This window comes from Microchirus variegatus, assembly GCF_963457635.1.
Source record: "Microchirus variegatus genome assembly, chromosome: 8".
NCBI classification, from domain to species: Eukaryota; Metazoa; Chordata; class Actinopteri; order Pleuronectiformes; family Soleidae; genus Microchirus; species Microchirus variegatus.
This window is the reverse complement of record NC_139809.1, coordinates 6,695,188-6,839,366: the sequence shown is the minus strand read 5'-3', so window position 1 is coordinate 6,839,366 and position 144,179 is coordinate 6,695,188. Positions and strand designations below refer to the sequence as shown.

At 40.5% G+C, this 144,179-nt stretch overlaps 2 protein-coding genes across 3 annotated transcripts; both read left to right on the top strand.

Annotated features, from left to right (window-relative positions):
- Positions 1 to 6,898: 6,898 nt before the first annotated feature.
- LOC310930355 (neuronal cell adhesion molecule-like) lies at positions 6,899 to 28,719 on the top strand (the record flags this gene model as incomplete). Its single annotated transcript, XM_083893314.1, has 30 exons — positions 6,899 to 6,983; positions 8,710 to 8,815; positions 9,460 to 9,653; positions 10,044 to 10,166; positions 11,109 to 11,279; positions 11,711 to 11,767; positions 12,859 to 12,970; positions 13,085 to 13,269; positions 13,440 to 13,574; positions 14,426 to 14,569; positions 14,687 to 14,798; positions 14,935 to 15,101; positions 15,842 to 15,989; positions 16,751 to 16,875; positions 17,141 to 17,170; positions 17,942 to 18,043; positions 18,775 to 18,972; positions 19,173 to 19,243; positions 19,449 to 19,674; positions 19,811 to 19,926; positions 20,019 to 20,223; positions 20,853 to 20,975; positions 21,384 to 21,560; positions 22,085 to 22,120; positions 22,572 to 22,634; positions 22,850 to 22,969; positions 24,081 to 24,242; positions 25,239 to 25,370; positions 26,138 to 26,216; positions 28,427 to 28,719. The coding sequence occupies 30 exons, from the start codon at positions 6,899 to 6,901 to the stop codon at positions 28,668 to 28,670; spliced, it is 3,948 nt and encodes a 1,315-aa protein (XP_083749440.1). The 3' UTR covers positions 28,671 to 28,719.
- A 7,053-nt stretch (positions 28,720 to 35,772) lies between these two features.
- On the top strand, positions 35,773 to 99,318 carry LOC310930562 (contactin-1a-like). 2 transcript variants are annotated; one of them, XM_083893590.1, is made up of 24 exons: positions 35,773 to 35,847; positions 67,156 to 67,294; positions 68,686 to 68,724; positions 78,278 to 78,404; positions 79,023 to 79,201; positions 79,393 to 79,488; positions 80,422 to 80,628; positions 81,617 to 81,716; positions 81,823 to 82,004; positions 82,183 to 82,307; positions 82,731 to 82,848; positions 83,104 to 83,251; positions 84,230 to 84,357; positions 85,032 to 85,204; positions 86,791 to 86,914; positions 89,278 to 89,439; positions 89,689 to 89,838; positions 90,459 to 90,529; positions 91,408 to 91,642; positions 92,619 to 92,722; positions 93,698 to 93,887; positions 93,983 to 94,095; positions 94,202 to 94,355; positions 97,096 to 99,318. In XM_083893590.1, the coding sequence occupies exons 2-24, from the start codon at positions 67,237 to 67,239 to the stop codon at positions 97,170 to 97,172; spliced, it is 3,060 nt and encodes a 1,019-aa protein (XP_083749716.1). In that variant the 5' UTR covers positions 35,773 to 35,847; positions 67,156 to 67,236; the 3' UTR covers positions 97,173 to 99,318. The 2 variants fall into 2 exon arrangements, with proteins under 2 accessions (XP_083749716.1, XP_083749717.1); XM_083893591.1 differs by lacking the exon at positions 35,773 to 35,847 and adding an exon at positions 54,860 to 54,909.
- Positions 99,319 to 144,179: the final 44,861 nt, after the last annotated feature.

Here is a 144,179-nt window from a genome sequence, read left to right as displayed (position 1 = left end):
CTTAACGTTTGGACCATCTGTCAGTTGTAGAAACTTGATTGGAACCCAGAGATAGAGAACAGACTGCAGCTAAAGATAGACAAACTACTGCCCATGAGGTGACTGTTTTTCCCCTCTGTTTAACTGTATACTTTTCTCTTGTTCATTAGCCTGTGAATATCTAATTGTGATTATTTTGACTGAAATTGTGATTGCGATATGAGAGGGAATGGTACTTTATACATAGTTATTCTCATTTTCATTTGTGTAACATATTTAAAATGATTACAGTGTGATTTTGTGAGATCTTCTTCAGTATATAGTATATGATCTGTATAGGCCAGGACAATATTTCATATAAAATATGAGAATTTTTCTAACAATAAAAGTATCTTATCACATTAGCAAGGTGTAACTAAAATTCAAAAATGCAATACAAATATATATATATCTCTTGGATGTCAAAAACTGTATATCAGATTCTGCTGGTGTTGCAGCGTTGCGTCACTCTTGTTTGGCACAGACAGTATCTTTAACAGTGGAGAGCATTAGGCATATGGTTTATTATCTGTTGCTGTTAGGGAAGATCATTTAGGGGGCTTTCCCCCCTGCTGACTGATATTCATTTACACTGTGGTGTGTTCAAAGTCTCTGTGCTCATGGCCCTGTCAGCTCCATCTGTGCACTCGCACATGTCCTGACCTTCACTTCTGTGGTCAGCGTGTGCATGAATGTGGCTTTGTGTGCGTGTGCACGTGGATGTCTGTGTGTGTGTGTGCATGTGCGTATATATCACAGTATGTGCTGCATCTGTGACGTGTGCACAAAACCAATTAGTTTTGGGATGTGAAGTGGCTGGCCATGGGAAAATGACAATGGAGTAATTGAAGAGGCTGGCTGAATGAAGGCCAGACAGCTCAATACAGCTTTTTTACACAAGAGCTGAGTGTTTTTGTCCACGGGCGAAATGAAGAGAGAGGAGGAAGGCTTATGTTGTAGGCAGTAATTAATATTACAGCCTTTCTTTTTGATGACATTTGCTGGAGAAACACAACTAGTTAGGTTGTTTGTTGGTATTTAAAGGTCTTTAACAGCAGTTCTGAACATTCCAGCTCATTCATATAATACATGCAGTTCTTAACATCAGGGTTAACCACACCTTTATGCGATGCTTCAGGTTTGTGTTTTTCCAACTATTTCAAGCAGCCTTGCGTTCATTCTTAAATTGCACAAGAAACTTCTAGTCTGAATACTTTTTTGTTTTGTTTTTACTAATGTAGTTGGAGTGTATAAAATCTAAAATGCAGGGAGGATTTTGTGATAAATTCATAGACAATTGTCACTTGACCTTTCATTCCCCTTCTGCTCTTAGAACATTTTAGCATCTTCCAGTTCTTTGTTTCACTTTTATGATCTGCTGTTTTAGTGCACTCCAGCTAATCTCAACTGTTTTCTGTGGAAAAAAAAGCTCTTCAAACTCACTGTGCGCCACCGACTCGGCACTAAATGGCACATGCAATTAGCATTTAGCTGTTGAACAACTGTGGCGCACTTTAACAGCTGAAGAGCCCGATATTACCCTCAGGATGAGGCCGAGACCAAAGAGCTACACCAGAATGAATATTGCATAAAATCAATGCTAATGTTGCCCCACATGTAACCAGAAAAATAATTTATGGCAGGTTTAAGATGCTAAAACTTGCCAAATGTTTTAGCCTCATCCAAATGTAAATGTAAATTTATCCAAATGTGCCCTACTGTGAGTCAAATGACGCGTTTTGCATCACAGTAGGGCAAATTTTGAAAATGGAAAACAGATTTTTTTTACAACTCATCGAAAAACTGAGGGAGGGAAGCACATTTTCTAAAACATACTACTGCTATTCTAGCAATACAAAGCCACATTCAAATCGGTGAAGTATCCCTTTAATCAGTGTCTCCTCTCAATGTCACAGAAATACAGGAATATGGTTCCTTTTTGCTATTTAATGTGAGGCCTCAGTTCATTCTCTACTTTTTTTTTTTTTTCCAGTTCACTGGTTAAAGTAAGTTGCCATTTAACTCAAACAGTAGATGGCTGATTGGAGTTCATTTTGTATTGCATGTACTTCACACCTGCCTAGAGAGGTAAATGAGCAATAGTCTTATAGTGGCAAACTTTAACTTAATTCCAAAGCCATCCAAAGTCATCAGCTGTAGGCAGGTTCCTATGGGCTTGACCCGTAGGTACTGTTTCAATTCCTCAATCACCAAGGCGGGGAAGAGTCATGTATAGGGTTTGCACATTTATTTCCACTTGCCATACATCCAGGTCACATTTCCGTCCACATATATCCAAGCCTCTCTCGGGTCAACAACACATGGAAATATTCCCTTGATGTTCCAGGTTGTGAATGACTATTTGTTATAGATTTAACAGTAACATAACGGTCAAAATAACTTTTTATACCACTCCACCGAGGCAAATTGCTCAATATTTTCACCTATCCCTCTATCTATCATAGCTGTCAAAGGTGTCAAGGGTCCATGGTACCTTTTATCTAATAAAATAGAAGTTTTAATAACACCAAAGGTCCACAAAGCCACAATCCTTTCCTTTAGAAGAATATTTACTCAAAGGCTTATACCATTCAAAAAGTAATCCTGCATTAATCAGTTAAACTAACTCTAAAATAAATTAACTAAATACTGGCTCCTACAAGTCTAAACTGGACAGAAACAGTAGATTTGAAGTTAGTAGCTTAGTTTATGTTCATTTTACTCTCTTTTGTTTTGGGAAATTGCTCGAAAATCCTCACAGAAAGTGTCCTTAGCAACCATTTGTCTTCCGATTTGTTTCTGCCACCTGACAGCTTTTGGCACAGCACTTCAAACTGTATTGCACTTTCTATGTCAGCCTCAGTCATTTGGCTTGAGTTTCCAGTTCTGTTAACACAAGACGCATAGAAAGATTCACCACTGGTAATATTTTTTGAGTAAATGTATCCTCAAAGAATTACATCAAACGAAAAAGGCCCCAAGTTGTAGTTTCCTCTTTAAAAGGCATTCACATTATGCACGCTCTTGCCTCATAATTCAACAGTGCAGTGAAGGTTTTTAAACTAGAAAAATGAAAACCCCACTACTTATTTATTCAAGGAAAATCTATTTTTAATAATTCAATGCTTGCTGTTCCGTCAGCCTATGAGTCGTTTCAGACCCTTGTGGCTGGTTCGTCGTCTTTAAACTCCCACTGGCATTTCCACTGTCATAGATCCCTGTGTGAGGGATGGCGAGAGGTCGACTCCATATCACTGCAGCTCACAGGGATAATTATAGTGCACGCAAACAAACGCACATATACAGTATACACACACAGACACACACATGCTGACCAGCCACAGCTTTGCTGCAACACCTCATTAAATTGGGAAATGAATCATGAATGAAGTCCTGGCTCCTTTCCAGATAAGAATCACCAGGCTTTCAGGGATGGATTCACGTTAATGTATAATTAACACATTTATGCGCTCGCTGTCATTGGCTGTCTTTTATACTCACTTCACCTGAGAATGTGCATTAATAAGCACAGGCGATATCTTAATTCTCATCCTGAATATGCTCCTTAGGTTCAGACTGCTTACACTTTGTATAATCCTTTCTCTTTGCAAAGAATAAACTACAAGAAAGACTGGTTATCAAAGATCTCACCAAGCAAAATTTCGAATAAAAGAATGAATGACGAGGTTTTTTCCGAAATAAAAACGCTAAAAATGTGAAAGAATCATTGTGTTGCAGAAGATACATCGGTCCAACTCGATCATAAATACAAAGTCTTGGCGAAAAATGAATGCAACAGCAGCTAAAAATAAATGTTTTGACATTGTGTAAGCTCACAGAAGTGATGCCTCAGTGAATGCATGTCAAAATTTAAGGTGGTCCAACAAAAGATTTGTGGTGCAACCTTTTTTATTGCAGATGTATATAATGTCGCTATTGAACTATAGTCAGTTCAAAATCAACATAAAATTGAAGAGTCTGAAGTCGACCATTTCAAAACATTATGTCACGATTATCCTGGCGAAAATAATTGCGTTTACTGATTTTTTTTTTACTTTTACTTTGCACTTATGGTGGTCAGAGACATCGCAGATAGGCTAAATATTTTTAATGAAAAATGATTTAATAAGATCATAGATGAATGAATGAATGAATGAATGAATGAATGAATGAATGAATGAATGAATAAGAAGACCTGAGGAAAGATGTAGCTCCTATAGGCACAGTAAGAAATACATAGGACAGGATTTTCAAGTCACTCACAGGAAATAATAATCAGAAATATATATATATATATATATATTGTTAGCCTAATAGCTTAGTTGCCTAAGTCATATTTGAACGTTTTCAGAAAACAAGAAAAAACACATTTTTTAGAAAGCACATTTGTAAAGTTAGGCAATTACCTTGACTTCATGGCAATTATGCTATTAGGCTAACTATTTGTTTTTCTTCATTCACAATTAACACAATAAAATAAATTCACCAAGATTAACTTATTATAAGTGCTTTTAATCCTGATAAAGCGATAAGATCGTATATTGTCCCATCACTAGTCCGAGACCCGTTTACAGATCAGAAAAGATTTGGCAACCTTGACCGCAACCTGCAACTGAACTTGATTGAAAAAAAAAAAGAAAGAAAAAAAAAGGGCCCCCTGAATCATTTTTTGTCAGATTTGGATCCTAAGGTTGAAGGTCCTCATGTTGTACACAGCTCTGTGATTGGATGCCCCAGGCGAGTGATGCAGTCCCTGGAGAGGTGTAGTGGAAGCTGGGGGCAGCAGCAGGATGTTAGCCCTGGTCTCCTCCCATGCTACCAGAAGCCGACTCTGGGGCCACAAATAAATCTTGTCTCGGGGGCAGCATTTACAAATACATTTTTCCCCAAGGAGGACTTAGTTAGTGTCTGACTGCCATGCTGTTTAGCCTGTGGTCCCAGACAGAGTTTGCACCTCCTCGTTGTCTGCAGCTCTGACCCCATCCAAGCCAAAAGGCCTGGAGAGCAGAACATTTCACACCCCAATTTAATGCACTTTATGTGATTCTGTCATGCAGGAACATATTAAAATACAGAATTAGTGTTGTTTAGTAATAATGCATTAAATAAGCTAAATTAAAGCTAAATTAAGCTGTGACATTTCAATAGTGTGATGCCACGGGTTAGAGAGGCATCAGCCAGCCAGATAAAAACAGGTTAGGCTGCGGTTTCCAAAAGGCAGACAATGACATGAAAGTCTCGTTATCTTGCTCTTTTTTATTCCTCGATCACAAGCTGTGCTGACAATTACATGAAAAATAATGAAATCCACTGATCATTGTGATTGTGCTGAAATATGCAGATGAATAATTGAGCAGAGTCTTTTTGAGTCAGTAGTTATTATTCTCTGAAGCTTGGATACAATTTTGATTTTGTGACAGTGATTATTTTTAACACGTGTGTGTTGCTATTTTCTCTTTTTCGCTTTGTCTCATTTTGTGGTGGATGAAGGTGTGATTTGTAAACATCCAGCTGCCTGGCAACAAGAGAAAATATCAGGAAAATAGTGTATGCTAATGTTTTGGTTTCCTGCCTTTTCACAAAGGACATTTTGTGGCACAAATTCCCCACTTAATTAACAGTTAATAATCTTTTATAGTAGTTTATAATTAGCTTTTTCTTTTGGTTCAAACCTGCAAAAACGTTAAAGGGGTCATATTATGCAAAATCATTTTTTAAATCATTTAAATCCTTATATTTGGGACTCTGGATGTAGTATCACTCACTGAGGCAAGGGCAACGGCATCCGAAAAAACCGGAAGTCTGCGAAAAGTTCTATTCTTGGCTCCACAGTGCAGCACAGAGTTCTACACAAACTTCCAGCCTCAGAGGATTGACCTGTCCAGTGGATACATGTTATATGACAGCAATGTGCCTGCTAGAGCCTGCAAATGATCACTTTTCCAGTAGCCTCTGTGGCTGATTGTTTTACTTTTTTTTTTTTTTTTTTTTTTAAGGTGGACCTAAAGAGATTCTACTAAACCGAGCGTTCTGAACAGGGCTGTTTTGGCAGGGTGATTGAACTGATGAGGTGCTTCATCCTTATGGCATTTTGACCAAAGCATGTCACAGACATGTTCATTAGGACACCAGGGAACGAGGTTAATTACTATTAAAGAAATAGGGTATAATATGACGCCTTTAACTGACTTGAACCTGTTGATCTTTTTACCGTCAATCCTTGCTGAGATGTTACAAGATCTGTCCAGGGACTCATGATATTTCCGATACAACAGTCTCATGAAAGGACGATGCTTCATTGTGTGAAATCTGACCTCAGTGCAGATCAGTTTGCCGCTGACTCCGTCACTCGCTGGGTCACTCAATCAAACAGATAAATCTGATAGCAAAATGGAAAGTGAAGCGAGTGTCATCTCATCTCTGTCTCTTGGCCTGTCATCTGCCCGCTGACGTGATCGATAATACCAGAGGAGGCTAATGGCACCATGGCCACGCCAGTGATTATCCCGAGCAACAATAAGCCCATGTGGCCTGCATCAGTCCTCATTGGAGAGCACTAGATCAAAAAGATAGCTTCCAGCAAACTGCGCTGCATGGCAACGAACATCGATCTGTAGACAGAGCTTATATGTGTCTGTCCCGCTCATTCTCTCTCTGTCTCTGTGAGCAGCTGTTGAACACAAAATAGAACAAACTCAGCGTATGATTGATAGCCTTAGAAAGTGAATGTGCTATTCAACTCCGCTCCTACACTTTTTCTCTCTGCAGCTGTGAGCGAGTGAGGGAGGGAGCGAGCACTCGTTCTCAAACGGTGTGACTGAGCCGAGGGACGGGAGCGTCGTCATATTCCGGGGGCAGAACTTTGGATCGCACGCTGACGATGGAGAAGAGGAGGATGGACACGGCGCTGCTCGTGGTGCTGCTAATTGGACACCTTGCCACCGCGCTGGAGGTTCCACTGGACCGTAAGGCAACACAATGCACAACAACATGTTGTTGAACACATGTTTCTTGGACAGTTGGACCATGACACAGCTTTTAGATGTGAACGTGGTGTAAGACAATGAGGGTGGTGTGAATCTTTTCATCCAGGCGAGCAAGAGTTTTGTCAAAATTAAGAATTATTCCTTTAGGCTATATAGATTATCAGGTTTAAAGTGTCTCAAATCAGATTTTTTCAGTTGAAATGACTGAGATTTTTGGATCATTGGATTTTGGCCAGTTGGATGTCTCGCAGTTCAGATTTTCAAATCAGATCTGTATCCTAGATCAGATATATACTCAATATGTGGCCATGTGACGTGAATGAGAATGGTTATCTCAGGACACATGTAGTTGAGCAATGCCATTGTTAACCTGCACCATGGAAACACAGAAAAATCAAGCAACAGTGGAGGGGAATGTTGTCCTCTAGAGCTAACTCTCGCTCACTAATTTGCTGTGATAGCTTGGTATTTCCCCCTACGGGGATCAATTAAGGTAGATCTAATTTTATTTCATTTTCTGCTTATTATCCTGCTTCAATTCCCATATCTTTCATAAATATTACATTTTCTGTTGTGTTGATGACTCAAAGGGGTATTTGTGCTCATGTGTGTTGTTTGAGAAGACAGTCATGTTCAGATGTGACACACATATCTACTAAATATCTACTATTCTATATCTATTATTTATTACTAAAATAATCATAATAATAATAATAGTCAGGCCCATTAACTGTTTCTTCTGAATCAAAAACAATAATTGATTTCCATGTTGTTAAATTAGTTTTATAAAGCTGAGGATCACATTAATCCTCACTGTGACTGATGGGGGAATGAAATGACCTCCAGCCCTGCGCTCAGATGTTTCTGTGGTACTGCTGTAGGCCGACATATTGCTTGGTAAGCTGGCATTCCTTGTCTGGGAACTGGCCTTGTCCAAACCTTGATCTGAATGATAAATAATGCAGGGAGATATTTCTCCACACTAGGCAAGGCAAGGCAGCTTTAATTGTATCGCACATTTCATACACAGGGGCAACTCACAACGCACAATTTTAACAAAAAACTATTAGAATAAAACATAATATGTATAAGAATATGAGAATAGAAGTGTTCCTAACCTGGTTTCAACAATATTCACATGTGGTGCTGATTTCAGCTCTAACATTTTTCTTCCTTCTTTGCTGATTCTTGGTGGAAAAAAACACTAAAGTTCTGGAAGGATGTAAGTTTCAAACTGGTGTGACGTCGCCGCAGAGGTTTTGCCGAGTTGTTTTTTGTGCATTAGTTATTTTTTGTGCTTTGTGTGTTTTTGATTATTCTGTCTTACATTAAAGTGTGTTTTGAAGTGGACTTTTATATATTTTGCATGCATTGATCCGTTTGTTTTTGTTTGCTGTTTTTAGCCTGTGTTTTTTTTTTATTCTTTTCATTGAGCAATATTATAAACAGCATGTGTTCTCATATCATCTGTTTTGACATAGTCCATTATTCTCCCTGCACATTAAGAATCGGATCATTACAATAAAGTGAAATGTGCCTGAGAGCTCTGCACGCCTGTTTGCTGCTGTACTTGCTATAAAAGCTTTATGTCTCTGTCAGCATGTGATGGGTAGTGACTGCTTGGGCGGTCAATACAGTGAGACAGAAAGGGCTTAGTCATGCAGTGAAGGTCATGATTAAATATCATATTTCTGATCTCCTTTAGTGCCACAGCCACCGACCATAACTCACCAATCCCCCAAGGATTACATCATCGACCCACGGGAGAACATTGTAATCCACTGTGAGGCAAAGGGGAAGCCTCCTCCCAGGTAGGAATCTGTGAAGTGAGATTAAACATTTACCATCCTGTTTCGAAGAAGACTCCACATTTCCAAATGTTAATTAAACTACCGACAATAAAGTTTTCAGTCCTGGGCCTCGGCTGACAGCAGGTCTCCAGTAGGTTGATCTAAATTATGCACTCTTTTTAAAACTTAATTTGACCATAAATATAAATGACATTTTTATTACGTTGCAAGTTGCCCTTTGCAAAGTTTGGTTTTAAACATGTGAGAAAAAATTGACTTATGGAACTTCTGTGATTAATCACAATTAAGGAAGGAGGAAAGAATTGCTTGACAGCCATAGTTTTAGCTAATGTTATCCTCTTTTCTTCTTAGTGCCACTTGATGGCACTAACATTGCCTGTACATATGTGTGTTGGCAGCTCATTATCAAAATAATCTTGACTAAAACATTGATCGTCTTTGTCAGGAGGTTACAGCTAATCTGCGTCCCTCTGTGGTTTGATCACATATGATTGATGAAGGGTTTTTGATAGGATTATAAGATTATTGGGCACATTTTATGGGGTGAGAGAGTGTATTTATTCCGTTGCATTTTATCATGCACAGTACGTTTAATGCACAGTACGAATAAACCTGCAACTGGAACTTGAATCATCTCTTTTCAGCTTCTCTTGGACAAGAAACGGAACCCATTTTGACATCGACCAGGACCCCAATGTGATTATGAAGCACCACTCTGGGACTCTGGTAGTGGACATCAGCAGGGAGAAGGCTGACATTTACGAGGCGGTGTACCAGTGCATAGCGAGAAACAAACACGGAACTTCTGTTTCCCACAACATAGTCATACGGCAGTCCAGTAAGTACAGTGCTAGTCAATATGCATTCTGTTATCAATTCCATTTTTTTGTCTTATTACATATCATACATATCATACAAACTCAATAATCTTCTTGTTTCTAACAATTAAGTTGCATTTTCCATCTTAAGAGCACTTCTGACAGGTAAAGGTGCATGTAGAAGAAAAAGCATGTTTTACTTTACAGGATGTAATAGTGGGTAGAGCTGAACATCCCCTTGTATTTCTCCTCTAGCATTATTGTCGAGTTAGGCATTATCCCTCTTACCTTGCCTCGTCAACTCCGCCATCATGTCAGCAACGGTCCATTAGCAACACATACTGCAACCCATATTTCACATTAAATAATGAGACTCTGCTGACATGTGCTCCCTTTTCCAACCAATCCAGGATCCCCCTTGTGGTCAAAGGAGAAAATCAAGCCAGTTGTAATTCAGGTGGGCGGCTCCTTGGTGCTGCCATGTCAACCACCTGCTGGCCTGCCCCCTCCCATAATATTCTGGATGGACAATAGTGAGTACTTCTACACTTAGTTGCGCATTATTCTATAAATCACTGCTGCTAATAAAATGTGTTAATCTCAGATATGTGTCCTTGAAGGCAGAATGATGTGCCTGCTTTGTACTGTTGAAGGTCCTTGTCAGTCATTGTGTGTTTTCTAACCTCTTTACTACAAATCATAGACTCTAAACATTGCAAATTTAAGTTATGCAAAGTGTTCTGCTATAAATAGTAACTGAAATAACCTTAAAGAAATAATAACATACTGTTAATTGCACTGTGAAACTATTGCTTTCTCATTCATTAAGAAATGTAAAAATGCACTTAGGTTTTATGTTAGGTAACAATCCATATTTTAACTGAATTACCATGCAATCATCAGGTGGCTTGGATGTAAAGCAGCATAATTTGCATCAAGTGTTGATGACTGAACTTTAGTTGTGAAAACAAAATCACAATGAGGCTCAATTTTTATCAAGCTTTTTATCTCTTATAAAATGCTCTATCCTTTATCACATAGTCTTCCTCAGGAGAGGGTTGTTTTCAAATATCCATTTTTACAAGCAATTTAAAGGCAACTCCTTTCACTAAAACTAAGACTTTCTTGACCAAGAATACTGCTCTTATAAAAACAATCTCACCACAAAATTCACTGTGTCACTGTTGTAATGCTTTCAAATTGATGAGACCAGGCCTTTTGTTTATTCAGCAGCTCAGTTTAATTTCTTTTGTTGTTGACCTTGATTCTTAGTCTTATTCTTCCACCCTGTTACAAAACGTATTTGGGGTTTTTCATACACTTGTTCTTGAACTACATTTATTTTCATTCTCAACAGTGTCTCTGTTATATTGGATGAACTTTGGATTGTACCGTCACTGGGACTATTTCTTCTAGAGATGAATGAAAACGACCCAGACATTGTAACTTATTTTAATTTTGCCCTACATTTTCAGACTTCCAGAGGCTGCCTCAGAGCAGCAGGGTGTCCCAGTCCCTGAATGGAGACCTTTACTTCTCTAATGTTCTCCCCGGGGATTCCAGAAATGACTACATCTGCTACGCCCGCTTCCCGCACACACGAACCATCCAACAGAAACAGCCCATCAGCGTCAAGGTCCTCAACCGTAAGTCCAAGGAGAAGAAGAAAGTGTTGAAATATATAGCCGGCATGTTTCCGCGCGTGAGTGTGTGCGTGTACGCGAAGGATGGAAACATAATTTCCTATCTCTAATCTCATCCAGAGAGACGTGATCGTCGTCCCACTGAAAAGACATATTGTCGCCGCTCTCGTCGGTACGTGGAAATATCTGCTGAGCAGGCGTTCATTTTGTCCCTGCAGTGAGACGTCCTGTTCACACTCTGCACCAACAACAAAGGCCTCTCACATTTTGCCGTTGACTTGAATGTTCCCTCCAGATTCTCGTGACGATCCGTTCTACGTTGTGACTTGTAAATGTTTTTTTTTGTGTGTGTTCATGTTAATTTGTCAAAGCATGTGTTTTATGCATGTGTGATTTCAACTTGTGGCATGTGTGATTTCTCTGTTGTTTTACAGTGGATGCAATCAATGACACAATGGCAGCTTTTTACAATGACACTGATTTATTTAGTGGTGAGTTTTCGACACCCCCTAGTGTTTGCTCCCCAAACGACTTCTCCAAACCTTGACTCCTACCCACTAACCGGGGCTGCAACTCACGATTACTTTCATTATTGAGTAATCTGTCGATTATTTTCTCTATTAATTGATTAGTTGTTTGGTTTAGAAAGTGTTGAAAAATGTCGATAGCTGTTTCCTATGATAATGATATCTTATTTTCTCCACAAACCAAAATTATTCAGACATTTTTTTTGTTATATAGAGCAAAGAACCTAGAAGACTTTCACATTTAAGAAGCTGAAAGATCAGAGAACTTTCTAATTTAAAACAAAAAGAAAAACTAATGGATTATCAAAATAGTTGACGATTCTTTTAGTCGTCGATTAATAATCGATCATCGTTGCAGTCCTACCACTAACACTAACCCTGATGCTTTCAACAACCACTCTGATTTCACCAGGGGTGAGACTTGGCACCCTCTAGTGCTGTAAACCATAGCTGTTACCCACTAACAACCAGAATTAACAAGTTAATTCTTTGTCCTTCAATCAATACACCTTTGATTACTTCACTTACCCCTATTACCTGCTTTAATCATTCTGAATGACTATTCCACTTTCAAATAGGATGATTGCATAACCTGGATAAGTTATAAAAAGAAACTGTATATGGATATGTATAGTGTAATAACAATACATTTGATATATATATATACATTATACTACAGTATATCTCCTTTTGTCCCTCAAATGACCAACTGCTGTTTTCCATCCTAAACTCTTCTCTTTTCCTGCTGCCCTGTCTAATTTTCTAAATCCTGTCTAATTCTTCCAGTCACTGGTTATTTGCATTTCTGCTCATTTTGTCTTTGCTTAAAATATATTGTGTTTGTCTAAACGATGCCGTGCATTAGCACAAAACATTCAGATCAGTGAGTTCAAATTATGGTTAAATGTAAAATAGGTATTTTGAATGAGTCTGTAGGAAGACATCATAGAGGACATTGATGGAATAATTGTAAATATGAAGGTTCTGGTTTTGGCCTGATCTTTACTGTGGTATGGACTGAAGCAACTGGTAATTTCCTCTGCCTGTGTTTATAGAAGACCCAGTGGATGAGAGGAGGCCAACTTTCCTCATACCATCTGGCTCCTCCAGCTCCAAGATGGTGTTGAGAGGACAGGTGCTGGAGATGGAGTGTATTGCAGAGGGGCTGTAAGTAAAATAATCGGCAATTACATCAGCCCTGAGAGCCTTAAGTGTCCACCTGCTCAAGTGTCATTATCATTCTTTGCCTACAAACCACTCTCTTCGTTTTTTTGAATCCAGGCCCACCCCGGAAATCTCCTGGACCAAATTGAGCGGCGAACTCCCGTCCAAGGGCACATCCTTCCTGGACTACCAGAAGACGCTGAGAATCATGAATGTGTCGGAGTCAGATGCAGGAGATTACCGCTGCACTGCCAGGAATCAGCATGGCTCAGTTCACCACACCATTCATGTTACGGTCAAAGGTTTGTCAGTGATGAAACGCATGGTCAGACCTCCGTGTGGCGACACAGTCGCTCCTTCTCTCTGTCACTTCTTTCTCCCTTTCCCTCTGTCTCATAATTGATTTATGCAGAGATGCCAGTAGGCCACTGTGTTCACTCATTAATTCTCCAGCCTTCTGTTCTATTTTCAGCTGCTCCTTACTGGATCAGCGGCCCTCCAAGGAATCTTGTTCTGGCTCCGGGAGAGAACGGCGTGCTGACCTGCAGGGCCAGTGGCACGCCCAAACCCTCGGTCACCTGGGCTATGAACGGCATTCCCATAGAGAGTGAGTGCAGTTCTTTTCCACAGCTATGAAAAAAACACCTCCAGTCCACAGTATGTGGCATGTTTTTAATTATGCTGAGCTTCGAATAGTTTGATTATAGAAGACTGGATTATTTCAGTCTCACATGCGTGAGTGTAGCATTATTCATTTTTTTAGCTTAGATAACAAATGCTAGATAACACACTTACAAAGATACAAACTGTTTTGTCCTATTATACTAAGCTAAACCTCTTATTTAAATAAGTATTTTATAACCTTTATTTATCCAAGAAGTATCCATTGAGATTATTAATCTCTTTTCCAAGGATATCCTGGCTAAAATGAGCTATTCACTTTCTTGCCATCACTGAATATTTGCCTGACAACCTGTGGTAAGACGACAGGAACTCACAGTCGCCGACTAGAAAAAAATAAACCACAAATTGTCACTTTTACATTTTCTTTTTCTTACATATTTAACAAACATGAATTCATGCTTTACTTGGTGATTTTTTAGACCTGTGAGTAGGTGGTTTGTTATCAGGTTAGCTGTTTCCTTCTCTTTCCAGTCCTAATGCAGATCTAAGACAGATTGATTCAAGATAATATGTTTTTCTTGTTCTTTTTATAATTTCTCAAATAATGTTTAACTCTTAGTTTATCACCAGAACTTAAACAAAAGGAAACACAGCACAATTCTGACCAGTATAGTGTAATTAGTACTTATATCAGAATCTGTCCGCTCTTGATCATTTCGTATTTTTTGTGAGTGACACAGTTGGTTTGCCATTGAAAATAATCAACGATGAAGTAAAGAAAAATCCTTAATTTTGCACATGTATTAACATCTAATTACGCTCTTATGTGAACAGATTCCCCAAAGGATATTAGCAGAAATGTGGAAGACGACACAATTATCTTCACTGACATACAGACGGGATCCAGCGCCGTCTATCAGTGTAACGTCTCCAATGAACATGGTTACCTGCTGTCCAATGCCTTCGTCAATGTCCTCTGTAAGTTCCTTTCTCTGGATCTGTGTATTTCTCAGTAATGTTTTTTTTCCTCCCTTTGATTGTTTGGAGTGTAATAACATGCCATTAATGGTTGCTGCTGCTGTTGCCTCACTGCAGCCGAGACGCCCAGAGTGCTGACACCAAGCAACAAAGTCTACCAGGTCATCAAAAATCACCCAGCCTTGATAGACTGCGCCTTCTTTGGGTCACCCATCCCTAAAATTACATGGTGAGTGGATTGAGGTTTGTGTAATGTATCTCTCTCTCTACATATATTATATGTAGAGAGAGAGATACATTCCCATTTCGACAGTAGATTTTCTTCAGAGGCTCAAAATGGTTTCCTCTCTCTCTTCTTCTCTCAGGTTCAAAGACAGTAGGTCTAGCACGCTGGTGGGAGACCCGTACATCCTACATGACAATGGGACTCTGGAGATTCACAAGGCTCAGGCCCGAAACGGTGGCAAGTACACCTGCGTGGCCAGAAACAACCTTGGTATCAATGAGAATCACGTCTACCTGGAGGTCAAAGGTGAGAATGTTTCCGCTTTGAATATTAAGCCTGGAACCAGCACACACATACTTATTACAGTTATGCTGTCATCACAGTGAAATTGTCATTGTAAAAACACTAAACCAGCACCTAGATTTAAAAAAACAAAAACAATACTTAGCTTTAAAAGACAAACATTACATCGGATATGATCCAAAATCCCTAAATATGACATAAATGGATCTATAAGCACAGGCCGTAAAGAGATATGCAGCAAAACCAATGTAATATTTCTACCACACTACAGTAATCATATTATTGAATAGAATTGAAGACTGAAAAACATAAAATACCTCCAACACTGGTGACCAGAAAACAGGAACCACTGGGAAACCAGAAAATGCACTGAAACAAACAAATTAACCCACACAGACACAAAAAGACACTAAATACACTAAACACTTGGGAGACATGCACACAAATAATAGGGAAGACAGGACAGGAACTAAAAACCCAAGAAAAGAAAAATACATACAGAATTAATGGCCAACCAAAAGAACGTAGATAATCCCGGGGTTGTGACAGATACCGTTATTGGTAGATCAATTTGTGAAATAAATAAACCCTGAAGATTTGTGATGTAAGGAAAACAAGCTTTAGTTAAAGATCTGATATACAGTAAAACCCATCCATCCAGTGTGTGCAGCAATGATCAGATATATTTAAAAATATTAATTCTTAAATATTCCTAACCTCCTCCTTTCCCCCCCTGTCATCAGAGCCCACCCGCATCCTGAAGCAGCCGGAGTACAAAGTGGTGCAGAGGTACAGGTCTGCAGTGCTGGAGTGTAAGGTGAAACACGACCCCTCCCTGGTCCCCACCATGAGCTGGCTCAAAGACGATGACGAGCTCCCTGATGATGAGAGGTCAGACTGTTAGATGTATCACTTTTCTACACCATTGTTGTATTTCCTCAGCCCCCTGCCTTCTTCTTCATCTTATATGAAGATTGTTGTGGAAATGCTCTGCTGCTGCTGGTGAAGAATGAAATAGAGACTTCTGCCGCCTGACAAGGTTTTATTTTCTCTGCAAAGAAAAGCTCAATCTACACACAAGTGGATGTGGCTGGAGAAAGACCCAGAGCATAGTGAGCCCGAAACATTTAGACCTGGGGAACGTCCGTTTCAGATCGCTTTGTCTGGGAAGGGGTCTGCCCCTCCAGGCGGTGCTTTCACACCCCTTTGTCTACGGCAGGAATGGGGCCGACTCCCCACCGAGATATCATGCAGATGTTGTAGTTAGGTGCAGGTTGAGTCAAGACATCCTTATTTGAATACACAAAAGGACCTGATATCTTGTGTTACAAAAAGGGTGTTGTAGCTCTGAGACAAAGACATGAAATTTACCATTGCAAGATCTACTGTAAAGAGGCTGGATGTGAAATTTTTCATCTATTAATATATTTTTTAATTCCTTTGAATGATCAGATCATAATTTAGTTTTAAAACAAGATCTTCCGCCACCTTCATCATTGCTTAAAATTGCTTGTAGACTGACTTACACAAACAATTTCTGGAACTTGCGTCTAAACTTATATCAGTATACTTGGTTGTCTGGCCATAAAGCAAATTAAATAACTTTAGAATTATATGAAATCTGACGGTGTGCCTATCTTTTGTTATAACAGATTCATTGTAGACTCGGACAGCCTCACCATCATGGATGTGACAGAGGGTGACGCGGGCGTCTACACCTGCATCGTGAACACCACTCTGGACCACGACTCAGCGAGTGTTGAGCTGACTGTAGTTGGTATGTACACTGCTGTGCTGAAGCCTCATGTAACCTCAAAAACAGTCTAATAACTTACACAACATATCACTTTACAGCCCTTTAAAGGTTTATTGCCTGGGAGTTTACTTAAGACGATTGGTGCGGATTTAATCAGCGATTGTGTCAGCAGCAGTAGCGTGAATATTTGATTATTGCCTTCTTAGTGTGCCAGATAATCTTCTTTGTACTCTTATGGCTGACTGACCACCAAACTCCATTTCACTCCTGCCCTCCCTGCTGGCAGAGGCCACTCCAACACCAGCTGTTGTCCACGGTAAACCTGCAGCTCACCTGACGTGGTCTGCTCACCTGGGCTTGTCTTGTTTCTGTTGAAGGAGCATGTTGTGGTCTGAAGATGCTGTTTGTTGTTGACAGAGCATTTTTCTTTTCATTTTAATTTAACAGCATTGATTTCAAGTCTGTTTTTTTTCTGACTTCTTGTGATGAATTGTGTTTTGTATTGCATTTTTGTTTTAATATTGAATACATTAAACCGCAGATGAAAAAAAATTAAACATTTGGGCAAATGGGGAACTAATTTCTTCTCACGCTTCCGTGCAAAGACAATTTGCAAAGCAAACGTCTCTCCGTTAAACCACTTGGGATCTTTTCCAGTGTGCCATTTACTTGTCACTCATTTATTCAAAGCATGTTTTTCATTTTATCAATTCAATTGCAAAACATGAGCCTTGAACCTCTCTGGCGAGTCGGAGACTCGATTTCACGGAGACTGATTATAGAAGATGCTCACATTGAGTAACAGTCATTTCATATGCATGATGCAGTGTCGGCATGTGTATCGCAGGGGCAAACGAGGTTTGCCAGTTTGAACGTGTGCAAATATAAATATAGTCACTTCACAACCTCAGCATTTATCAGAACTGTACTATGACTAATTAATCTAAGTGGATGTTGTTGTTGTTTTGTTTTTGCTTCATGTTGTCGTGGCATGGACACACTGTATTGTGTAACTGCAATAGGAAGTCAGTGTGAATGTCATTATAATGCATTTCAAATGTTAATGACTGTGATGCGTCTACCCCAGAGAGACCTGACCCGCCCACTGACCTGGAGCTGACCGACCAGAAAAAGAGGAGTGTTCAGCTTACATGGACCCCTGGGGATGAACACAACAGTCCTATTCAGTGTATGTATTAACTCTGTGTGTGTGTGTGTGTGTGTGTGTGTGTGTTGTGTGTGTGTGTGTGTGTGTGTGTGTGTGTGTGTGTGTGTGTGTGTGTCACTGATTTTCAGATGTTGTTCATGTTTTATTATTTCTTCTATTGGAACTTTTGTGTAACTTTCAGAATATCTCTGCCTCCATTGCTTAATTTTCAATAATCACACTATATTGTGGCACTTCACTGTTACATTGCTTGAGCACCCCTTTAATTTTTGGCATTTGGACATAGGAATAGTGTAAAATGATAAGTTGATCTCTGAAAGTTAACCTTCAAATATTGTCTGCAAGATTATTTTGATGGTGCTCATAACAGGGTGAATGGCACTACTAACCCGAGCAGGTCTTGGCACGATGTAACTTCTGGTTTTGGGTGTATGACTCTAAAAGAACAAAAACTTTATGGCACCGATTCTGTATGCTGTACCTATTCTAAGGCTACTAAAACTTTTGTTATTTTATTTTTAAGCAACTGTAAACATATGCAAACATACTTATAGGAAGTATATTCAATATTTACCAATAATCCCTACTAAAATGTACACACTGGACCCTAAAGGTATTTCTTTTTTGTAATGCGTTTTGAGAGGAGGTATCAAAATGACCTTGAGGGCACTAATTCCAGTTTTTAGATCTAGTGTCAGATTGTGTGTGAAGTGTTTAGTTAACCATCGTGCTCTCTTTTTGGTTTTACACAGACTTTCTGATCCAGTATGAAGACTCGCTGCACCACAGAGGTAACTGGCATAATCTCACCGAGGTCCCTGGAACCAAGACGACAGCGCACCTCAAACTGTCCGCCTACGTCCACTACACCTTCAGAGTTTTGGCCCTCAACGCCGTGGGCTTCAGCCGCCCCAGCTCACCCTCCAAGATTTACAAGACAGAATCTGCAGGTAGAGACTCATTTATTGGACAGTTTCACAAGTTAATGAATGCGTCTTGTGTGCATCAGTGAATCTGCTGAAATGTTCTTAATAGGTCCACCTCCCTCCATCTGTCTGTAATTTCAGAAGCAAATTGGTACAGTATGTAGTCTCAGGGGAAGGTTTTCTTTTGGATGATTTTTCTTTTTGTCATTAATATACTTTTTCAGCTCCAGACGAGAACCCCACAGGTGTACAGGGATCTGGAACAGAACATGACAATCTTGTAATCTCCTGGACGGTAATATAGTTTTATTTAACTAATCAGTTTTAATCCTGAGGCATTTAATCTTATCAAGGGACTTGCATGAAATGTGAAAGCTTTCCTTTTTGCTCTTTTTTTCTTCAAATTTTCAAATGTACTATGCAGTATATCACATTTGACAAAATCTGCAAAATGAATATGGTAGAAAAATTAAGTTCATTATAAACTCTCTCCTCTGCAGCCACTGTCAGGGCTCCAGTCTAATGGCCCAGGGCTTCATTATAGAGTAATGTGGAGGCAGAAGGGAGTTGACAGTGATTGGACCTCAGTGACTGTGGCCAACAATTCCCGGTTTGTTGTGTCTGGAACGCCCACATTTGTTCCGTACGAACTCAAAGTTCAGGCGGTGAACGACCATGGAGCTGGACCTGAACCTGCTATTGGCCACGGCTTTTCAGGAGAGGACTGTGAGTTTGACTGACTCTAAGTGTACTTTGTGTCCCAGTCTGGGGTGATGCACTTGGTTATGTAACCTATGGCAGTAGCTCTGTATGACTGCGTGTGTATTTAGCTGCTGTTGTTTTTTTCTTGTCCACTGTGCAGTACCAGTAGCGGCTCCAGAAAACGTCCAGGCCGTGGTGCTGAACAGCACTCTGTCAGAAGTGCACTGGGACCCAGTGCCTCATAAATTAATACGAGGACAAATCAAAGGATACAAGGTGCATAAGTGTAAACACGGTGTGACGTTGACACCGACCATACCATACAGACACACAACAGTGCTTACTGTCTGTAAATGCTGTCTTTGCAGGTGTACTACTGGAAAGAGCATGCTCTCCACAAACACAACCCCCATCAAATGGAGAAGCAGATCCTGACCTTCAGTGGGAACCACAGCCGCGGCATGTTGCCTGCTCTGCACCCATTCAGCCTGTACTCCTTCAATGTCAGGGTCTATAATGGCAAGGGAGACGGTCCACCAAGTCCCACCCAGCAGTTTTCAACACCTGAAGGAGGTAAGAGAGGGAGTACATAACCTTTATATAAAGTCTGTTTGTATTTTTAACATCTTAATTTGAATTTATTCTTTTTTTTTTACTATCTCAATTAAATGCAAGACTATTCTAATACTTTATTAGATAATAATAATAATAATAATAATAATAGATATAATTTAAATTGTCATGAATTTCATATTGTGAATGAATGAATGATTATCTTCAACAAAGAGTAAAAAAAAGTGGCGAAAGATATATGGACCTAAGAGTTTGACAATGAAATGCTGAGGATTTGATCACAGATACAAAGTTAACATGGATTCAGTAATACGGCCCTTTTCAGTAGCTGATGTTAGGGATTAACAGCTGGTTAGTCGGCCATCATATTATATTTTATCAATCCACTAATCCACTAATAATAATATCGTTCTTCTTCTTCTTACCTTCTTGATATTAACTTATTTACTTATTCTTCTTTATTAAAAACCCAGAATTCATGAATACACAGATTGTTGATTTCTACAGTTTTATTGCTGACTTCATGTAAAAGCCCTCTCCTGTGCCATTGGTTTCTATACATATATTATAATGGGATTTTTTTGTCTTTGATAAACTGTAAAGTTTAATTATCTATGTTTTCTCCACAGTGCCTGGGGCCCCGACCAACTTGGTAGTCACCAACTTAAACCTTGACTCTTTGACCCTTGAATGGAGTCCACCTCACGACCGTAATGGACACATCACCGGCTACACCCTCAAATATCAGCCAGGTGAGGCTTTTATAAATAACTCATATGAATCACAGCACTGGGCTTTAGTGAACTTTCATAAACTTTCCCAGTGTTTAGTCTCGACCCTTCTGTCATGTAGTCTGTAGTATTGTCATTCTTTCCTGCTCAAAGTCAGATTATGAGATTGAAAGATTAAAAGAGACTTAGGTTATTACATTTTCCAAGTTAAATCACAACGGCACAAATTAACAAATCCACTTTTGTCACTCTTTTTCTGAACCCTGCACCTCTGTGCTGCAAATGCTTTCTTTTCCACCTTTCTGTCATTGATATTCCAACTCCATCTACAAACCTCCTCCATTCAACTTTTTTTCTTTTTTAACTACTTCCCAACTTCCACCCTTTTTCCACCCCATTATTCTTGTCATCCATCCTCCGGCCCTGTAGTCAATAACTCCAATGAGCTGGGCACAGTGGAGGAGCTGGCCCTGCCCGCCAATGAGACCTCAGTCACTTTACCCAACCTCAAGTACAGCACACGCTACAAGTTTTATTTGAGTGCGAAAACAGTCAGGGGAGCCGGCCCCACTGTTACTGAAGAGGCCGTCACCGTCATGGACGAAGGTAAGTCAACAAATGTAGATGACAGAAAAAACTGAAATAATTTCATTTTCATGCTTCTTCAGCTGAAGAGCTTGGCAAATAAATATCCTTTTTAAATAATTGAGGTAATATTATCCAAGCTTTGTATTAATGTACAGGTTTATATGGACGTTAATGCAGGTGAAAGCCATGCTTTTATTCAGCGTTAGCTGTAGCAGTGTTGTTGACTCAGATTGTTGCTACGTGACTTTGTTATGCCTGTTATTCACAGTCTTTTTAATTATTTTACGTTTGGTTTCAAAAATAGCATGCGATTCATTGGTTTTTCGTTCATGTCAATTTTGAGTGGAACATTAGCATGCTGTTGTGCAACATTAGACACAGCATTTTACATTCCAATTCACTCACAGGCTCAGCATGAGCACCTAAATGTCTCACTGTTACACGCAGCGACAAAGATGCTAGTGATTGTGTGTGAGGGGGGAGGGTCATCCCATAATGATTCCTGTCCTCTTGATGTTCTGTGTCCTGTTTCTCTTTATAAGCTCTAATGTCACAGCTTGACGTAGATGGGGCTGAAGGTACCAATCGTATCTAGACTCATACCGGTTTGACAGATGCAGCCAAATAGCTTTAAGACCCCACAGCAAGAGCAAGCATGCACTCTTTATGACATGAGCAATTCCCCCCTCGCCTTTTTTAAATTCTGCTGCCCACAGTGATGCGCAACCTGAGTTCAAAGCTGGGGGGAACTTCAAAGCTACATACATAACAACGCTTTTGCGATGTGCACCCTTTCTAATGTGATAAAACTGCACACGTGTCTTTTCAAAGTGCTGAGCTGCATTTGACCAGTTCTTACCTCTGTGTGTCGGTGATGCTTCCTGCTGCATGGCAAGGCTTTACTTGAACTGTGTGCAGCATGTAAAGTGATTTCCATCATCTGTGTTGTTTGTACCTGTGGAAAATGTTTGTGTCTGTGATTGTGTGTGTGTGTGTGTGTGTGTGTGTCTTGTGCGACGTTGTTTACAGGAAGCACCCAAACCTCTCATCCCATTGCACGGCTTCCTCCGCGCCGTCATCCACCCCACAAGGGTACAGATACCGCTGTGATCGTAGTGCATTACTTATCTCATTTGTTACATGACCAGCTTTGTCTATGTCAGTTTAGAGTCCTGAGTTGATTTTTATGTTGTGTAAGGTATAGATTCAGTGACTATAATGAAATCAGAGCATGTGCTTGCCAGTAACTGGGTTGTCCTTTGACCAGCAGAAAATCTTGATGGTTGTCTCTTCTCTTGTGTGCTCAGTGTGGCCTGTGAGTCCTTTCAGGAACATTAGTTCCTTGTTTGGAGAGGACGGTGCCGTCATCAGTTGGGAGTACTGGGGCCCAGAGAAAACCATATATGTAGAATACATAGTAGAAAACAGTAAGCAAAGCAAAACATCTTTGTTTGTGTCAGTTCCACACATGGGTGGCAAGCGACCCTTACTTCATTATTGGCGTGTGCAGGTGAATAGAAATATTGGCAGTCACACTGGCGTTGGCTTCTAACAACACGGACCCAGATGTGATAAATAATTAAGGCCACCTGTGATTGGCTTGCTAATTATTTACTGCTATGGAGTCGCTTACGTTTCCCGTGGCAACTTTTGTTGACACACATCATCCTAAACAGCAGCAACATTCTCGCTGTGCCAAATTAATTTGAAGTGCTTTCCACTGTTTTTATCCACCTGCAGTGAGGATGAAAAGCAGCAGTACGTTGTTGTCGTATGGCTCTCTCACACCTACTGTTTCATGAGTATCTTGATCATAGATCTCATCTCATTAATTTAGACAATGCTGTTCTCAGAAAAAGATAATCTTATGATTATCACTCAGATGCATTCCATATTTAATTCCTCACCCCATCTTTTTATACAATGGCACTGAGAGCTCAACGCGCTGCCACTCGAGGAAACAAATGCAAACGGACAAAACAAAGCAAACGAAAAACAAAAACAGCTCACGTGCAGCATTCAGACCACAATGATAATGTTAGGTATAATGACTATCATGCTAAGAATCACAGTGTTGGACATATTTAGAGTTTTGACACAATCGGAGGATTACTCAAGGTACTGCTAAGTGACAAAGGTTTAGCACAAGAATCCATTCACTATTAAGATATTTCATTATGGACTAAGATTCCAAGAATAAAAACACACTACAGACTGAGAAAACAACCATGTACTTGTTTACTTGGTGTTTATGTGTGTGCGTATGAGTGTAATAAAAGTATGTGCTGTTACATGAAAATAGTTTCCCCTCCGATTTGCATTTGTTTTCCTCAGTTGCAGTCCACTGAGCCTCTGTAATAGTCCATTAACAGCAGTAAACAAACTATTTAACACGTAAATACAATATATTTAGCATTTTTTGTAGTGTAACCCCATGCCAGTAGATGTGTTTTTTTCCCCAACCTACGTTGACCTCCGTTTGAAGTTGTATTCGCTCGCTCAAACATACTTCTCTCCATGGACGCCCTCCCCCTGCAGGTGAAGGTGAAGAGGAATGGCAGAAAAAGCTTGTGAACGGCTCTCAGAACGTTGTGCTGAAGGGCTTACAGGGGGGCCGCAACTATAGGGTGCGTTTGGTGGCCAAAGGTCACCCCGACCAGCCGCTCCACCACTCCAAGGAGCTATTGGTCACGGTACCAGGTGAGGCAGTTCTAGATGGTTGCCTCCACCTCCACCCCGGCCCGGCCTGGCCTGGCCTGGCCCTGCACTGTGTCGTGTGTAGACTTGTGTTGTAGTTTGTGCTGTTGAGTTATTATGACCCAGTCAAGCATGGGTTTAACAGACAGTGTTGTGGTGACTCTGTTTGCTAGGCATGTTGTGTAGTGATGGAGTCGTCAAATAGCAGCGTGCATGATCTTATGGTTCAGTGTCAGCGTAACTCCCATCAGTCCCGTAGACTTGAAAAGTGGATTTTACTCTAATATAGAAGTTTCGTATTATCTTAATTAATGTGTGTTATAATATCCAACCTAATATCACACAGTAAACCTATGTCTGTCTGTATGTATGTCTGTGTGTGTGTCTTTGTGTAATTGTGATTGTTTTATGTTAAAGAATGACTCTCTCTTTGCACTTGTGCCACAAACATGCAGTACTAACGTGGGTCTAATCTGTGCAAGCCACCATTAGCATAATCTAGAAGATTCCATACTCGTTTAACATCGAAGTTGTCTGCTCATGAACTGAAATATCTGTCTACACTCTTAGAAATAAGGGTTCCAAAAGTGTCCTTCTACAAGGGCTGAGGGTCTACCTGGAACCATTTGCTTCAACGGTTCTTGGTAACACTAATGGTTCCAGTAAGAACCATTTTGATCCAGAGAACCCTTTAAAACCCCTTTCCTGAATAAAGGGTTTTAAAAGGGTTCTTGGTGGAACCCTCCAAAAGGTACCTACCTGGAGTTACCTAGAGCCAAAAAGAGCCAAAGAAAATTATATGGTTCTACTTAGCACTTTTATTTCTAAGAGTGTACTAGGTAATGAGAGAATGCTAAAAAAACGTATTCATGCTCATTTATTACTATTATTGTTTTTCCTTATTTGTCGTTGTGGGTAATTGTTGCTATCCTCATCAAAAAAACAACAACAACATAGTGGAGCCATAATTCTCAAGTGTCCCTTTTCTTCCCTGACCAGCTGTGGCAAGCAGACAGGTGGACATCGCCACTCAGGGATGGTTTATTGGTCTCATGTGTGCCATTGCGTTGCTCATCCTGATCCTCCTCATTATCTGCTTCATTCAGAGGAATAAAGGAGGCAAATACCCTGGTGAGCAGTCACTCACACACTAGACAGAGTCTGTGCATACAAAGCCACACTTAAAGTCTTTATTTGTCAGCATTCAAGACATATGTATGATTAAGATTGTTAAGATTATGAGACCAGTTTTGTTTTCTTATAGTCATCAGACGAAGAAACTGCTTTCTGATGCTGTGTCATGTTATTATTCCCATGTTGTACTTGACAATCTGTATTGTTCTTGTACTTATTGTACTATGTATGCTTTTGTTTGTCAGTTGAGCGTACTTAGTTGTTGTTGATGTTGTTTAATGTAAAGACTCAGTAATGCTCATATCATTTAGTGGCACTATAATGAAATCAGAGCAGTAACATCAGACAAAGATTTAAAACTGCTTTCTGATGCTCATGTTATAATTCCCATGTTGTACTTGATAATCTGTGTTCTTCTGGTACGTATTACAAACATATGGAACTTCAGATCAGTGTTTCTTTTACATTACAAAAGTTTGTTATCACAGAAAAATATGTATTATTCTGTATCATATCAAATCATGTCAATAACATGTTTAAGTTTCATATCAATGAAACACCCAAATGCATGTATTTATTTAGCAAAATATAGCTATGTTTATTAAAGCTAACAATATATGGCATCATGGTTGCAGCAATGCATCCACAAATAATCAAATACATCAATAAGCAGCTTATTAAGCAACTTATAATCATATATACTATAGACATAATTATATACATATACATTCTCTCGGTCACTTTTGCCGCTTTTCTGTCACCAGTCAAAGAGAAGGAGGACGCACACACAGACCCAGAGTTCCAGCCCATGAAAGAGGACGACTGCACTTTTGGGGAATACAGGTGAGAGAAAGTGATCCGACCTCTGGAGGCACCAGAGCCAGTTTTACCCATCACCCCGTCCCTACTTCTGTGCCCAGCTCTGCTCTCTCTGTCCGGGCTGGAGCTTTGCACTCCAGCCCTCCTCTCAACCCCTTACAGCTGACCAATAAATGACCCAGGATCACCAGAAACACAGAAGTGACCCTCATTTTGAACTTCTGCTACCAAGAAGCACAAGATGTTTTTCCTTTTTCTTCTTCTCTCTTCTTCCCACTTGGTTTTGGGACAAACTGAATGCTACGTTGTGGACTGTTGTGTTGAATGTGCTTGACATGGCCTTGTGGTGAAGCAGAAATCTTCAGGTTCAAGGGATTTTTGTTGGTGTTTTTTTTAAAAACTCAAGTAAGACAGTCAGGGGAAAGAAAAATAAGAGACACCCATTTGCAACTGAAATGACCTTACCCTTCAAATCCCATGCAAACTAATAAGCTACTCATAATACATTGTGTTTGCGTTGTATGTGTACTATTAACACTTTGTTTAGTATAATGCTGCTTAAATACATACATACAAACCACTGCTAAGTTAACAGCAGTGAACCAGCTATGCTTGTTAGCATCCTCTACCAAGGCTGCTTCTCCAATCGCACGCAGAATAAAGAAAAACAGCACTTTACTTCTATATAGCTAGCATTTTTTTTTTTTTGTTGTTGAATATTGTGTTTTTTTTACAAGTCAATTTATAAGATGTCTTGCTTTTATATTTTATATTCCTTTTTTGTATTATGAGTACATAGTTTTATTCTATGGATTTTCTCTGTGACGAATATAAATCAAAATACAGTATATATATAAATATATATATATATATATATTATGTGATGTGCATGGTGTGACACCTTGCTCAAGGCAATAACGATTTAAATTATAGTTCATATAATATAGATACACAGTATACACATGGATGAGTATGAAATCATCGGCGGGTTGGAAGGGAGCAGTCATAATATTACGTTTATAACATTAAGAGTCATTAAGAGTCATAATTCTTAAAGGATATTCTATATTTTATCATTCTCAACTCCATGTGACTCTGTCTCTCAGTACCTCACATTGCAACAGCTTCATGCCCATGATCTCAATCATACATTTCTGGTGATAAAAATATAATAATAATCAATAATAATAATAATAGTGTTTATGCTGGAGAACACTTTTCAGGAACAGACTTTTGTTACAGCAGCAAGAATAAACTACAATATCCAAAACAAAGGAACGTGTCACCCAGAGCATTGATGTTGCTCATATATTATGTATTTATTAAAGTTTATAAGCATTTACGGAGCCCTGTAGGAGAAGGGAACTATCACATGCAGTCAACACGTGTTACCGTCATAACTTAATACTTTGTTTTTGTGTTTTTATTCATTTTTAACAATTGTGGATTGTGCTGTTGTGCTGTTGTGTGTTTGTCTTCAACTGGATCTCGTCATGAGGTGATGTTGAGGGAGGGAGTGGATATATAGTACAGTCACTGTGGAGAAAAACATCCCATGTTTTCACAGCTGTCATCAAGTCCAGGATTTGATCACAGAGCCTTCATCATGTTCGGCATAAAAAAGTTATTATTCGTTATATTCAGAATGAACATTTGCAGGCATGATGACGGCTTCATGATCTCATCTTATTGATGTTGTCGACTGTGTGATATTCAAAGAAAACTTTGTTTTTGTGCCAGTTAGTGATTTTATTCACCATGCTTGCTTTTTGGGGAGGATGTTTGGCTGAAACTGTGCTTTTCAAGTTTTACTCATATCATTGCCTTTTTCATCATAACCACACAACTGTGTTGAGTCGTGGTGGGCGGGGGTGCAGGGTGGGGGGAGCTTTTGTCAAGCAACACATTTACCACTTCATTTTTGGTTTCAGGGGGAATTGAACAAGGTATGATTGCTTGAGCTGTATTCCCCTGTTGCCTGATGGAAACCAACTAATCATTCATAGCCACAGTTTTTTAGCCATGGAGCAAAGCCAAATTCAAATTTGCAACCTGCGCACTTCAAATGCAAGAATCTTTACCGTTACCTTATGAAACGTACAGTAGGTGGCGGTAAACGTTCCCACTGGCACGCCACAGTGCTCCATCTAAAAAAAAAAGGTGATCATTAATCTCCTTGTTGCATCTGTCACACCATCTCACCTGTAACACCTGCATGTTATTTTCTCCTTCAGTGACAATGAGGACCATAAGCCGTTAAAAGGGAGCCGCACGCCGTCTAATGGGACGGTTAAGAGAGACGACAGTGACGACAGTTTAGTTGACTACGGGGAAGGAGAAGGACAGTTCAACGAAGACGGCTCCTTTATTGGCCAGTATAGCGGAAAGAGTGGCAGCAGGGACACTGCTGAGGGTCACGAGAGCTCGGAGGCCCCGTCTCCTATTAACGCCATGAACTCCTTGAACTCGTTTGTGTAGCCAATCAGTCCTCACTGACCTGCATGAGGTGCTGCTCTGACTGCTCGCCCCCAAAACCCTCCACCACCAACACACACACACACACACACACACACACACACACACACAAAGCTGCTCCAACAGCGCATGGCTTTATGATCACATCCAGTGACACACAAATCATCAAAAGACATTTCTGTTTTTAGAGGGAAATCTTCATAAAAAGACTCGGCTCATTAAGTAGGAAGTCGCTCCGTCGGTCGTACGATTCTAACTGTGCATGAAATACCTGATATTACTTAAAAGCATATATTAATTAACATAATAGGTATTAACAAGCCCTGCAGCGTTGGCGCACCAGGAATATCTCACAGACTATGCAGTGCTTGTCTGAACTATATTTGTTTATTATTATTATTTTATCTGCTATATTTAAATAGTATTCTCACTCCATGCATTTTTTCCAACACAGGCGTTTGTAAAGGAATCTGTATTTAAAAATGTAATTAGTTCTTTTTAATTTTATCATGCATTTACAGCGAACAAGGTAGATCATGTACAGTGTATATATATATACTGTATATTTATATATAATGACATAAATGACGTGAACTATCTGTAAACTCAACACAGTGCACACACACACACACACACAGCATGCTTGAGATTGATGCATTTTTATCAGTCACCACTCTGTTGAAAAACATCCATCTGCACCTATGAAGGAGCTGAAATGCTGCATGGCATGTTGTCCAATGACCTTTGCCCTCACCCCACCACCACCGCATGTGACCTTCGCTTTTTGAGCATTGACGTGAGGGCGAGTGGGAAGTGCCACAGCTTGCAGTGCTTCCTTCTGCAGGTAGTGCCTTTTCTTCAAAACAGTAATTCACTTCTGAAGTCTCTCTTTTCCCCTTCCCCTAAGTTCAGTGATTGGAACAGATTGAGTTAAGATGAGTCCAAGTCCAAGAAGAGGAACCTCCTCGTCCTCCTCAAAAGACACTGGACTGGATTGGATTCATCTTAGAGGCTAAAATGTACATTATTTCCATTTTAGTGCATCATGTGTGCAGTCAGTGTGTACAGGACCTGATTGTATTTCTGCAGTGAATGAATGAATGTGTGGGTTTATGTGAGTGCATAAAAGTGTGTGTATGTTTAATTCCCATTAGGGCAAAAACAACAAAAAAAACCAACAACGTTCACTTGTACTAACGATACTTGCGAGCCTTTGAATGGGATCAACATTTGTTTTCTCTTAACTTGCATCAAGTTTTATTTTTTCGTTTTGTTTTTTAAAGACTGTAGAATATTTGTTAAATTTGTAAATAGCTTAACCGATTGTACAGGGACAAGCAGCTTGAATGGAAGCCTTGGAAGGCAACAACGTTGTGCATGATGTGGTTTAACCTGTTGATAGGACTGTATTAAATATAGACGACTTCTAGAGTATATCTATATTCATTTTTGTTTTCTTGCTGTGCACAGTGTACATTGTACTGTAACTAAATGGACAAAAAAAATAAGTGCATACGTTTGAATCCTGATTGTTTTCAGACTTGCTTGCAGGGAGTTTATATCTTTAATTGATGCACAGAGTGATCATCTGATCTGTGGTGGTTACAGGCAGTCACAATACTGCCGGAACATTGCTCTTTTTTCTGATGGTGTTACAAATGGTTTTTGTATTTAAGAAACTGATTTTTACTAACAGATGCTTTCTTTGCCTCTATTTAAGTTTATCCTTATTAGTGCAAGTATGAATTTCAAGCTTCTGGGGATTCAAGGAATGAATAAATAATTATCTGCTTTGACTTCTGTCGTCACGCTCTTCTGTCATTGGCTATTCTTGGAACGAGGAACGCTGTTGTCACTCAGATTCAGGCGTGCTTGGTGCATCATAACACAGATTATTGATTATTTAACTAAACACACAATAAAGATACTAAATGTGAATGTCCTGCAGTACAGTAATTAAAAGTATCAAAACTAGTCTTTGACCCCATTATTATTCAGTGGATTAGGCCTATATTAATTGGTAGTTTATGTGCTTGTGCTTACCAAAAGTGTATATGAATAAAATGTTTGTTTTAATGTTTGTGTCAAACTCAAGGCCCGGGGGCCAGATGTGGCCCGCCACGTCATTGTATGTGGCCCGCCAGTGATTAATTGGTCTTAAAAAGCTGTGTCAAAATAGGTCTATGTTGCTTTAAGGCGTGCGTTGACCATAAACCACATTTCCCACAATGCATGGCGATCGCGTTACCCGCAAAATGACGGCATCCTGCCACTAAATCGCGGGGTATCATTGTATATGCATCATGCGACGAGTAAAATTGAGATTGAGATCGCAGCAGAATCTGTTCACAAAAAACAACAACAAATCACTCGTGCTTCAAAGTCTTTTTCTGAGGGTCCGTTTTTGAAGCAGTGCATGCTGAAGGTGTGTGAGCAGGTCTGCACTGACCAGATGCAGACTCTTAAAACTGTTAGTTTGTCAAGAAACACCATCGCGGACCGGGTTACTTCTATAATGCACCGCATTTGTAACTTGAATAAGTAATAAATACAGAAAGCTATTTAGCAATATGTTACGGAGTAGTTACCTTTATTTACATTTAGTTATATTTATTCTGTATGACAGTTACATCTGGCCCTTTGAGGGTAACCATTATGCTGATGTGGCCCCCTTTGACACCCCTGATTTAAGGCTATTTAAAATCAATTAAATACTTCTGAAAACATGATTATGGGTCACATATATTCCATTTTTGCCAGTGGACACCTCCTAAATGTTCCACACTGGACCTCTTTAAAACTAAAACGACACGAGTCATAAATGTAGTCGTATAAAATGTTGTAGAGGAAAAACAACAAGTGCAGAAACAGCAGATACCTTTGCTCTCCTTCATCGTGAGAAACAGCGACTGAAAACAGCCTCATGAAACACTCCATCTTTTTTTCGGGACTTGGCTGTGGCACTTTCACTTCCAACACCATCATATTGCCAGAGTAACTGTGAGAGAATCATCCGCCGTCTGGTGCATTATCAAATAAAATCTGGTATTATAGGAAGTATATTTTTCATCTTCTGGTAAAGACTCCACCCTCTCCATCCTCTTTCAGGTAATTCCTTCTAATCCACTTCCCAGTGTTTAAACCATGTGTTTCAGCAGTTCTTCTCCACACAATGTTAAATTGAGAAACATTTCATGTGCACACTGAAGCCAGAGGGGTTTCATCACCACTGTGAGCTGCTGCAGCTGCTGGAATTATTTCAACCCCGAACCAATGACTCTTACTTTGAGCAGCGCCGTGATCTCAAAGACCCAGTGACCTTCAGCTACACTGTTATGAATCATTCATTTGTTTTTGACACATTTTCACCCTCTTGCCTTTACTGCCACCTAGTGATAAGAGGCAATTGCACCGCGATTGCTGAAAAAACACAGAATCAGTGACTCGAGTGACATGACTCAGTCAATAATATTGGCTATATGATGAAATATTCAAATATATGCAAAATGCAATGCCTACAGCGCTTTACACTGCAGCCGACTGCCCTCAGGCCTGTGAATTAGTTTGGCCTTTTCGTTGACATCCCATATCCTCAATTACAAAGGCTGCCTATAAGAAGCTTATAGCTATTTGTTTTCATGGCAACGGAATCACATTATTTGTCTGTCAGTTGTTGATCATTGCCACCAAACAGGCAGCCGCCCCCATTACCCTTGTGACCCCTAACCCACCCGCGCTCTCATTCCTCAGCCGCTCCTCAGTAGATTGTGTCAGCTGTACGTCGACCGTGGCATCCATTATCCTTTTCCCAGCTCCGCTGTGTCCCGGCTCTTTGATTTATCACCGGTGGCGCAAAGCCTTGTTTAAATTGATCTACAGCTGCTTTCGTGTGTCTACCTGCAGTTTGTTTTCATGGTCTCAATCCAACCTTTTTGAAGTCCACTATTTCTTTTCCTCAGACATACATTATTACCAATAAATCACGATGCAAACTGAAGGAATATCACCCTGGTATCTGTTGGTGGTGTGAGTGTGTGCCGGGCTTCTTCAGGGCCGTCTGTTCCTTAGATGTAAGTGGCAGAGCCTTTTGTGCCTTTATGTAAATGTGCCCTTTTTCCCTGCTGCTGCTGCTCTCAGCTCTGGGGAGGATAATTGTTTATGATTACTCTGTGACATTTCCATATGGCTGTCAAAACAGTCACGCGAGCACATGCATATATACATACACACACACATACTGTAACCCCCCACCTCCTCTACCACGTCCCTATTTGAACAGGATGGGGAGCATGAGCCACCGTGGAGATCACTGAGGCTAAATCCCATTTACCCTCCCCTCTTCCCCTCTTCCTCCTCCCTCATCTTCCTGCTCCTCTGCTCGGCAGATGACAGACACCTATTCTTTCCTCCAGACAGCAGCAGCAGCAGCAGGGTGTTTGCTGTTCCTCTTATCCACCCCAGAGACCGTCCTCATAACAGTGTTGTTCAGGCGGCAGGATCCATCTCTCTTTGCATTGCCTTGTTATAAGAGGAACAACAGTGTTTGTCTGGGGGGGGGGGGTGAATAAACGTAGATGTGAGGTAACCTGTGTACAAAATAACAACCTTTTAGTGCCGACAGCGTGAATTTTTCTGTGTTGCTAAATTCCTTTGGCTTGTGAAGCGATGTGTAGTTTTTATGGGGATCCTATATTAACAGAATCACAAGGGAACAATACTTTTATAATAGTCATAAGAAAAGCTTTAGGGAACAAGACAGCAACACTCACCATAATATGAAGTAATGGCCTTTATGTGAAAAGTCAGTTTCTCTTCCCACTTAAAAAGAACTTCTTTGAAATATTCCCCCCCCCTCCCAAATTCAAATTCATTCAAAGGACTTATAAGTCCTTCAATTAATTCTGCCCCGCTCTTCCTCAAAGGTTCCTGCATTATTTAGAGCCCGCCGCAGATTATTATTTGCTGTGCAGTGTGTTTACGTCCAAGATTTAAATCTAATCCCAAGGGGATAAAGATGGTCTCATGTTTGAACTGACACACGGTGGAAGGTGTTGTAATGAGTCGATAACGCACACTTTTGATAATCGGCCTGATGAGAAGCGGAAAGTTAAAGAGCTTTCTTAGTTTGTCCTTGTGCTGCAGATCAGTTTGTTTTCAGATTTATGTCTGAAATTTGATCTGGTGAAAATAAAACAGGTGAAAGTACATTGTTTCTCTTGAAAAGTAAAACAAAAATAAGTCTCTTTGGATCATTTACAAACCTTATTTTCAACACGTTTTGAAGTGAATAATATCTAATTTCATTTGTTGTATATGTTACCATAAAGTGAGCATGTTTGCTCAACATATTGTTTGTTGAGGCTGAATGTATTTGTTTGGATATTGTTTCACATTATTTGGTGTTTCATGAAAAGACAGAAAAAGAGTTTATTGATATGATGATATGATTAAATGACAGCAGGGATCCAGAGCTTAAACTTCCCAATCGATCATAAATATATCATTTTATTCACATTTTAATCCTTTAAGGTACGCACCAAGAAAAGTGCAAAGGAAAAAGGATTTATTTGCATTTTTCATTATTTTATTGTTTTATTGTATTTACTTATGATAACAATAACGACAATCAATATTTTTTTATTATTAGACCCTACAGTATTTCCGATACAAGCCTCTACCAAACGGTTGAGATGTCTGCTCATAATAAACCTTGTTTGCATAATTCATAAAGTACAACATTCACCACAAGTCACATTAAGTGTTAGTGAGTTCAGCTTGATGCATTTTTCAATGAGATACAGTGACTTTTATTTTTATTTTTATCAGGAATTACACTTTGAGAAGAGAGAAGTTTTATATAAATATTTCCACTTTAGAAAAATCAATTTCATGTTAATATGCATGTTTGCTAACATAATGTATTAAAGGTGCATTATGTAATAAATCTAAAGCAACTGGCCGTAAAATCCTCCTAATATGTCGCAGAGACTCAGGAATAATGTTCATATAACAAACTGAACTCACCAACAACAACAGTACACAAATCATGTTTTGGCATGTGGCGCCACCTACCGCCGTCTACCAATCATTGCAGTCAGTAGAGTCTCAGCTGCCGAGCAACCACGGGTTGCCAGTTAGGTCAGAAAAACGAAAACTAAAAGACCTCTGTGTTTTGAATTCAAATGTAGTAACCGTTTTTGGCCACATTCTTACACATGGCACCTTTAAGATTGACGCTCTTTTCATCCTGTTCAGAGTTTCACGAGGAGACTAAAATGAGGAGTTACAACAGGGATACAGTTCATATCCACATTATTGGTCAGCGCACGAAGCATCTTTCATAAATGAGTTTCTTATAACAACTTAAATGTCTGTGTGAGATCAGGGTTTGTCAGTCCTAGTCACGTGGACACACGCTGCCCTGAGTGTTTTTACAAGTTTCCCTGCTCCAACAAACCTGATTCAAATATCCAGCTCATTAACAACCTCTGTAGAAGCCTGATAACGACTCATTAACGTGAATCAGGTGTGTTGGAGCGTGGGAAACACACCACATGACCAGAAAAGGACCCGTTATCAGGTCAACTGAGTCTGGAGCAAACAAGAAAAGCACCTGTGGATTTATTGAAGACGTTTGCCCTCTCATCTCAGAGGCTTGAGTTTTAAATGTGGCTCAAATTATAGGAAAAGAAAAAAGAAAACTTTAAAAAATGAGTGGAAATGACTAAAGGCAACCAAGGGTTAAGCTCCCATAGTGTGTAAAAATGGATCAGAAAACGATGAAGAGTGATGTTAGATATGATACTATGTAAGTATGATATGTATAATGAAATATCCATATGAGTTTTGACTTCTTACATTTATATTTGTTGTTTGTTTGTTTCCTATTCAAATAAATCATCATTTATCATAGTCAATAACTTTTTCCCTCTCATTGTGGTTAATTAGGTTATATAGAAAGCAGGGAGAGGACGTCTGTGAGGGGGGAGACACAGCCTCTGTGGAGCAGAGGAACACGCAGGTCTAGCGCCCCCTAAGTTGACAGTCCTCCTCACCCCTTCTTCATCCAATCCACGGTCACCGGAGCGCGGCTCTGTCACTTCCCCTTCCCCGCTCCTCATGTAAACTGGGCGATGCGGAGCTGAGAGCAGGTGTGAAGGAGACGCGGACTCTGCGCAAGGTAAGGACGCGGACAGCTGTGGCACCAATGCATGTGTTTCTGTAGTATTATTATTATTATTTATAATAGTAATAATGCAACATTTATGGTGGAGGTTAATTTCCCAGAGAAGACGCCGGCTGTGTTTTGACAGCTGGTGAATCAGTGTTGTTTACAACAGGGCTGAGTGGGATGTGCGGATGATGGAGAGGAGCAAGCTCGTTGCAGCTTCTCTCCGCAATGCAGAATTATTAACGATTTGTCTGCAAACAAGCTGCAGGAAGAAAAAAAAAAGCATCGTTATAACAGAATACAGCGAGGTGTGCAGCGCTGTTTTTTTTTTTGGGGTGGTGCGGATGATGTTCCATGTTCCAGGATCTGCAGCAGCGGTACCGTTCTGTGCATGTACTTCCCTCCCGAATACCGTCGATTACGCTGCTTATCGTGTTGGTGTCACGGTGTTTTGGTGGATATCGCCCTTAAAGTCAGCGAGTCCGTGTTAAATTCGGCGTTAATGAGAGAGGCCATAGTTGAAGCCGAAAGATTAGGGAGGGACTGTAAACACTTGGTGTTCGTGTCCCGTTTGATTGACTGATTTAGGCGTCTGTCACCTTCAGTGTCATGAGTGGATGAGTCGTAAATGCTTTAATCCCAACATCACTGGGTTGTTCTGTCAGCAGGTGTTTATAGGAAGGTGTGCTGGGCGCGTCCAGACACAGCAGACTGCAGAGAAACTGTCTAATGCTGCTGGATGTTGTCAAAGTAAAGGTGTTTCTGCTCTCACACACACAGAGTAGATTTCACTCACTCGGTCGCATGGTGACACAGAGGTTTTCTCACTTTAAAGGTCACATAGAGTGGTCCTGTTGCACATAAATGTTAGTTATGGAGGTCTACTTACTAACTTGTTTTTATGGTCAAAAACCTCCTAGTTGCTGTAAACTAGCCGATAGAAATCCTCTTTTCTGACAGTGTTTTTCAGCCGCGATGTTTCAGAGTGAACTTTCACCCCCAGAAGACAGTCTTGTGATTGGCCACTACTATCCAGCACATCCGTTCTCAGAAGCGCAGCGCCCCCCTCTGGAACGGCGGATGCACTGCTCCTCATTATCAAAACATTGTTTTAACAGTGTTTAAAAATAGCTTCGTCACGACTCCCCGCCGAAGTCCCTTTTATGACTTTAAACCGGAGTCAGACCCAGAGTCAGAAGACACTGTTGCTCGTGAAACACCTCCACAACGGACGTTATTCTTCTTCTGCGGTTCAATGTACGCAACCGGATGTGCCCGGACTACCGCCCGGAGTAGGACGATCGGTTGTTCAGGAGAACCGCTGCTTACGTAACTATTACGGGATTTTCAGTGATCTCGTTTAGCCCTGAGATTACAATAAAACAACGTTCTCAGCAATGGCTGAACTGTTTGTTTCGAACCGTCAGGCTTCATAAACAAGGTAATGACGCAGATACACACCAAAAAAACCAGCGATAATAGGAACTTCCGGTCTAGTTCCGCTTTAAATGGTAAAACATGATTAGCATGATGTAGTATTTGTGGCCAATATCTCTAACATTTCTGCTGATGCTGCCAGTGTGATGACCATCCCGATTGAAGCTTAAAATAACTAGTTTTATAATTTCTTAAAATATTGTTTATTAGTATTTAAATCACAGTATTTTTCACAAAAGTTTTTTTTTTTTTACCACAATTGCTGTTTCCATGTCTGAAGTGATCTGGTCTCCCCACGTCATGTCCGGGGGAAAAAAGTGTTTCCATGACACTTTTGCGATAAACTTTTATATCGACAGGTATGAAAAAAAAAACACCTCATGAGAGTGTAAAAATGTTCTTTGAGATATTTGAGAGGTCTTTCCAAATGTAGGTGTTTCCATTACCAGTTTTTTTTTATTGCAATATTTAGGTTTTGTGCATTTCTACAGCAAATAGAAACCCAACTGTTGTTAGAAGCACTAGCTTTAGCTTAGTCTGCTGGTAGAAGCACTAGCTTTAGCTTTAGCTTAGTCTGCTGGTAGAAGCACTAGCTTTAGCTTTGTCTGCTGTTAGCGGCACAAGCTTTAGTTTAGTCTGCTGGTAGAAGCACTAGCTTTAGCTTAGTCTGCTGGTAGAAGCACTAGCTTTAGCTTAGTCTGCTGTTAGCGGCACAAGCTTTAGTTTAGTCTGCTGGTAGAAGCACTAGCTTTAGCTTTAGCTTAGTCTGCTGGTAGAAGCACTAGCTTTAGCTTTAGCTTAGTCTGCTGGTAGAAGCACTAGCTTTAGCTTTAGCTTAGTCTGCTGGTAGAAGCATTGGCTTTAGCTTAGTCTGCTGGTAGAAGCACAAGCTTTAGTTTAGTCTGCTGGTAGAGCATGGATGTATAATATGAACTGGATAGAGCTCCGGCCCCTCTGCCTTGAAGACAATTTTTACATGGTGGCCACTGTGGGTACTGCAACAGAAAACCCCATAAAAACCAAAAAGCCCAAAAAGCAATTTTCCCATTGACCGCAATAGTAAAAGAGACGCCTGTAAAAGTGTCCACAGGACACCTCGAGACATGGACACAGGCTTTTATAGATCTTTATGTGGTAGTGACACATGACCCATAACCCGGAAATAAACACGGAAGTCCAAAAACTTTTTTGGCATATGCGCTGGGTGAGCAGCTTCATAGGACTGAACGGAAGCGAAGGGGCGGTGCTCTATCCAGTTCATATAATACATTCATGTGGTAGAGGCACTAGCTTGAGCTTGTTGTAATTTTGTATTTTTAATGTTTTAATGAATTGCTTTCCAAATGGCGCTGTGGAAAAAGCCCACATCTGACAGGGAAAATAGCCAATACTAAAGCGTGGCACCTGGGGTGGTGACCCCAGTATTGCGTAACAAATGGGAGATGGGACCCCCCCCTATTATTAGTGGGTAGTCTGTTGACGTCACATTTTAGTATTTGTTTGCCTCACTTGGAACCTCGCCAGAGCAGGTACAAAAAAAGAACGAGGTACCATGTACTATCACTTATGAAAAAGCCAAAAAAAATGAGTAGAGTCAAGTTGCGCTGCGATGAGTCATGATCGAACTGTATAGTGGGAATGACGAGGGGTTATTAGAGCCGTGTCTGTCAGGTGACTTGGCAGTTGGAGTTGCTAATGTTGCTGAAGTGATGGCGGTGTGTTGTTCGCCTATTTTTAGGTGCAGTTAAATATCAGAGTACTATTTTCCACTGCACTTTGGAATGTTGAACATTTCTCAACTTTGCAACAGACACGATCTCTTAACATCATTCATTTATTTGAGAAAGATCCGGTATTCAGTTTGATGATTTATTTGCAAACTAAAAGGTGGGCAGCCGAGAGGAAAGGCTTTGAGCTCGTAACCAGGTGGACAAATTCACTATCACTAATTGGTGTGTGTGCAAAAATTACAAATTCTAAAATCGTATTAGATTCTCTCCAGTAATTCATAACCATGCAAGAACACTAGATAAAATGTGTTTTATAAAGGTTTTGATAAAACTACAGCTTTAACATTCACTGCAGGTTGAGTAAATATGTATCATTCCTTAACATCTGTTCATCTCAGACAGTTATTTCTCATCCATTTGGATAAACACTTTATCTAAATGGACATGTTTGGACACTGTGAGTGTGCACTGAAATATTTTTAGCCGTATCTTTCGTTTTCGATTATTTGGTCTGTTTTTTTTTCCAGTTACAGGTGAAAGCGTTCAGCGTTTGTTTGTCCAGAGTGAATCAGAGCCGTGAAGGTGGCGCAACATGTCAGCGTGATTTCATGGCTGCCTGTCAGGAAGAGCACTTTATGAATCCTATAAGCTTATAGCTGCTGCTGCTGCTGCTAATGCATCCTGTGCTGTCCTGTGTGCACCCTGAGGACATACCGCCTCCTTCATGCTAGGTGAATGAATTTACTCTGATGAGAGGTAGGCTAACGAAGCAGCATTCCCTCACTATGTGACACAGAAAATGGCTGAATATAGACTTCTATGTGGTGAAATGTGTGTTATAATACCACACCCTGTGCGATGTGGCTGCTCTGTGATGCATTTCGAGGCTTCAGCCTCCACCAGTGTCACATTCACATGACTCGACACCAGTACAAGGCTTTTTCTATTTCACAATCTCCTGAAATCTCTCTCATCTTAACCCTTTAAGGTACACACCAAGAAAAAAAGCAAAGGAAAAATGATTTTCATCCATTTTTTTTATTATTTTTTATTTTATTTACTTATGATAATTAGACCCTACGATATTTCAGATACAGGCCTCTACCAAACGGTTGAGACGTCTGTGCATAATACACCTTGTTTCATAATACACAACATTCAGAACAAGTCACATTTAGTGTTAGTGAGTTCAGCTTGATGCATTTTTTCAATGACATATAGTGACTTTAAAGTGTGGTTGACCAAATGGTTGAGTAGTACCTTAAAGGGTTAATTCAGCCAGCATAATTACGATGCACAGTATTGTGACTGTCTGCCATCTAAGATTAAAGCAATTTTAAGAGTGTTTTTTGGGGGGAGATTAGATCTGTTTCCAGATGTCCTACAGAGCCCTTCGTGACAAATTCCCGGGCAAAGAGTCAAAGTGGAAGATAGATTAAAAAAAGAAGCTAATCTGATTAGAACCCTTGCCATTTGGCAGCTTTGGGGCTAGTTTGTAAGTCACATAAATGTTAGACTGAACACTCCCCCCAGCAGAAGATAATGGCAACGACGAGCAGACTATATAGACGCACTCACACACATAAACGCCAGCTTTTATTGCTGCAGTTGTCTTTATTGTGTGCACGAGTCTGTGTCTCCGTCTCCTGTTGACAAAACATGCGATGCCCCTTGTCTCGATGCTTCCTTTTAAATTGCTCAGCAATTTGCGCACTGGTCGTCAATGGGGAGATCCACTAATGGTACGGTGGTAAGGCAGAGACATGACGTCCTCTGTGTTTGCTTGGAGACAGACCTCTCTGTTCATGCCTGAGGAAGAGAAAAGGCCTCAGTCCCCATCTGCCACCCCTAACTATTTGAATGCAGCGCCTGCAGTTCATTCTCCCTCTGCCGACTGCTCCCCACTTGCATGTGACCCATAGATCTTATGTGGACGGACAGCAGCGCTATGTAAGAAAAACTCCACACAATACGCACTTGTGCTGTGTCCACAGTTTCCCCCCCCCAGGATGTTGTGCTGTTGCACATGATTACAACAAATTCAAACGGTCATTGTGAAATTCTATACGTGTGTCCAGTCGCCATAGTTTCCTCAGTCTTAAAACAAAAGTCCACTGTGCTAAATATTGAGGCAATATACAAATAACATGTACAATATGTCACCACAATGACCGTGTTGCCCCTGGTTAGGGCGATGCAGTCGTGTGAAAATGATGTCTTTGAGTTTACTGTAGCAGCAAAAACTACAGCCAAAGGTTTTTAGCTTGTTTGTTACCACATGTAATGTGATTGATGATTGAACTTGGATTGCTCTTTGGACAGGGCATTTGTGCGGTTATGCATTAATAATAATGTGTACGTTTTATAAAAAAATGCTCAAAAAGTTGACCCCAAACTCTGAAGCATTCAGGTGATATCTATGGAAATGATGCTTTACTGCAGCCTGAATGCAGGCACTAACATCAGTTTGCTGTATCTCTTAATCCCTTACATTGTTTTATAGGGATGTGACTCTTTGGGTGGCTCACGATTCGATTCCGATTCTTAGGCTCACGATTCGCGATTCAACCGATTCGATTCATACGATTCCTGATTCAAAAATTGATACAATAGTATAAGCATAGTGTGTTGAGGCAAATTATGGCATCAAAACTATACAGTTTGTATAAGATATAAGGCAAACTTAAGACAAATGTTAACATTTATTCATTGAAAACAAATAAAAACTTACTTGCTGTACTTACTTGCATTTCTCCCAGAAATTACAAAATAAACTGCACACAATTTTTTTTTTTTTTCAAAAATAGATTTTTGAAGTTTATGAATCGATTCAGAATCGTGGCTGATTAGAATTGTGATTCCTATGTGAATGGATTTACCACCCACCTCTATTGTTTTGCATGTCAAGGAGTTTAATCCTAAATCATACATTTCATTTATTGTATGTATGAATAAAGTGTGACCGTCTGGGCTGGTGTTCTATTTCCGACACCACTGTTGGTCCTTTGATTTTAATGATCTCAAACACAGGCTAGTTAATCGATAGCCCATATTAATAATCCTACAGATTAAATCCTATAATGGATTTAAGTTGTATTTGTGGTTGAGTCTGTGAGTGTTACACATCTAGCACTTCTGTCGTCCATTTGCAACTTGTCATAATTATGTGTGATCAGGAAAAACATACAGAATGTTCTACATAAAGAGATAAAAAGTTTTAAATAATAAGTATAAAAAAACAGTGAGTCATTATACTCTCCTTTTAGAACGTATTTGTTTTCACGACAGAACATTTAATCTGTTCCACCGTTTTTATCAGCTGCCTTGAGGATGGATGCTCAGTCGGCCAAAGTGATGCCTCGTTCCAAATCTGATTCCTTCCTTTCCATGAAGATAATCTGCTCTAGACGAGCTGTTAGTGTTCAGAAACTGTCTGCTATCTCCCTCTGGCATCTAAGGGGGAAATATAGTGTCATTGATCAATGTCATCGACATGTTATCACACAGTACTAAGACATTTTGTGTTTAGACACGGGGATTTGTCATTTGGAACAAATGAGGATCAATTCCACAAAACCTCGCTAAACTTCATTGTTCTGGTTTAAGGGGCCGGCTCTCAGTTTTTAAAATATTGCTATTTTTAGGAACAGTGAAGATCTGTAACTAGGTTACATCTGACAAGACTTCATGTCTTTTCTCTGATTCATTGCTCTTTTTCTTTTTTCCCTGAGATATTTTTAGACTTTACAATCAAAGAACATATCTTGGGATTCATGGTCTCAATTAAAAGCAGATTACAGCTGTATGCCCTTCACCTGCCAGAATCTGTCAATACAGACCAGCCATTTCAATTTTTCATAACATTATTTGACTCCCTTGAAGTCGGCAGCACAAGTAACACTTTGATAATTAGCAGAACAAACCTTAGCTTCAGTGGAATCAGTCACCATAATATTATTTAAGAGTTACTCAACACGTTGCTAAGTGCATGATTGGATTTGTTGAGACAGTTCTAGAGTTTGTGTTGAGAAGTAAAAGAGACGCTAAGGTCAATTAAATAGTCAATTTCAAGCATCTTATTGCGTTCAAGTCCTAATTAAAGTACTCCTCAAAGTGTCAAGTTACCTCGCGTGAATTACTTTAACGTTGGGCTGAGCACAAATATAACGTTACACACAGTGGACTCAGTTGGCCCCACATGGGAGTCTTGAGCCATCTGTTTCAGAGACGGTGTTCACGGGGCTGCAGAGCAGATGTTAAAGATCATTTTGTTGTTGTGCGTGGTTTGACATTTCTGACGCAGCTTAGAACCATATTATAGAAAACGTACAAAATCCCAGATCATAATCAAACACAGATTATTTCTGTAAATCTTTGGGAAAGCTGTAAAATGAAGTCGTTGCACTTTTGAGGCAAAATAATCACCTTTGTTGCTCACAAAGTCTGACAGCTACAACCATATCCCCTCTGACATATTGTAGCTAATCCATAATCTGCATAAGGTAGTGTTAAGCAGCATTTTGAAGATTAGATTACCTCTGTGTCCTTCATCGTTTTGTATTCTCAGTAATGGGCTGCATTGTTTTGGATTTAATCCTATTTAATCTGCGTTCATCATGGGGAATTTGGAAGCTTACTGTACTTTCAAGCACTGGAGCTGTAATCTTCCAGTGCTGGGGAGAAGAAGAGAACAAGGCTGGTGCGCAGGGAACTGTCCAATTAGGTATGAAATCGTCTTCCTCCTTGGGGCCAAGCCACTCTTGGAGCCTTTGAGCAAGGCCTGTTGCTATGGTGCTGGGAGCATATGTGGAAAGCAAGAGCATATATTGTACACGTGTATATGGTAGTCGAGCATGCACGGCTCTTCTGCTTCTTTTCATGTATACTAGATGATGTTTCTAATGTTAACCCAGCATGTGTTTTGGGTTGTGATGATGCATGCTGTATGTGGTTGTTGGCTCAGAACCGTCACATTAAAAGCACACTGTACTAAAGTGCAGTCGTGAACCCGTCACCAGTCGTGTGCTGAAAATCATGAAAGACTGGCAGAGGTCAAAGGGCATTTTTACACTGATCAAAAACGTCCTTGTGAGAGAGGCTCACTGGGATTTGAGCTGACGGCCCCCGAGTCTTCCGTGTGTGTCAGAAGTGCATGGATAGAACGCTGATTGCGGTGAGAGCCCAAAGGCGAAGGACTCCTGGCACGTGGAGTGAATACTGAGCAAGCCAAGCTCCTGGGAAGCCTCATTAGACGTTTAGGGGCGTCCTGTTTTCCCCCCTCTCTGGACAGCTGGACAGCTAAATTGTTTGTGGATCAATAGTTTAGCTTCCTACTGGCTCCACAGAGTGAGTGAAGTGCATTTAAACTCAAGAAATCCCATTATGCTTGGCAGAGATGGGAAGCATAGCACTAGGCACCTCAGAAAGTACTATTGCTGTGCGTCCATGATTCAATCAGCATGTTTGTTTATCTGCAGCTTCTACTGAGGCCACTCAGTCATTTCCATGATGTGTCGGCTAAATAGATCCTTCAATAAGCGAAATATGCCATATTTTTAGTTGGTCAAACCTTAATCGACCTACTGTTAATAGATCATTAAAGTGTATTCCCTTTATCTACACTCTTAGAAATAAGGGTTCCAAAAGGGTCCTTCTACAAGGGCTGAGGTTCTACCTGGAACCATTTGCTTCTGGAAAACCTTTTTCCGGAAGAAATGGTTTTTCAAGGGTTCTTGGAAACACTAATGGTTTCAGTAAGAACCATTTTGATCCAGAGAACTCTTTAAAACCCCTTCCCTGAATAAAGGGTTTTAAACGGGTTCTTGGAGGAACCCTCCAAAAGGGTCAGTAGGTTCTACCTGGAGCCAAAAAGAGTTCTCCTATGAGGACAAGCCGAAGAGCCTTATATGGTTCTACTTAGCACTTTTATGTCTAAGAGTGTACAGAGTGCTCTCTCTAACTTTGACATACATCTTCATAAATATTTTCCTTCTTTTTCTACCTTGTTTGTTCTGTTGAAGTTAATATAAATCCGAAGAACTTACTCTCTAAACACATCAATGACTGAAACTCTGAACTCTCACAATTTACCGTTCACACATCTGATGTTTTTCTCTGCAGCTCTTTGGCTACATATGTAAAAGGCATAGAGAGAAAAGGGTAGAAAGAGGAAAAGGGGGGTGTGTTAGGGGTGTAAAGAGAAACACAGAAGAACAAAACATTCCTTAGATCAGTGTAACCAGAAATAAAAGCAGTGACTGGTGCAGGCATTGGTCCGTGGCTCTGCTGCTGCTCTCTCCTTGCCAGTATGTCTGTGTTTAGCTGCTCTGCCTCTGCCTATCTCTACATGAAGAGCTCATTGATGTAGGCGACATTAACATTCAGTGTAGGTGAGCCCTGACAAACAGGTCGGTTTTCTGTTTCACACCAACAAACCTGCTCCCTCTGGGTTCTCTGAAAGGGGTCGCAAACACGCTCGCTCGTTCCGCGGCTAATGAATGTGGATAAAAGCGGTGAAAAGAATCCTTCTGCGACCGTTCCGTCCTCCTGAACTGTGCACTCTCTCAGTGTCAGGCCTCACGCTGCCAACTCACATGTCAGTTCAGCACTTTTCAGCTGGCGCAACACTGTCACATCTGGCCCACACACTCTTCAGATGATGTAACCACCTGCATCATGTTTTTTTAGACGCGCAAACACAGCTGCACTAATAGCTTCCCTCAAAGGACACGGTTTTATTTGTCTATCATGCTTTAGATCTGAGACTTTAGACTTATGCTAATAACGGCTCCAAGTTTATTTCCTTGGCTCAGTTTTTAGCTGCAAGGAGCTTTTGTTGTAATCTGCCAGTTCCTGCTGCTGACATTATTCTCACAGTTTTACTTAGCAACAGAGAATGACTGTGTCTAATATTAAAAAGAAAATAGTGATCCTGAGGTTCTTTATTTCCGTGCTTAAATTATTATCAGTCAACAGAGTACGGCTTGAATGAGTCAGGCAGGGGTAGAGATGGTTGGTGAGGGGGGGGGGCAGAGGAAACCAGTTTTTGTTTGTCTTTTACCATGCAAGCATTTCTCTGTACACTCTTAGAAATAAGGGTTCCAAAAGGGTCCTTCTACAAGGGCTGAGGTTCTACCTGGAACCATTCGCTTCAAGGGTTCTTGGTAACACTAATGGAACCATTTTGATCCAGAGAACCCTTTAAAACCCCTTTCCTAAATAAAGGGTTTTAAAAGGGTTCTTTGTGGAACCTTTATAAAAAGGTTCTACCTGGAGCCAAAAAGGGTTCTCCTATGAGGACATGCCGAAGAACCTTATGTGGTTCTACTTAGCACTTTTATTTCTAAGAGTGTACCTCTTCTCCCTTTCTGTTCCCCATTTTTCCTTTCACCCCAACCAGTCTAGGCAGATGGCCGCACATCTTTGAGTCGGCTTCTGTCAGAGATTTTCTTCCTCGATCTCCTTTTGGACATGCCGAAGAACCTTATATGGTTCTACTTAGCACTTTTATTTCTAAGAGCGTAGGGGTGGATCAAATCGATGCTATAACGTCGTCCTGCTTTGTGCAACACAATAATTGATACGCCAGGGCAAATATCGATATTTTAAATAATAAATGAAGGCGTAAACAGTCCCTGCCAGTTTTGCACACCGGGAACGGTTAACTGTAAGAGTTTACAGTGAATAAAGCTACGTTAAGAGATGCCCCATCTACGCTCAATACACAGACTTTATACACTAAATGTAAATATCGAAATGTTTTAACATTTCATGGACGTTTTGTTTTCTTCAGCTAGACAGATATCATGAGCTATCCAAGTAACAATATCTAATATATTGATTATCAAAGAATCTCTGTATCGTGATACTATTGGTATTGTGAGGTACTGTGTGTTTCCATGCACAATTAAGTTGAGCTACAACCACAGCTTCACGATGCTGTTCTTGTCCCAGTTGTTCCCCCATGTTTTGGTCGCTGCTGTCTTATTCTTCTGTGTAGCAGCTTCTTCAATCATATCTAGGTTTAAGTTGTGGGGATGGGAACTGTGGCACATGATCAGAGCACCCCACGTTCCTAATGCCATGTAGTGTGTTTCTGTATATAATACTGTGGCTGTAGAGGAAGTGATACGAGTAATGAAAGGAAATAGGCCGATAATGAAGATGTGAACCAAGATGCCACACTTAAAATTCTCTTTACTGTCTGAGGGAGATACCAACATTAATTCCCCGCACATCTCTCTCACATTATTCCACAGAGAGAGAGAGAAATAAGCCTCGCATGCATATTAATGGAGTATTTCTCCACAGTAGGACGAAGCCCTGGAAAGCTTCCATTCTGTATGTGTTGGCCTTGTGATAAAATGTGTCAGTAGTGTGGCGACCACCGTCGCCGGTTGTATTATTCATGAGGACGGTGTGATGGTGGAGGAAAGGGCATCCAGAGGTGAATCTGACTGAGAGTCAAGGATATGCTGATATAAACAGGAAACAGGAAAAACAAAAACACCTGGTTGGTTATGGAGATTAATAAATAAATGTTGATGAACAAGGAGAAATGATCTGCTGTCTCAGCTGGAATCAACGATTCATCTGTAATTCACCTTTTACAAGAGGACGAGCACTGACACACGGGACAGACGGAGTGAAGGGCACAGCGTCACAGTCGGCCAGCGCACACACACACACACGCACACACACACACTCACTTATATTCAGAGTGGGTGGAAGAGGAGGGGCTCAACTTGTCTTCATTTCTCTGCAACACAGACAAAACAAAACAATGCTCTTCTGTATAACTGAAGGGGAAAGGACTCTGCTGTTTGTATGATGTTAATCCCTCTGACTCATGACTAACAGCAGTTTTTAAGCAAAACATGCTGCTAACTAGATTATGAAAAAAAAATATTATCACAATATCATTTTTCAACGTCGATTTCAATCACATCAGTATTTCTGTCAAGCTTAAAAGGTTCCTCTTTAAAAGGTTTTGGTTAAATAACAACTATTAAAAAAAACGCATATATTGCCTAAACTCTAAATACTGGTTCGAAGGAACGACCTTCATGCTTTGTCGTTTTTTTCTTTGCAGAGCACAAAATAGGTTAAACTGTTGGCAAACACACCACAACACTTTGCAGCTGTTCTTCTATCCTCCCTTTGCAGTCCGTATATAACAGGGGGAAACGGTATCGAGGGTAAATTACTTTTATCCGCCACTTAAATCCTTTATTTTTCGACCGTGCTTAATTACTCCATGTCCTTGGCGATGAAGTAGGCGATGTGTTTGTGATATCAGCGTTTTTTTATGGTCTGCTGTTGTGGTGCAGACATCACGTTAGCTTTTATGGGAGAGCCACCGACACGTACTTGGGATCTTAAGACTGTAAAGTCTTGCATTGCGTGTTCTCCAGGAGATTTGTTCTTCTGTAAAACTGTCGCTTGAGGTTTTGTCCGGATTTTCTGTGATCGTTTTCCCTTTTGACTCACTCTCACTTCTGGCGTGGCTGCAGCATGATTGGTTCAAAACACCGCTTCTCTCTTTGTCGTTGGCTGTTGGGGTCGTCTGTCAAAACATCAAGAGTTGCATCAAGAGTATCTTGTTTTTTTCTCGTTTTATCGCCCAGCTCTACTTCTAACTGTAATTAATAATACTATGATTTGAAACCACTGAAAAGACTGCTACATGGTCTGGTTCTGCATCTTCTCCCATATTTTGCTGCTGTATGTTATTGCAAATCTGAGATACTGTACTGTACTGTATGTAAGCTCACTTTTCTGATCCAAATATTTGTTTCTTGTGTCTACAAACGTGCATATCAACGTGTTGCTTTTGGCTGAAATCAGGAAATTAGAGCGATGACAGATGTCTATGCACCCTCTCGTTCAACTATCATAGTTCTCTAAGGATCTCTGAATCAGAAGCAGCTGGATGGCGAAATCAAGAAGCTTCTTTTAGGTGAAAGTTCCCTGTGAATACTGTTTGAGCAGTCGAGCAAAGGCATCTGTTTGAAGCATAATAAATAAATAGTCTCAATAACCTAGTTTAGCTTTCTTGCTGTTACTGGAATAAGGCTGAGCTTGATTAGAAATGCTGTAGCTACACGGATTGCTGCCTGTGCTGAATGGCAAACAGATTCAATAATTAGTGTATAAAGTGTGTACACATGCTTATACTTACGCAGCGGAGTTTGTCAGTTAATGGTCTGGATAAGATATTAACTTCTCCTTTTCAATGCATTTTCCTCACCTCTTCCATGTTTAAATGGGCACACGTTCTCACGCCATGTGCCGCGGTCACATAGTGCGACTTGGCCGAGTTTCACCTGTTGACTCAGGTCTTTGCCCAAGCTGTGCTCATTGTTAGTCCACTCACACACTGCTTTCCAACAGGCTGTCTTCCTGTGGCCATGTGCTCTGCAGTAAACACAGGTTGACTGGGCCTGTTGACATGAACACTGTGTTCCGGACATGAACGTAGGTGGATTGGAATGCTCTTTTTTTGGAACCGAATCTTGAATGATCTTACAAAGGAAACGACTAACAGATGAATGAGGTGCTTTGAGTGTCTCATGAAAGGGTGAAATCATTTTACACATGATGGTTTTGGCCGGTGAACGAGACTGAGGAACCTGCAGTGGCACAAGAGTAGAGGACGATTCCTGATTGTTATGTTTATGAATATGCCTGCTACTTAAGCACTGACATACAGTCGACTAATACAGTAAGGCAGTGACTCACTGGAACCACAGAGCATGCTTTGTTTGGTCCACTTTCTCTGGAGTATGTGCTCACCGGGCTTTCCAGAACAATAGATCATTTAGTTGTGTTTAAAAGACCAATGAAGGACTTTGGTCACTCTTTGAGTCTCCTATTCAAGTTGTTTGGACTTTAAATTTAAAGGTCCCATATAATGCAAAATCAACTTTTTGCGACCCTACCTGTCGCAAAAGTGTGAAAAAAGATGACTCGCATATGTTTTTGTGGTCCTCCTCAGTCTAATTACAGGAGATAAAACATGCGATGTTGACTTTTGCGCTCATTGGGACGTCCCAATACGCTAAATTCCGCGACCAAAATTGGCGACCATCCGAAAAATGGAAGTCCTTGAAAAGTTCTATTCTTGGCTCCACAGTGCAGCACAGAGTTCTACACAAACTTCCAGCCTCAGAGGATTTATCTGTCCATCTGGATACATGTTATATATGACAGCAATGTGCCTGCTAGAGCCTGCAAATGATCACTTTTCCAAATGCTAACTGCTGTTAGCTCCCAGTAGCCTCTGTGGCTGATGTCATTTCCTGTCCCTTAAATTTCGTTTTACTTTTTTATTTTTTAAAGAGATACTACTCAACAGAGCGTTCTGAACAGGGCTGTTTTGGCAGGGTGATTGAACTGCTGTGGTGCTTCATCCTTATGCTATTTTGACCAAAGCATGTCACAGACATGTTCATTAGGACACCAGGGAACTAGTTTAACTTGGAGAAATAGGATATGAGTCCTTTAATATTTATTATTTTACATTATATTTCTTGCCTTGTCTGTCATGTATGTGCACGTCCTGCCTATTTCGGTTGTCTGCTTCATTTGAATGTGTATCACATCATGTGTGTCATTAAACCAGCCTCAGCACACACAGTGTTTTTAATCTCTGTGCTCAACAGTGTCTGTCAGTCAGTTCATCTCTTTTGCTCCTGCTCTGTTATCTGAAGATCCCTTTAGTTCTATATTAATTTGATCCTGTCATAGTTTTCAACACGTGTGCTGAACAGGTTGTTTGATAAAGCGCTGTATTCATGTCTTCGCTGACGTGACACCTCTTTGTTGTAATCAAGCAACACAGCAATAGACTCGGTTGAGTAAAAAATGTAGTTCACGACATCCAGCTGAAGGTGACACTTCAGTTTTACTGCCTCCTGGACTCATAAATAACTTGATGCACACATATTTGCATCGACATTGTGTTTGGCTGATTCTTTTATTTGATATATTTAAATCTCTGAGTTGCCCCTGGCTATAATATAGCTGTTACATCACAGCTACTGCACCAAATCCAATTTTCACTCCCTAAGCTCCCTCTGTTTACCTTTCACATGCAGTCTGTAAGTAGCTCTGACAGAAGGTGAGTAAAGTCCACTGGACAGATTCAGTAGAAAGACAAACAAAAGAGAATAGATAGTATAATTGTTTCAGTTTTGGATGGCAAGAGAAACTAGGACATCGGGGAAGTCTACTGTATATTGTAGCATTTGTTTAACTGTAATTACTGTGAACAAACAGACAGAAACTCTGCAAACTGTTAGAAAAAGACAGATGGTAAAATTATGTCCTTTTTTCCCTGCCAAGTTGAGTGTAACAGGAAAAGAAGTAAAATGCCACAACAATAGGGAAGAAGTACATATTGTTGGAGAGACTGAAGAGGTTGAAAGATGATTCTAATGAAGTACAATATTTTTGTAAATGAATATCAAACAATAAATTGATTCTACAGTCAAGTCTAGTGGTTGCCATGTTTCCACGGACATGGAATAATGCCTGTTTTGAGTCTTGAACCCCCCCCCCCCCCCCCCAAGACACACGCATAACACAACCACTGCTGTGGCTGTGACTGATTTACATTCTGTCTCAGTTGTCGTCGCATCCTCATGTGCTTGGAATGAACACTTTTTCTGACAATTAGTGCAGCAGTGAGTGTAATCGTTTCCCTAAATGCTGAGGCAATGGAACGCTAGACTCTGAAGCTGAATTTGCACGTAGTGCCGTGCACGTGTAACACACACACACACACACACACACACACACACACACACACACACACACACACACACACACACACACACACACACACACACTCACAGTCAATCGCTCACTGGAGCTGCTGTGTTTCTCTTACAGAGCTCTGCAGAAATAAAGCAGTGTGTGGAGGAGAATACGCACAGTCGTCAGGAGCAGTGTGGGGTTAAGTGTCTTACCCAAGGACACATTGGCCGCCAGCTCCTTATAGACTCTCTTTCTTTGTTTGGCTGTGTATTAAAATATGTCACTATCGTCAAGTATAAATCCAGTTGAAGTCAGTATATCACATTCATTCTAAAACTGAAGGAAAAGAAAAGCAGCTTCTGCCTCTCCAGGGTTTGCATCTTGGACGTATATAGCATAAACAGTTCATGTGGGTTTGCCGCTGGCCGTCGACAAAGCTGCAGTTTTGATTGTGAAACCTCATGAATTAAAGACCTACGAGGTCAGAGCCATTGAAATTCCTGTGAACGGGCGGAAAAATCGTGGCATTCCAGTCCAAGGACAAACAACAACCTTTGTGATTGAAGACGTAGATGATTAATGACCAGCTGGTATAATGGAACAGTAAACATGTCATGATAGTCCTGACATCAGAGCACCAAGCTGCTTCTGCTGTCACCTCAGAGAGAGAAAATGTGTGAATGGTCCCACATGGAATATAGGAGTATGAAATGTGGGAATATTAAACTGTATGTTGTTGTTATAGATTGGACACATGCAAGCCTGTCTTACTAAGAAAAACAAAGTAAATGTTGGCCCAAACTTGTTGAGATGACCTACTTTCTTTATTCAAGAGGTTCTCAGACTTTTCATGACACAGATGTCGCAACAATGTTATATAAAACTCTTCATTATCTCTCCACTGAGAAAACAAACATCAAATTAAAATCAGATGGGATGTTTTGAAGAGGAAACAGCAGTCAGTTAGCCCGAATCTGTTGCTGGACAACTGTGTGTGTGTGCTAGGAAAACCTCTAATGGTAATGTGGGAATCTGACTGCACACCCAAAGGCCAGACCAGGACTGTTCTTTTCTAACAAACAAAACAAAAACTGCTGTACAATCCTAACTCGGGTTTTGTTTCCAGTGTTTTGATTCATCTCAACTTCATTTGGACTTTCAGTTTCCTGATTTGGTTTGAGTTTTATTTTTGTCTAAGTGTTTTTGTGCCTTTTACTGTTTTATTTTGTCATGACACTTTGTCGCTCCCTGGTTTCTGTCTGCTTTCAGATGACCTGCCCCACCCTAATTAGTTTCACCTGAGTCTCGCCGTCTCTCTGCGTCGCCCTTTTCCCTGCGGTTCGCTCCTCGTGTTCTGTTCCCCTGTGCTTTTCATCTCTGTGCCTTTTTGCTTTGCTCTTGTTTTATTTTAGTTTCAGCCTTGCGTTGGTTGAATACATAAAAAGGATTTTTTCCTGCACTAATCCCCGAGTTGTCCTGCACTTCATCTCAACCGTTATTGGAAAATGCCAAGAAACGCAGACTGGGCAGAAACACAGGTCTATAAAATAATCCGTTACCATGACTTAAATAGTTCAGATAACACTGCAATTTTCTTTTACTGCTCTAAAGCAGTAGTTGCACTTTGCTGCCACTGGCAGGTGCTGTTCTTAGTGACAGAAGTGCTGTTTGTGTTCGCTACAGCAAAAAATGATCTGTCATCTGTTAATATTTGGTTCCTTCAGAACCAGAAGCTGTGCCTGTGTTATGTCGTTCTGTTTTCTATTTGTGTCTGCTTTTATGATCCATAAAATAAAGGACAAACATTTCTGGGGGTGTAGGATATGCCTCTTGGAAGAAATGATTGGATTTTGGTGGCAATCTGGATGTGGATTCTGATTCAGGAACAATCTAATCTAATGTAATGTAATCTTGTGACATAGAAGAGTGTATTGACACTGAAGCTCTCTGAGTCATTTCTTTAGTTACATATTGATACTGAGATATTAGCTTCATATAATATATGCTATGCCTTTCAATTTGCATTTTAATATTCCTACAGGCCTCTATAAATGTTTCCTTGACACATTTTCTCTTATCTTTTTTGCATCGAGCTGCTTACTTTACATTGTTCTGCTCAGCAAGCATGAAAATTGCCCCATTTAAGGAAGTCCTCCCATGCATCTCAAGATGCAACGCTTCTACAAGCACGGAGGGAAACTCATTGACCCCCTTCATCTGAAGGTTCTGACTGAAATCTCCATGGACAGTGCTTCTTTAAGTGAACACCAAATTGAAACCTCACATTTCTCCCCATTTTCCCTGTATTGCACTCACTATTGCTGCAGGGTATAAGTGATTAAGGGTTCAGTCTTCAAAAGAGCAGCTTTGTGCATGAGACGCATATTAATCACTTGAACGCCAATGTTGACCTATATGTTAGGGTCTGGGTCAAGGGAGGGGCAGGCTAGCCAATACATAGGGCACATATATTGAGTCTAATGAGCCTAAATAAAGCACAAGTGACAAGACATGCGTCAGACAGGCACACACGGAAAAAAACATGAGGAAAACAGGATTCATGTACTTTAGTGAGTTCCTCAGGCTGAAACAATTGTGCCTTTTTTCTCTGCTCATTGTTGTTGGATATGGGCTATTGTTTCTGTATGAAAGTACTGTGTAACGTATTGAAAAAAAAAATGCATTGATTGTCCTCTCTGACATTCCAGAGAAACAGACAGATGAAAAGTACTCGTAAATACACTTCCAGATTGGACAATATCTGATTGTAAATCAATAGATGCTTTAATTACATTTGAATACTCACTATTTTGGACAGGACAGAGTGTAAAAGACTCCCCAAGTATAAAGGAAATTTTGTGTGACTCTAAGCCTTATTATCTGTGCCTTGATGACTCCTCTGATGCGGGAATCAATACAGTCTGAGTGGCTCTAGGGGCACAGGGCCCACTACAGGAAGCAGATATCTTCAAACTATCCATTATGGATGAGAGGAGTAAAAGGCCTGATAAAAGAGGAGAAGGAACGCCAGCAAGACCGGGCCAGAGGAAAGATAGAAAGCAGGGATAAGGGGGAAGAAGAGGATGAAGCAAAGGATGGTTGGAAGAGCTTAATCAGAAGAAGAGCGGGGGAGGAAAAAGTGAAGGTGAGGATTTGCAGCGGGACAGTAAGTCTGGTTTGTTTTGTTGTCGTCGCTCAGCTGCCTCAGTGTGGCTGTGCCTCCTGCAGTGTTGATGTAATGCTTTTTTTATTTCCACCTGAGAGAATGGAATTGCCTCCCTCCCTCCCTCCTACAGTGTGTTCTCACCTCTGCAACTTGCAAGAAACATATTGTATATTTTCTTCTTCTAGCAGCAGCAGCAGCAACAATGAACAAACATCCTTATCTTGCTACATTGTCGTCTTCTTACTTATCCTTCCATCCTGTAATAATTTGTTTCATCCCCACTGAGGCTGCCCCTGTTATTACTCTGCCTTTCTCTGTAAGTCTCCCACCCCCCCCCCCCCCCCCTCCGTCGCCACTGTGCCGTCTTTCCTCCTCCTCCTCCTCCTCGTCCACTGTGACGTGAGGTCACAGCTGGGGAGCCCTATGATTTGCCAGCTAAGTGTTTATGTGATGGAGGCAGACGTCTGTCCCGCACAGTCCCTGTGATGGAGGAAGGCGGGACAACGTGACGGCCGTTGCTAACCAGCAGTCGCAGACTTAATCCTGAGCCATAGTGTTGGAAAAGAGATATGTTACTGCTGGCTCCCTGCTGCTGCTGCTGCTGCTGCCAACTCAACGCTTACGGGTGCATGTGTGTGCACCTCGGGGCGGTGTGTGTGCACGGGAACAGAGGTTGGTGGCAGACTGATGAGCTCACTGTTTGGTTTGTTTGTGCTGCTGCTGCTGCTGGGTGGAGGTGCCAGAGCACCATTTCTGAGCAAGTTTGCTCACTTCTCTTGGGTTACCAAGCACGCGTGTATCCATGTGTGTGTGTGTGTGTGTCAACTCTGCTGGCTCTGGGACTCTGTCCTCTGCAGAGAATGGCTAATTATTTGCTTGTGAATGAAACCTCCTCCATCAACACTGCAGTGCTGCACAAGGAGAAGGGTGAAGCTCTGGAAGCATGATGTGAATGTTCTGCACTCTGTCTGCGTGCGGTGACTGCACAAGTTTCCTTTTTAGTTTGTGCGATGTTGCAAAGATGGTTGGTGGCTATTAGAATGTTTGTTGTTGCTCCTTGTCTGCATTGTGTGTTTCTAAAAGTGCAATATGTAATCCATGTTTTTTCTCGAGTCGTTGCTTAGGGCTGGGTCATAACTTCTGCTTTCCGTGTCATGTATGATCATCAGGGCCGAATCGTCTAAATGTGCATTGTTAATTGGTGTGTGTTGTTTTCCTGGGCCTTGTTTGAAAAAAAAAAATGCTGCACATGCAGTTGGTGTATCACAAAAACATCATCACTAATTTATCACTACATGTAAGCAAAATTTTATGTATGGGCTTTTACGGTCAATCAACAGCATCAGTGTGACATCATATATCCCTGCATCTTCTATTTGATCTTAGGAGATAAAACGTTTTCTCGAAGCACGACCAACAGCAACATCTAGAGAAACTGTTGGTACAGTTTCTTCTGTTTTCACATGTTCGGTATTGTGTCCTTCTTTTGTTCTGCTCATTCTCTGAGAAGCAAAAAAAAAGGGTTTGAAGAGATGATCACATCTGTGTAATCACGGCCAATTTATTTGAGTTTAAATTTGAGCCTTCGAGAATGTGTAACACTGCCTTTCATTGTATTGATCAACCATGAACAAGCAGCAGGGAAGAGGACGGGTTGTTTACCTGCGTTATGTGATGTGACAGTTGTCTTCTTGTTGAGCATCAACACACCAATTCGCTGCCATAGAAGAGAGTGTTTGCAGAAAAGAAACCCATTAAGACAAGTCAACAACAACAAAGCAATGAAAAGCTTAAATATGTATTTAAAAAAATGCCTCTTTCAGGAGCTAAGAACGTGTCACTGAATATGCACTTTTGTTTTCCCTTCCGTGCGTTCAGTCTTCTCATTATATTTAACGCCACATCAAGTGTGATTACAGGGAGCAGAAATCAGGACACTGCAGAATTCAAACTGCTAAAAGACACACACACAAACAAAAATGACTCACACACACACTGTCGCACACTCTCCACTCCATTTCAGCACAGTATCTATTTTAAACTGTATTTGCCATTCATTTTTTTTTTTTAATGTTTATTCAGTTTTTGATGATCTGTTTCCATCTAACTTCACTGGTCCACAAATTAGATGCAGGATAATAACTAAGCATAGTGAAAACGCCTCATCTGCATCTTCTGTTAGCTGTAGCAGACTTTTCAATGATAAAGGAAACACTGTCCATCATCTACCAACACAAACGTGCAGATATCTTAAAAACTCTGGTTAAAACAAAAAACAAAAGTGCTGTTATTGTCGGAGCGATGTGGTGGAACAGTCTTATTTACGTCTGCAAACTTGTGTGCACCCTATACTCCACACTCATCGTACTCCTACTATTTACTTTTGCCTGTGGATTATGTAAGCGCTGGGGAATATTTTCCTCATTAATTATGCATTTTCTCACAGGTGTGTGTGTGTGTGTGCTGTCGCTCGAAAGGAAACGATCGCGTTGTATTCCTGTAAAAGGGTTAGATTGTGCTGAGTCAGAATTATCGGGTGAACAACATCCAGAGGAGGAGAGGGGGGGGGGGGAGCATATGAATGAATCCAGCCAGACACGAGCCTTCTGCGTCGTCTCTTCTCTCCGTGTCTCGCCCCACAACGCTGCACATGCTTCGAGAGATTTGCGCTTGTGCTTCATGAACTCGCTAAAAGGAAAACACGGTGCTTGTCGCTTCTTTTAACTACTCTGTTGACTTTGTGAGTCGCTCCTTCTGTTTGATGTGAATAGAAGCCATTTGATTGGATTTTTGTCTCGAGTACCATCTACGGCTCTCTTGACCTTATTGCTGAGCTTTAACGACTCGAAGGTCGGGTAAAGAAATCGGTGAATTCAGGATTATAATGGGTATGTTTCAGTGCACTCCGCTGAATGAATGCACTCTGTATTCCTTAAATCTTTTAAACCTTTTAAAAAGTTCAATGACTCTCAAAGAGAAGATTATATACAGCCTCAGGGAAGGAGCTTTTTTCAAGCTGTAAGAGCAAGGAGTACGGCACTACTACAGTAAATGTGGTTTGTCCATCTGTGGACAGATGTTTTATCAATGGGTTAGAACATCACCATTGTGCACAATGCAGTCACAGAGTACTTGAAATGAAAACGAAGACATGGAAATAATTGCTGAATACTATTCGGCTGGAACTTTGACATGTAACAATCTGCTGTGATCAACCATCCATCTTCTACCGCTTTATCCTCCACATGAGGGTCCCAGTGGGCGCTGTACCAACCTCAGCTGACATAGGGCGATAGGCGGGTCACACCCTGGACAGGTCGCCGGTCCATCACAAGGCCATGTAGAAACAAACAACCATTCACTGTTTAGAGTGTCCTATTTGCTTAATCCCCATATTGGATGTATTAGGTTTGTGGGAGGAAACCGGAGAACCAGGAGAAAACCCACGCACACATGGGGAAAACATGCAAACTCCAAACCTTGTCCAAACCCCTGCTGTGATAAATTGAGGTTATTTTCTCAGGAACAGTTGAACATAAATTTCTCTTTTAGACATTTAGATAGCTTGTAAGTAAAGACACATGATGAGAAGTGATTAAGTATAATTATAGAGAGATGACTGAAAAATATATTAGCCAATAGTTAAGGATATCTTTCATGTCTTGTCATTTTTTTTGCAAAGTTTATTTGCAAAGCATGCCTTTTCTTGTACATACTGTATTTCAGCAATACATTGTTTTTCCTCGTAGAAAGAGCAGCTTCCTCTGCAGCAGTAGTGAGCATGTTTATGACAGTGCTGATGATGCATGTGGCTCACTGCCAGGCTCATGATGAGAGGGAAGTCAGTGGGTTGTTTGAGTGCAGGGGGGAGAAAATGGCTATGTTTTCAATTTGAATTGTTGTGCTGGAGCCTTTTGGTTTATATGTGTATGTGTGTATGGTGGGGTGGGGTGGGGGGGGCTTAAAAGATTAAACCCCATCTTGGCCACAGTGGTGAGAGAAGACCCCTCTGTGCAGTGTTTTCACCACAGGGAAGCTTCTTCACTGGGGTCCTATTTGCATGGCTCCCTGTCCTGCTCAGGGAATTGGCCTTTTCTTTTCTGGTTGTCCTTCTATCCTGCTTTTTCCGCCTCGTAGAGATCCAGCAGCACTGCTCATTTTCTGAAGCAGACAATAGAGTGGAGTATTTAGGACACTTGGCAGTGTCGGCCTGTTGGAGGGGATGAGGACACGGGCTGTTAAGTAGCTCATCTCATCACACAGCCACTGTCATTATAGCTCTCCACAGCAAGGTAAGCACTGAGAGGCACAACCACACACACACACCACACACTCTCCTGATTGTTTGACTGCGTCTCATAGGTTTGTGTGGTGGTGGTGGTGGTGGTGGTGGTGGTCGTCTCCTAATTCTTGACCTGGGGGCAATTAAGTTTAAAGTGTGTGGCTTTTGGTGCAAATGCTTTTAATCACTCCCTCTGTTAATCTGTTACTCAAAGTTGAGTTCACACCCCAATGATGGACTGAGTGCTAGCGCAATCATTCTATTGTTTGGTATTTATTGAAGCTGCCCATTGTAGAATAAAATGACACTCTCCCTCTGTCCTTCCATTGCATAATCTGACTATATAGACTGTTTTGCTTGGTATACTTAAGGATACACTAATGGCTATATATGAACTCTTATCTTTTATCTGTATATAGCTTTCATAGACATCAGCTGCAAGCGCCACTCAGTCACTCTGTAATTATCATTATTTACAGCGTGTGTAACCCTTCAGTGAATGGGACCAAGATGAGTAACCTTTTTTAAAACATGTCACTGGTGTCTCCTCCTATAGAAACATCTTGACCAATCTCTTTATTGGGCAGATGCAGCGTGAAGTAATTAAGCGGAACGCTTTTGTTCTTCATGGAGCGCACGTCTCCTCTGACCTTTGCCTCTATGGCACAATTTATCAAGCGCAATGTGACATACATTCCATACTTGGAAGCACATTCATATCTGAGATTGTCTTCAGTATTATTCTTTCTCGGCTTTTGCGTGGAAAGGTCAATGCGTCAATGTTTGATTAATTACTGTTTCAGAGCCGTTCAGATATTTTAAAGCAGTCGTCAATAGTCCAGTATTTATCCCAGTTTTATTGCTGTCTCTTCCAATTCTTACTTATTGGGCTTCATTTAATGTTCTTATCAGTCTTGTTCATAAAAGAATAGTCAAGAAGCCCATCTCAGGGTTTACAGCCAATAAGCAATTACAGAAATAGAAAAACACAGGCGTAGATAAACCATCCATGTAGTAATCTTAGCACCTACTTTGTTTGTACTGTCTTCATGATTCTCTCGGTTGAACACTTGCAATCCAGATGACTTCCTTGTTGCCTTACATGGAGCAATCTGTGGTTCAGATTATGTACTGCATTTTTGCATTTGTTTACTGACCGCTTCAGTCCAGGTCCATTTCACGTTGGTGATATTAAGATCAGCTGAGGTCGTTGAGCCTGGTCGGCATTTGGGGGCATTGTGTTGACTGCAGAGGTTTGGTTTAAGTGGCTTACATTAGCATGGCGGCTTCTTCTGGGTAAGATGCAGAGAATGAGAGAGTCAGATGGAAGGAAGACAGACTGACACAGGGAATAAGCCATGACTGGATTGTCTGCAGCTGGATTACATCATGAATGATACCTCATACAGTTCCTGTCTCTGAGTTTGGAAGGACATATTATTGCATGTGTTATATTATTATATTAAGTGTTATTTGAGCTTTGATTAAAGTAAAAAGTGAGACATTAATTGTGAACACACAAGAAACTAAGCTCATGACAGTTATTCTTTGTCTGGACTGCAATAATCCATATAATGATTCCATGATTGCACTCATTATAGATCTTGATTGCATGATGTTGAGTGACTGATTGTCACATCAACGGTTGGTAAGCTAGTGTTGGACATATAACCAGTATTACAGCGCTGCCACTGCATTATGTTTCATTTTTATTTATTCATTTGTTTAACCTTTATTTCACTGGGAAGTCCCATTGAGTATAAACTATTCTACAGGTGAGACCCAGCTACGCCAACAACCTCAATAACACCCTGCTTCTTGGTGACATCAACTTGTCGGCATTAGCAAGACTTAAACTAGAAATGAAGTACTTTTTATGTTGCTGTATTGATAATCAGTATTGGTGTAATTCAATAAAATTTTATTTGTGTAACGCTGAATCACATCATACATTATCTCAAGGCACAACGTCATCGAGAGCACAATAAGCAAACACTAGGCATCATAGGAGAGAAAAAAACTCCCTTTTAACAGGAAGAAAATCTCTGACAGAAGCCGACTCAAAGATGTGCGACCGTCTGCCTAGACTGGTTGGGGTGAAAGGAAAAATGGGAGACAGCGGAGAGGTGGGGAACAGAAAGGGAGAAGAGGTACACTCTTAGAAATAAAAATGCTTTGTAGAACCATATAAGGTTCTTCGGCTTGTCCTCATAGAGAACCCTTTAGGAGGGTTCCAACAATAACCCTTTTAAAACCCTTTATTCAGGAAAGGGGTTTAAAGGGTTTTCTGGATCAAAATGGTTCTTACTGGAACCATTAGTGTTACCAAGAACCCTTGAAAAACCATTTCTTCGGGAAAGGGTTTTTCAGGTAGGACCTCAGCCCTTGTAGAAGGACCCTTTTGGAACCCTTATTTCTAAGAGTGTCGACTGAAGAAAGAGACCAGGAGCAGATATACAACAATTGTATCAAGTTCTAAGTTTAGACAAGACAGTTCTGAGTCAGTGATGACATGTTCATAGTAGCACAATGTCGTTTATACAAGCAACAGAAGAGATTGTTGATAAAGAAGTAGAGTGATATCAACTTTATTTAGAGCATAATAATAATAATGGTGAAGATATGTAGCGAATGATAATAAATATATAGCCTCGCAACTGGATCTGGATCCTGCAACCTGCAAGATGAGGACACATAGAGGGAGAGAGGACCGGAAGGAACGTGTAGTGTTCCTAATAAAGTGGCCAGTATCAGTGTTAGTGTTCCTAATGAAACGATCAGTGTTGTGTGTAAAGAAAACAACAACTTTCCATTTATCATAGTTTTGCACATTGACCACACACACACACGCACGCACGCACGCACGCACGCACATCGCTCGGCCACAGCTCAGCCATAATTAGGTTTAAACCTTGTTCGTCTTGCTTATAAACAGAAACAAGCAGGTGCAGTTGTGTGTGTGCATCTTGGGGTTACTGCTTCATCTGCTGTGTAATAGACTTGGAAGCCTTTGTCTGCATCCTTTCATTTAATTGAATAACACTGTTGGCCGTCTGGGAGATATAAACCTGTTTAACAGTTGCAGAGTATAGTCTTATCTTCCACTCTGACACAGAACAGAGGGAGGTCAACTTTCAGCACTGGGGCTGAAGAGACACAGGTTTCCTGTGGCTCATTTGGAATGAGTTTGTATTTTTTAAACCATAAATAATTCATAGGTTTGACGAACAATATTACCTGCTATGTGGTCAAATCTAACTCTTTCAACTTAAAATGAAATGCACCACAGCATGTGTTGCATATGTATTAATGTAAAATACAATATGTCGCCATAGCAGTTGTCATGTGAAGAGATTTATGCTTTATCCAATTTCCATTTAAAGGAAAAAATGGTAAAAGTTAGCATTTGACAGCAAACTCCACACACTCCAAACTACAAACAAGTCCAGTTGCTTGTGGTGCAGTAGAAGACAGAAAACAGTGTTTTTGTCCATCAATACTTGATTAGTTTTACTGTTTATAATTTCATTAATGTGCACCAGGAGGCTCAAACTCCCATCAGGCTTTGGGTAAATAAATCCAAAGAGATGATAAAACTAACGCCCCCTTAAACCAGACTTAGTCACCACTGCTGCTTCGAGGAGATGTCAGACACACAACGTCTCACTTAACATTTCATCTTCATTTAATCTGGATCAATATTCCTCCACCAGCAGGATTTTTGGTGATGCCACTAAATCTCTGTGTGTTTTTAATAGCTGTTGTTTTCCTCATCATTAGTATTTGAGTCTACATCTTATGTCTGGGTCTAAGTAATGTTCCAGAGGGGATGATGTACCGAGGTACCAGCTCACTCTTAAGGCATAGTTTGACATTCTGGAAACTGCACTTTCTCAATGAAAGTTGGATGAGTCCTGACATTATCTGTCAAATAGGACGTTTCTGTGTAGCTCAAGTTTAGTATGAGGAAATAGGTTAAACCTGACTCATAAAGTCTGCCCTTTATTTGCTGCATATATGAGATAATTATCAATCTTTTCAAACGTTTGTAGATTAAAGATCTGTATGGTGTGGCCAAAAGTAGGTGTTTTTTGCATTTGAGTGGAAGTTGAAGTAAAACATCAAACGCTGATTATTTTCAGTCAACCACCTGATCAATTAGCAGACTGATTGTTTCAGCTCTAAAGACCCTGCGGTCTCTAGACGAGAGTTCTAATTGAGGAGAAACACACACTGTGACAGTGCGTGATGAGGTGCTCGTCTTGTAGACCTGCGATCTTCCTGATGGAAATCACACATGATTGGATGCTGCAGTTGCTGGCACTGTGTCTAAAGCAGTGCTAATTTTTTTTCCTCCTCTGACTGATTAAGACCAATCCAGCGTTAACCCCATCTTGGATTCCCCCTCGCAGGATTACTGTAAATCTGACTGATTGTGGTGTTGATTGTGGATATGTGTGTGTGTGTGTGTGTGTGAAAGGACTGAAGATGGTGGTGGTGATGGTCTTTAGGGGGGTGGGGGCTGTCGGAGGAGCAACATCTTGCTTTTGAAGTCCTCCACTCTGACCTCTTCATCGTACCCTCCTCCACCCCATCATCGTTTCCCCTTCGTTCCTCCCCCACATCGCCGCATCTGTCCCGGTTGATAAGGGCAGACGTTTCTGTTCAGTTCCTCACTTGATTATGCAGCTCGCATGAGGCCAAGCCACGGAAACCGAGATGTTTCACTCACTTTCACTGAGCTCACCGTGTCCTAAAGGGGGCGACGGGGTCATGATAAATATCACAGATGACGGTATTAATCATCGCAGTACGGCGACAAAATCCCTCCCCCCGCCACCAGCACCAGCACCAGCGGCCTCGACTTGATGTAATATAATTTCTGATTTCAGACTAATGAGGTTGAGAATTCTAAGGGGAGCGACGGTGAGAGAGATTGAAATTGAAAAGAAAATCCACCAAAATCAAAACCACAGGCACGAGCTGTAATAGCACCGACTTCATCCAGAGTGTGATTTATGAGGGAGAAAGAAATGGCCTTGTTTGAGGGCTGTCACGTCTGGGCCTGGTGATTTACTCTGATAACTTGAGCGCTCTCATCACGTGCATTCAGGCTTCCAAGATAGGACAGGAGAGGCCCCCATTAATACTGATTATATGAGCATTCTGCCTCTCTGTGTGGTACTGGTATGACTTTATTTTTTACACTATATCAACTCAGTGACAGTTCTTAATGGGATAGATGGGATTGGTTCTTTCACCATGTACTGTGATTCTCCAAAGAGGCTCCTTGTTGTCTACTCTAATCTCATAAGTGCATCTATTAAGATCATTTATGATTTATGAGTTGGAGAAATGATATTGCAGGAATGTAGCTGGAGTGAGATAAGTGGGAAAGAGCTTTAATAAACACATTTTTCAGTTCTTTGACTGCTGATTTCTTATTTCCTACAGAATAGCACATGGGTATAAAAAGGATTTTCAAGCAAACACTGACTGAACACATGCCGGCAAATCATTACGTAATCAGTACTGTAATCTGCATCACATCTTTCCTGGAGCAACACATTATGATGCATCAGGAAATTTAAAAAAAATGAAACAACACAATAATTACAAATAACCACTTGTATCCTGATCATTTGTAATGGAAAGTTGAACAACTTCAGGAGTTGCAGCGATTCCTCCGAGCACACTGTGTGTTTGTTTTAACGACACCAGCAGTCCTGTTCCAGAGGAAAAAATGAGTGTTTGCCTTGTTTCTTTGCCATTTCTAAAAGGCCCCCCCAAAGCACAAAAACTGCTCCTTTTGAAAAAGTGTTGCTAGGATACAGGCCAGCGTGAAAATGAAATCGCCTCTGTATTGTTTGGCTGCAGCTGTACAGCTTGGACATTATGTCCAAAGTATTGTGTGTGTCATAACTGTCCAGGGCTTTCTTTTTTCTTTCTTCTTTGTGTCAAGTGTAGCTTGCAAATTAAACACATTCTCCTCAGTAATCCATTTTCTGCAGTAAAGCACCGTTTGTCTGCGGAGGTGAGAACTCAATCGTGCTGTCACACTTTCTGAGTCTGAGACAGCCGACACCTCAGGCTGATTTCAAAGCTCTAATAGTCTGCCTCATGTTCAATTTCACTCTAATCAATGCACATCAGTCCGGCATGACCCGATAAACCACGTACAGGTGTTTTAATATTGAGCTCAACATTGTAGCAGGAAGAAAATAACGCAAGATTATAAATTTGATTGCGAATGTAAGTCGTCATGCAACGATAAAAAACACTTATTATTAAGATTCTGACGGAAATCATGCTGCAAAAGGTACATTATTTGTTTTCAAAATGTCAGAGGACAACTGATACTAACTGATGCTGAGCTTTACACACTTTGCCATCACACAGTGACACAGTTTTCCATTTAATTTCCCTTGAGGTTGTGCTTTTTTCAACAGGATATTTAACTGAATGATTAACTGGGTTGACTTAAAGGCGCCATATGTAAGAATGTGGCCAAAAACGGTTACTACACTCAATTTCAAAAGTTTTGTTTATCGCCGCCATTGTAGCTCAGATGTAACTGGCAACCCGTGGTTGCTCGTCAGCTGAGACTCTACTGACTGCAATGATTGGTAGACGGCGGTAGGTGGCGCCACATGCCAAAACATGATTTCAAAGCATAAACATGATTTGCAGTCTGCAAAATATTTTTTTTTAATGCAAATATTTTGGCTGTACCGTTGTTGTTGGTGAGTTCAGTTTGTTATATGAACATTATTCCTGAGTCTCTGTGACATATCAGGAGGATTTTATGGCCAGTTGCTTTAGATTTATTACATAATACACCTTTAAAAGTAAGGATGAGCCGGTGCGATACTGGGCAAAATCACTGGATCGGATATCAGACAGATAACAATGTAAAATACTATGCAATCCAAACATCCTACATATATCTATATATAGTTATAGAAATATGTATACACAGTTGGAGAATTATGTCTCTTATGACACAATGTGTTTACAGTTTCATAGTTTAAAGGGTCTAAAATGACTGATGTATTGGACTGATATCGGTATCGGCAGATACTCAAGTTTGTGACATCAGTGTTTACTCCACATCTCTATTTCTACTCCCCTGTTCCTGCGTAACCATTATTTGAGAATCTCCTATGATCACATGGAACATTTTCAGCCTGAAATATGTTCAGCCATGATGGAAAACTCTATCTTTTTCTCTCTGTAAGCACTCTGTCCTTCCAAGCTTTTGACAGCTGTTGCATTTAATCTTATGTTGGTGGGCACGATGCTGAGAGCCAGTGTTATGGTGTGATGTCAACATCTTGTGGGCAGAGAGTGAGCACTCTGATGCCCACTCATGTAAACCAGTGTCCAGGATTTCCTCTGGCAACTGTCGAAAATGTCAGTCATCTCGTGTCAACCAATCAAGGTTGCTTGTGTGTTGGAGACTTGACAGGAAGCCGAAACACATCCAAGTTGTTATGAATACTGTGTGTTCATGGTTCACACTGTGCAGCAGAAGCTCGTGGCACGTACAGTCTCCACACAGTGAGGTTTTATCAGGAGACAAATGGCTCCTGTTATGGACAATTTCATGCAACGAATGCTTAGATAATTGGATTAATCCAATCGTTTGTGATTAAATAACATGGTTTTGTTGGATTTCACATTGAAGTAACTTTATAAGACAAACCAGACCTTTAAAGATGTTATGAAAAGCACTAACTGTGACTCTCATATTGGCTTGTTTGTTGTCTACAAATAGGGGTAAATCATGTCAACAGCCAGTTTATATGTATTGGTCCTGTGTTTCATCTCTGTGGAGATTCTATCACATTTCTGTAAACTGACAGTTTCAGCAAACAGCAACACTGGCTTTCTGTAAATGTAACGGCCTGTCTCTTTTCTTGTTCTCCTCCCGTCTCTTTAAGGAAATCCCGACAGTCCACGCTAATGTTCCCTCATCTGAGCTTCTAGCTTTAACCCCACCAGGTGGTTCTCACTTCAGCACCATGCTGCACCTCACCCTGCTCCTCCATCTCCTCCTCCTCCTTTCACACTCCTCTGCAGGTCAGTCACACGTCGGCATAAATGATCTCATTATGTGTGAGATTTTGATCTTGAGATGAATACCACCACTGTTTGTGCATGATTTTTTTTTTTTTTTAAGGAAATGTGATGCTTTCATCAACAATTTATTGCCTACTGTGACAATCGTGCTCCTTCGACTTAACTACCATGTTTATGCAATGGTATTAAACTTCTCATATTAGTGCTGCAGTTGATGCTGCAGGTGTGTACATGTAAAGAAATAAGAAACTAAAAAAACAGCAGCCCTAAAACTCTTAAATTCATACAACTTTCTTCTCAGATTTGTTCAAAAAAATGGGAGCTTTGATCAGGAACTTTGATTTCCCACCATGTTCTTCTCACACATACACTGACATTTAAGCAACAATTTTGAATATTTATTTTATTAATTTATTTATTTGTTTAATTTATCCCTTATTTAGCCAGGAAGGTCCCACTGAGATACCAAATCTCTTCTTGGGAGTACAAAAGATAGATATAATAATACAACGATGGATATAGTAGTATAAAATATGGATATAATATTATAAAATATGGATGTAATGGTACAAAAGATGGATATAATAGTTCCAAAGATAGATATAATAGTACAAAAGATGGATATAATAGTATAAATATGGATATAATGGTACAAAAATATAGATATAATAGTACAAAAGATAGATATAATAGTACAAAAGATAGATATAATAGTACAAACGATAGATATAATAGTACAAAAGATAGATATAATAGTATAAATATGGATATAATGGTACAAATATATAGATATAATAGTTCCAAAGATAGATATAATAGTACAAAAGATAGATATAATAGTAAAAACGATAGATATAATAGTACAAAAGATAGATATAATAGTATAAAAGACAGATATAATAGTATAAATAGTATAATAGAATAAATGTCTAATTGCGATTGTTTTGACTTAAATTGTGATTGTGATATGAGAGGGAACGGTGCTATTTACATAATAATTCTCAGTTTCATTTGAATAACAATAATTTAAAATAATTACTGTCAGAAAACATTTTGTGCAGCTCCGTGAGAAACAAAGCTGTTTTCTTCAGCATGTAGAATATGATGTGTACAGGCCAGGACCATTTTCAGGGGAAACACCTGGCAAGACGAGAAAGATTCCTACCTATATAAAAATCATTGCTATTATTGTGAGCTGGAAACAGCCTCACAGAGCTAATAAACCATTATACTGTATTTCTCCTGGTGTGTTTCAACAGACAGCAGCCAACCAACAGTCTCATATTGTTATTATTATTATTATTATATGTGACATCAGTGCCATGACGGTAGAACAAAAGTCATTTATCGTGTCATGGTTCAAATTGCTGACTTGAAAACTTTTCTTACAGACGCATTATTCAATGGGGAGGTGCCTGACTTTTATAGAGGTGAGTACATTTCAACTCAAAGCTTCCACTCAACATTCATGCAAGTTGTAATCATCAAAATATCTGGTTATACTGTAACATCAGATCAGTGGTGATGAGGGTTTTAAGGTGATGACAGAACAGGACTTTAGAGAATGTTTAATAACCACATGGGTCACAGGGTTGACAGGTGAGTTATTTCTGTGCAGCAATGAATTAGTGGAATTTGTGACTTCTTATTCAGACCATAATAAAAATAAATATATGAAATGTGAAAAATAGAAAAGCACGACACCAGCAGAACTAAAAAAGAGTCTTCCTTTTGATTAAGGTTCTTCAAAGCAGAGACGAGCTGAGATCATTCAGTGGCAGCTTAATGAGGCTGTGGCCTTGGAGCTTACTGTCAAGACTGCGCTCAGATCTGTTTGGGAAGAATAAAGCCAGTTACCTGTAGCTTCTTACTTTATTAATTTATGAAACAATATTAAAGTTCTAAAAAGCCTGAAAGCTTTGAATTTAATTGGATTAATTGTGAAGAAACGTGCTGAGACTGTACAGACTGTAACAGAGTTGTTTACCACTTCCTCTGACAGACACAACTGTTCCTGGAATTTTAGTGAACGGGGATTCGTTCAACATTTCACTCACCTTCTGGCAGACGACACAGAGAGACAATCGAATAAAATACAGCCCTGTTCTCCTTTCCCATTAATGAATGAATGCACTGATGCTAGAACATGTCAGAGACATAATACTTCAATGAAATGTTCATGTCCTTAATTTATACTCCCTATTCAAGACTTTGTTCTCGTTTACTGGAATACAAAACAAAGGAAAGATCTATGTCTAATCCAAATTGGCTTCAGCTGCGGTTCTGGCCTCCGAGCCGCCGAGGTACTAAAACTACAACGGCGCTTGGCTGTCAGGGTTAGTTGAATGACATGCAGTGACATACTGCTCCTAATCGTGTGGTCGACAATAGGGAATGACTAATGGTTATGGCCCACTGTTGCTATTCCTGGATTTCTCCTACTTGCAAATGTACATTAATGGAGATGGTCCAACACAGAGCTCAGTACTCGCCAGATGGATCTGGGATGAGCATCAGAGCCAGAAATTGTATTACAGTCACCATGATTCTGTGGGGTTTTATGGATGATGGAAGAGACAGAAAATGATATGTATACTTTCCGCCCTGTGTCTACCCAGTAAGTTGATTCTGTTTTTTTCGGATGCAGTTTACTGTATATCAATCTTTTGAAGAATACACATAATCACATATCAGATATTAATACACTGTCACACCCTTGTTTGCTAAATATAAGGCTGCATCCATAGGTGACTGAGCATAAAGTCTGGATATTATACCAATTTATTTATTAGGATAAACTCCTTGAGATGTATCATCATGATTACTGAATTATTTATTATTGAAACAAAAATAAGTGCCAAAGTAATACATAAATTAAAAAAATAGCTATCAGAAAAGACATCAGACATCCATGCATTATCTACCGCTTTATCAGATAAACAAAAAAGACGGAAATATTGATAATATCCAAAGAAACCTTAGAACCACAGGTCAGAGGTCAGAGTGGCCACCAACAGACAAATAAGTGTAGGTGGAAATTATTCTCATCTGTTAGAGCTTTAAACATAAAAGATCATTTGCCATTCTTGCACATGTGGGACGTACTTTAGAGCGGGAGGTCACAACCTGCTGTAACAGATATGCAAATACATGAATAGCAAAATGGGTTTACATAACAATTCAAAACGGGAACATTACAGAAGCATCGTTACCCCTCAACAGGTTAGCCTTTACCTGGGAGAAGTCTTTTCTTGTGGCTGGTAAAACGGTGCCGTTTGTGATCAACAGTAACACGGAGAAAGTACTTGATGATGTTACGTATAAAAAAGCCTGTGTTTAACAGGATCACATTTCTGCCGTCTCCTTCGTGAGGTGAGCACTGAAGTCAGGATAGATGAAGATGCGAGACTCATTATACTCCGCTTCCATTCTCTCCTTTTAACCTTGTCCTGGAAGTTAATGAGCTTCATCATAATTAATCTTGGCTAATCTTGGCTCTGTCACTTTGTCGGACTGTGCAAGCTCTCTCAATGGTCGACGAGGTAGGGACATTTTTCACCGTCCTAGAAACTAGAAATCATCTCACTGCCTTTTACAGATTCTTGTAGAATGTAGACTTTGGTTCTTCAAGTCATCAACTTTGTCCAGCAGGTCAGAGTTGATTTTTTCTAGCAGTCAAACATGAGCGACATAACCGGCACATTGTCCTCGTTTAGTGAACTTGTTCTCCCAAAGTAGGGACAGGGGATTATGAAAGCTGCTCAGACTACGATGAACAGGATCCACTTTTGTATCAGCATATCAGTTTTGATCTGCTGTCATACAAAGATTGGAGTGAGTTGTGCTGTTCCGTTGTGGAACGGATACAAACAATGAAATTCATAAATCTTGTGATTGTTTACTGTCAGTCCAGGTCAAAAAACATGTGGATGAGGATAAAGAGGAACCAAAAAAGCTAATATACTTGTGAGAAGCAAACTTGCTGCAGCCATCATTCCCATATGGAAACATGACTGACCATTATTGGCTTTGTCTAAGTGCTACCGAAATCCACATAGCAGCACCTTTAAAGCTCTGGAATTAACATCATTTTCGTGCATGAAAACCAAACTGTGTAAACAAGAAGCTGTGATTCTATGAAGGGTTTGATGCCAAATTATATATTTTTTTGCTGGCTGTCACTATGAGGTTGCCAGGCAACCAGTTGAATCTCCAGGATATTGCTGGCCAACAAGTAGTCCAGAAATAGTCTGCATTGATCTTTTCATCTAACTCCCCCGACAAAGTGAATATGTATTTTCCAAAATGTCCCACTGTTCCTCTGTGACAAGAGTGTTGGCAGAAGGAAACGGAAAAAGCTCCAAGGACAAGCTCATAATTATCCCAAAAATTATCTCTATTTTACACACATGGATATGAACACACAGTATATACTACTGTACTGTCAGTGTTTACTATCTGCACAAGTGTTATTCTAATCTGTGGGGGAAGTAAATTAAATGTAGACTTTTAGCAGAGTCTAAATGGAGAAATGAGGCTTTGGTGATGTGTTGCTTGGAAACAATTAACGAGACTTCATGCTTGTTGAATTCATAGTGGAACCGCAGATTCAACAAGAAATCTTTTTTCTGTTGTGGTAACCACATCTTTCTGCTGCTGCTGTTGTTTTTTTTTTCTCCATGAAGCATTGAGTGCAAACGATTTTCACAGTCTGAGTGTCACCTCCCGGGCATGTTGACATTATCTCCACTCGTGTATAGAAATAACACAGCCTGATCCAGTCTGGACTCTGCTGGATGATGCACACATTTTATTCACTCAGCAGACTAGACTTGGTTTAAGGTCACTCATTCCTGAAATATGCGAGTATGAGTTTAAACTGTGCCAAACGTAGACAAAGATGAATGCTTAGTCATTTTGAGGCGGTAGAGTCAATAACATGCTCCTCAAAGGTCATAACATCTGCGTAGGCTGCTGTCCAGCTGGGACATTCTGTAAAATCACTCTTTATTCTTAGACTTATTTACAGTTGAACTGCAGATCATTCTAGAAAAGTGTCGTCATTCTGCTGCTAAAATGATGCTCCAACAGACGAATGTCATGCCGAGGACTTTTCAAACTGCAGTAAAGGCTGAAGGATGGATGAGAATTTCTTAATGCACTTGTAAAATCATATTTATATCCACATAACAAACTGTTAAGTAATCACAAATCAGCACACGATTGAACCAAAGACAGTTACGTTGGTTTTCATCGGACCACAGAATGTGCTGCCTCATTTCATCATTCAATCTTAAAATCTAGTCTTTGTGCTGAATTATGAGTTTCTTCTTAAAGGGATAGTTTGGAATTTTGGACATAAGACCTATTTTCCAACTCAGCTGGTGTGATGGAGACGTCTGGAGACGTTTTCAAGAAATTTAATTCAGTTCTTCTAGTTGCCGAGTTCGCTTGTGCTATGGCTAGCGCAAGTCAATGATACAAGTTAGCATGGCATTAAAAACACTCATACCGACTCCACAGTGCACCCGAGGCAAATCGATTGTAACGGCAGACTATCGATGTACATATCTGTGTTGATAGAATGTTTGAAATAAAACCAACCTTGCAATTTGAAGGATTTATGTCCCAGCAGCAGCAGCAGCAGCGCGTCATACTTCCGGCAGCGGCGGACTGATTCCTCAACCGGAAGTATAGCGCTGAGATAGTAGTCCCTCAAAAAGTCATGCGATGCGACGTTAGTTTTGTTTCAAATATTATTCTATCAACACAGATATGTACATCGATAGTCTGTCGTTACAATCGATTTGCCTCGGGTGCACTGTGGAGTCGGTATGAGTGTTTTTAATGCCATGCTAACTTGTATCATTGACTTGTGCTAGCCATAGCATCAGCGAACTCGGCAACTAGAAGAACTGAATGAAATTTCTTGAAAACGTCTCCAGGCGTCTCCATCACACCGGCTGAGTTGGAAAATAGGTCTTATGTCCAAAATTCCGAACTATCACTTTAAATGCCATCAGTAAAGGTTGACTTTGTGAGGTGAACAGTGACGGTTGGTAGGGCCACACGATTGGTGAAGTGGTTAGCACTAAATAATTATGAAGTAAAATGTAAAGACCAAAAAGAACATGGAGCAGAAACACAAGGAGCTTACCAGGAACACATGAAACTAGAGCATAAGGAAACAGGACTGAAATGTGACATAAACTACTAAATAAACGCAACAAATCAAAGTGAACCAACACAGACACACAGGGACAATCAAACACAGGTGTGACAAACAGGACACGTGAAACGTGGTATGGCGGGGCAGACAATCAGGGAAGACCAGACTGAGAACTAAAAACTTAAAGCACAAATGGAGTGGTCCTATCGCACATAAATATGTGAGTTATGGAGGTCTTCTTGTATACATCAATTTGTTTATATGGTCAAAAACCTCCTAGTTGCTGTAAATGAGCCAATAGAAATCTCTCCTCACTGAAGCTCTCGTCAGTTGTGCTGTTTCAGACTGAAATCTCACACCCAGAAGATAGACAGTGTTGTGATTGGTCAGCCAACCAGAGCTTTCCCAACTGTCTTGTGATTGGCCAATACCTGGAAGTGACGTAATCAGCACACCAGCTCTCAGAAGCGCAGCTCCCCCCTCTGGAACGGTGGATGCACTGCTACTCATTATCAAAACATTGTTTTAACAATGTTCAAATGTACCCGGAGCAGGAGGATCTGCTGTTCAGGAGAACCGGTGTTTATGTAACCAGAACAGGTTTTTTGTCAGACATCTTGCTGAGCCCGAGATTACAATACAACACAGCGTTCTCAGCAATGGCTGAAATGTTTGTTTCTTAACTTCAAGGCTTCATAAATGAGGTAATGGCACAGATACATGCACCAAAAAAACAGCATTAATTGGAACTTCCGTTCTATGGGAGCTTTAAAGAAAGTAAAGAAAACAGTACAACAAAAAGTCCAGAACAGAATAATAGTTCAACAAAAAAGTGCCTGAAAGATCCAGGGGTCATGACAGCTGCACTCATGTATGTGTTGGAGGTATTAAACACTTCTCATTCTTTTTGAATGTTGCAGCGTTCCAGCAAACTGCATTGTGGCTCTGTTGCTTTGCTTTATGCGTTGTTGTTGGAGTGCACCCAGCAGTGGTGGACACAGAGGATATCATATCACCATCACAACTCTTCCAAATGTTGCTAATGCCGGTAAAAATGATGATAATGTGACGTCTGTGGGCATCCATCATCTGTTGGGTGCACTTTGTCTCACAAAAACATCGGTAATGGGGGAGGACAACCTCGCTGTGTGTCGCGTAATGTGATTTGTTTGGCCGATGCTGACCATTTCTCATCTTCTGCCAAACACAATTCAAAACAATGGAGTCACAATGATGTTCAGTGATGCTCGATGTTGCTGAATTAAAAGCAAATACGAAGCAGTTTCAATTGAAGCCCTCTTCTGCGTGTGAATCCAGTTTGACTGACATTGACCACATACCTGACAGAATGAAATACCTGGACTGCAGTGAATCAGAATAAATCCATTTAATGCAGAAAATTAAAAAAACAATAGATCTTTCACTCCAGGGGCAATTTTGTCTGCCAGCGTACCTCATTGTGTGGCTCTGGGGTTTATGTATAATTACAGCTACACTGTGCTTTCGGTGCGTCCAGGAAACAATCTGCTGTCTGTCCCATTTGGACACTCTTGTTCAGACGTAGGTAAAAGCCATAGCTATGTGTCAATGCAGGATAAAGTGGGGATTTTCAGTAATTATGAAACTAGTGATATTTAACAATAGAAAAAAATATTATTATAGATGAGATGGCACAGCTGATTTATGTGGTTTCAACTAATGCCGTGGATTTGGAATTATAATGTTTGATACTTCAATAAATTATTGATGTCTGTTTAGAAACAGATGGATGTTCCTAAAATAACAGGGTGTTTGGTGTTGACAGTGTCAACCTGTCTGGTCATTAGCTGAATGAATCAGTGAGAAAACCGTCCAACAGGCCCTCGAGACGACTGGCTTTTTTGGCTAGCGTCTATGTGCCTGTCCTGAGAGAACTGTCCCTTTTATCCTTTGTATTCTTGTATGGGAGAGGACAGGCAATAATCACTCGCCTGTTTAACAAGGGCAAATAAGTGTATCCGCAGCCACTGTGGTAGTAGTGCCAACAGAGGAAACAGATAAGGGGCATGATTCAGCGAAAAAGAGGACCGAACCTGAGACGGACACAGATAAGAGTCTTTCTTTCTTTCTTTCTTAAACAGTCCTCTGAAAGAGGGAGGACAGAGGACAGATGACAGAGGACAGAGGACAGGACTCAAATTCATAGGGAAAGTTCCAGGGTTTTTAAAAGTACAGCAAAAGAGGAAGGAACAGGATGTTTGGGAACTAGAACAAAATATTATTTATTTATTTATTATATATTTAGATAAAAGAGATGTACCAATATCATCAAGCAAAGCGGGTGTGAAAGGTAATGAGGGAGTATTATAGTGTGACAGCAGGCTATACTCTAGGTGAGACTGATATAAAGAACAAGTCAGAGCACAGCCAGTTAGAGACAGATCGACAGAGAAGATGACCCGATGCAGAGGGAAAAGTAAGAGTCTCGTGTCGGTCTCCAGGCAGTGGGCCTTATGTGGCCCTGCTTCGACACTTCCCTCCACCATCTGTCACATCCCACATTACAGAGAGGAAGGACAGAAACTGCACCAGCTCTCCATCGTCTCTCCAGTTTCCACCCAAAGTCCAACAGTAGAGCGGCTTTCACTTTATTCCCTTTACTCTTCTCATTCTGCTCCCTTTTTTTCTTTCTCTCTCTCTCTCTTGTTCCCAGAACATTAGCTTCTCACTTCATTTGCCTTCCCTCAGTCCCCCACAATGCTGCACATACAGTATGTGTAATTCTCTCTCAGCCAGCAGTAATTCACAGTTCATGGGATTTGTCTTTGTGTCAAACACATGCACATGGTTTGGCTGCTGTTGAGTAGAGTGGGAGGGGATTTTTTTTTTGTCTCCTAACGTCTTAATCGCTGCCTCCTGGTGGGCTGTAAGGACCCCAGCTAACATGTCAGTGGAGCTACAGTATATAATGTATTTTAATGTGTTTAGGAAGTCTTTACCTTTAACACTTTTGTGTCCTGAAAGCAGAGGCAGATAGACGTGTGCAACAGACGCAATTGTGATTAAATACGGCCTCAGTTTTGGGGATAAGTCTGCATCCGTGTCGGCACTCGCACATGTTCCGCTGCCTCGGTGAATGTGCTTCCTCGTTTTCTGTCAGTTTTCCAAAAATAAACTTTAAAAAAACACAGCTTTTGTGGCAGTAAATAATGGTGAGAATACAGTCTCAGGTGACAGGATATTGTGGAAATAAAAGGCTTTTGTGTAGACGTTTGAAAGGTGGTGCTTTTTTAGTCAATTTGACATTTCCAGAGAAAGAATTTATTTGAATGGCCAATGCAGGCCCCGGCTGAAGTAACAAATGGAAGCGGGATTTTTACTTAAAGAGAAAGAGCGAGAGAGAGCTTCTCCCTATTGAGGTGTCAGCTGTGCCGTCTTTAGAATCCATAGACACAAGGGAGTCACACACACACAACACACACATAGACACACACACACAGACACACTCTTGATCTGAGAGAATAATCAGTGATTGGGAACACACTTCATTGCTTATTCATAGCTCCGTATTGTGTTTCTGTCTTATTCATGTCACAGCTCATAATTTGCTTTGATGAGTAATTGGGGCTAATTGTACATATGTGTCGATGGTATAATGGCAGACTGATCCAGTGAAGGCATTTTAATCACGAGGACTCTTCGCTTGTGCGTCAGCCTCATGGCGCTGCTGATGATTGTATGCAAGCGTGTGGGATTATTTTAAATCAAGCTAACATTTGTGCTTTCAGGATCTGTATTGGCTTGTAATGATATCTTTTTCACCGACAACAGATGAATGTGCAACGTGATTTGGCACGTCACGATCTGTGTGACGCTGGGATTTGGAATAAAGTGGTTTCCCTATTACTCAGTGCTTCAAAATGAGTTTAGGATTAAATTAATGAAAACTACAACGCAGATTTATCATAAACCAGCCACTAAGCATCAGCGAGGTGCTGGGTTTGTCAGACTCCTCCTCAGTAGCCATAGTCAGAGTCTATTCAGTATTTGTTGTACTAGTGCAGTGCCCGTAGGAAGTATGTATTCCTATAGTGGGAGCTGAAGAAGATTTTTCCCTGCTCCAGACAGCACAGCTGCTGCTGATGAGCCGCTGCCTGCCTGGTCACAACAGCTAGCTACGCTAATGCTAATCGAACATTTAAACAAAATGCGTTGTGCCTAATGATGTTGCACAGTGTTTGTATTATGTTAGCCCTACGCTAATGCTAATCGTAGCCCCGCTAGCTTGAATTTGGAAACTATGGAAAAATAGTAGCATGCTAAATAAATATGTGCTTGTATATTGGTGAATGGACACCAACTTCGTCGTTTCAGTATAACACCGTGTTTTATAACTCCATGTTGTGAACCATGTGAAAATGTCTCACCCACCGCGCGGACAGCCTCTTCACTCCCACCTCCCCGCTCCAGACAGCGCAGCTGCTGCTGATGAGCCACTGTCTGCCTAGTGTAGCGCGATAAATCTGCGAAAATTAAAATTACTCCCAAAAAATTTAAAATCAAGGATGCACACCATCGGGCCAAGCTCAACCCATATCCAAAGTCTTAGGGCGATCTGACCAACGGTCAGTGAGATATGCCTGTCACAGACACACACACAGACGCAACTTGCTTTATAGATAGATGTGCCACGTCTGAACCCAGCTGTCTTGTGTTTGATGAATCTGCCCCAGAACTGCCAGACAGGTGGCTTACTCTCCAACACTTTGATATATCCTGTTTGTAAATCCCAGACTCGGCTTGTTGTTATTTACCCTGCTCTTGTTTGTTGACAGATGAAGCCGCGGGTTTCGGGCCAGTGTTTGAGGAGCAGCCGATGGACACCATCTACCCCGAGGAGTCGCCCGAGGCCAAAATCACCCTAAACTGCCGCGCTCGCGCCCATCCACCTGCCGCATACAAGTAACATATGTTCCCTAACACGCCAGACTCATTACTGCCCGCCGTTCCTGGCAAGACGTTTCAGTTCTGTGATTTTCTGTATTCTGCAGAAACTCACCACACAATTTTGTGCAATAACATTTTTTTTTCATGCAAAAGTTTGTTTTTCCCCATACTAAGAATGATTGTAATTTAAATGCCAAAATATGGCACACCAGACGAAAAACGATGCTGCTGTAGCACACACTCCAAAATGATCATATCTCCACTTCATTTATCCACTTCAGAATACCAAGCATTTTGCATGATCCATTTCAATTTACATGTAAATGTATGTAAATGACATTGCTCTGCATCCTCCAAATCAGTTTTTACTATCAGACAGCCGAGAATCTAGATCTCACAGGGGAAGAAATTAGCTACAACTACTGCTGATATCAGCTACAGTAGATCATTTCTTGAATTTACTCTTACACAACTCTATAGATTAGGGAGAATATTATATATATAATACACTGAGGTATATTGCAAGACAAATTAACTGTACTAATCTGTGTAGTAGAACAATTTTCAGTCCATCCAAATTAGTCCATTTCATACACTGACTCTGAAAATGACACCCACTTGTTATTCGTGCAGATGGAGGCTGGACAACATGCAAATTGATCTGGATGAAGAAGGCAATCACTACAGTTTAGTGGGAGGCAACTTGATCATCAGCAACCCCATCAAAACCACACATGAAGGAAACTACTCCTGCGTGGCGTCCAACATGTTCGGCGCAGTCGTCAGCCAAAAGGGCTCGGTTCAGTTTGGATGTAAGTGGCTTAGATCCGCAATAATGTGCTAATAAGATTAATTTTTCATGCAATTTGTTAATTATTATATGAAACTTTATTGCATATTTTACATAGATAAGGAGATACTCAAATGACATAATATGACTGTGACATAATAGCTTGTGCCCTGCTTTTGTTTTACTACTGATTTTGGTCCCTGTCTCCCTTAGATCTGGATCTTTTCTCATCCGAGGAGCGGGAGACAGTGAAAATCAAAGAGGGACAGGGGGCAGTGTTGCTCTGCGCTCCTCCGCCACATTATCCAGGTACAGTAAAGTGACAGCAGAGTGTGCAACTGCTGAAGAATGTGATGAATACACAGGTGAATAAAACAGTGGTGCAGTTAGTTAGTAGTGGGTTCATGCACTTCAGTCCACAGCCCTGTGAGTAATGTAGACTGAAAACGCTACACTTCTCATTTACACTATATTAAATCATGAACGATCATCAGACACACTCATTAGCTGCAAACTCTGTTTTAACAGCATATCATTGTTGGTTTTCTAATTAGAGTAACGAACCCAATTAGTGAAATAATGAAATGACATTTTGTCCCTTGCCATTGGGTTGAATTACCCTTCTTAACGTCCTCCAAGGTATAAAAATAATGACCTCTCTGACTCTGTCAAGGTCTCATTATCAGACATTAATCTTTTTTTTCTCTGAAACCATATGCTGGATTTATTTCCAACCACTCATGGATGTAAAATAATTTAAAACGATTAAATCAATCTCATGTTTAGTTCAAGCTATTTAGTCAATTTATGTTACTGGTTTTTATTTTGCTTCATTTTAATTTCATTTATATCATTATTTTGTCATTTGTTTATTTTTTAACATTAGCATTCATAAAACTGTACACATAATAATTATATATGCTAATGCAACAGTCTGTGAGCAGCAATTATTAAAACTCCTTCCACAGTGTGAGAATTATCTGGACAAGCTCATGTGCTAAGTGTAGCTATTACACTCCTACTCCTATACTAGAAAAATATTGGTCTCATCTGAAAGGTCAATGGATGCTTGAATACTACTTTTCCCTCTGTGTTATTTTAATTCTGCACGTGTTAAGAATATGCAAAGTGAGCCAGGTCTTATCTCCAATCTCTTTGGCTCTTTTCAAAGCTGTAGCTGTGGCTTGGATTCAAGAGTCCTGATTGACAGGTGGCTTTTTGTTTCCGTCTCTTTCTGCACAGCTGAGCTGTCATTCCGATGGATCCTCAATGAATTCCCAACCTTCATCCCGCTGGACAAGAGGCGCTTTGTCTCCCAGACAAACGGTAACCTCTACATCTCCAAGGTGGACTCCTCAGACACGGGCAACTACTCCTGCATCGCGTCCAGTCCGTCCATTTCCAAGAGCGTTTTCTCCAACTACATCCCCCTTATGCCTCAGGCTGAACGTGAGTACTTTACTTCTTACCAACCACCGTAATTCCGGTTACTTTACTTCCAGTTACAAAGAGCGGTTTGAGGTTTTTTACAACTATTGATCTAATAAAATGCATATTAAAGACCACATCAACATATTGGTGGGTTTAATTGTCCTGTATGAGACGGATGAGAGTCTAAATAACAGAGATGGACTAATCAATAGAATACCCTTGTGCAACACTGACATGCAACACACAGACATTGAATGTAATCGTTCTACCAGAAGATGAAGATGTGCAAGAAGAAAGTAAGTGACTTTCTCTCCCACCCATTTTGCAGCAACACTGTTTAATTACAGTGGTGTTTGTTTCTCATATAATGAGGTTATATCACACACTCAGGAACAAATCTGACACACAACAAAGTTGCTTTAGAGCAGAGCCAACATGTTAAAAGAGTAAAATGGAACACAAATCCCCTCCGAGATGAAGACACCAGAGACTAAACATGTTTCTCTTTAACACTCTGTGTGTTTGCAGAAACGAACCTTTACAGTTACTAACAGAAACTCAGCAGCTATGTCAACAACTTCCTTAGGGACATCTCTTCAGATGCTTATTTTCTTCAAACCAGCTTCATCTGCACCAAATGTGTCTTGAACACTGAACAGTTATTTGGGTTTTCTCATGAGTATTACTGGATCCCTTCACAGGAGGTTTGCATTTTGCCCAGTTAGTCTTTGTTAGTGTGATTGTTTTATATATATATATTTACACAGCCATAATATCACAGTTGCGAATAATGCATTTTTTTTTTTACATTTCTGATCATAACAAGCTATTGTCGGTACAGAAAACACCTGAGCTAATGCAAACCCAACAAACGGCAGACCCACACTGTAACAATCCAACACTACAACGGTTAATATCAGCATCAAATCATTTTAAACCTCTGTTTGTTTCAGGATTACTTTCCAAAAGTGGGAAACTGAGTGAGTCGTCTTTTTATTCCTCTCAGGTCAGATTAGGAAATACCCGGCTGACCTCATTGTCAAGTTCTCAGATACTGTTGCTCTGGTGGGGCAGAATATCACCTTGGAGTGCTTCGCTTTGGGAAAGTAAGAGAAAAAAGATGTCTTCTTCTGCGCCGCTAATGAAATTTTGAGGGATTACATATGGAAGCATGCCTTGTGTATTATTTGAATCTTTGTTTTTCTCTGTCAGTCCAGTACCTGAGATCGACTGGAAGAAATTAGATGGACCGTTGCCACCCAATCACGAGGTGCGAATGGAAGGGGCTCATCTGCACCTGTACAACGTGCAGTTTGAAGATGGCGGCACATATCGGTGCGAGGCATCGAACTCCAGAGGGAAGGACTACCACACCGCACGTGTGTCTGTAGAAGGTAAGTGTGTGTGTGGTCTTCATCAACGCCAGCCACGTTTCACAAAATGTTCTTTGTATCAGCACCTACTACTTACTTTTTTCAGACCTGACACCTTCTTAACTGATGCAAATACAAACCTCATATCACATATTATTAAATCGCTTCGCACTCTAACGCAGAATCTTCTCATTTGCAGCTTTTCCTGAGTGGGCGGAACCCATCAGCAGCATAGAGAAAGACATCAGCAGCGAGTACACCATGTCCTGCAAAGCCAGCGGCAAACCCAAACCACGCATACACTGGCTGAAAAATGGAGAACTGGTAATATTCAATCTTTTAATCCTCCTATAACTGAACAATTAGAACTCCCCTTAGCAGCTCTGTTAGGTCACCTATACCTGCTGTGCATCTCAAGGTTATTAGAGTAGCACAGCAGTGACAGGAAGCTGGCACTGTGGGCTCACATCATGTCAGGAGAAAGTGTCTGTTATTTTTGAGCTGGTGCCAGCATGGACTGTGTGAACCGACATAGGAACAACTGTCATCCGGCATGAGAAATGCCCAAGAAAGTGACAGCATAGTGGGTGTTGAATACTGAACACGGCATCGTGCTATTAATGAAGTCCCCTCCCAGTCAGTCTAACTAATTGTCATCTGTACTACGCTGACATAATGTCAACAAAACCACTGGCGATTTGTAGCTCGATGATAATTTCAATGTTATAACTTTGTTACTTTCCACAGGTCGACGGGAAAGAGCTTAGATTCGGCAGCTTGACATTTGATGATTCAGGGATGTATCAGTGCATAGCAGAGAACCACCACGGAGTCATCCACGCCAATGCAGAGCTGCGTGTTTTTGGTGAGTCACATTTTAAAGGTCACATTCTTATGTGACTAACTGAAGCTCAGTAAAACATGTAGTGCTACATTTAAAAAAAAAAAAGGCAACATACAAAAACCTGGATGACTGAAAAATAGTATACAAAATATGATGTGAATACGCTACTTCATTTAATGACCGTAATACATGTCATAAAAACATAATGTATGGCTTCAGGTAATATTATATATATATATCAGGTAATAATAATATTTTTTAACTGTCTCTCCTCAGCCTCTGAGCCAACATTTGAACACAACCCAGTGAAGAGAGTCCTGGTAGCAAACAACGGCCGGGTGGTGATCGAATGTCGACCCAAAGCTGCGCCAAAACCCACCTTCTCCTGGAGCAAAGACACAGAGTTGCTCTCCAACTCTACCAGGTGAGCAGCCACGTCATATAATAGAATATCTACTTCAAAATATTACTGCACATGGAGTATAATCATTAAAAGAGGCTGGTCTTTCATGAGCGGTTACGTCTTTATGACTTTTTCTGTGAATGTGTGAAACATCTGAGTCATATTAGCATAAAGCTGAATGGTAAATGGTGAATTCTAGTCATTCATACAGTATATACTGCATATGGATCCCTTATTCTAGCACAAACCTGTCTTAACCATTCACTACCTGTTCATGTAGACTACTAGAGATGGGCATTGAACCCCAACCTTCCAATTGGAAGATGACCCGCTCTACCACTGAGATTGTAACGTTCTACTTCCAGCAAAACAAATACACTACAGTAACTCTAGAGAGCTAAAAAAAATTTTGGGGGGAAATTGGGGTTTGTCAGTGATTGGTTTGCACTGCTTTGCTCATCCGTCTGGTCAGACATGATATCTAAACCCTGTATGTTGCTCCACTCTGACAAAAAAAACAGCCTAACCTCTCCCCCCACCCAACACCATAGGCGAGACTTTCATAGAGGAAGAGGAGCAGCCATTACTATGCAGCATATGCCTCCTAATACTCTCAGTGGCTGCTGTGTGTGTGAGGGAGGGTGTGGAGTAGTAGTGGTCCAGCTGCTATGATGCTGTTTGTCATGCATGGATATTAAATATATGCAGACAGAGATGAATCAAACATTGCCTTTGCATTCAGCCCAATTTAAAGTTGCCTCTCACTAACTAGTTTCAAGCTCTCATACTGTTTGGAAAACTATACACAGTATGTGCTGGGGATCTGGGAGACATTGAGAGCTCTTTCATCATTTTTCATCATCCCCATACTAACCAACAGAAACAAACACACGCTGGACTTTTGACCCTCACGTTGTGCTGAATATTTCATACCACACAGTTCTTTCTCTGCAGTGTGAGATGATGATGATGATGATGTGCTTCTGGTCTCTCCTTTAGGGTGTTCATCTTGGAGGATGGAAGCCTGGAGATCCTTAACGTGACCCGAGCAGACGACGGCAGGTACACCTGCTTTGCAGAGAACGACCGCGGCAAAGCAAACAGCACAGGCTCACTGTTGGTAACAGGCAAGTTTTTTAACTCGTGAACAATTCTCAACTCTTCACGTTCTTGATGGCTCCTTTTTTTGAAGTTTGTGTGTGAGGAGGGCTGGTGAACACAGTCTTTCACTTCACTCACTCACAAAACTGTCTCTGCCCCCAAACGCTGTACCCAGGGTTGGTGGAAAAAAATCACCGTTTGATCAGAGTGACATTTTACAGGCTAATGGTGGATATTCAGTTATCCCTAAAGGACCGAGGCGGGATACTGTGTCAGATCAGATGTGCTGAGACAAGGCCCTATTTTTCACTGGTGAAGGAAAAACAAGAAGAGATGTTGAGATTATAATCGTGTTGAGACGGTGGGGTTGAAAAACAAGATTATTACATTGGTTGGGGGGGTTTTGTGCATGTCAGATTTTTTAGATGTACAATTTCAGCTGTCAAACATGTTTAGGTTTTTACAGTTCATCTCCGCTCATACAAGAAGTACAGCTCTTTTCTGCCCTCTTCTGGACGATTGTGCACATTGAAAATTTCCAGGAATTTCCTATAAAATAAATGTGCTTTATTATTAGATTAGTGCATTTAATTGGACAGCTCAATACTCGCTATTTTGCTGTAATGTTGCTGTTTTGCTGTAAGCTGACCTCTTTCTAATCATTACTGATCTCCTCATCCTCATGTGTTTTCCCCAACAGAGGCCACAAAGATCACCTTGGCACCATCCAATGCAGATATTAAAGTGGGTGAGAATGCCTGGATGCAGTGTGCCGCGTCACACGACTCCTCTTTGGACATCACGTTCATCTGGTCCCTGGACGGCCAGGTCATCGACCTGCACAAGGGTCGCCAACATTACGAACGCACACCGGTAAGACACCGTAACGGTTAATGATTTTAGAGAGAAAAGAACCTTAAAAACTCTCCAACTCTTTCCTCAAACTCTCTTGGATTGTATCCTTGAAGTGTATCTTGGAGGTTTTGTTGATGTCTGCAGTATTTTTTTTGGAATACCTGAAATGGAAAACTACATTCTGCTCCAAATGAGTTTGTCTCTAAAAACCCATTTCACATTCCTTCCCTGAGTGCAACGGTGCATTGTACTGTATATCAGTTTAATAGCAATTTCTGCTAGCATCCATTATTGTTGACATGACCCACTCTCGCTGTTGCTGCAGCTCTAACCATAAGCTAGTGGTTAGTATTTCTTATTTGTCACTCTGCCCAACAGGAAAACTCCAGATTATGATTATGATTGACGATGCCCCCATTTGTACACATGGATTTTCCTCTCTTAAAGAAGGGGTCCAGTTACGCAATATTGTTTATGCGGTATGAGCAAAAGTTCAGTACGGCCATGTATTTTCAGAGTCGTGGTTTCACCTTCCTTCAGTGTGAATGTCATCTGGAGCAAACAAAAAATCTGTACAGGAAATAAGATGGCAGCCCTTTAGCTGAAACCTATATCCAGTTCACCTCCTTAATGGACGTTTAAAACATACAGTGCATATACAGTGGGTGTAAGAATGTGCTATAGAGTGTCTGATGATAAAACAAAACTTAACTTTACGAAATGACATCAGACACAGAGGCTACTGGGAGCTAACAGTAGTTAGCATTTGGAAAAGTGATCATTTGCAGGCTCTAGCAGGCACATTGCCGTCATATATAACATGTATCCACTGGACAGATAAATCCTCTGAGGCTGGAAGTTTGTGTAGAACTCTGTGCTGCACTGTGGAGCCAAGAATAGGACTTTTTGCAGACGTACGGTTTTCGGATATCGTTGCCCTCGCCATCACTCTCGCATGTTTTATGGACAAAGCGGAGCTCCGCGAGACAGCAATTGCAGGAATTTAGCGTATTGTGACGTCCCAGTGGGTGCGGAAGTCAGCATGGCTTGTTTTATCTCCTGTACTTAGACTGAGGAGGAGCACAAAAACATGAGTGAGTCATCTTTTTTCACACTTTGGCGACTGATAGGACCTCCAGAGTCCTACGTGGATTTAAATGATTAAAAAGTAGATTTTGCATAATATGGGACATTTAAAATCAGATTGAATTTGTGAAATTTGGAAATGCGTCACAATTCAAAGTTCACTCGTTCAAAGCTCGTTTTTATGAACAAAAAGAAAAGACTTCTGCACAATTGTTGCTACTTTATACCACTACTAAAAATGCGATATAAAATGAATCATAACTCATGTGACTCAACGACACATAAGAAGACATGGACAGAAAATATGTGACCTATAAACACACACCCCCAGGATGTCTATGTAAGGAGCTGTGTATTATTCCCACGTTAATGTCTCAGTTCCTCGGATCTCACATGTGACTAATAGTGACCTTTCAGCTTCCATATTCCATTCCATGATTTTCCTCCTGCTGGCACACTGTGGGAATGCTGTAATGTTTGTTTGCTACAAAAATAGATGTTGTTTTCTTTTTTTTCAGAATGGGAGCTCAAATGGTGAGCTGCTGATTAAAAATGCCCAGCTGAGGCACGCTGGACGCTACACCTGCACTGCACAGACTCCTGTTGACAACATCACCGCCTCTGCTCAACTGGTTGTTAGGGGTGAGTTGTGTTTGCTGCTGCTCTACATATTCATTTACAGTCATGTACAGCACAGTGTGTGCATTTGTCAAAGCTTTGAAAACAGTCGAACCATTGAGAGGTTGGTTTGTACTGGAATACACTATTATCTGTTGTATTCTGCCTTTTATCTGTGGTGATGTCCCTAAAGACAGTCGTGTCTATACTATCTGGTCAAATCCCAAGACACACAGAGGTCTGATGAATCATCATCTGCTTTAAAAACAAGTTCTATTCCATGCATGCTGGTGTATTTGCTCCTCTTTGACAGTAAACTGAACATTTATGGTGTGCATACAAAACAAAACGGGTAACCAGCTAATTGAGAAAATATTAATGGGTTGCAGCCTTATAATGAAGGAAGATTCAGTATTTAAGAGAGAAGCCGTGGAGCATCAGTTCTGTTGAGTTAGCAAGAATTACACAACCCATCAGGAAAATATTGCCAAATATCAAGACAAATATATGCAGCTGCCTGTGGCGCCTGTGAGTGAAAAAAGGGAGAAAGTGACAGAAAGAGATAGCACAAATACTGCACATTCGACAGAGCTTGTTTGAAGAGAAGTAAATCTCTTCAGAGTAACTAGACCGTAGCCTGTTTTGCTGGATAATCTGTCAACCCCAAGACTCCATGTGAAGCCGACTGAGAGAAAGAGGAAGAGAGAGTGTGCTGGAAATGCATAGTGTTGGTATGCAGGAGATCGAGACACACAGAGACTTTCTTCTGTTGCATTTGCAGTAGAAATACAGTCTATTGACTATATGAGGTCATGTTGTTTAGATCAGCTTATGCAAAATATCTATTCTGTTCAACCATAAAAATTTAACACGCCTGTTATTTCGGTGTGAGCTTCTGTAACAAGTTGTTATTTCTGTGACACTGTAGATTTATCTCACTCACCGCAGTATTTTCATACAGACTGCTGTTGATTTCAGCACTTGTTCTAAGATATCATCGAAAGAAACGTTGCTACACTTCCTCAGTGTGCCATTGACTGTATTTCACCTCCTGGGTGATTCATCAGGCTTTTGTTTTCACCTCCACTACCTGATGACTGAGCGTTTGCCTCACATCCCTCCTCTCATGTCTTGAAACAGCCCCAGTGTTGGCGGACAACAAATCTTCTTTCCGATAGGAACCAAAGAACTCCCGCTGCGATCCCGCTGGTTGCCAGTGACCCCTGTTGTGCTGCCACCGCCGCTGCTTTCAATGCAGGTGTGAACAGATGGCCAGGTGGAAAGCACAGCGGCTGACTGTGGCGTTTTTACTTGAGTGGGACCAAAACAGCGGCCCCGGGCTGCTCCTCATGGAGTGCCAAATGCCAACAGATCATGGCGCAGAAAAAAAGGGAGAGATGAAAGACATCCATTTATCACAGCAGATGAGGAAGCAGATCAGCTTTAGGAGATTGTCCAGGCTAAAAACACAGCTCTGCACCTGTAGCTTGTGATTAGTAGGCTTTCTGAGAAAGGGGGATTTGTTTTCATATGACGGGTGTGTGTGTGTTCTTGTGGCTTAATATTACAGTCCCACCTGGAACAGTGTTGAACATACAGTATATTACCATGTGTCTGTGAATTAGAACAATTCAACATCAACTTTTCAATCATTTAAATCCTTATATTTGGGACTCTGGAGGTCCTATCAGTCGGCAAAGAGTGAAAAAAGGTGACTCACTCTTGTTTTTGTGGTCCTCCTCAGTCTAAGTACAGGAGATGAAACACGCGATGCGTTCACTGGGACGTCACGAGGGCAACGGCATCCGAAAACGGGAAGTCTGCGAAAAGTTCTATTCTTGGCTCCACAGTGCAGCACAGAGTTCTACACAAACTTCCAGCCTCAGAGGATTTATCTGTCCAGTGGATACATGTAATATATGACGGCAATTTGCCTGCTAGAGCCTGCAAATGATCACTTTTCCAAATGCTAACTGTTGTTAGCTCCCAGTAGCCTCTGTGACATGTTCATTAGGACATCAGGGAACTAGGTTAACTTGGAGAAATAGGATATAATATGGGACCTTTAAACTAAACGTGATTGTTTGTTATTCTGTGATAAACCTAACTTGCACTCTTATCAGCATCTGCTCACCTAAATGCTGAGAATAAATCCATATGATACTTCCATTCCTTACATTGAATGATATAATTTCACAACTGGGGATTTCCCTCGCCACTTGTAGAGGAGAGGGGAAACTTAATCACTGTTTTTGTCTCATATTTGTGATTTATTTTGTGATTTATTTATTTACTCCTTTGGCTCCAGGTTGAAAGGCAAACCCTGACTTAGTCTGCGATTTCTATTAGCTCATCTTATGCAACACGTCTCTTATTCTTTACCTCAGGTCCACCGGGTGCCCCAGGTGGGTTGCGAGTGATAAGCAAAACTGACGTGGACGTAACATTGCAGTGGAGCCGCGGCGCGGACAATCACAGCCCCATCTCCAAATACAGCATCCAGTACAGGGATTCCTTCACAAAGGATGTGTGGAAGAACGCCACGACATGTGAGAACAGCACATTATATTTGATCAAATAAACACTGTTACCTTTGGTTCTTACCACATAATGATGCCGTAGACCTACGTAGTTGTTAATGTCTCTTAGGAATATAATTTAGTTGTGCCTGAAAGACAAAAATGGACATTCATTATTGTTTTAAAGATATTTTTGTTGAATTGCAGGCAAATGCAACGTTTGCCGTGTATGTTTTAATATGCGGTCCTGTTGTAAAATCTGTGCATTTCTCTTCTCAGCTCCTGCAGATGTTGAGGGAAATACGGAGACGGCTACGGTGGTGGATCTGTTCCCCTGGACTGAATATGAGTTCAGAGTGATCGCCAGCAACACTCTGGGGACAGGAGAGCCAAGCAACCCGTCACCTAAAGTCAAAACCCTGGAAGCAAGTAAGGTTGAGCTTTGTCCTAACATGAGGCAAACACATGGTGCATGAGGTTTGTTTGACGCAGAGTCAGAGAAGTTGGAAAGGTCATGGAAATGTGTGAGTGCAGTCCAGCTTTCCATTGTAATATTTACTCACCATCATTCTATTATAGCACTGTTTACTTATGTTAAGTACTGCTGTAAAAAAAAAGAAAAAAAAAAAAAATGAGTCAGCAGAAATACCATCATGCTGCACTTCACAGCAGAAGCATCCTGCCAAACTCACCACACAAACCTCTACAAATGAGCACTTTGCTGAAACTATATACTGAAATTCAATTATGAAATGAAAATCACAGGCCTACACTGACCTCTCTTAAAAGATAATCATCATTTTAAAGTGAGCCTCAAGACTTAAGGCAAAAACAAGGGAGGTTTTGCCTCTCTGTCCCACATGGACATTAAGGTGTTGCGTTTGGCACCAGGGAAGACACAGATATTGTGTTTGTAGAGGAGGGATGTGTCAGTAGTTCTGCCAGGGAAAGGTTACAGCCTGTGTGGGTTGGCGTTGCTTATGTGGGTTCTTTGCATGTGGGCTCAGATTTTTTTTTTTCCCTCTCTCTCTCTTGCTGTCTCACTGTAGTTCCTGTGGTGGCTCCCTCGGACATCAGCGGGGGCGGAGGGACGAGCAGAGAGCTGACCATCACGTGGACGGTAGGTCCTGAAGGGTTCGTGTAAAAGAAGACGCGCATGGTCGCATCTGCTGAAAGCTGAGGCTAAATGAAATTTATTAGAGGAAGGAATTTTCAGTAACCATATTATAAAATTGAAATTCACCCCTCTTTTTATGTCCCACACCCATTTTCCTTTGTTATTGCCAAGCTTTTTCATAGTGATTACTATGGAAATAAGTAAAGTGTTAGACATAAACATCATAAAAACGTTTCACAGAAGAATCAGTATGAATTACAAGAAAAATAAGATAATGACACTACAAAACAGAAGTGCCGGCTCTCAGGCAGACTGTAGATTGTTGATCGATGCACATGATTATTATTTTTACTTGTTGTCATTTTAAAGGACAGCAGACCACTGAACACAGAGGAAAATGAAGGATAAGCATCAGATAATGTAAAAGCAATCACAATCAATATAAACATCAGTAACTGAGCTGAAACATCATCCTCCATTTCCCCGCTGCAGCCGTCGATAAATAATCTTTCAAGGCTAATTTGCTTTTTTTGTTTGCTTGGCTGAGGCACGGCCTTTCAATTCCAGAGCAGCTGGATGATGTGGCGATGTGTTCAGGGGTTAGTGATGACAAATGCACACGTGACTTACTGGACATAATGGTGTGATGATAAAACATAGAGTGCCAGCAGAGGATATGAGGTGTAAGCACACATTAGAAAGGATGAGCCAGTGTTGCTGTGTTGCTGCGTTTAGATCACAGAATGCAGTCATTTTACTGAATGCGAAAATGTAAATATCATCGGATTTTGTGAAATCTGACAGGGTGTGAAGTTTGATTCCTGGCTTAAAAACACTTTCAGTCATTTTAAAATCATTTGTAATGTTGTTTTTCTTGTCAGCCTGTACAGCCACAGTACTACTATGGTCCAAAGTTCGGCTACATCGTTGCCTTCAGACCACTAGACGATAACGAGTGGAGGAAGGTGATCGTGGTCGACCCGCAGGCCAGCCACTATGTCCACAAAGAGTCCTCCATGTCACCTATGACGGAGTTCCAAGTCAAAGTCAAAGCATTCAACAGTAAAGGAGAAGGACCCTTCAGCATAACAGCAGCCGTTTATTCTGCACAGGACAGTAAGATCTCCAGTGATTCACCACTCTTACTTCACACTGACTCACAGAAAGGGGAAATTTGCCAACTATAATCTCACAGCGGTGTCAAAGATTGACCCGATCCTGTTTTCTCAGCATCCCAGAGAACGAGGAATTTGTCAATATGCCAACACTCTGCTATTTCAATCTGTCAGTGTCGGCTACTTATCACCGCCGAGGTTTTAAATGGAGCAGGAGCGATTTTAATAGGCGTTCTCATGTATAGTTGGGAGGAATTTTAATACCCCCTGAAAAGTGAACCCATCTTATCCTCTTTCTCTTTCCTTGCTGAGGGATTATCATGATCTACGTAGCATGAACCAGAAAGCTGATAATTCGTCCAAGGATGCAAAGCATTTAGCCTATTTATTAACTTCCATTGACAGACAGTTAAGATAACCACTCACAAAACCAGACGTGATGGGTTACAGAGATGCCCCGTTGCCATGGTAGAGTCTGAGCAGAACTCTGTCTCCATGCATGTGTGAGCATTTGTTTTTTTTTTGTGTGCATGTTGCTTATCGCCATTCTTTATTGTTTTTCCTGTTTTAAACACACTGGCAGTATGTGATGGTTCAAGGCTCAGTGTGGCATTTCATTACTCAAGGAGAGTTATAGTGCAAGACTGGCCTGTTATTCACAGAAAAGTGTTCAATGGTCTCTTGTAGCGAGTGTGCTTGAAGCTAGAGTTCCCTCACTTCACTTGTTTCTTATGGCGATTAATTCAGATTTGCTGAAATGATGCACCACTGATGGAAAAATGACACAAGGCAGGAAGCACTAGATATGCTACAGTCAAGGTCCATTAGTTTGCATGGTTCAGGTCGATATCATGCCAAAACGGTACATACGTAAATTATAAAACATGCCGCGTACACAAAACGTATCGCTAAAGGACAAATCCTTGAGAAGCTCTCGCTTCACAATAACCTATTTATCACACGACCTCTCTCCTCAGTTCCATCTGAAGCTCCCGTAATTGTTGATGCCAGAGCGCTCTCTGCCACAGAGGCCGTTGTTTTGTGGCTGCCCCTCCTACAGAGCGACATCGATGGATACCAGGTCAGCATATGCTTTTACTGATGATTGAAATGATCTTTAAGGTGTCGTCCTTGCGTGAGATTCATATTTTGATGACGCCAATGACAATGTGACAATGCTCCATATTATACAGACGTGGAAAGTAAAGAATTGCATTTACTCGTGTTACTGTAATTGAGTCGTTTTTTTGTGTACTTAAAGGTGCCATATGTAAGAATGTGGCCAAAAACGGTTACTATGCTCAAATTCAAAATACCGAGGTCTTTTAGGTTTCGTTTTCTGACGTAACTGGCAACCCGTGGTTGCTCGGCAGCCGAGACTCTACTGACTGCAATGATTGGTAGACGGCAGTAGGTGGCGCCACATGCCAAAACATGATTTCCAAACATAAACATGATTTGCAGTCTGCTAAAGATATTTTTGCAATGCAAATATTTTGGCTGTACTGTTGTTGTTGGTGAGTTCAGTTTGTCATATGAACATTATTCCTGAGTCTCTGTGACATATTAGGAGGATTTTATGGCCAGTTGCTTTAGATTCATTACATAATGCACCTTTAAATATAAAATAAAATTAGAAAAATGAATGCACCGGAAACTTTAATTTGTAAAGGTTTGATTTGGATTAAAAACAATAAATGTGAGATTTGTGTCCCCTTGTCTTTTTTGCACGACACAAGAAAGAACCCCAACCAAAAAAAAGTAACTAAGTAACTTTTACTCTGAGGAAACTTAAAACAAGGTGCTTTTTTACTTTAACTTGAGTACATTTTTAGAGCAGTACTTTTACTTATACTTATAGTGGTACTTTTACTAGAGTAGAATATTTCAGTATTCTTTCCACCTCTGGTTTTAGATCTGTAACACAGTGAATATTGAGCTGAAGCTGGATTGCAATGCAAATCAAATGTGTCTGTAAAACAGCAGTAAGATATTTTGCTTTTATACTTGCTATTTATCTGTTTTTTGGACGCTGCCGTCTCTGTGTGTCCCATAGGTGAAGTACTGGAAGAGTCAGGAAGATGGTGAGGGTGGGGCTCATAAAGTGTTGGTGTCTGGCAAAGAGAACCACACCAAGCTGGAGGGCTTGAGTCCTGAATCCATTTACCTTATCGAGGTTAGGCGCTACAATTCTGCAGGATACGGGCCGCCCAGTGAACACCTGCAGATCCAAACCAAGAAACGCCGTACGTTGTTCTTTACAGCAGCAGCAGTTGCACTGAAAACACAAACGTATACTGTGTCAGCTGATTCTCATTACTCCTTCTGTGTCTTTCGGCAGCTCCGAACCGGCCGCCAAAAATACTAGGTAAGAAATTGAAGGGTCAGTCCGTACATATTACCTGGGAACATGTTGAATCGCTGGATGACGAGTCACCAGTCGATGGCTATAAAGTGAGTTAACTTCTACTTGTATTACAATTCCAATCTTGCCGAATTGACATTATGAGCTGCTGCATGGCAACATGTCTCATATCTGTATCTGTGTATACGTGTCTAGGTGCTGTACAGGCAGCAGGGTCAGTCAGGCACGCTGTACACAACAAGTAAGCGGTTCATAGATCTTCCCCTGCATGCAGATGGAGACTATATTGTGGAGGTGCGGGCACACACAGAAGGAGGAGACGGTGCTGTGGCACGAATCCACATCACAGGTAACAAAGACAGACCTCAGTGATGACTTCCTGCAGGAATTTAGTACAATATCTTTGTTTGTGGATATCTGTGTTTGATATTTTTAATCATATTTTGTAGGGCTGGGTTTAAAAAGATCGTCGAATCGATTTTTGTGTAATTTCCTGAATTTGCATTTCTATACCCCATACTCCTCATTAGTTTGTATCCTCCATCGTTGCTGCAAAACAACATCACTGTTGTCTTTTTCCGAGGGGCAAAGTGGGCGTGGATGCAGGTTTTTGCTCACAGCACCCTCTGCTAGACAAAGTGGTGATTACTACAAATTGTCTGATGTGCTTCTAGGGTGTACATTTTATCACTAAAAGAACTTAAAACATCTGTAAAAGAATCAATATAGAATCAAATCTAATTGAATCTCTATATTATTGTGTCGCACATTCTGTTTCTAATTAAATTCCTTATATTTACCTATTATATTACTATTTAGTCTGTAGTATTTACTCACCTGTCCACACCTAATCTTTTTTCTGCTTTAACAAGAACATGATCCTGGTGTGGGTTCACTGAAGTCTAATCTAATCTAATCTAGATGTTAAACTTTAGTTTTCCAAAGACTAAGATTACATGTCCTTGTTCTGTTATGATGATATAAAGTATGTGGCAGATAAGCCGATGATATTTCTGTGAAAAGCATTGAGTCTGCCTTTATTTTCTTTGGTATTTTCTGTCTGATGATCTGTTACGTTTAGCGATTAAGAATAAACACTTTCAAACGGGTTTAGTTTCACCTCAGTTGAATAAAAATAAAGAAATTCACCACATTATGCTGAAGTATCACACGGTGACTGTTCAATCCTGGCCTTCCTTTGCTGTAAGTGGCATCATACCAGGCTCAGAGTTGATGGTAGCTAATCATTTGTCACAGTGAGAGTGAGGGTTCCCATGGGCCAGAGCAGAGCTGTCACTTCAGGTTTCATACCTTGAATTGGAGAGCCAAGATGAGGAAACTTAACAGTTTGTGACCAAAGCCTCGATGGCTCAGTGCCTGGATCCTCACACTGGCTGATGGACTGATTGCAAGATGACGGGATAGAATAGACCTTAAGCTTCTGTAATTGATCTTGATGAGTGGAGGAAAAGCCCTCCTGTGGCTTTTTTTTTCATAGCCCTTATCATTCAGCCCAGACTGAGCCGAACAGCTTGATTTCACAGACCTGGAAATTTAAGCTGTGAAGGATTTTCGATGCAGGGCAGTGAAAAATACAGGGGCATGTATGGTGATCTCTATACAGATGTGATATAATATGAAGTATGATTATTAGTTTGATGGACGAGTGAGTTGGACATAGAAGGGAAGTGGACTTTTGTTATTTTTAATCAGCAGAAAATGTCCCGTGTGGGTTTATTAGTTTATCAGCTGAAATTGAAAATACCGTCAAAAAGAATCTTTATATAAGTGTAAAAATGTTATTGTAGCCTTAGAATAAGAATTTTATTTGTACTTAAGGTTCTTGCTTTATGGAGACCAAAATGGCATCTTATGCCACCATGTTTCTACAGAAGCCTGAATGACTGACCAGCTACTGTGCACTCTTAGAAATAAGGGTTCCAAAAGGATGAGGTTCTACCTGGAATTTGCTTCTGAAAAAACCCTTTCTTTGGGAAAGGGTTTTTGGTAACACTAATGGTTCCAGTAAGAACCATTTTGATCCAGAGACCCCTTTAAAACCCCTTTCCTGAATAAAGGGTTTTAAAGGGGTTCTTGGTGGTGGTTAGCTATCTTGCCTGTGCAACAAGAAGACCCCAGTTCGAGCCCCGGTTGGAACAAGGGCCTTTCTGCACAGAGTTTGCATGTTCTCCCCGGGTGTGCGTGGGTTTTCTCCGGGTTCTCCGGCTTCCTCCCACAGTTTGAAAAACATGCAGATTTGGGGATTAGGAAAATTGGACACTCTAAATTGTGTGACTGTAGGTGTGAGAGTGGATGGTTGTCTGTCTCTGTGTTCCTGTGATGGACTGGCATCCAGGGTGTACCCCACCTTTCACCCTATGTCGGCTGAAGGATAAAGCAGTAGAAGATGAATGAAGAATTACATCCTTCTGTGGAATACTAAGGCCACTGTAAAGTTCCCTGAAATGTGTTAGTCTCTGCAGTCTATATTGTTAGACCGTTGGTTCTCAAAGTGCGGCCTGCAAGCCAATGGCGGCCCACAGAAACTTTTCTGGCGGCCCGCAATGAATTACAGTTGATAGTTTTAATCCAGGAGCTACTAAGCTTGTTAAATGTTTATTGGACATTACTGGATACAGACCAATAAGTGTTAACTGTAGAACTGCAATCTGGTCATGAACATCATTACAAATGGGATTTCTTTCTGTTTTTTTTCTTTCAATGTTGAGTTCCTAAATTGGCCCTCAGGTATCAATACTTTGAGAACCCCTGTCTTAGACATGGACTCTGTCATGTCCCATGTGGTCACTGTATGCAGCAAGATGCAGCAGCAGTAGAGAGTGGGTCAATGCTTTTCTCCTTGTTCTTTTGGCTACAGAATAATGCAGTTCTTTTGTGCTGTAAATGGATTTGTTGCTTTTCAACTCTGCCCCAGTTGAAAAACACTGTAAATCAAGACTCCCAGGAGCCCAATATAAACATGAATGGTGTCTTTATTTGGACACCATTATACTGTGTCAATATCATAGTGACATGTTTAGGGCAAACTGTTTTATATCTTCAGCGTTGATTGACTGTGTGTTTCTCAGGTGGAGCTGTGACGACTGCCCAGTCTCTCAACATACTGGTCCTGCTCATGGTGGCTCTCCTCTGCCTCAACCTCTGAATGTAGCGCCATCTTTGTCTTCACTTCTCGTGAACAAAAAAAAAAAAAGAGACTCTCTGTGGTTGACGCCTGTAAAGACTTTGGGACTTTCCACAATCTTCTGGTTCCACGCTATAACCCCCGGGACGTCATATTCCAACTCTTCCCCTCTAGAATGTGTTTGTGGGAAAAGAGACTGAAAAAATAATTTTGGAAATGGACAAAGACATCCCTTATTTATCCACGAAAAAAGCCTCTCTGGAGCTGTGTCAAAGGAGTTTTGTCAACTTTTTAAATATGCCTTATATAAACAATTGCACTTATCTTTCAAAGTAACTTGTTTGAAAAACGGATTGTGACTGAAAGTGTGAACATTTACACTGCGTGTACAGGTCGGCACTTTAAAACGTTTAAAACGTCGCCTGAGACATCGACAGTGCATTCCATAGCTGAAGGTAAACAAGTGGCCGTGACTGATAAGTGTGTGTGTTTATAAAAAATGTCTTTGTCTTTCTTTACTTGCAATTCAGTGGTATTCTCTCTTTTTTTTTTTTATTATTTTCTAAATGAAGCACATACTCAGAGATAGCTACAGAGATACAGTCAAAGCAAATCTCAGCCTTTCACGTACTTGATTTTATAACAAGCATCATCGAGCAATTAGCTATTTATGTCATGCTGAAAATAATGTATTCAACAATTGATATTGTTTTGCTATCTAATATGCTATGGATGTTACGAGGAACAATAGACTCTGGTTTGTTCTGCAGTCTGTGCTTATTTCAGAGTCGTAACATGAATCGAGCTATTAATCGGGTACCACTTTGAAATTGTGTGCATGTTGACATTGTTACATACGTGCGTTTGAGATAGTTCAAACGTGTTAAATGGATCCATATTTCCAAAAGTGAATGTAAAGCAAACCGCAGGATTGGACGGGTGAAACTCGTATATCAAACTCGCTATTTCCAATACAGAACAGCAACACAGTGTAACAGTGGTCAGTCTGGTTGTATTTGTACGTCTGTGTGGTGATCGAGGCCAAAACATCCGGGTCAGTGTAGTAATTGATGATAGAAGCTGCTCCGTGTCAGTGACCTAAAATTAGAAGTGCTTTTGTTTTGACTGTATCACGAGGACCTCAGTGGTACCAGCTGGTGCTTTGTAAAGAATGTCCGCATTTTTAATTTCCTGTGAACATTTTTCATTTCTACTCTCTGTGTTTGAGAGTCGCCCGTGAATGAGGGCGACTTTCGTGCTCTCTAATAATTGTGCAATGTCATCTGTTCATCTGTGGCTATTTCTATATTTTCTAATAAGACAACTTGTCTAGCTCCAACAACAGTAATCTAGTAAATTTCCTTTTTTTATTATTATTATCTTAGTATTAACTGGAGATAAGCAAAGGCATCCATGTTGACAGTGAGAGCCCATCCAAAGGTTATGGCGTTGTTTCCACGCCATTATTTCTGGCATTTTACCATATTACACGTTTTGTCATTTTTCATTCACCGTTAACATATTTGTATTATCTTTACCCAACTCTGGTTGCACCGTTTCAAATTTTCATTTCCCTCAACAACAAATGCTGCGTTTCGAATTCCTGTGATTCACTTCTCGATGCTGACCGAGCATCTTCTACATTTTCTGACATCGACCACAAAGTGCTTTTGCCAGTTTTCCTTCATGCAACGAATCATCAGAGCAGTTGCCAAATGCATGGACGCCTCCAGCTTTGACATTTTAGTCAAAAGCAGTGGTCCTGCGTTCAAACCTGCATGACTTTGGAGACAAAGTTTACATCGCTTTTTGCAACAAATCGCATCATAGCAACTTCTCGACCTCTGGCTTCATATGAAATACATTCCATTTCTGAGAGACATCTGTACGTGAGACGCGTCTAATGTGTGCACAAGCTGCTTAGCGCCATGTTTTTTGCTTCATATGAAGTCTTGGGGAGAGTTTTTTTTTCCCCCCTCTGACTCAGAGGAATCTCACTCATTAAAGTTCAGAAGTGATCCCTGCAGTCTCCTGCAAACAATGGTTGTGATTTGATAGCATCACTGGCAGCATGTTTGGCTGATTGCTGAAGTTCAGTGCCGTGCTGGACGTGAATGGTACATGTGAGGGCTGGAAGTGGAACCTCTCGTTGGCTGGATAAGGAACAATAAAGGTGTAGTCAACTATAATATGGCTTTTTACTGTTTTTCTCTGTTTCACGGCGTATTCTCTCTGATTTTAAAGGGCTCTTTTGACGGATGAGTCCGACTATTTACTGAAGCGATACAAAAGTGGTAAGACCATTATTTATCAAAGCATTTATCAACCAAACACTTCAGTATCACCACAATATAATACACCTACATCATCTTTCAGATGATTCAGAATAGTATAAAGAGGCTATATATACTTTAAGATACATCAAAATAGTAACTGTAAAGCTCCACCAAAGAAGAATCCATTGCGTTTGTAAAAGAAGTTGTGTTAAAGGCGCCATATGTAAGAATGTGGCCAAAAACGGTTACTACATTCAAATTCAAAATACTGAGGTCTTTTAGGTTTCGTTTTCTGACGTAACTGGCAACCCGTGGTTGCTCGGCAGCTGAGACTCTACTGAGTGCATTGATTGGTAGATGGCGGTAGGTGGCGCCACATGCCAAAACATGATTTCAAAACATAAACATGATTTTCAGTCTGCAAAATATTTTTCTTAATGCAAATATTTTGGCTGTACTGTTGTTGTTGGTGAGTTCAGTATGTTTTATGAACATTATTCCTGAGTCTCTGTGACATATTAGGAGGATTTTATGGCCAGTTGCTTTAGATGTATTACATAATGCACCTTTAAGTATACAATTACGGTAATTTTATTACCCCAGTGGGTAACGCTTTCTTTTACAGTCCCCTAATTACCTGGTATTTAGCTGGTAAATTCATGGTAACACTAAAGTGTTGCTAGGTAATTACCAAGGGTAATAAGATAAGTAAATACAGTGAAACCGTTGCCAAAATACTGGGTAATGCACGGTAATGTACTCGGTAAGTAAAGTAAAACTGTACTGTAAAAGAAAGCCAAGCTTGTTTCCATGTAATTACACACATTTTTAGGGTTAGGTTTGTTAGATTACCCCTTGGGTAAATAGCTAGTAATTAGGGGACTGTAGGTACCTGCTTATTACCAGTTTATAACCCAATAATACACTTACATTTACCATAGTTTTGCCATAGTTTAGCTGTACATACCTTCTTATTAACAGCAGTAATAACACGCTATAATTAACTATATAGTTACCAGGTAAATGCCCAGTATTTTGGCAACAGTTTCACTGTATTTACTTTCTTATTACCATTGGTAATTACCTAGTAACACTTTGGTGTTACCATGAATTTACCAGGTAAATACCTGGTAATTAGGGGACTGTAAAAGAAAGCGTTACCCTACAGGGTATAGGGAAATGGGACTTTGGGGGAAAGTTAATTGACGAAGATCTGGTCCCTCAAACGGGAAACATTCTCATCATGTTGTGGAGCTTTTGGTCAAATAAATTGATCTGCTTCATGAGGAAGAATGTAACGTTAACAGCATCCATCCACGTTGCCTGTATAAGCTGAGACTAGAGGTAAACAATCTCACCTCAAAGCCAATTCTGTAGCTGTTTGGAGTTTCTAGCATCAGGTTATCAACAGCTGAAGGTCTGATGTAACCAGAAAAAGGATGAGAGATAAGAAACCAAACATCCAAACACACAAATCATGAATAAAAGAGTCTGCATGAGCTCAATCTGAACTATTCACGCTACTGTGAGATTAAAGCTGAGATCACAGAGGAATATTCTATAGCATGTCCAGAGTTTCACTTTACTTGTAGCACATTTGTCAAAGGATGTAAGCAGGGGTTACCGTGCAGACTTGGATTCCAGCGTCTCTCAGGTGCCTTTCGTTCTGCCTTTAGATGTGATGCAGTGTCAAATCCCCTGAGGGGGGGTTTATAATAAAAAATCACCCATGTCCGTAGTGGCTGCTGCGCTGCGGATTAAAGTATCGTTCACGCGACTCGAACTTCAGACCAGTTATGTGTGCAGTATTCAAAGCAGCGATTTTAGCTCTCACATATCAAACAGTGGAGGATCGTTGATGATTTATGAGCTCCTTTGATTATAAACGTGAGAATTTGCAACAAAAAAAAATCATGTGGAGTGGATATTTCTCCCCTTGATTCTCCAGGAAAAGGTGATTCTTCAATGAACTAGAACCAAATATATCAGCGATAGTGTTTCAATCTGTCCATTGCAGATAAGGCTAACTCTGTCTAGTCTTTCAATGCAGAAACAGCTGTTGGAGTCTTGTCTTCTATCGGGTGTCCAGCAGACGAAAGGTAGATTGATATCGCCTCTCTTCATGGATTAGGTCGGACCAAATAAATCAGACTTAAGGTTCTTGCTGAGGCTTTAGGTCACCGCTTTGGGTCTTAATGGTTATTCACTGAAATCAGCTCACGGAGAGAACAAAAGAAAGAGATAACTTCTTTTCTTTCTTTTTTTTAACTAGGCTTATCAGTGCAAACACATGGCCTGTGTGATATATTTCTTTCCAGGTGGCAGTGAAACACTTTCCCCAATACACACTCACAACCTGTGTGTTGCAAAGCACATCAGTCCTTCATCTAATATCACATTTTGTTGTAATAAGAGCTTATATTTTGTTTTCCAGTGATTGACGGGGTGAAACGAACACATTCTCCTGACCTAACTGTGCATGTTTTTTGTTTTTTTGTTTTTTTTTTACAGACAGGTGTGTAGTCCCGGCGGCACAGATTGTCTTTGTAAACCTACACCTGTTCTTTGACAGCACAGACAACACAAAACATACTTTAAAGCGGTGCAGAGAGCAGAGTGGAAACAGACTTCACCATCGCTGGGAGACCTGAAACGTGACGCCCCTCGCTGAGACGCCTGCAATATGTCATGCTGTGTCAGACAGTGGAGGCTGTGCCTCGGACCGCTGCAGGAAGGCTTTATAAGTGAACGTCTCTGTGCAGAGATTGTGTTACAGCTGGGCTTTCACGAGGGGGAAAAAAAAAAAGAGCAGTGACCCCTTGAGACGAGTTTCACTGACACACCACACCATCAGTGCAGAACCTGAGCTAAAAAGAGGACTTAACAGGGTTAAGAGGAGGTAAAATTAAAACCCCCCCTAATGATCATGTCAGTCGTGGTCTGGACTGTGTCAGGTTTTCAACTGAGTTGTTTCAGTCTGTGCTTGGAAAAGTGAAGAATATGTGTGTGTGTGTGTGAGAATGAGCGACCTCTGCTGGAGAGGGTCAGTAATGCACAGCACCTTTTCTCAGCTGCATGCAATCAAGCCACACTGAAATTGTACATATGAATTCAGGTAAAGGTGTGATGTGGATGTGTGAGGACTGTGATAAGGGAGAAGTGAATCTATGTCAAACAGGGGTAACATTTGATTGTTATTCTAGAATTGGTCCGTGATGTTTTTAATTCAATCCTTCACAGAGATCCCAAACTTCATTGTTAATAGGACAAATTATGACTATTTATAATTAGATTAGTCACATTTACTATCCTCAGTTCACACATGACAGGGCGATATGGACATAAATATTGTCATGATCAGTCAATATGAATAATGTAATCATGAAAAATCTCAGACTGAGTTTTGGTTGTAGGTAAAAGTTAAACAAAAAATGGAATTGTTATTTTTTATGTTCTTTATGAACGGTAAACACTTGTTGCACACAAAGATTGAAGAAACAACATTACACACAGTACATACATGAAACCTTTATTAAATTGGAACACATGTCGCAATAATGGGCCAACAATTTATGTTGTGATATCATTTTATTTGATATGGTTCAACATATATTGATATACTGTATTAATGCAATGTGCAAACACACTTTGAGACACAACACACACCTTCTATGAATACTTTGCTTTAGATTTGTGATGTGATGTGTTTATTGCCCATAAAGAATTTTGAAATGTAATTTAGTCGTATTTAAACCACAGTCTGTAAACCCCCAACATACAAATGGGGAAAGTGTATTTATTGTATATATAATTTGGGAAAGTGTCATGATTTATCCTTGGAAATGACGTCACTTTTACATTTATATGTCGCTGTTTACAGATGATTGTGGAAAAAGTGAAATGACACTTGTCATAATGAATATGTTAATTCAAAGTGCTTGTCGTGTGTGAGTGAAGTTGATCATGTTTAACATCATCAGCTCCTGTTGTGACTGAGTGAAAAGTGTTGCTGCCCCTCAGTTCAGATCAGTTCAGATCAGAGTGACCTGCGCAGTCTGTCCTGTTCCACGCTCCTCAGTGCGTTCACTCCTCATTTGTTCAGACTTGTAGAGTAACTTTGTGGCGCCTGCAGAGGCTGCATGCGCAAACTATGACTGCCAAACTTCTTGCGTGGATAAAGTTTTAGTAAACTCAAGCGGGGACGATGATGACGATGATGATGGCGTCGCAAAAGAAGCCGGTCGCGTGTCACCCAGGCGAAAGCGTCTGTTGTCAGAGAGGATGCGGACTCCCGCTGTCCTCTGAAGAAGTGGAGCGGCGGCACTGCTGCGTGGACGCGCTCCGCGCCGTCACCGACGCGCTGGAGGAGAAAAGCGCCGCTTTGGAGCACGAATCCCGGATGGCGAGGCTCAGGTGGAACAGGAGGGAGCAGTTCCTGTTGGCCCAGGTGTCTGCGCTACAGAACGAGGCGCAGCTCGCTGCCCTCAGGTACCAGCGCAGACTGCACCAGTACATGGTGCACATCAACGGCATCGCAGAGCAGCTCGTTGGATACTGCAAGGTAGGGATGGCTCGATAAAACTTTTTTTTGTGTTCATTATGGCACCGATATCATAATGTATGAATGATATATGTTTGTTTACCTTTTTCAAACAACACCCTAGCTAACAGGCTCTGGTTTCCAGAATGTTCTGAAAGTTGTCCCTCGTGTTTTTTTGGTTCCTACCTGTCTGTGTTGTCAGGTGGGACAGATTTCGGTGACGGAGCGTGCGTGTTGTGCGATACAACAGTAGAATACTGGGCAAAACCTTCATTCAACTTTTGTAGGTAAACATTTGTGAAAAGTGTTGTGCTACGTGGAGCATGAGGAGTTAGCATATTCTAAAACGCTTAACGTGACGTGAAAAAGTTTAACATAGCTTAATGTCCAAAAACAGCGCTCAATCATCACCAAATATCTCATGGACGTCTCCAGTCAATGAAAAAAAAAACCCAGTATTGGATACCGTCTATGCTAAGTTCTCCCTCTCCATAGGTACTCATTATAGAAGAAAAAGCTTAAGAAACAAAGATCCTTAACATAGACAGCATCCATAATAGTCAGGGTTGATTTTTGCAGAGGTTAAAGTGGACATGACTGGAGAAATTTGGTGATGATTGACCTTTGTTTTTGGAATTTAAGCTGCTTTTTCACTTCACATTAAGTGTTTTAGAATGCCCATGTGCACAGACTCAAGCTCAAGGTGCCTCGATGTTCATCTGAGAAGGCCCCACTTCAGCCATTGTGGAAATAATGTGGATGACAAAATCTATGTCACACAGACCCAAAGTAAGACCTCACCCTTAGCTGTTTAAAATACATTTTTCGCTGATGCATTTCTCCCGATTGTAAGCAGCCATTTTAAAATCAAAGTACTCTATAACATGTGTCAGACATTTCCAACCCTCATTCATGTCTGTTTCTTATAATAGTGGTCTCTTTACAGCATGTTACCTGTATTATTGAAGCGTTGAGGCTATTTTTATGGTATCGTATCGAACATTTGTTGTTTTCTGATATCTGGTGCAGTGACTTGCAGGGTCTGCAAGGTGACGTAAAGATTCAGATATGTGCATGTCCTGCTGTATGCGCTAGTGGCATAGAAAAGTATATATGGACACCACCTCTAAACTTAACCTGTATCTTTTTGTACCACAGAGCGACTTAAAGACACCTGCTGACAGCCACACATCAGAAAAAGCAACACCTGCAGAAGGGGAGTCGGCGGATCGACAGCTCACACCACTTGAGGTAAGAGCGATTCAAACTCACTAATTACAGCTTTTATATGGCCTTTAAATCTGCACAACCACTGCTGCAGACTATGGCTTTTATGGCTCAGTTTATAAAAGGACTTACGTGGGACTGTGCTGATCCAAAACAGGGTCATTTTGTTGTTATTGTCTGTCATTATCACTGTTGTGTGTCCGCACACTTTCAGTGTTATTGAGGATTTAGGTGAGTGCAGGAGCAATTCTTCCTTCTGTGGTTCACATGCCGCTTCAGCTCCTCTTACCAGACGATGCAGAGCGTAAATGTTGACTCAAGGATCCCAGTGAAGGCTGAGTGGTCACAGTCTGCGGCTGCTCATAGTAGTTAATCTCTCTCCTCACACCCCGCGCTTGTGTTGCGGTGACAGATGAGTTATTTGTCAGAAGTATTGCATGATCACTCTGACAGCGTCTGACTTATGTGCAATAATCTGTTCATGTGATGTCCTTCTGTTCTGGTGTCACTCGAGCTGTGCTTTCTACGCTGAGCTGAGCTGATATCCTATCAAATATCTAATATCACTTTCACAGTCGGTAACTTATCTGGAAACGTTTGGGTCAGGGTAACATGTCATAATATTTCATTTTTAGTCGGTGCATCCTGACTGTCGTCTGAAAAGAAGGTTATTCCTGCAACATTCAAAAGGCAAATGAGTTGGTGACTTTTTCTGTGACATATTGTACTACATTAGATAAAAATAAATCATGTGAGTGAGTGGAAAGGGTCAATAGCACTTACCTCTTGCAGATACTGTAGTAAATAAAATATTAGTGTACGGAATTAAGTAACTATTATAACTATTATTTTTAACTAATTAAGCACTTTCCTCCATTAAATAATGCTCCATCACAGTTTCCTAAAATCAAGCCTGTTCACATTTGATATATTACAGTATTTTGTCTTTCCTTCCTCAAATAAATGAAAGCGTTTAAAACTATTTAAAAAAAAAAAAAAAGGTTAACTCTGAGAATTTAAATATAATTTTTGCACAATGTGCAACTTTGCATAGAGTAAGTTGTCTAATTGCTAGTCTAAATATGAGGACATGGTTTGCAGATACACTTAAATTATACAGAAAATCATTTGTTAAATCCTCCCGTGTCGCTGCCACGTGTAATAATAATAAAAATGCTTGTTTTAGTTAAGTCTTATGGTTTGTGTTGTTAACCATAGCACATTAACATAGTCTATGTGTTATGTTTGGGTTGCTGGTGAGGTGAGATGAGCGTATTGTGGTAATGGTGACATGAAGTAAATCCCTAATTGCTTGGAGCCGACCGTGAGTGCAAAAGACTCACTTTTGATTAATGTGGAAAACGGTTCACTTTCCTCTTCCAGCGTTGGCCAGTAGCATAGCATTAATTTTCCCTCCTCATCTAAAAAAAAGTTCTCTAATGTTTCTTTAATAGTTTACTCACTGCGTGTTTTCTTCCCCTTTGCTTTACCTAATGGATTTTCCAATACTCAAAAGAGCTGGTTTACAGTTCATCAAAGGTTTATATGGTGTCATGGAAGTCCCCTCTTGCTGGGGCTTCTGTTCTGCGTGGACAAGGGTGTCGGTTGGTTAGTAAACATCTTATTATGGAGCACAATCAAGGTCCCTTTGTGTGGTTGGAAAGCAAATCTAAATAACCTTTTACTGTGCCCAGTTAGCTAAATGTTGTTATGTCTGTCATCTCTATGTTCAAGCGTGACTCACATGCAGTGCTTCAGTGGAAATTATGAAGTGATTCCGCGTCTGATTTCAGATATTGTAGAGACAATCAGGCTACTCATTATTAGCCAGTGCGTATCCATTTTGTCAGTTGAAATCACAACTATGGCACAGTGTCATGTGTCGACCTCTGGCAGTTTGTAGGATGTGGATTATTGAAGTGATGTAAAATGTAATGTTACCTTGAAATATGTTTTGAGCTGTCAAATCTAACTCTGAGGTGTTTTTAGTAGCATTCACATGAGACTGTGAGGCATTGTCATTCACTGTGATTGAAACAATTGATTTTCAGCGCTGATGTGTCTCAAAACCCCATATCTGCCAGTTCAGGCTATAATTGTGCGATTACTAGCCTTTTTTGGCAACAAATTCATTGTTTTTCATTATAATTTTTAATTATTAAAACAAGCCCCATAATTTGTAGCTTCTTCAATGTGAATATTTTCTGGTTTCTTTGCTCCATGTAACAAGGAAATAATTGAAGACAAAACAAAACATGACCTTTGAGAACATTAGAGTTTGAGACACTGATCAACATTTTCTTGATCAAGCAAACTCACTTGAAAATGATCGACAGATTAATCAGTTATGACAATAATTGTTAGTTTGAAGACCTAAAACACAGTAAAATTCATCCGTTATAATGTTTTCCTTTGAAAAAGGAAAAACAAGACTCTTATTGTGAAGTACTGGTCTGACTAGTTTGAAAAATCTAATCCGCGGATGTTTGTAACCTTCAAGCTACAGCGAGATCATTGTTCACAACTTAACTCAACCTTGCCTCAAGGTTGAAGTTGTAGTTTTCTTAATACAGAATATTTTCCCAGTTTTTAATGATTGTTAAAAACAACAAAGAATCATTTGACTGTGTTAAAGAGTCATTTTCACAGTTTTTTTGCCATGTTGCCGTCTTTGTGATCCCGATGATTGCTATAAAACCATCTCTCTGAAGAAGCCTGGTCCTGTGTTTGAGTTCCCGTGCACTCAAACAACCTCAGAGATGTACTGATCTAGATCCAGCTGATTGTGTATTCACCGGCCTGACAGTGAATGCAGTCGGTGGCTGAGGCTGAGGCTGAGTCAGCCAGTTCTGCTATGGTGGAAAGGGATAATGGAACCAAGACAGAGCGTTGAAGCTACAACGGGATTAGTCAGCGATGCAGAACATGTCTTCATTTGTTTGTTTACAAAGAGATGAATGCAAAACCACAGTTGAATTTAAAGTTTTAAACCCACTGCACTTCCTCTGCAGCCCAAATCCACATTTGCAAGAAGGCAAAATGTGTAATTGAATGTGTGCTCAGAATGAGATTAAAGGAGAGAAAAAAAATGTTTTTGTTGAACCAGACTGTCCCTTAGGGCTGTCACATTTTCCAAAATCAAGTTCCAACTAATTTATAATCATCCCCCTGCATGCTGCTGTCACTACTGACCTTAAAAAGAATAAATGTCACAGTTTGAATGACTATACCATGTATATTTATTAATTTTTATATTTATAATTTTTTCACCTAGTTCCTTGTTTTTGTAATCTATTTAATACTTGTTAACGTAAGATTATTCATAATTAAGAGCAGTAGGATGGAATAAACGGTCCCTGAATGGGAAATCACTGACAACAGGAGGAAGCTCCAGCACCTGCAATGTAATAATGTTACATCTTCTTTAGCAACAATATGTGAGCCCCCTGGAGGATTCAAAATGGAACAACTTAAAGGGACATATTATACCCTATTTCTCCAAGTTAAACTAGTTCCCTGGTGTCCTAATGAACATGTCTGTGACATGCTTTGGTCAAAATATCATAAGGATGAAGCACCACAGCAGTTCAATCACTCTGCTAAAACAGCCCTGTTCAGAACGCTCTGTTTAATCTCTTTAGGTCCACCTTAAAAAAAGTAAACCAAAACTTAAGGTAATGACATCAGCCACAGTTAGCATTTGGAAAAGTGATCATTTGCAGGCTCTAGCAGGTACATTGCCGTCATATATAACATGTATCCACTGGACCGATAAATCCTCTGAGGCTGGAAGTTTGTGTAGGACTCTGTGCTGCACTGTGGAGCCAAGAATAGAACTTTTCACGGACTTGCGGTTTTCAGATACCGTTGCCCTCGCCAGCACTCTCGCGTGTTTTACGGACAAAGCAGAGCTCCATTAAATTCAAGGAATTTAGCGCATTGTGACGTCCCAGTGAGAGCGGAAGTCAACATCGCATGTTTTATCTCCTGCACTTAGACTGAGGAGGACCACAAAAACATGTGTGAGTCATCTTTTTTCACACTTTGCTGACTGATAGGGCTTCCAGAGTCCCAAATATAATTATTTAAATGATTCATAATGTCCCCTTAAAAAAGTTTGGGTTATGAGATGGCACTCTGCATTTTGAGCACGTATTTACAGTTCAAACATGAACTTTCCATACCACGTTTGAAATGATATTGAATTTCAAACAAAATCTGACAGCCCTGCTGTGCGGCCCGTGACACATCAGTGATAAAAACACCGGGGCCTTTTTTTTTTTCATCTTGTCTGAGAGCGAGAGTGCAGCGGCTCCGGCCATTTTTCTCTTTGTGTTGAGATGTAGGGGTGGGAGGAGGTGGGAAGGAGTGGAGAGCACACAGCTTGAGTATCAGTGTCATCAAAATCCAATCTTGCGTGACAGGCGTGGATGAAAGTAGGTCATTTAGTTTGCTTCCATAACAAAAGATGACAGGAAAAGATTGCTTTGCGACAGGAGAAAAGAGAGACGTATGACCCTTCTGAGTTTGTGTCTTTATTTGATTTTTGACTTTATTTTCTTCGTCAGAGGTTTCATATTGAAAACATAGACAGGTGAACATCTGTGGTTCATTGATGATGGATGTAGACATGGTTGATTTGGCAAAAAATGTCACTTTCTCATTGAGAAACATGGGGAAAATGTGTGTGCGTGTCCAAATACAAAGGCGGATGTAGCCACATCAGTATGGCGCACAGTTGTGTACATCTTTTACTGCTTGCATGGACAGTTTTATAGTCTCTTTGTGCTCAAAATCCCCAAAGCACTTAGTTGAAAATGGGAAAAAAAAGATTTGAATGCTTGTATTCAGAGTTGTTGTTGTACTGCTTGCTGTCTGTTTACCTGACAGCTGATAGAAGAGTAGAATTGGCTTGGAAATGCTGTCATTTAAACAATTCCCCTTTTTGGTTTACGTCGAGGTGTTAATATGATGTTGTCACATTGCGTGTTCTTCAGCCATCCGGAGGTGTTCTCTGTACCGGTTCTGCACTATTTGGGATGCCGTTTACCCAGAATGCACATGGCCGCTATTTATTTTTCTCCTGTGAAAGCGGGAACGCCCTATTTCCTCCTCAATTTGACAGACTCGCGCAGCTGCAACAAACCTCAGCTTGCATTCATTTAGATTGATCAGTTAAGATAAATTTAATTTAGACAAGTGCTTAATTATTCACCACCTCCGTAGCAGCCTTCTTGTTTTAATGTCCCACTCCTGCTTATCTCACTCATATTATTTATAGAAATTTCATTAGCTGAAGGAATTTGTACTATTTACATAGGTGGTGGTGTTGGCAAATGGTTTGTTTTCATAAAGTGTTTGGGAAAGTGGATGCATTAGTTAATAAGGCAGATATTGAGATTAAGACGCTCCAACTTCTAGCGCTGTGTGTTTGGAGCAAACCAAAGAGCAGTGGCTGTCGAAAACATTACGCCTCCTTTGTGGATTCTGTCCTTTGCTGGATGTTGTGCGTTTGCTTGTGTTTAACTTTGGATCCCAGGTCTGTCGTTTTAGGCACGAGGTGTGACGAAGAAACTGTTTTGCTAAGGACCACCGTGCTTGCGCTCGCTGAAAGGCCCCTTTTTTTTTTTTTGCTAAATGTTAATGTGTGTTTGTTTGGTTTGTGGGTTGTTAGAGATTTATTCATGGTGACCCGAACTTGGTTTTCACACTAGGATTCATACATTTTTAAAATAGAGGCAGTTATTGAAAACATCTGCGAAGTGCAATACACTTCAAGTAGGGCTGAGCAATTAATCGAAATTATATCAAAATCGCAATACGGCACACAGAGGTGACAGCAGAGTTTTTCCCACCCACCCCCTGCCTCTAAATTTGCTCTGATCCTGATGATAATGAGTACCAATCTGAGGTAGAGCGGGGTCCGGTTTGGAACTTGGTCACTTGTTTCTCTCATGTGATTTGGCAGTCACATTTACCTGTTGCAAAAGGAGCGTACTTGTGTGTACGTGTTGGCTGCTACATGTCCTCAATATTGACTCCCAGTTTCAAAGTGCTTGTGCTTCTGTTTCTGTTCCGTTTTATTTATTTATTTTCTTAAGGAATGTGGTTTGAGTGCAGCAGACGCTCGGCTCTGTGCCGTAGCCGTGCTCTAAGGTGTACCACAGGAAGCGTTCTGGAGACTGGAGTGATTCATCATTTCAGTTACCCACGAGGATAATTCCCTGCTTTATTCGCACCTTTAATGACTCGCAGCCCACAGGTCTCTCCTGCTTCTCTGTAAATGGGATTTTTTAAAAATGCAGCATCTGGAAAAGAGCCTTGTTTCAAAACCGACAAAAAGCTGACAAACTTTTCAGGTCACTTCCTAGTAGAGCACTTTTTTTTTTTTACATGTGGCTGCTTAAACACATTGGTGATTTATGTTCACAACATCTAAATGATGTCATGGAAGGCTCCGTTGTACACAGAGGAGAGGAATCGTGCATCCCAACGTAGCGTAATGAGAAAATGGCTTGTTCTGAAGGTGATTCACCAGCTTTAATGTCTGTGGTCAAATCTAAATCCAGTCGCCCCCTCTGTTCCCATCTTCACTGCCCTTTGGAGGAGTGATAAAGATGGGGGGGGGGGGGGGGGGTGAAGTTAGTCAGTGACCTGATGTTTCATGTACTCACATGGACCTACTTTCTTCACCCCCCCAGTCTTGATAAACATGTGGCTTAGCCTACAGCTGTTACAGGGAGATTACAGTGAAAGCCTTGAGTCAGCATGTTTGCACACAGCCAGCTGCACATGTGCATGGACACACACACACACACACACACACACACACACACACACACACACACACACACACACACACACACACACACACACACACACACACACACACACACACACACACACACACACACACACACACACACAGTCACACACAACAGTGGCCACTCCATCATCAGGTTTCTGTGCAGTTAAAGTTGTTGTTGGACTTTCCACAGTGAGAGCTGGGACCAACTGCTCTCCGTCTACTGAGGCTTTAATTCGATTTCTTGTTGTTGTTTACGTCACACATTAACATTTGAATACTAATAATACATGACTTTTACATTTGAAATGACATTATCAAATCTTCTTCTTCTTCTTCAGGCTTCACCCTTTAGAGGTCTTCCCAGTGTGTCATCTCCATTGCAGTTGTTTGTTTCGGACTGTTTCTCAGTGTGGTTGGGTCAGAAAACGCAAGTCTATGAGTAGTTTAAATGCACATTATGTTATTTCTACCAGGCCAATGTTCTCTCAGTAAAAACAGCGTGGAATCATGGGAATTGCTGTTCTGCTGGCAGAATTCATAGCAAACTACAGTAGGTAGTTGCGATCCATTAGTGCCAAATTCATTAAAAAACATAGGAAAAATAAAGATAACTCACTGGCTGCAGTTTGTAGCAGAGCAGATGGTAAAGCAGATGACATTTACAATTCAGTTAACTTGAACAGAGATATGAATTTCTATTGATATAAAGTGTTAGTCTTGTCCTTTTCAGATATTTGAATACAGAAATGGTTCATAGTATATCTTAAAATGTTCATATATACTACCGTTCAAAAGTTTAGGGTCACCTATACAATTCTTAGGTGTTTCCATTAAAACTCACCAGCAAAACTGTTTTCAGCTGTGCTAACATCATTGCACAAGGGTTTTCAAGTGTTTTCTAATCATCCAATAGACTTCTAATGCCATTAGCAAACACAATGTACCATTAGAACACTGGAAATGGGCCTCTATACACCTATGTACATATTCCATTAAAAACCAGATGTTTGCAGCTAGAATAGTCGTTTACCACATTAACAATGTATAGAGTGGATTTCTGATTAATTTAATGTTATATTCATTGAAAATAAAGAGCTTTTCCTTCAAAAGGACATTTCTAAGTGACCCCAAACATTTGAACGGTAGTGTGCACAGGTGTTGCTTTTATGAGACAACCTATTAAACCTGCGCAAAAATATTATTACAGCAACACCTACAGATAAAAAATAAACACTTATCTTAACTATCTCACTCGGTTTATAAACCTGTGCAGCCAGTATGGTCATCCGTTGGTATAATGATGGCACAGAGCTGCTGTCTGGATTTTTATTGTCTTTTAAACCAATTAAAAAAAAAGAACCGTGTCATGCCCTCTCCATTACAGACAATATAGAAAAATTTAATAGCCAAGTTGACCTTTATTAAATGAAGACTGTGACATTACCTTTGGCCCGTCGGTGGAGGCGCAGCATCATAAACGTGTCATGCCCGCCGACCGTATTTACTGCGCGTTCATCTGCATCCTGAAATAACGCGGCCTCTGCTTTTGTCAACGGGAGGATTAGGACTTAATTACATCCCGACAAAGGCAGCCATATCGTCAGAGCAACAATTGTGCAGTGGGAGTCTGGTCAGAGCGGTACATTAGGGAGGTGTTGAGGAAAGGGATTAGCCTGTGTAATATGCCAGGTGCGTCCAGGGTATTAGCAGCAAACACTGGCACGGCACTGTACGCCTGCCAAGACGAGGGATCAAAACAAACCTGCTCCTTTGAATTCTACGCTCTCGTTTTATCGGAAAAGGCCAATGCTCCATGCATCTGTGCTATTGTTCAGTGGAAGAAAATATTAGAACTTGTTTGTCTTTAATCCGCGGCTCTGTGCAAGTGCTTAAAGCTGTAGTGTGTAACTTTTCTATATAAAGGCTGAGGCCTACAGTATATATGAGGCTGATGAAGCCTATCATCGCAACACCGCTCTCTCTCTGTGTGTTATAAAATAAGAGGGCAGCGACCTTTAGGTTAAGGAATTCACCCGAGTTCTTTGAAACATGAGTGAGGTGAAACGAATGTTGAAAGAGAACTTTAGGTTAAGGAATTAACCTTGGTTCTCTGAAACAGCTGGAGTATGGACCTTCAGTCATCCTTTCAGAGATCTCTGCAGGCTCACCTGAGGAGTTGGGCATGTTTGGGGGTAGCGGTAGTGTTTTGGTGACAGAAGTTACACACCGGAGCTTTAGACAACACTAGTGCAATAAATCCACACGCACACAGTTTCTTCTTATGGTATTTAGCGCAATTACCGTTCAAAAGATTGGGGTCATATAAGGAAATGTCCTTATTTTTGAAGGAAAGGCACTTTTTTTCAATGACTATAACATTAAATGAATCAGAAATCCACTCTATACATTGTTAATGTGGTAAACGACTATTCTAGCTGCAAAGGTCTGGTTTTTAATGGAATATGTACATAGGTGTATAGAGGCCCATTTCCAGCAAACATCTCTCCAGTGTTCTAATGGTACTTTGTGTTTGCTAATGACGTTAGAAGGCTATTGAATTGATGATTTGAAAACCCTTGTGCTATGATGTTAGCACAGCTGAAAACAGTTTTGCTGCTTCTTTGACGAAAGGGCAAAATTATTATTTTTAATAAAAATCATTATTTCTAATCTTGTCAATGTGTTGACTCTATTTTCTATTCATTTTGCAACTGTTTTGGTGAACAAAAGTGTGACTTTTAATGGAAAACAAAAACAAAACTGTATAGGTGACCCCAAACTTTCGACCGGTAGTGTCTAGTTTGAGGATTTTGTTTTTGTTGCATTTATCGTCAACATCTATCATGAGTAATATCAGAAATGGTCACACCTCACACACAGAGAGTCCTCATAGGCTTCTATCTTGCAACAGACAGTTTTTTTTCTGAAAAAAAACCCCCCTATAAATATAAATTTCCTGTACTCCTTGCTTTACTTACTGATCATTTTCGGCCCAGTGTTGCATGACCTCTTAAGAAATAGTTGATGACAGGTTCACTCAGTGTATCACTTTTACACCAGAGCTGACTAATTCATTTTAAATCACTGCCTTTTGTATTATTGCAGTATCTGAGAACGAAAGCTCTGATGTATGTGTCTTTTAGGCAGCCACGTGGGCGTGGACAGTAAAGTACACTATGATCACTCTTTCCATGCGAATAGAGAAGAGATTTCATCTGAAAGTAGTTTCTACTACTACTGTTCTCTGTTCCAGTTCTGCAGATACTTCGAATATTAACCGTTGGTGTTCCCACGGCACAGATCAGTGCCGCAGGTGGACCCTTGGTAAATTGCCACAGGTATTATACACAACTATTTATATGGGCATCCTGGTGTTGTAGGTGTGTGACATGTTTCCAAATTTCAGTTTTTCCTCAGGTGTGTTTATATAGTTGGTTGAAAAAAAAAAAAAACCCACATTTAAAACACTTTATGCTGCTAATTTATCCTAAAGCCTAAATGCTGTGTGTGCTCAGGTTTAAACATGCAGAGACTCCATTGTTTACAGTCTAGAAGATCGTCCTTTGTGTTTGTATAGAACAACTGAACTAGTGTGTAAATGAAAGAGTTAACTTTAATGTTGACTTGCATGTACCACACACAGAGAGGAGTTGAAATGGTGTTTATTTCTGCCCCTTATGGTGTAGACTGATACAAAAAGACTATTAAACAGGTTAAAGGAAGATTGTCATTAAGTCTCATATTTCGTATTCTCAAGTCAATTAGGAAAAACAGTCTCAAGTCTGGATGCTGGTACTCCTTTCAAAGCAGTAAACAAGTCTTTTCAGCATTGAATTTGATAGCGTCAGACAAAACTAAATCAGCCATTAAGTTTTAAAGTTTTAAAATTGTAAAATATGATGGCAAGTTTCACAAAGTAAGTGAAACTTGATGTTTTTCCAATTACCTATCATTTTATTATTTGTCATTTATTTAACTGGTCAGACATTTAAGTTTTATCATTTTAATATTTTTTTTAACAGTTATGTACTTCAACCTGATTACTCCACTTCCTCATTAACACCTTTTGGTGGTTGAGGTTATCTTATACGATGAACGCAAAGTCAGTCTGTTCTGTTCTCCGACAACTTTGTGTGCTTTCAACAAAGCTAATATTGATGTTTTCCTTCATAAGCAGTTTCACGACAATTATCACCCTAGCATTGTGTGCTAGTTTGAATTCACAGTGTATTGTTGCAGGGCAGGGCGCATACGTCAGTGTTTCTCGGCTTCATTACCTGCTAACTGAGGCCGATTGTAATCTGCACGTGTGGTTTTTTTTTTTTTTTGCGAGTGTATTTGTGTAACTACCACCAACAGTGAGGCCGATTTTTTTTTTTTGGACCACAGCACGGCAGCTGGTGGTGTTGAGTCAGCATGTTGAGCTCACAGCGCTAGTGTTGGTACCAGACCTCCATCTGGTTGTGCCAACAGAACGCATGGCCAATCTCTCATTACATCTCTGATTCTATCAGTGCACTTCAAATAGGATTTGGCTTTGCTGCAGTTTCCCCCACGTCATGTGTTTCTCATTAAGCGATGTTTGTTTGACTGATTAGGTAGAATCTCGTGTGGTGGACTGTGCGCTGATTTGGAATCAGTTTCCACTACTCTCAAACCCGAGTGCAACTACAGCTGAATGCATGTGTAACGGCTCTATCTGACCAGCAGATGGCAGAAAGAATACATGTCTGTGTGTGTGTGTGTGTGTGTGCAGCCTCTCTTGTATTCACAGCCTGCTGCATGTGTTGGCAGGGTTGTTGATGTGTAGTTATTTAACTAATTAGGATAAATGGGAATAATATTAATTAGTCCATGAGAATCTGCTTTGATCTTTGGCTGCACATCTGACAGCTGTACGTCTGATTCTCACATACTGTGCCAAACATATTTATTAGACCACCACCCAGAGCCACAGTTGACCTAAATTAACAGTGCTGATAATTATCTAAATCATGTGTTATGTTTCTGTAATGGTTCATCCACCAGTATGTAGAGGCTTTTTTGAGTTTTTTGGCCAAACATTAAACAGTAACAATGACCTTTTTAGTTTTAAACAAGTTTTAGAAAGAAGGATTTCTCATTTTTATGACAGGTGGCAATGTGTTAAGCACTGTACATGTTTTATTTGTTGTTCTGCTTTTACTCTGGTTTTCATTGTGATATTGTATACTTTGGAACTTGGTACTGTGGTTTGTTTGGATGAGAAGAAAAATTAAAATAATGAAATTATGCCCATTTTAAGCTAAAATTGGTCAAATGACCATTTATCTGATGTTTTTGAGAGTACAAATTGTCTGTTTTTATCTATTTCTACAAAAACTCTGGTTATATTTACTGGTGTATGGTGGCCTGATGTCTACATGTAATGGTTTTGAAGTCGTCAATCAAGAAGTACTAAACCCACTGCACATACATGAACCCTCTTGCTCGTTAAGGATGCAGGTACATGTTTTCTTACTAAATTGTGTGTCCACTCTTGGTTTCCTGCATATGGGGAAAACCTCTCCACGATGACAACAACAACAACACCACAGCAGAGCACCATCTCACCAATACTTGAACAGATTTATTGGTGATGTTCTGCTCCGCTCTCTTCTATCTCTTGGCTTTCCACTCCATATGTGACTCATCTATGCGATGCACTTTCCCTCTGCTTGGAGTATTTGTGTAAAGTGGATCATATAGTGCTCATGTGATAGCCGCACCAAGCTTTTCATGTTGCATATTCCTTTGAATGTGGTTGTAAGTCTGGTTCATTTACGACTTGGATCAACAGGAGGGAAACTTTTTGTGAGGAACTCTGCACAAACCCGCGGACTACTGAAGATGTTTGATTTTTAGTTGTTTAACAGCCTCATCCGGCAATTTGACCTGCTGGGAGACCCAAGACAAACTTGCCTGTTGTTCTCCCCATTAGCCTGCCCCAGTTGTTTGATTAAGTTTCAACAGACTCTCACTAGTTGGTTTCCTCGGCTTAGCCTCCTAATGAATGCCAGGGATGATTTGGCTGCGATTGTCTTTCCTCATCACTTCAAATGACCGCTGAGAGCTGCCGCGCTGCGAAATCAATAGCCTTGGACTACCACAGTCTCGACCACTCACAGATGACTGATTACCGAGAGTGATTTTAGGTGTTTAGGTGCGAATTTGTTTGTGTGTGGGAGGGGACGTGAGGGCAATGAAGAAAGGAGGAGGATAATGGCTGCAAGTGTGTGAGAGCGAAAAATAGAGGGAGAAAGAGAGATAATTATTTGTATTTTTCAGCTTGCTCTTTGTTTACATGCACGATTGTTTCGTGCAGGATAATGCTCAGGCTTTGCTTTGGAAATATCCGTTGAGACAAATGATTGAAATTTCCTCTTCCCAACAGAGCAATGGCTAAAATCGATGTCAGCTAGCAGTCTGTGGCTAATCAAAGTGAGTAGTTGGCCCCCTGCTGCAGATGGCAGCTTTACTCCTTATTGTTTTTAGGGCTGTGTAATTGGCTCGAGCTGATAGAGGCTAGAAAAGAATGGAGCGACGATGCATTTTTTTTTTTTTTATCCATAACTCAGCATTGCGTTGTGGTACATAAAAGTCAGCAGGCCAGTGGTGGATGAGGATGTCAGTGGAAAGAAACAGACTTTATTTTTCACTCTCGTTCGGTGGATGTTATTGAGTGATACCATAATTTGCTATTCCCTTTGTCTTGAGTTAGCTGCCTGCGGATGTAGTAACTTCACGTGTCTTGCAAGGCAGAGGCAGCGTGATTCATCATTTTGGTAGCATGCTCATAGAATTTTTATTCCGGTTTCACCCTCTCTCTATTTTTTTTTTCCCCCTGCATTACAAGGCAATGCAGTTTCAAAGATCTCTCCATCTTATCAATGTGTACTGTATGTTTGTACACAACAAAAAGTAATAAATCAGACCTGCATTTGCAGTCTGCATAATGTATCTGGTGTTTGGATGAGAAAATGTGGGTGATCTTATGAATAATACAAGCTGCTCAGTCTTTGATGCCAGCGCAGATAATAATAAAGCAAGCTCCTATCAACATTGAGCCAACCAGGAGAGCCAGAGAGCCTGGTACATTAGTTGTGGACGGCTGGTGATAAATCAGGCATTCGCAGAGAGGATTGCCTGGCACAGGGAGCTCCCTTTGGAGGCCTCCCAGAGCTGTGCCATACGGTGAGGCAAGGCATTTAGAATGCCCTCCTTAACCATTACCACAGGTCTCCAGGGTGGCTTTTAATCGCCACAAATGGGCAGCGATAACAACTGGCTGTATTTCACGTTCTGTCCAATAGTTACTGCCTCCTGTAGATTTAACGACAAGGAGATGTCAAGTTCCTGGCATAATTGGCTCTTCTATGGGGATTTTTATGAGTCTGTTTACTCTTTGAGGAGTACTTGTCTCTGGGATGCGATGCTCTCCAAAGGGCCCGATGGGTTTGCTTGTTGATATACTCTCAGAGTATGTCTGTGAAGGTAGAGGGTTTCTAATGATCAGACACTGTACTGCCTAAAGATTGATGTGCTCTGGGCCAAAGCCTGGGGTGGTTGCAGTTAACGCCGGGCGATATAGCTTATTAAATATTAGCTCGATATTTTGGCCTTGTTCTGACTGGGTCTCGATCCCGGGTCTTCTTGCTGCAAAGTCAAGAGTGCTGACTGATTCATATCTCTATGATAAATATGATGATTATCTATGCAACAGCCATAGCTACCAGGTCATCACATCCATTATCATGATATGACAATATCCAAAATCTAAGACGATATCTTGTCTCTGAGACTATCTTGACCATATAGATAGAGATAGATATCTATATATTGCTGAGCCCTAGTTGGAGATATCAGAGACTAAAGCTGACCATCTTCATTCACACGCTCAGTCTGGGAGACAATAGAGTAGGGACTTGCCTCTGTCACCTTGCTGATGGATGACTGCTGTCTGGGCCAATTCATGGCTATTCTTCATACATTTCCATACAGTGGTAGTGGGTGGGGGAGGGGTTTGTAGAGAGTAGACTGAGTGATGTAACCTTTTTTCTTGTCTTCAACCGTGCAAACTTGCATTTTAACCTCACAGCACATGTTTCTGTCACAATGCAAAGCATTTTACAACCAACAGTGATCTACACACACACACACACACACACATCTCCCAGTGTGCTGTAATAATTTACACCCTCATGTGTTGACATGCTGTGGATGGAAACATCATCAACAGATGACGAACCATTAAACATAATCTGCTTGAATGGAGAAAATTGCCGTGCGTCTCTTAAGCCAATGAGCCGTGGCTGAATTAGCTTTTTGTTTTCTGATTTGTGCGTGTGATGCTTGTTTGAGTATGATGACGTGATAAAAGAGCTCACCTTCAGCTGTGGATGATGTCATGAGTTCTGAACATTATGTCTGTGATGTGAGCCAAATTATTGTCTTGTATTTCATTTTAATCCCCTCTCCCGTTGTCAGTTAGTGAATTCCAGCTCCTGATGGAGCACCAGGCACCCCACGGCCGGTCACATGCTACGACTCGAGGCTACTCATCTGTGGTGTGAGGAAGTGAGTCATGGCGTGTGATTGGACTCATAAAAACCACGATCTGGTTGCAGTGACCGTAACAGTTTGTCCCTGGAATGCCGTAGCGCAGACGCTAGGGCTTTGAATCACAGGGTACCTCACGATGTGATACATGGTCCACGATACAAATAATATCGTGCTACAGCATTTCTGTGATAATCAATATATTGCAAGACAATCACATAGCGATACATCACGATATCTGTCTAACTGAAGAAAACAAAACATCAGTCTATGAATTGAACGTGGATGGGGCATCTTTTAACGCAGCGTTCTCCGCTAGTTATCCTAAACTATCTCTTCTTTTGTCAGATATTGTAACTTCCACCCAAGCGACGCCTGGCGAGTGAAACTGTCAGGGCCTGTTAACTTTAGAGCATCTTCATTTGTTAATTAAAATATTGATATTTAGCCTGACGTATCGATTATCGTATGGCACAAGGAAGGACGAGGATATATCACCAAGTGCTCATTGTTTAGTTAAGGAAATATTTGTTGGTTTCAGTCCTACTCGCCCCTGGCTTCTGCAATCTTACCATGCCAACTGACTTAGTGTGTGCAGTAAAGAGAGTTGTTGGTGTGACTACCCATACCTAAGTATTCTGCTTTTCCATTTTTTTTCTTTACTTTGTTTTTGTTGTTGTTGTTGTTGTTGTTGTCACTGCAAGACTTCACCAAAACATCAAGTCTCTGCTCTTCCATATAATCTTCACCACAGTAGAGCCATGGTAACCACACAATCCCAGAGCACTGCATTCATTATTTATGGTGATAAATATCACTGATGTTGGAAGAAAATGCGTGTGCGTGTGTGTGTGTGTGTTTGGAGGTGACGGAATATTTTATCCTGTCAACCGCGATCACTGGAGACCCTGTCAAACACCAGTTTTGGCGTGCGCGAGTTGTTTTTTTTTTGGTTGTCACCGTAACAATACTCCCAACAGCAGACGCCCTATTGTTGTCTCATTTCGTCTCTCACCCGGTCCCTGCGCATCAACATCAAAATGCTGCACTCCTTTGTGCTTGGTAACACAACAACAGTTGCCTATCAGTGACATGCATGCGTTTGTGTGCGCACGCGCGTGTGTGTGTGTGTGTGGGGTGACATGCTGTGCCGTGACGCTGTCGCACCTGTTTGATGTGTCGTAATGTGCTCATCATTCCATGAAGCCTTACAGGTCCCAGTGCTACACACACACACACACACACACACACACACACACACGCACAAACATCTTGATGAATAATTTAAAAAGCAGCCATGTAGATAAGAGGCCAGTGTACCTGAAGGAGCGTCTCTCCCACAGCTATCATGTTGAACACACTTTGATTAAACGTTCTTTGTCTCCTCATTCGACGTTTTGGCTTTGTGTCTCCGAGTCGTGTCGAGGCGCGGAAAAGGTGACACTTTTCTTTTTTGGACGCGCACACACTGCGCCACATCACAGCAGCGTTAATTAAAATCGAAAAAACAAGTAAGTTGGTGTTGTAGACTCACATACATTAAACAATAACAGATGGCACAGGAGGTAAGTCAAAGGTTTGTAGAGGTTGGCGAGAATAGCAACTTATGCATAATCCACAGGATGGAGAGCTACTTTCTGTGCACACTAAGTCTCTTTTTTCGTACAAATGGAATCTGTATAATTCCCATCACCTGTGTTTTATTTAAACGGCCAGATAACTCAAAATATGGCCTAATAAAACCACAATGATATGCATGGCTGGATATTCAGTTGTTTTATTTGTAATTTAGGTGAGCCAACCTTTTAACCTTTCGATTTTTATTAAAACACAATCCCCAAATCCCATGCCATAAAATGCATAATTATGATAGCTAATAAATGCAAAGCTGCTGTGCTGAGGCAGCAAACATTTCAAAGGAAATATCAGTGTGTTTGCATATCTAGTTGTAGCATGTCGTCAGTGTGTAATTGAGGATGCTGTTATCATGGCAGTCAGAGCACTGAGAGCCATTAACAGACCAGTCTTTTATGACATTCTGTATTATGGATGCCTTGTGCGTGCAGTTTCATCAGAGGCCGTAAACATTGGCCCAGTCAGCAAACTCCACTCATTAAGAGACATTTAAATGTAATTATTTATTGATGCCTCCTATGATTCATTGTTCTGGTTGAGCCAATGTGGGTTTTTAGTTTTCATGTCCGGATCTCTCTGACTGCAAAGGCTAACAGCTGTATTAACTGTTGCACAGCCAATTAATCTATCCTGTTGGTAGGTTAATATCACAAAAAGTAGAGAGGGTTGTCATGGAAAAAGAGTGGAGAAAAGGCAATTTATGTCTGTCTGTTGAGCTTCCACACTTGCACTTGCCAATATGTCCAACAGAGGCCACCAGAGGCTTGTTGCGTGAATGCGGTGAAGTCTGCCATCACTGATTGCGTTGTCTGTTTTGTTTTGTGAGTGATGCAGACTTGTACTTAGAAATCCACAGGGGGCGATAGAGGAACTATAACTCACTTCAAATACCTCTGTATCAGGGGTCACAAGCTCAAATGATCTGAAGGACACTGAGCATCTAGTCTGGTCAGAAGGGACAAAAAAAGACATTGTGTAGGGGATGGAGATATAAGATGAAAATTATATCATGATAATTCCGTCGTGATTTTGTAGTAATGATATTCATTTCACAGAATTCCAGTGAGCAAAATGGTTTGTTTTGATATGGAATGATTTTAGTTACAATACAAATGTATACTTATGAGGCATAATGATTGTATGAATAACAAAAACACACAAATAACTCCATAAATAATATTCAGTGGTGGGCCACATGAAATTGAATGGGGTCCAGCATTTGGCCCGCGGGCCACAGGTTTGAGACCACTGTTGCCCATCGTCTGGTAAAAGTAGTTCACCTTTCTGACCTTCACCAGGCCAATAGTAAATGTTGGGTCACTTGTATTGACTTGTATGACCGGTTACATTTGAATCCAAACAAAACAGATAATGTGTTTCTCAGTGATGACTGGTTTAAGAAATTAACACACACTGTTCCTACATTTGTAATAAACAGATGATTTGATGGACCATATAAAGCTTTATTGGCCATTTTATGAGAGACTTTGATCGAGTGCCAATGAAAGTCTCCCTTTTGACATTTGCTTACAGCCGGGATGATAAAGCTGTTGAACCGACACGTTTTATGAAAGACATTTTCCCTCACTTAAGGTTTTATTAGACTACAGAAAGTACCAGACTGACACACATGCACAACTATGATCTGCAGCTGAGGAAAAGGTAGAGAAAGTGCAAGAGCTGTCGTGGGGATAAATTAGACCATTTTCTGAGAAGAGCTTTAATTCCCACAGAAACATCACACTCGCTGTCATGCCAAACTTTACCCTTGACATTTCAGCTGGCAGCCGTTCTGTCTGCAGATATTTTTATGGCTGCACTGTAGCTAATGATATGTGTTTGGGGTCATTCTTTGTGTACTTTGAAGACATTACCGCTGTGGTTTTTGGACTCTTGTTGAATCATAAACAACAGGAAAAAAACAACATGAAAATCGTTGCTAATGCCTCTCTTAGGCTGTGTACACAACTGAATTCTGAAATTCATGTTCATGCTTGTATTGGTATGTTAATATTTAAATTTTATGTTTAAAATGGTTTCCATTTTAATTTACAAAACTCTTTTACAGAAAAGTGGGCACACAATCTAAAAATGCCTCAGCCTAAAACCATATTATGCAGAAACAATGGAAAATCAATTTTGCGCAGAAACATTTCCCTGGGCCAGAACTCCATTCAAAGACCATCCATATTTTTTCAGTCTGATACTGGTGAGTATCTGTTGATCACAGAAAGGAGCCATGGAAAGTCCTATACCGTCCAAAAATGTTGAAGATAAACATCAATTGACCAGAATGTGACCAGCATGTGTGATAGTATGGGGGAGTATCAGTGCCTACAGTATGGGTGATCCACATGTACCATTGATGCAAGTGACATACGTTAACCTAGGTGCATATTTCTGATAAATGTGTTTTTCCAGCTTGCATTCAAGTATATTAGGACTAGGGATGAGCCGATAACATTTTGTTCCGATACTGGTCAATATCTCTTTATTAGATATTGAGTAATTAACTGTGAAAAGTACTATACCATCCAAAACCTTTTGAAGATAAACATCGAGTTACCAGATGTAACTTGGGGATTCACGTTTGCCATGCTGCAGTTATCATGCGAAAACAAAAGAAGTGTATTTTTGAAAAAGGCAATATTGGACTGATATCTGTATCGGTCGATACCTGTAATATTGGTATCAGACATGAAAAAGTGATATCTAGTACTGATTTATGATGCATTGGACTTTTTGCCGATATATCGGGAGTCCTTGGTCCGATAACCAATACCGATATATACAGAGGTAAATTGTTTCTCTGTAGTGAATAAAAAAAAAAAAAAAACATCAGATGTGGATATGAAATATCTTAATTGTACAAAGTAAATACACATAAAATAGCTGTAGGGGTAGCATAGAAGTCAAAGAGGTAGCAGCTTTTTCAGCCAACTATTAATTATAAGTAATATCAGCAGATCTTGGCGTGTCTGCTGATATTGGTAGTACATTTTAAAGCCAATATCTGCTGATACTGACATTGCACTGGTAATATTGTGCATATTAATATCTAGTAATTTCCCTAATTTGGACAGCTGCCTTCTCATTTCCCATTAACACTGCACCTCTTTCGAGTGCAACCGGTCTATATATCATACTGGTCATACCTACAAAAGCAAGTCTGTTTTTAGTATCCTGCAGCTCACAACTGGTGTGCCATCTTTATCAAGGTTAAACAAACGATCACATCCATCACAATGCTATTGATCAAACAACAAATGTCATAAAAATACACTCGACCTGGTTGGGGGGCCTGTAATTTTTCAGAGGGGGTCTTCACACTCGGGCTATATATATAAGACAAACAATTTCTTATCTGACGCTAAGCATGAATAGGTGTGGCGTTGGGGATCAGAGGGGTGCTCGCTGATTATAGGCAGATCTAGAGGGATTGGTCTGTCTCAGTAGATAAAGGAGGTTGGCAAACCTGAGACGAGGTCCATCAGTCAGGGACGTGGTGGCACGTCAGCCTCTTTTACTCGGCACTGGAGGCTGATGGATGGTTCTGCCGCTGACATGAAGACATCTGAGGGACTGCCATTACTAGCATTCACCCTGTAGCCAACTGGGGGGACAGTGGCTAATCAAAATCAATAGTTGTGGGTAGCTGGGCAGATGGGTGCTAAAGCTAGCCTTGATATGCCAGGAAGTTGCCCTAAAGTTTGCAGCTGCGTACGACTGGGAGAATGCGAGTACAGTAAATTTCTCTAAATGCACGCAAGTTTGGAAAATCCTCAGAGACCTTCTCCTAACGGTATCATCAGCACTTTATTGTCATTTATTTAGATGCTTAAGTGCATCCTGAACTCCTTGGACACAAAATAATGAAAATACTATGGGTGTTTGGTTAGACTTCTTTTTAATTAGGCAATCAGTGGCAGCATATACCCATTTACCATCTGTTGAGTATGTGCATCATTACCTTACTTTGCCAGGTTTTGTCATAGCTTTACAAAATTGCATCTCATAGGGTATAGTCCAAATCACTCCCTAATTGGGATGGATATGTTTTTAATGAGTGGTATCATTTGCTTGACGATTCAAGTGATATTATGCAGTGAGAGAGAGAGAAAGAGACAGGGGATTGAGCATGCAGCGCAAATTGGATACTGTGGCCAAAGGTTACTGTTAAAGCTCATATTTGTATTTCATTGGATTCTGCAGTCGGGGACCATTTTTCCCCCTTCCTTTTTAATGGGGTGGTAATAATTGTGAGTCTGTGAGATTCACTTTTACTGCTAGTGAGTGTGGCAGCAGTTGCTTGCTGCTCATTTATGGAGCAAAAGGAAAGCCGAGGGTGTTCATTGTTAGAGAGCCATGACATTAGGACCTAATTTTACTGTGTGATGTTGAACGGAGAGCTAACTCTTCTTGTTATTGACAGAACTGGAAGCCCCTGCAGTGGAGCTCCCGCTTACTAGGGGCATGCACACAGCTCCATTTGAGGATTAAAAGATAAATATAATTAATCCTCTTGGTTCGATAAATTGCAATTTTAATGTTGATGGTATCTCGCCCAGTTCGAATGCCCCCGAGAATCAACCGCCATTACTGAGTCTGAGCTTGTTGTGTGATCAATGTGTTGTGCACAGGTTTCTTGCAAAAACGCCACATAATGGCTTTGGATTTTTCTATTTATTTTTGTTGCGGGGTTTCACAATTGTGACCTGCAGAAAAATTGTGGAGCCACAACATATGGCTCTGGCTCTGACCGATGGGCCAGCACATCAAGTATGTCACAGGGCCTCATGTACCTCAAGAGATATGAGAGTGTGTTGGTTGCAGATCATTAGGATCCCGCAGCTGAGAGAATGGCCTTCAGTCAAACATTTATCTCCAGACAGATAGAAAGCACAGCTAAAGTCTTTGTTCACTCTTCGTACCTCCGATGGTTCCTTTTCCGTGTCTTCTGAAATCAACGTAAAGAATGATTCTGTCAGCTCTTCTTCATTTCCTTACATAGTAGAAATAACATTAACAAAAAGACACCTCTCTTTCACCTTGACATTTTTTAAACACAACTATATTCCTTGAAAACATTCCACCTCAGCCTTATCACAGTTGCAGATATCCTGTCATTTTATTCGCAGGCCATCATGTTTTTCTCCTCTCGCACACAAACTACTCTTTAATTAAGCTATTTTATCCAGAGTCGAGGGCTTATTGATTTTGTCATTTCACTGGCCCTTGTTGCATTTGAAAAACATTCTCCCCTGTCCACACTCACTGAAGTGACACAAGACGATGTTGGATTTAATTTTAGACAGGCTTGTAATATTTTGTCCTTGGAGAAATAACACCATGGAAATGTCATTGCCTTGCCCTTTATGTTTATGGATGGGAGGTAATGTTGCGAAGGTCTCTAACAGGGATACTTGGAGTTATTACATGTGAGAATGCAAATAACAAGTGCATTGTCCTCTGGAGGGTACGTCGCAAAAAGACACTGTTTAGTTTGATTGCTTATTTCAAAACGATTTCAAGGGTAAAGGACAGAAATCCATATGTATTCAAACTGTTATTGTTCCTTAATATTGTGTGAAAATCCTAGTTTTAGTACGTATACCAATCAAGATTTGCTGCTCCTCTAGGTACTGTAACAGTGTTGATTTCAAATATAGCAGATCGCAAAGGCTGCGGTTTGTCAATAGATATGAGTTTTCTGTCTGACAGTGAGGATATTAAACAATAAAACCAAAATCTTTGGGGTAAATTTTATATGTCTGATGCTGTTTTATACGATCTTTTATTTTGTATCAATGTTCTCAGTCATCAGTAACCTCTGAAGCCCAGGTGTATCGCTCATAGGTTGAGCTTGTGCTTGATTGGCCTTCTTTTCCTCAGAACTCTTAACCTGACTCCCTCCAGATTAGTTTCGTGTTTGAACTGACCACAAATAACAGAAAAAATAAAGGTCAAACACTTGCACTTTCAGTCTGTGAACTTTGATGGTTGAGCCAGCATCACTACATTACTCACACACACGACATGTGCCGAGACACACATTTTCTTAACACCGTTGTCCTGGAAAAGCGAAAATGGAAACAGTTAAAATTAAGTAATTGGAAACAATAGACATGAGTTTCAAGCCCACTGTACATAAAGTGGGTCATTTACACATTTGGGAATGCTGCTGACTTCATTTTAGTGTGAAAATTCTGGGCCTGGGTTTTTGTCTGGGTAAGCATTAAAGGAGACCTTTGGAAATGATGATACAGTCATCCACATTTGCTCTTCGATTGGGTCTTAGTCTCAGTACTTGACCCCAGGGGTGAATGCTAAGCAGTGATACAGATTTGACTTCGCAGTTGTAGAAAAGACTTTCCTGTTCTTTACATTCTTTTAGTATTTGTTTGACATTATGCAACCAATTGGGAGTAGAATATCGGTCCTGTGTAGAGCAGCAAAATGCACATTTGTAGACCGAGATAATCTTTTCTAAGACAAGAAAACACACACAAAAAGAAATGGCCTTTTGCAGCAGGTTTGTTACACATGTCTCAGAATACAGCAATTATAACCGACATGTGTGTTCCATTGAATGATCATTGTTTGTGTGAAGATGCTCTATCGTCGGTAATTCTCATCATACGACGACGGACAAAATTATTAAAAAAATCCCTCACAAGTGTTTGAGACCTTGTCACAGTCAATAATCTCCGCTCACGAAATTGCTTAATTTGCATCCACTATTAATTTGCCTTGTTATCAATTCGGCTTCAGATCCCATTTTCATGAGTAGGTAGACCCGTTTGGATAGTGGGTACCATTAGATGGAAATTGGATTGCTGTAGGTTGCCATGGAGGAGGCCTTCCAGTGGGGTTACCAGGCAGGGGAAGCAGTGTCTGCTGGTGCCGGGTGGGAGGAGTGGGTGGATGAGCAGGTAGGTTAGAAGATAGGGAGTTGATTACATTGGGTTGCCATGGCAGAGGAAACTAAAGCAGCAGAATCCAGCTGGTGTTTTCTTGGCTGCAGCTCTTCATGAATGAGAAGGTGATGAGGATCTTGATGGGAGGATTTGATTGGTTTCATTTTCCCAATAGCACAAAGCCAGTTGTGGTAGTTAATGAGCCAGCTTTTTTGTCTGTTTTGGTTTTACTCCTTCTCCAATTAACCCCCTGATAGGAACATATACATTATAGGTATGATCATGTAGATTCTCTGCCAGCCTCTGATTTACTCCTTTATGATTATCTCCGTCTTCTTACCCCCTCTTCAAATACCCCCACCCATTCCCTCCGTGCCTTCGTGTTTACCTGTGGTAGTGTTCCCTCTGATTGTCTCTTCCAGTGGTTGATGAGTGTTGATTGTGTGGAGGTGGTCTCCACGGTGGGGTCAGGAGGGCTGGCACTGAGCCGTCCAATCTCGCTGTGTCGCAGCATCTTGCAATCAGGCAAACGGGATGAGACACTGCCCCTGCAGTTGCTCACTGCTGTTAAGGACCCACAAATGCACACACACTCACACACGTACACACACATGTCTGTGATTCATTCATAGTGAGGACCCTCATAGACATAATGCATTCCCTAGCCCCTTACCCTAACCTTAACCATCACAACTAAGTGCCTAATCCTTACCTATACCCAATTTCATCCCTAAACATAAAATGAAGTGTTAACCCTTAAAAAGCTCTTTAAATATGTAACGACCAGTCAAAATTAGGGGTGGGGGAAAAAATTGATTCACATAGGAATCTCGATTCTAATAATCCACGATTCTGAATCGATTCATAAACTTCACAACAAACCACACAAAACACCAGTTTTGTTATTTGTGTACAGTTTATTTTTGTAACTTCTGCGAGAAAAAGGCAGCTAGTCTAAGCTTTTATTTATGCAAGTTATGTTTTTGTACAGCAAGTAAGTTTTTATTTGTTTTGAATGAATAAATGTTAACCTTTGTCTTACGTTTGCCTTTGTGTGATCACATTATCACATTATCTTATACAAACTGTATTGTTTTGATGCCATAATTTGCCTTAACACACTATGCATTGTATGACCCTAAGAATTGCAATCGAATCGTGAGCCACCCAAAGATTCACATCCCTAGTCAAAATGTCCTCACTCCATATGGTTTATATATGATTTTTGGTCCTCACAAAGCCACAAATACAAGGATACACACACACACACACACACACACACACACACACACACACACACACACAAACACACACACACACACACACACACTCTAGCTCTTGTCACTATTGCGCTCAAATACGCGGGGAAAAGTGAGATTGAGGCTGAAACAAGGAGTGAAATGACTTTGACACAGCGAGAGAAAGGAAGAGAAAGAAATCTAGTGCTTCAATAGAAAGTGACGGTACTAAAAAAAAAATGCAACCTGTCAATGGATAAAATGAGAAAACTATAAAGGAAATGGTGTGTGTGTGTGTGTGTGTGTGTGTGTGTGTGTTTGTGTGTGTGTGTGTGTGTGTGCGTGCAATATGAAATATTTTCCCATCTTCTCAATAATATCCCACCTCATTGATGTCCAGTAAGATACAGGCTGCCTGGCAGGTGGAGAAAACACAGATGATTGTGTCTCGTGTCCACAGCTGTGTAATTAAGCGATGTCACTGACAGATATGCATATAATATTAGCAGTGCTATCAAAGGCGGAGGCTTCATTTCCCCGATGCTTCCCCGAGAAAAGAAAAACAAACAGCCGTCCGTTTGATTTCCTCTCCTCCCCTGATCCTCTGATCAACTTCAGTCTTATCACAGAACGGAAAAAAAAGAAGCAGAAATAGAGTTCTTTATTATCCATCAGCTGAGGGAGTGCATTAGCATAAAAAAACACAGGGTTATCTTCCATAGCTTAGTTAATTGAAGTTAATCAGAGGCGGTGTTTCCACATGTCACAGACGCTTCCTGGGTGGATTGGCCTTTGTTCCCTTCAAATACCTTTAAGGTTCTTAATTAACTGTCCCCGACACCGTGACATGGGACCTCTCCCCCTGGGCTGCCCTGACAGTTAATTACAGTCAGACGGAGCAACATGTCTGAGACGAGATGGTGTGTGTATGCAGTGGCATCGACCTGATCTGATAACACACTCCTGAAAGAATGAAGAGACTGTAGCGCGGTATGTTGTCTGTTCTCTACCTCTTTGATGAACTCCAGTGAAGCCTTACAGAGAGAATAGGAGAGTGTTTGTACATCAGTGGTGTGGTATGACTTTTATAGAAACCATACCTCCTCCCCACGTCTCACGATTCCACCATCTCACTGTGCAAATCTTGCAGAAAACCCTACTCCATGATTAGCAGAGAGAGAGAGAGAGAGAGAGAGAGAAAAAGATGAATATGTATGTTGAATAAATATGCCCGTGAAAGCTTTTCTTGCTAAATTACTCATTAGAGGTTCCACAATACACTGACTCTCACCTTCTGACCACTTTATACTAATTTTATTCCACTGTACTGCTGCCTTTTAGCACGTGGGAAGAAAAGACATGATTAACAACTTCATTTTCAAAGGTGAGTGAAAAGTTTCTACACACATCTAGAGTGTGGTGTTTCAACCCCTGGCTCCTCTAGACGACGTGGTGATGTGTCTCTGGTCAAGACGCTTCGCTCCAAATAACCTCTGGCAGCTGTGCCGGCAGAATGTGAATGGTTTTGTGATAGAAATAATGTGCATATAGATGCACTTTATGAATGTGCGAATGGTTGTTCTTATTATACAGTAGTGCAATTTACCATTTATATGCATAATGTGTGCAAATAATAGATTCCATTCCTGGGATTATCCACAAAGCTCATGCACAAACATCCGAAAAGTATGGCTCCCCGCTGTGCTCAACACACCCATGTCCCCCAATGGGACACATCCTGTCCAGCACAATGACAAATATGATTTTATGATGAGTAGATGAACGGCATGCAGGTATGACCGTTTGCTTCAGCCACATGTGGGCAGGAAATAACGAGGTGAATGTATACAGGCAACAGCATATCAGTTATAGAACAGAGCTCTAAGATGGAATGAAGTATATCTCTTTGTAAATTGTAGATTTAGCTTTAATTGGTCTACCAATGTTTGCTGTGCTTGTCTTGCAACACAGTTCTCTAGATTTTACTGACTTTAAATCAGTGGTGGGCACTAGGTTAATGCACGGCGCATTTATATGACGACTGCCCGGAAAAAGATGCGTGCGACGTCATGTTTACCTGCCGCGACACTGTAGTCCAGGCACCGTTTACCAGTTAGCTCCGTTAGCTGGAGCTGAAGCGATCTGTTTATTGAACGAAAAGAGCAGAGCTACAAATAACCAGCTGTACCTTTGTACTGCGTATGTGTGCATCTGTTTTTAAAGTTTAGCGTTACTTTAGTGACTCATTTTAACAATTGGATATCGAACAGATGAAAATTTAAGGTGAGGCTGTAGATTAGGGAACACATATTCACCATTAACTATATTCTTACTAACATATAAGTAGCATATTAGCCCTTTATTAGTAATCATTAAGGACATATTAACACCTTATTCTACATAACCTTATTCTCCCTCGATTACGATTTTTCCTACATAAGGTGATTGTTATTTGGTGCTTAATATTTACTAATAAAGGGCTAGTAGAGGGCTAACTTATGTTAGTAAGCACTTAGTTAATGCTGAATATGTGTTACCAAATGAAAGATCCAATATAATACAAATATCCTATATATTGTATGCTTGTACCTAAACAGTCATGAATTAAGTTTTTTAAATTACTGGAAACAAATGTCTTATCAACTTCGTAGTTCATAAATGTTCTAAAATGACTGTAGCAGACTTATGTCATTATCAGTAGATACCCGAGTTTGTGATATCAGTATCGGACACAATCCCTAATATTGAAGATGAAGATGAACTGGTTAGTCTCCGCTGGTTGGATTAAGCATGGTTTCTGAAAATTGCCTGAAACAAACCTTCCTACGCTATAAACTACTATTTTCCTCTGCTGCAAAACCTCTTTGTACACGCGTCTTGCTATTATTCTGTAATTTCAGAGGATGCCTTCTTTGAAATTGCTAGAATTCCCAGCGGAAAAGCTGAATGTGTGCGAAAACATCAAAATGTGTGTATGAGTTAACCAGCGATGACGAGACGGTGGATAAAAAAAAAAAAAAGCAAAAGTGTCTATTCGACAATATTTCAGATGAAGGCTGAATGGCAAAAGGGGAACATTAATGAGGTGATCTGTCCATTAACTTTGCCTGATGAAGGTTTGCCAGCATGTGGATGTAATCTCACGTTTAAGGATCAAAGAAAGTGCTACACAGATGTTAAGCCAACACATTATTTTCTTGTAAAAATGTATTTTATAATCAATAACAATAGTTAGTTGATACAAGTTCATTATCTGATATTATGGCATCATTAGAACTGTTGAAGACCTTTACTAAAGATGTGTGTCCTCACTCCTTCCAGATGAAAACCTCTTGTTTGCTTTCACACTGTAATATTTCTTATCGCATAAGTCTTTGTTCCATACAGCGTTCCCAGCGGAATGTGTGGATGGAAGAGAAATCCCAGAGGTGCATTCGAGTAAGCAAACTCAGGGAATTTAAGTAGGTTATCTACACAACCTGGATAGTGGCAGGTAATTTGAGAAATAGGTCATGGAGTAGAAACACGGCACAGATGAACACACGCACAGTACATGATTTTAAAACTTATGAAGGGACTGTTTATTACTTCTTTTGTTGAAGTTAACTGTATTTAATAGATTGCGTCTGTGATGCGAAACCTCAGTGGTTTTATTCTTGGAAGCGTTTTCACAGCGTTTTATTTCTCTGCAAATATTTTGCAGTCCGAAGCAAAAATCTACGCAGCGCAAACAAAGATGAACTCAAACTCTCATGTGGTAAATACGGCCGTGTACTATTAGATTGCGTGAATCAATCAATCTAGCTGTCAAAATATGACTTTTATGACAGACCTAAACTTGCGTTTGCATTTATTTCATGTCTTTTCACACTGTGTTGACAGAACAATCCTCCAGATCAGGGCTCTGTTAATGGAAAAACGGACATTTAATCCCCTTTGAGACTTTTAAGTGATGGAAGAAAACCAGGATCAGGAAATATTCCAATAATAAGGCCGTGTAAGTGTGTGATTAACATTTAAAATCATTTGGCCCCAGTGGGGTGCTGGGTTCTGTACAAGAATTAAAAAAAAAATCCTCATACAGTTTATTCAGCAGAGTTATACGCTTTATAAACCACAGACGCCATCTTTTATTGCTGCTCGTTGGATCTGCAGGTCAGCAAATAGACCTAATGGTGCAAAAAATCTACATAAAACGGGGGACCATATGCGGCGTCCTGTGCCTGGATGTTTATGAACCCTCAGCTGAGGATATAGTAAATCAAGCCTGATAATCAGGGCCATTGCCAATGGTCGTGTATAAGATGAGTTATATAAGTTATATTCTTCATATCGCTTGGCTGTCAGTCCCCCCTCACAAACCAATGCGAGGCTATCAGCAGCGACCTTGCCACTGCACCCCAGCTCCAGGTGGAAGTGATAGATACTCACCCTCCATGACAGCCGGGCCTTTTTGTATATGAAAAGCCATTTTGATTTATGAGCCAATGAATACACACACACACACACACACACACAAGCCGTCCCGTCGCTGCTACTCCTCCCCCTCTATTTTGGACGCCTCTTCTCTGCTTTTTTTTTTTTTCTTGTTATTGTTCACTCAGTGGGAAAAGCATCAGTTAAGTTCTTGTCCTTATCAGAGCATCAGCACTGTGCCGGGCTTGATGGCAGAAACGATGGAGGGTCAGCGTGGGATGCTGGAGTCTTATCGTGGTGTGTGCTCTCTCTCAGTGTCTTTCTCAGACCTCCCACAGAAAGAAACGACCTCAGCCTTGTGTTTCGGAGATAACTCGACGAATCGCCTTCACCGCTCCGAAAGCTTCCTCGACGGATTATATATCGTTCATGATAATCCTTTAAATGTAGTTACTTTACTATATTCTCCATGTGTCATTACAGAGATCTCTGCTTCATCTGTATGATGGATGGCCACTTGTGGCAAATTTGTATGAAACGAGCTGTTTTGCCTGTGGGCCTTCTCTCTTGTATTAAAGTGTCATTAATTTTTTTTATTTTTTTTACTTAAGATTGATGTTTATTTACGGCGTGTAATTCATGCCAAACCATTTACAAATTGCAATAATTACACCATTATTAGCTTGTGAAGAATCTGACCCTCAAAACTGCCAAACTTATTACGAATTACAATAACGCGCGTGGCAAACGCGAGAGATCGAAATTCTGTATTCAGCAGTTCTGTGTCGGTTTAACGGCAGGGGCCGTCTACAAATGACAACATTGTTAAGAAAGTAAACTCGAAAAAACAAATCCTTGAAATGCCACAAAAAAAAAAAAAAAAACGAAAGAAAGAAGTGAAGTTTTCAAATATTCAGGTAAATATCTCCCTTGTTTGTGATGACGCCACCTACTGTTTCATGCCCTGCATTGCTTGATGTAGGTAGACTACGCCTTCAACAATCACAGTCTGGTTAATCAGGTACATCAGTATCTTCAATCCAGAAATCCCCAACTCGCAGAGATATCTTAAAAAAATACTATTATGTGGTGATTATTTAGTCAAATTAATGCCCTCTATTTTAGGAATTAACTTGCAAATATTTATCTGACATAAGTATGTTGACTGAAGTATGATTTGTGACTACAAAAACACAAACTTAAACTTGTAATATAATGAATACACTCCATGCAAAGATGAAAAAAGGTGTTTTTTCCTTTTTCTTTAGTCAGGGATGTCCTCCCTTTCCCTGAATATCAATTTCAGAAATGGTATGAATTTCCTAGGATTCACAGGGTCGGCTGTTCCGCTACGTTCAATATGGAAATCCATCTCTTTTTATTACTGTGAATCTCAATGTAAACTTGAAATAAACAAGGAGTGAACCAGATAATTAAATGTGGATGGATCCACTTTCCTGGTGTCATGTGCTGTGTAGAGAGCTATAGGTTCAAGTACGCTCTTAAGGCCCATATGTTCCTGTTTGGCTCCTCTCTTAGTTTGTATGTATAGAAACAGAGCCCATTGCCATAGAAACCAGATCACATACAGTTGGTTAATCATGTTCGAGGTTTAAATGTGCGGGTGTCACGCCGCTCCTGAACATCAAAATTGACAATCAAATGAATTTAGATGAGGACACGGTTCTCGTGTCTTTTTCTAAATATCATAAATCTTGATTTAGAATATTTGCAACAATTCACGGTCCAGGTGCCTCATAACCGAGCAGAAAGATTGAAAAATTGCATTTTGCATGTGCCTTTAGGCGAGCATTTTACTGGTTAGTATACAATCTCTTTCTGAAATGCCAGGTGGAGTTTCAGGGTACTTCATTAGCCGCCCGCTCTCCCGCTCACGCTATTGATTTCTCGAGCATTTTTCATCAAATAATAAAATATGCTTGGCGTGTCATACATTACATTTCACATGTTGTAGTGACCTTTGATTGCTAACGCGATAGCCGAGAGTGCCTGCGCACCTGAATGTCACATTGATTAGGGATCGGATGACGTTGCATCGTTACAGTATGTTTAGGTCAGGGCTTCGCGATGGGTGCTGAAATAAGAATCTGCCTCTTACAGGAGCAGCCGTTTCGTCCTGATCAGTGTTCGTTGCTCATTAAAGAATGGAAGCGTGTGCAGCAAAAAAAAAAATGTGCCCGGCTTATTCATGAGATGCCGGAGCAGCTGAGTGAGAAATAGCGTCGTGTCATGTCCTCCAACCTTGAGTTAAGTCGTAACGTAAGTGAACCTGACAGGACTAAACATGTCCCTCAAATCTGTGATTCATCAGTGTCTGTTGTGCTGCAGTTTAGGTTTGTCGTGCTATTTCTCAAAGCACAGTATCACTTTTTTACTGAGCAGTTGGTCACTTTGCTCCTCGGGTTGCAGATATTGCAATGTTTTACATATATTCCACTACATACAGTGAGCCTGTGGCTCTAATGTAAATCATCGAAAAGCCAATAAATCGTATTTTCATTAGGGAAAAATGTTTTATTTAATCCCTTCAGTCGGATCGTTCACCAGTTTGCCCTTCGTCACTTCAATTCATCTTCACCTGGGTGACTGTAACATCCCCGTGTCTGGGAAAGTTTCGCAATCGCATTATGCCTTAACTGCAGCTAACCACAATAGAACAGGAGCATATCTAATCGCATTTTTGTGAAAAATGAGACGGGCCATATTTTCAATTACATTTCAGCATAAAGGGATTGTTAATCCTCTCTCTCATGCTGCCAGGAGCCGTTAATGAATTTGCTTTTCCTCTAAGATACTGTGATCTGCTCTGCATGTGGGGGGGGAAAGAAGATAAAAACAGATTCAAGTCATTTACTTTGTCCTCTCAAAACAATGACTAATGGATGCAAATCTGTTCACAACAAGGTTAAACATTCTGCTTTGCTGAAGCTGCTGTTCTGTTTATGTAGAAAGATGTATAGGATGAGCTTGTACAATACAGCCCAGAGCCATGACTTGCTGTATTCTCTCCTGCTGGCATTGTTGTTTAGTGATTTATGAAATAAAGTTGTTGTTTTTTTCTATTCATAAATATATGGTGTTATAATGCAGAAGCATTAGGAAGGAAGCCAGAGCTGAGACAGCGGAATATCGCTGTCGCTTGTAGGGTAATCGGAATAATCTACTTGTAAACTTTCCTGAATTCATACGCTCAAAAATAAAGATGAAAAATATGAACAGTACAGCTAATGATTATTTCCGCAGTCGATAAATCTGTTGGTTTTAATGAACTGCTTAATCATCTGTCAATAGAGAAAATATCGCTAACCAGATAAAAACAGACTGCAGACTTCATAAAATCAGGTTTTTACATTAGATTTCCACAGTTGTCAACATAGTTTTTGGTGTGAAATGAATAGTTTTTAATTCATACTCAAGTACTTGGTTCTTTACTTCCACATCCACACTGATATGCTGTTTTATTTTTTTTAACTGCATTGCATATAATACATTTCCATCTGCCACCCACGCAAGAAAGATTTCAAGCCCCTAAAAGAGAAAAGTTAGGAAACACTACTCTCAGTTTCAATTCCACCTCATTGCTGGTCAAATATAAGAGACTATACTTTCTGAAACCAAGGAAAAATGCTGTATAGTTTACGTGATGTATTCTATTTTTTAAATTTGTGAGAACGGACTTGTGTAACTTCTGATACGGAGCTGAAACATTGGTCCAGAGGGAAATAATTATTGCGTTAAAATGCCATTTTAAAATGGGAGCATGGTGGTATGTATGGATGTAGCCTCAAACCCTTTTGGGAACACAACAGCAACAAAAGCTTCATTGTGTCTTTAGGTTAGAACCAGATGTCTGGTTCACATTAGAAAGCTGGTCTTTCAGTCATCAGTTGGCTTCATGATGGATGGCGTATTAATGCTCTTGGTCCCTTTCTATTGTCACTGTGTGTTACACACATTAGGGTAAACTAATGCACACACCCCTCACTTTACCCACGTCCCACACACACATACAGGCGTTGTCCCCGATGTCTTATTGTCCTTCCTGTGCTGATACCTTTTTACCCTCATTTAACCATAATGATAATCAGTTCCGCCTGGATTTATTTAGGTTTTATGGCTGTAGAACTGTCAAAAAATGTTCATTGAGTGAGTAGTTCCTTCAACTTTCAATATCTGGCACTAATTCAATATTATTGTGTGTTTTGACTGTGCAAGAACAGTTTAAAGGAATGAAAAGACAATGCAATTACAATTTGAACTTTTAACTATTTTACATATGTCCAAGTGTACATGTCCAGGTGTTTATATTTTGTGTGGTACTCCCTAAAGCAATGTCTCTCAATCCTGGTCCTGGGGGACCCACTGCCCTGCATGTTGTAGACGTTCCCCTGCTCCAGATTAAAATAAATGGGTCATCACTAGGCTTTTTACATGAGCTCGGTGATGAGCCGACTATTTGGATTTTTCGAATTGCACCAGCCGTTTAAGAATTACTGTACTGAGAAGCAGATGTCACAGACGTTATGCACAGGTGTCTGTGATTGGACTGTCATACTGTGGAAGTTTTCTAGATATCACAAAACGGTCCAGGAGTTGATCTGAGTTTAATTCAGTTGAACATTAGCAGAGGAATTATATCCCAAGACTTTTTTTTTTTCCCCCACTAGTCCTGTTTGCTGTCCTTTTCTCTTCATCTCTTCTCTTAGATGACAAAGACTCATTTTAAAAATCTGTTCAGATCAACGATAATAAGCTGCGTCTACTGAAGGTTTTGCACTGTGGGCGTTCTCCACAGTCTGGTGTGCGGCTTGTGTAGGTGTTTTTGCGTGGGTTGTCTGTCTGAGATGTTTGTTAGCACATACATGCATGTAGAAACACACACACACAGACACACACACACACAGAGGTGACACAGTCACCGCCATTAGACCTTCACAGGCATCTGCTCATGCCTACGATGTGACGTGATCCTTCACCTTCTACATGACAGTTGGCCATTTAGCAGTAAATTTATGCCACCCATGCCCTTTATCAATGCTTTCTGAGGAGGGGAGCAGATAGAGGGCGTCACTCAGTGTCCCAGCTTTGATTTGTAATACTGCTTTTACTCAACCAGACGCTGTAATGACACAGTGGGCCTTTGAGAAGCTGTCATTTATACCCTAGTAATGCAGGTGCAATGTATTTGCACATTAGATCGCATCTGAATCCACTGTGGTAGGATTACCAATTTAGACAAAATTGTAATTTAACTTGGAAAGTAAATCTCTGATTGGAGGCCAAACAATGACTAAGCATAATTGATTTTTATTGTTTTGTATGACATAATAGCCTGGTCATGTCAGATTGTTGATAATAGTGATTGCTGTTGATTATATATATATATAAAAAAATGGGGGCTGAACAATCCTGGCATAATGTCTATTGATTTTCCTGCTAGACATTGCAATAACAATTTGATTTGTGATATAATTTGTTTTAAAGTAAGGTTCATTTCACTGCATAATTTAGAGTTAAAGTGTTACAAAGCATAGCCACAAGGCATAATCAAACCTACTCTGTATCCTATTACAAATATGAGTTGTTTCAAACTGTGATAGATTTAAAAACAATACATTATTTTCAGTCCTATAATTAAGAGATTTAAAATGGTCAAAGTATGTCCTTAGTTTCCATTTGGCCCCCCCTACAAATGATTGAATTTAATTGTATTTGCTTGCAAGAAACCGAGTCTTAGAGGCTTTTTTTTTTAAGAGTTTGAAGATGCATCAAAAGACAGGACATCGATCAGCTCATGGTGTATTTATATTGATATAGTATGAATACACTGATGTATATCGATCCTTTACCTTTATGACCAATTACCAACATATATCACGTTTGTTACACCCATATTCTTATGACTTTATGAATATTATGCAATTGTGCTTGAGACAAATTAGACTATGGTGTGCTGCAATGCTATTAATGGATAGCATTGCTTCTATCACCCCCAGAGTGAGGCTTCCTGCAACAAAAAAATCTACCATTAAGGATCCAACAAAGTAAAACCTCTTCACCTTTTTTTTAGGCATCATTTCTTTTTAAGTGTAGCACACATTATTTAATAGGGAATGGGTAAACTTGCAAATTGAAGCATGTGCTCTAATGTGCCAGTCTAGTGATGGCGCTTTGCCATTATACAGTTCTAGCGTGACTTGGCATGGCTCAACTCTACTTGTTTGTTTTATTTTTTTGTTGATAGTACCTAGTACTTTTTTAATACCTTCTCTGGCGAGGTTCAAAGCGAACTGAGCTGATACTAAAAGGTGACGTCAACAGACTGTCGGCCACTGATTGGTCAGAGAGTGTAGATCAGTTAAAAACGACATACAATATCCAGAAAACATGCGTTAATCTCCAACATTTCGCAAGATTGTAACAGTGTCCGAGTCTGGTGTATTTAGCGACAGCACTGCCGAAGGACAGCGATCGTGAGCCGAATCGCAAGCCTTTTTTATTTCAGTGACTGTGTCACACGGAGTCTGTGCTCCAGTCATGCAAGAAGTACTTAACTAATCTTTTTAATTAACCAATTATAACGATTCAGTACATTGAAAACAACTGCTTTGTTCATCAGTTGTCAGTTTGTGTATTTGTGCCTTGCTATGATGACCTTGACCACTTTGAAGAGGTACTATAGTCATGGAAAATGACGTGCCCGTTACCCAAACGATGTAGAGCCATGCTGAGACGAGTAGTGCCAGAACTGGATAGTGGAAAAGCGTCATTAGTTTTGAAACTAATGTTCTGGAAATGACTGCGCTGAATTATTACTTATTGGAGGGCATGCTTTATGATGTCATTGACAAATATTGCCCTGCCTCTTGAGGTCTCAAAGGCACAGAGTGACATGGTTGGAAATGTGGTATTATTTTGTTTGTTGACAGGTGACAATATTGATACCTGTGCCAGGAGGCTTCTTTTGTGTAAAGCTCACTGTAGAGGGGGAACAAAAAGCCTGACGCAATCCAGTTTCAAAAGCACCAAAACACATCTAGAGCTAGTCAACATCATCTGCTTCCAGTCTCTATGGAGCAAAACGAATTGCCTCACTGCTCTGTACAGTAACTCCACTGACAGGAAGAAAAAGGAGAGCGGATTGTACAAGTAGGAAGTTATCATGGCCACAATCCCTTCATTTTGCTGCTTGACAGTAGCATAGTAAACAGTGGAATTATTCATGGTATTCATGTAACAAAGTAATCAGGATCCTGCACCTGCATGCATTTGATTGGTAATGCACAATTTTTTTTGCTGGAGGACATTGTATTGCATCAAGTTCAGTTGGACTCAGCTTTTTTTTTTGTGGGCTGACTCTGCAGTTTTGCCTTGGATACCCACACAGCATCAAAAGAAAGGGTTCAGGCTCACTATGTGGTGGTTTGTGCTCTGCCAGTTTGGTGCATTTGTTTGTTCAGTGAGACAGTGAGTTCAGACAGTTTAGAGTTCAGTGAGACACACCTTGGGAAATGGTGACACGGTTATTCTCGTGCATGAGTTTGTTTGCATTAGTTAAGCCTTGTGGGGGAATTTAATCATTGATCATTATTCAGGGAGAGTGCTCTTTGGAAATTATTCAGATATAAAGAAAAGTAAAAAGGATCGCGAACCACATTGTGAGGACTTATTTTGATACCATCGTTGCATATCATTTAGTAAATTATGGATTTTCCTGGGGGCCTCACGGTTGGTGTAGTTTTTGCCTTTGCAGCAAGAAGAGCTGGGTTCGCAAACAAGGGCCTTTCTGAGTGTGTGAGTTTTCTCCAGAAAAAAACATGCAGTATGGGGATTAGGTAAACTGGATTCTCTAAATTGACTGTAGGTGTGAGAGTGAATGGTTAGTTTTCTCTATATGTGACCCTGTGATGGACTGGCGACCTCTCTAAGGTTTACCCAACCTTTTGCCATATGTCATCTGAGATTGGCACAGCGCCCCCCGTTGACCCTCCATGTGGAGGGTGAATTGGTAGAAGATGGATGTATTTTCCTGGTGGCTGTTGAGTCTGCTCAATATTCACAAAGGGGCTTTGAATAATGTACAAGATATTCTGAGAGCCACCTCTCCAGTTTGACCTAAAACTTTTAGTTGGCCTAAGTTCCCCACAGTTACACAATGATGTGCACAGCGTCATTGTCAATATCAATTTCCAAAGTGATGGTAGCTTAAATCTTATTCTCAATGTGATCATCAACGGGAGATCATTCAGGGCATGTGCTGTCCACCAGTGTTTTAGTCGGTAGCTTTCATCAATCCATACTTTTCAGCATTGGGTTTTACTAGATATATGATAATGTGTTCTAATTAACCAACCCACATAAAAGCTGCTCTGTCATATGCTAATGAGCTTCATCTTGTCTCTTTTCACGTTACATAAAACCAATAAAACAGAGCTATAAGTGGACTAAAGCAGTCAATGTTGCAATCGTTTTTTAAGAAGTTTTGTTTGTTAACCTCACTCAGTTAATGACATTTTAGAGGTATGTAATATTTCTAGTGTTTCAGTTAGCTTCATGGCCAGAGGTCAACCAAGGTTAGTGTCATAAAAATGTGTCCTTGCTTTACTGATCCTCCACATTGTCTGTCTGGAGCCCTCTTCACCTCTTGTCTGACGGACAGAAAGTGTGAATGACTATTGTTGCAGGCTAATGCTGCCATTACCCTGCCGCTGACAGATGAAACATTAGGAGGTTGTTATCAGAGCCAGCTGTGAGGAATATATTATACATGGGCAGTAACCCTGGCACCGGGTGGAGACGCGCACAGAATTATAGAAGTGTATGGCACAGACTAAGTCATTTTTATTATATACAGATAATGAGAGTTCCCACTCTTGAATCCTACAAGCAATGAGTCACAAGTAATTGAAGCAGAACGATAAAGTGAACTCACTGCAATAGACCACATTACACCGTTGGACTGAGTTGTGAGCCGTTGGTGTATATTCTGTGTGGAACGTAGCATGAAAATGCGATGCCTTTTCGGTCCACGTCATAAAGCAAGCGTGTTAAATGTCCGTGATTTGTGGCTTCATAAGAACTTGGGGTTTTAAAACTGGGTTCAATGGCACTAAAGGTCACAACGCAAGCTGTGAGTTCTGGCCACCTGGAAAGAATAGACAAAAAGAGACAAAAAGAAAGAACTCACTTAAAGCAGGTATGGGCAAAGATACATCACATGTTTTTTCATATAAAATACAGAATATCCAACTAACTACGAATTACAGCAGCCAAACCATGCTGTAAAATACTGTATTTTTGGCAAGTGAAAACGTACATTGTACAGGTTGTATTTGCCCTTCAAGGGTATTTCAACCGGCAAAAGGGACTGGGT

Excerpts from the sequence above, each read along its gene's own strand:
- LOC310930562 (XM_083893590.1), top strand. The coding sequence starts at position 67,237 with ATGCTGCACCTCACCCTGCTCCTCCATCTCCTCCTCCTCCTTTCACAC. Across the intron at positions 79,489-80,421 it reads TCCTCCGCCACATTATCCAG|CTGAGCTGTCATTCCGATGG; the intron begins GTACAGTAAAGT and ends CTTTCTGCACAG. Across the intron at positions 90,530-91,407 it reads AGCTGACCATCACGTGGACG|CCTGTACAGCCACAGTACTA; the intron begins GTAGGTCCTGAA and ends TTTTCTTGTCAG.